The 144,179-nt window shown below is 38.0% G+C and overlaps 1 protein-coding gene across 1 annotated transcript; it reads right to left on the minus strand.

Moving 5' to 3' along the window:
- Positions 1–31,811: 31,811 nt before the first annotated feature.
- On the minus strand, positions 31,812–79,650 carry LOC121424882 (BMP-binding endothelial regulator protein-like). The gene is made up of 15 exons (XM_041620735.1): positions 79,247–79,650; positions 78,826–78,911; positions 73,284–73,383; positions 68,150–68,232; positions 65,511–65,607; positions 62,487–62,569; positions 61,967–62,066; positions 61,293–61,399; positions 59,085–59,222; positions 58,551–58,655; positions 52,672–52,723; positions 49,653–49,979; positions 48,935–49,271; positions 48,228–48,358; positions 31,812–34,367 (listed from the first exon to the last, which is right to left on the minus strand). Exons 1-15 carry the CDS (start codon positions 79,347–79,349, stop codon positions 34,357–34,359), a joined length of 1,860 nt encoding a protein of 619 aa, XP_041476669.1. The 5' UTR covers positions 79,350–79,650; the 3' UTR covers positions 31,812–34,356.
- Between the last annotated feature and the right edge of the window lie 64,529 nt (positions 79,651–144,179).

A 144,179-nucleotide genomic window follows, 5' to 3' on the forward strand; every position in this document is an offset into this window, starting at 1 on the left:
TTGGGGCCCGGGTTCGATTCCCGGCAGAGACATTTTTTCGGCATCACCAATTTTTCCAAAGGGTAGATAGCTCTGGGGAACCTTGATTTAAGCTACGCCTACCATGTTCTCTTCATCCATTTCTTTACAATATTTAAATAAAAAAGAGTTGCCAAAAGCTGTTGTACATGTATAACTTTACACATATATATGTATATATATATATATATATATATATATATATATATATATATATATATATATATATATAAAACGAATTATTCGGTAGAATGTGACAGGGTCTTTTTTTCAGAACCGTATTTTATGTCGAAGTACATGTCATGTATGTGGTCCGCACGTCATGCCCCGATTGTTGTTTGGTAGGTTATGACTCCTGTATCATAATGCACGAGATAAATTGATTGATTGTAGCGTAATCAAGATGATCCGCTTGCCGAATTCCTCCCTCTCTCATTTTCTTGTCGCGTATCTTAATTAGCATACGAGATTAATCACGTGAAAGCATGGAGAATTTACTCACAAAGTGGACCCGTAACCACCACCATGGATTTCACGTCTGAGATTTTGGATGAAATTACCCAAAACAAAACATCCGATGGATAGTATTTCAGTTTGGGATCTGGGACGCTAGACATAAGAGGGAAAAGGTGCAGTGTATCGACCTATATCATATCTATAGTAGCTGAGAAAAAAAATGTTTGTAAACGAATAGACATTAAGTTTTCATTTACACTAAAACCAATAAGGTAAAAATGATCGTTGCTTCACAAGACAGTTCATCTTATTGAATATTTGTTCCTTTTTGCATTCAGGAAACCAATTCTGAGTCGATCATTGTAGCTCAATTACTTTTTCAGGATTTTTTTTATAGACTATACACAAATCGTAGCTGAAAAAATGTTACGTCATAAATGAAGAAAATATTCAGCAATTTTGTTTTCTCCAAAACAATTTAACTCAAAATACAATACTTGATTTTGGTATGATTTCTACCATACCAAACTTATTTGATTCGAATTCCCAAAACAAAAGGAGTAATGGGAGCTAAAGCAGCAGACGTATAAAACATGAAAGGCAGAAATGAAAGAAATGGAAAACAGGGGAAGGGGTAAACATTACATAATCATTTGCGAATTATTTTACATCGAAATATCTCCCACAACCACGTTCCCGATTTATTTGAACTGGATTCTTCAATCCATGTCTGAACAATTTAGGTATTCCCTGGTGTCATTTCCAGGTATCGTTTTGAACTTGCTGCAAGTGAAATCTTAATTTTGACATTTCTCCTAAGGGAAAGAATACATCACATTCATTTCTTCAACATCATGTTGTTTCTTCGTGTAAGCGGAGATATCAATCGAGGATTCTTCTATTACTTATACAGAGCTTGCGGCGCCAATCCGGGCATGCCAAGTTTGAAGGAATCATAACGCGTTTCAAATGACAGGGATTAAGTACTTTCAGAAGTAAATGTTACAAAGTTGTTTCATTTCATCATGTAAAAAATATGTAAAGTTAGAAATATGAATCATGTTTCATATTTGCGGCATTAGTTACAATAGACATTAAGACCAGAGTGTTCAACGGCCTTGAGCCTAAAACATAATTATAAAAACACAAATAATCCAGACAAGTTATGTATCATTTTTGTTCATGTGATATAAGTTGAACATATTTTATAGAGTTTGTTTGATAACAATGAGAAAATGAGCAAGATATTTAGAAAAGATACATGCTGCGCCAGCGGGGTAAAAAAGATGAAGTACAGAGATTAACAGCAATGGGACAATGTTATAAGAAAGGGATGATGAATACCAACGAATATTGCATGGTGATATTGAGAAAAAAGTATGTTGTTGTCGGGGATACCCCCCCTTATCTTATTCATTATAGCCATAAGCAAAGAAACAACAAACTTCTATGATGAAATAATTCTTATTACGGGCCAATGGGAAAGTGACAAGGAGATGATATAAATTAATCAAAAGTGCATTTCTTTATGTACGACATGTAATATATCTTCATTACTACCATAATCATGCTAATTACTCTTTGAAATATCATGAATATAGTGTCTACCCGCCCCTCTCTTCTTCCAACCAAGTTGGTTTGCCACCTCCTAACAATACGAATGAAGAACATGGAATGAATGTTATTTTCGCTGCAACCAATGAGAGCAGAAAGGCCTTGACGTTCCTTACTACCGAAGATCAAGAGCCCCCAGCAGCGAAAACAGTGGGGATTCGTTTCCTTCGAGACAAGTGAAGACCGAAATGAAATTCTCTGGATTGCTTTTCGAAGGACTACTGGTAAGGGATTTGAGACTCCTTGATCGGTGCCATTATGTGTGGCGAAGTAACGTAGGTGTGGGTCGCCCCTTTACCCCACCCCCCCCCCCCCTGCTGGTAGTCAACGATGACTCTTCTGTCATATATTTGTTTGCAGTGGTCACAAGAGAATGTCCACATTTTAACATAGAAATTCTAAATTTCATCAGTATTGACTTTAAATAGACGGTTTTAGCCTTTTTCCCCCTCCATCTTTCTCATTCCCTCTCCATAAATGACAGTCACGCTTTGCGGCCACTTAGGTTTAGTAATGATTTAGATAAGATAGATAGGACAGTCACTCAATATCCACTTTCAAACGGATTAGTTACAGTTTCCAAAAGTGCGAAAGTTACCAAAGGATAAAAATATAACTTTCCATACAGTTGTTTATAATATAAACTCCCGACGAACGTGACTAACAAAAATATAGATCTTGTTTTCTTTATTTTTGTTTTCTTCTTTCCTGAATTTTTTTTTGCCACTCTATTCAGACAGGTTAAGCGTTATTCCATGACTGCACAATGAAATGTTATTGTTGCAAATTTTTGAACAAACATTAACAGCAATTCTTTTTTTTTCATCACAAGATAAAGAACTAATATCCTAAATTGCTAAATTGTTTAATTGCTGTGCTTTACCGGCTATCATTACGAAACATGTCGAGCGAGGCTGGATTGCATGAACTACATATATACTGAATATTCGACGTCTAAATTATCAAAAGGGAAAACAGCCAATAACAGGCACATTTTCATTATACATGCATACTTACCCGTGTTTTACATGTAAGTAGCATCCTACTATTTCAATGTAATCAATGTTCAGTTATGTGTTATGCCGGTACTATACTTATGTTATCAAGAATGAGGGTGTTTTGCAGGAGCCTTGGCATTCATTAGCTTAATGCTATTGACCTTGAACGATGGTCCAGTGATTATGACGTCGGTTTGATTGTGAGTAGCAACATTATATGGTCATTATGTTATGTTATTAGCACCAATGCTAGGGGCCATAAAGCGATTAGTACTGTTAGCATTACAATCATCGTCGTCGTCATTGCTGCTATCGTTATCATCATCGTCGTCATAGGCATTATCATTATATTTTATTATAATTTTCATACTCGACATTATCATCATTTCCTTCGCCGTAGTTATGAAGATCACCACGATAGTTAACGTCATTGTAATCACCATCATCATCATTATAATCTACATCATCATCATCATCATAATCATCTTCATCATAATCATTTTCGTCATCAACATCATCATATCGTCATCACTATCATCGTCACCGTCATCTTAAATAACCACAAAAAATGTCATCATCACTACTATCATCATCAGTTGCACTGTCATGACAATCGTCTTCAACATTTAGTTGCTTTCATTCGTTAAACATTTTCATAAGCTTTATCAGTTTCAATATGCACTTACGGTCACTGTGATGCCCAATTGCCCATCATCAATTTTACGCTTTTTTCAGCACAAATTTTCAAGCTCTCTGACCATGCATTCGATTAAGCATATCAGCAAACATTAATGTTAAATTTTTAAATCGCGCAACCCAGGCCTGCGACTTTTCTTTCCAAACCCTGACCATTGCACAGCTTCTCGTGCTCAACCCTCGATCGCTCAATTCAGGAGTCTCGCGGTTGTTTGGTAGAAAGGGGGCAGGATGTTACTTGCATTATACCTCCCTGGGGAGCCACCAACTATGATTTGAACACGCGTCAAGAGCCTTGAACATCACATGGGGTTATAGATATGGGTCCGGAGGGGAGGGGGGGGGGGGTAATTTGACGAGAAGGAGGACGAACGATGGCATCTTTGCTCATGAATTATAATTTTATGCAACTTTATCAGTCATAATGTCCGCTCGCAGTACAGCCTTATTTTATCACCCAGAGGCAAGAAATGAATGATGCAATGACTTTGTGACCTTTTTCATATTGTATTGTCAGTATCTACATGACACTGACAAAACAATATCAAAAAGCTTTGGATCTTTATTGTATTTTCATCAATATGTGACGTATTAAATAAACAAGATAAATCATCATAGTATTTATCGTCAAAATAAAGATCACATTCACACACACATCCACCCCTATCCTCCCCACACAAATGCACATAATATTCTCTCAAATCCTTCCCCAAAAGTACATACCTTGGTGTTGAAATTTACATTATCAGATTAAGGTTTTTTTTTATTAACTCTACGAGACAATGCGTTCATATCTTACTAAGATGAAACATTTGATTATTAATGCGCCGTAATGGTAATACACAGATTAATTATTTACTTTAAATATTTACGATTTCAGGTTTTCCCTCCATTTCCATCCTGTTCTCTTTCTCTGTTTAACACATTGATTTAGCTCATCTTTCCCATCCCATCTTCCTTCTCTCTCTATTCCTCACTCTGGTTCTCTCTCCTCCATCACTCTCTTATCTTTTTGTCATGACTATCATTATCTACCTATCTATCTATCTATCTATTTATATCTATCTATCTATCTATCTATCTGTCTGTCTGTCTATCTATCTATCTGTCTATCTATCTGTCTATCTATCTATCTATCTGTCTATATATCTGTCTGTCTGTCTATCTATATATCTATCTATCTATCCTTCCATCTATCTAATCGTGTATATTTCTCCACATCGTATCACGTTGCCAATTCCTTGATTTAACATACCACATCTACACAGGAAACCGGTGTCCCTTTTCCTTTCTCATAAGTCTGCTATGTTTCTTTCTGCCTCGTCGCCATCACCTTTTTAGCACACACGGTATTCTTGCAATGTCTTGGTAAAGAAGCAAAACCACGGGGAATCTAAAGTGGGGTTGGCGATGACAGTACCATATGATAACAGGTGCTAATTAAACGAGGATGCACTGATATTTAAACTCTAGAATTACACATCCTTCCTACCGATATTCCCCGAAATATGAAAAACATGCGATGATTGACCGTGTTTGACTGCACCCATGTTAGCCAAGTGTCGAATATCTATGCGCAGATTGGTCAACCGCAGCGTACAGACGTTCGAAAAATGTGAATTTCTTCACGGCTTAACAATCATTGCTCATCGGGTAAACAAATCCGTTTTGGGTTTTGAGTTTTGTCACTTACTGCTCTTAAGACTGTCAAGCTATGGTGACCAACCACAATCTAAACATGTTAAAATGTTTGAATTATTTGGTGATTCGTTTATATCACATTGCCATTTAGAATGCTTATTAATTTAACCGATGCCAGTTGAACTTCATGATTTCCAATGGTAGTATTGTCAATATCATTACCACATAAGCCATAATTCAGTCTCATCGCAATAATGAACCATCTCAAAGCGGCTGCCCCCCCCCGCCCCCCCCCCAAAAAAAAAAACAAATTGAATGGACTCACGTTAAAGGTTCCTTACTGTACTTATTCCAGACATTCTTGATGCAAGACATCTATACTTTGAATGATAAGTACACTCATAACCTATAATGTTCCAAAAAGGCGTTTTATTTTAACTACCTCATCGTATCTAGAGACGCGGAGATAAATCGCAAGGCGGAAGCAATGCAGTATTATGATATTGCATTTTCCTTTGCAGGGGCCGCGAAGCGGGGGAAGGGGGATGAGGCTGGGTGATTCAGCGCCCCCAGATAATTTCAATAAACGTTTACAAACACGTACAAAAAAGTCCATTTAATTATTTTGGGTGTTTTTTGCCTGGTCAGCACCCCCTCTGCGTTTAAAAACAGTTCTGCTGCCCTGCTTAGTTAAAAATCGATGATCTCCTGTCTGATTTCATGTTGACATACAGTATTGGTGGGGTTGTTTAAATAAAATAGTCCCCATCAATTAAGACAAAAGAAGTAATGAATTAAGTCTACAAAGTATTTCCATGAGATAAATAAAAGACATTTGGTAATAAACCCTACTAAAAAAGAAGAAAGGAAATACATTCTTAGAAAATCTTCATTCAGAAGCTCAAGTAATTTTCAAGTTATATTCAATTTTTAGCAAAGATGAACACATCAATATTGACCTCTACAGCTACACTTACAGAATTCGAATGTCCATTGCCGTAACTACGCTGTAATCACGTCATTAAAAAAACTATGACAGTTAGTTACTCGGAGTGCACTGTGTCACTGCTTTGAAACATTTATTATGACCATGAACTTGATCAACCTTTGGATGTTGTTTGAAAGACTGTTCCAATGAAACTCGGCGCCACTTCGCAAATTTTCAGCGAAACCCCTTTGGTCTCAACACTGAAGTTTAGGGAAATTAGAGTACACGTATAGTGATAAGGAAGGAAGATGTCTTTTAGTGACTTGTGTTATGAACCTTGAAAAGCAAGACATGTTATCTATCCCTGAACAAAGTAAATATGATGACTTCAATCTTGTTTATGATTATCTACATTTAACAGATCATTGACATATCAATAAATGCAAAAGCAGGAGTAAGATCCAAATGTAATTTTGTTAAGGAGAATGCAATATCAAAATAGAGGAACGTCATTGGGTTATATAAAATAGATAAGAAATGAAATCTTATGCAGTTGTTATTAACAAGAGAATGCGAAGCAAGTATGAGAGGCGCTGGTGTAAAACATCTTACAAACAAATTGTATGTATGTTTCATTATTATTGCAGCTATAATATCCACTATTTACCATTTGAATTAGCACACATACACACATAAATGTACATTCACATTTTTTAGTTAACAAAGTTTATGTACTTTTTTAAGACAGTTTGAACAAATCCGATTGTCAAGGGGTTCAGATCAAAGACAGATCGCAAATGGTTCCTAGAATATTGCACACGCTCCTAAGTCATATATGTTATGTTTTACTACAAGAGCGATAATACTCGATTATTAAACAGTTAGCAAATAATAAACAAATAACGCGTAAATAAACTTTATTACTTGACTAAAAAAATGTCTGAAATATCGTCAACATTTAAAGGAATATGCTAAATATGCTTGTAATTTGTTTAAGAAAGCGTGATATCTTTTGCAAAACAATGCAAAGTAAGACCACTGATACAAGTAAAACCATAAGGAACAATTTAAGAAAGAAATGAATTAATGTACTACTTAGTTACCCACTAAACTTATTAACTCATTAATTGACTAATTCATTACTGGAATAAATGATTGAAAGGATAAAATAATGAAAAGACAAAGTTAGACCATGATTTTCTCAACTCTCATCATCTTTTGTAAAGAAGTCTTTTAACCATTTCATCGATAATTCTTGCAATTTATCTCTTTGACTTCCATTGATCCATAACTTCCATTATAATCACCCCATAAATGTCATTAATGATGTTGTTTGGAAAGAAAAATGAGCAGAATGATAATTACACAAGATATTAATCAGACAGTGAAATGACTGGAAGATTGATACAAAGGAATAAAGAAGACTCGGGAGAGGGGAAGAGAACAGAGAGAGGGGAGGGGGAGCAAAGAGTGAGATGAAAAAGTGAAGGAAACACAGAGAGGAAAAAGACAGAAGTGGACAAGGAGTGGGAAGAAGTGAAACATAACTACATCAATCGAAGTTTGCTAATTATGATGGATTAAAAAGCAGGAAACCACCATGTTGTTTTTAACAGCAATTCTACAATTTTCAATTTAACTTTTCACCAGTCGCAGATCAAGGTTTTACGTACGTAGAACATATCAAGAAATAAGCTTAGGATTAGATGAACCAGACCTATACATAAACGGAGACACGATATATCGTGGTGTGTGTGTGTGTGTGTGAGTGTGTAATTCTTCTTTGAAAGGGAATGTTATGCTACGGTCACACCAACGAAACCGATTCAAAACCGACCGATGATTTGCCAGAAAAAATATCGTGATAGCTGAAATGGTTTAGTAGTTGGTGTGACGGGCACTGAATTCAGAGGTACAGGTCCCAAGTCGCGTTTTAGATGGTGGCATTAAATGTGGGTTCCGAGATTTAAATGATCATTTCTCAAAGGATCACGTCTGGAAACCTAGAATCATTCACATAAACACAAACAGTCTCTCACCGTCGGTACCCTCATTGTCCTCCACACACATTACACACCCACTCGTAAGCACACACTCCGTCCTCGACACTTGTACTTGCACACAAACAGTCTTTCTTCGTCCTCATACACTTTGCATACCCCCATCCTCTCAGTCTCACACACCTACCATGCCTACATACGCCGTTTCCAAATACCGGGCCCATATACACCCGAAAGATGAAGAAAATCATTGACAAGTGGTATTGTTTTTCTTTAAAGAAACTTCGCTAACGTGTAACATTTATCGAACACAGCGGAAATGGGAAAAAATCTACTGGTGCCCAAGGGCACATTAAATGGCTTAACACAGTGAGAAACTTAATAATTGTAAAGTTCCAACGGTCTAGGTTCCCTAATAACTCATCAACAAAATTCGAACCTTTTACGACGATTCGTAACTGTCCTTGATTACCTTTTCTGCAGTAAAACTCGAGAGGGTTCATTAGTACACGGGAAACGAGACCAAAACAACAATAAATGGCGTTTGCAAAGGGTCGCTTTCCTCGTATTTTCAAATGAGAATGAATGGAAGGATTGTAACGATCATGATGACTCAACGAAGTAAAAGACCAATTTAAGTTCTATCTCGTTGACATTTCAATTCATCATCGTTTGTCTTTACTGCGTGTATTATTTAAGGAATCAACAAATCAAGCAAAGTTTAATGTTTTGGAAACAGATCAACCCGGTCCGATTAACTTGTCTACCCGAAAGCTATGAGTAGATGGGCATTATAAAATGTAAATGTAGGAAAATTGGAGTACAGATGGGTGGGGGGGGGGGTTAAGCACCGTCCCAACCCTAAACAAATAAAATATATAAAGGATCGAGTAAACGATAAAAATGATGAAAAAGAAGGGGGAGGAAGGAAAAGCAAAGGGCTAAGTTCTGATATTTCCTGAATACTTTTCCAAAAGCGATCACAGAAATGGATTTCCATCTTACTTGCTCGCTTGCTTCCCTAATTCCAATTTCAATAGAAATTTAGGTACACTTCTCATGCCCCCCCCCCCCATTTTTTTCTGAGTGCGCCACTGTAGTAATCTGTGTGAAGTTCTGACCTCACGCTCGATCTGGTGGGTACATCTCTTGCTAGTAATTCATGTGTTTGGGTATGATAACGAAGTCAGTCTTTGATTTTAAGTTTATGACACTCACTATACATTTTATTTCCATAAGCAACACGAAATATTTATGAAAGATGAGGAGCATGTTTTTTTTTACATCTTTTATGCATTTCATGTAATCTTGCAGTCGTATGAATATCGTGATTGAAGCTGGATCCCCATGTTCTCAGAGTAGTCCCTCGTATTACGAGTTTAAAAGATCAAACAGATCTTGTTTCTGTGTACAGCGCAATTAACGGGGGTATAAGAATGGGGTTATCAAGTAATTAATCAAGTAAGTAATTAATTGACCAGTGTGTTGGCTCAGTTGGTAGAGCGTCCGTCTCTCAACCGGGAGGTCGGGAGTTCAATTCCCGGCAGCGTCAGACCAAAAGCCGTTAAAAGATGGGAGTTGTGCTACCCTCTTTGGCGTTCAACGATTAAATGGATATAGAGCCTCGTCAAAATGGCGATGCACAGCGGCTGCCGGGCCCACGATCAATTGGGCAAAGCAAATTTTCGGAGTATTTCATTTCCTATTTCGAACAATAAATTATAAATTATGGATTTTCATGATTGTAAATGAACAGCAAAACGGGTATCATCCTTATCTCTTAGTGATTGCTTATGATGTAGAAATAAAAGAAGTGTAGACTGAGAAATTCAGGCAGCAGTCTCGCCCCGTTGCTGGCCTCCAAACGCGCTTTGACCAGCTCTCCCGGTGATAAAATATTACGGACTAATTAGATTTTCATGTTGGGATAACATTTCCCAACATGGTGCAGTAGATTATTCTCCCCCCTGAGGCTTTAATGTCCTCATATAACGCGTGTTAATAGCCTTGATATCAAGCTATAAAGTGCTAAAGAGAACTATTGTGGTAAATCAGCAAACTTAAAGCATGTTAGAAGCTAGACAAAGGTTCCATGTTATAAATTATATCGGACGATTATTCTAGCAGAGTCAATGTTTGCAAAAAGATGCACTTACAGTTTGTATCTTAAATCTACTCTCCTTGAAAAAATATATAGTTCCATCTTTAAACTATATTTCTTGTAAAAATGAAGGATCTTTCAATACTCATCTAATTTGATCAAGTAACGAATCTGCCAAAAATTATCTTGCTTTAACCCAGGCAGTCAATGAGAAAGGAGTTGAAAAAATGTTGTATTTGTTTTATTGCATGTGGAGCGTTGTGGCCCAGTGGATAAGTCTTCGGACTTTGAAACAGAGGGTCGTGGGTTCGAATCCCAGCCATGGCGTAATTTCATTCAGCAAGAAACTGATCCACAATGTGCTGCACTCAACCCAGGTGAGGTAAATGGGTACCGGTAGGAAGTGATTCCTTAATAAGCTGTGTGCGCTATGAACGCTTATAGCTTAGCCGGGTAATATAGGAGCGCCTTGAGCACCTAACAAGGTGGATATGTGCGCAATATGAATATTATTATTATATTATCATTTTTTATTTTTCTCGGGCACACTTTTTAAAAATTGCTGCATGATGCAGCATACTCTATTTATCTCGCAATATTCCAACCTTGAATAAAAAAAGATAGGATTACCAAAACTGAATAAAAGACAGAAAGAAGAAAATTGTAAAAAAAAATTCTGTCAATAATAACCCCTTTCCATATTTAATACAGATCGTTTGGCAGAAATCAAAGTGTTTACTAGTAAGCGTTCATGCATGTGAAAGTGGTCTGTCGTGGTGTAGCGGTCCCGACTCTCGCCTTTTAACAAGAGGGTCGTTGGTTCAATTCCTTCGTCCTTTGGCAAGGCGCCAGCCCATATTCTCTACCCAGTTGTTTAATGGGTACCAAGTAGGATTCGAAAGCCTATGTAATGTTCCTAGCAACTTACTCTTGAAACTCCTGTTAGAATACTTCCAAATGAAAAGACAAAGTCCTTACAATTCGTGCAGTCATGACACGGTCCTATGACCGGGGTGATATACGTATACACACACCCACCCAACCCCTCCACAAATAAATATATAGTAATATATATATATGTATATACACACACACACACGCACACCCTAACACACATACGTTTTGATTGGAATAGCATGTAAATCTTCATGATAATCATGTTTTTTTATGGATTCACAATCTAAAATTGCCATTACCATGTTTTGTACATAATCTGTTATAATTGATTGGGGATATACCGCACACAGATAATACAAGAAAATACTTAACATTTTTCCCAGAACTATAATTCAAACTTACTTAGGAAAACTCGGGTAATCCTAAAATCTCGCATTTAGAAGCCGCAAAGGAGTAGCAATCGCTTGAAGATTATACTGTCTAGTAATATCATGCTTTCTTATTGATGACTTCTCAGGTTTCTATTAGAGTCACGTGAAGGTCCTAAGCGATTTAAAAAATATATATATAGATCAGGTTTGAAAGCAAAGAGAAAATACATGGTAATGCATACACCCGCTTGAAATGCATATTATTTGAGTTAATCAAGCAGGTTCATATCAATCAAACATTGCAATAAATCGAAATTGGATTAAGCCAAAAAAAAAAACAGGGGCCGCAGAACAGTTTTTAAAGGGTTGGAGGGGGCATGCAAAAACACAATCAGACAATAATTTTTACGTTTTTATGGACGCTTTAAAAAAAAGTGGGGGCGCCCCCACCTCTGCCTCCTGTTCCGCGGCCCCTGAAGATAATGAAAATGCATTTTGTTAGCAGAAATCTGGTTAAACAGTATTCCTGTCATGATAAACATTTAGGCCCGTATTCTGAAGTCAGGTTTAAATTAGACCACGGTCTAAAATTATGGGAAGCCAAAAGTTCAAAAATTATGTTTATATTGTATATTTCTTATGTTTACTATTTTGTTTTTTGTTTTTTGCTTTCATAATGAAGAAAATTACTTCAGTTATCATTCCCAGATAATTGTGAACAATTTGGGTGTCATATGAGTTGATAAATTGGATGTGTGCTGTTAGGGATTTGTGCTTCAATTGGCTCTCCATAGTTAAAGCACAACTTTAAACCAGGGTTTAATTTAAACCAGAGTTGAGAAAACGGGCCATTGTGACCAAGATGATCATGATGATTATGGTGTCTTACATGTATCTGCCATGTTACGATGGTAATCGTGCATGTGTCTAAGTTAGGCTTAATCATCTTTTTAAATCTTGTTTTATAGTATTAGGGCAGAAAAGTATGTTTTATGTTGTAATTTTGTATGACATGTATATGTTAACAAAATATCAAAGCGCGAAGCAGGTATATCGGATCAAAATGCATATTCATAATGGCGTCATGTTTTGCCCACGTAATGCAAAATGAAAAAAAAAACTATATTGTTCTTTCATTACAAGTTAATTACACGTTTGGTGTTTTTTGGAATTAACTTTAACATATATATTGCTTTCCTTTTCTAATAATCCTTCGAGAAAAGAAATGTATATGTTTTATTTTTATTATTTTGTACTTTTGTATTTACTTCTTCTGTTCACAAATAATCTTCGCATTGGAACTAATATATGGTTCGGCGCAAACCTTATACCTCTGCTGGCCACTTTGTGTTAAACTTCACATTCGTTTTGAATGTCAAGGTATTTTATTACACTTGCTTCAGACAAGGGGCAGCAATATGCACTTCGACCGCATCAAAATAAGGATTTAAATTTGACAGGCTCCAAATATATACGACGTGATGATACAGCATTCTTTCTGTTTTCTGTTTCTGTTGTGGTAACTCCCGTAGGAACTCGGCAGGACAGCATTTTTTGCTGGTAAACGCCAAGCTGGTATATAACCAATTACCTTGGAAACATTTTACGTCTAGATTAATCAGCCATTGTGGCTGACATAAAGGCGGTTTTCCACTAGGGCGCGGACAAGACCAGGAAGGGTTGCGGAAGCTACTTTTGTCATTTCGGCATGCTGTCCGCAACCAAATTCCGTAAAAGATTATGCAAATGATCTTGTCCTAGGACACAACCAGGACTGTCTGCGTATTGTCGTAGGTCACTCCTGGGACTGTCCTAGGACAAGATTATCTAAATAAATTTGTCGGCGTTCGGTGCGGACAGCATGCAGATCGTATTAGGACAGAACCGGAGACATTTAGGACAACGTCACGAGTGGTAAATTCAAGGACTAGGACAATCGGACAACTTGCGAATACTCCATGAAAATTATCATCCATGTATTTTTTTTTATGAATTTAGGGGTGTTATTTTGGTTTTCTTCGACTACAAAGACTATATAGGATTTTCTTTTATTTCAAATCAAATTGCATACATTGGTGGACATCCCAGGGGGACAGGGGCGACGCGTCCCCTCACTTTTTGGAAGGGGGGCATTTGATATCAAATGCCCCTCCCCAATATTTGGAACGAGAAAAAAATAAAAATGGAAAGAGAGGGAAAAGAACCAGAAGGGAAAAGAGAAGAGAAAACGAAGAGGAAAAACAAGAGGAGAAAGACGAGTGAATTATATAAGATGGGGGGATTTCATGTCACTATGTCAAATTTTCGCTCACGCTTTGTGCCCGCATTGCCTAATCTATGAGATGTATAACTTGCTCAATAGACTTATAGAGCTTAAAAGATCAAGTTTTGAAGTAAATATACAAAACATTTCTCGGAAATTAAGTTTTCAATTTGTTTGATTTACAAATAGATTTTATAGTTTTCTATAAGATGACTATATTTTATGGTCTAAATAGGAACATTTTCCGCTCGCCCTGCGCGCTAGCATTATTTGATTTGTCAAAAAACTATTCTCTTCGTGTATTCCATATTTTTTTTAAATATCCCTTTTTAGGATGGTCTGATTGTGAATAGTATCAGCTAAAGCTGCTCGCTTGCATTTTGATTGGGGAGTTATGTTTACCTGTATCAATTGTAAAAAATTATGTTAAATTCCTCTTTTATGACAGTTTATTAAAATTTTTGGCTCACAGTTTGCGCTCGCATTATTTTTGTTAAAAATATATCAACCCATGTATCCTATTCATGATTACAAAATGTCCAGTTATCTGACCTTAATATCAATTTCGAGCCCTCATTTGATTAATAAGTCATGTAACAATATTTTCATGATTTCCTAATAATCATTGTCCGTTTTTTTTCAGAATGGAATATCGACAAGTGTCATATCTCGCTTAGGAAGATAGTCATCATAGTCATTTGAAGACAAAAAATGACCTTAAAATGTCCCGGTTGCTACTCAAAATATATGTAATGATAAAAATATAAACTTGAGCTTCGCACTCGCATCATTTATTAAGCGAGATCAATATCCAATTCGTAACTGCGCTTAAATACTTTTTTTTTAGATCTGAAAATCAAATATATTTAGCTCCATCTTCTTATTATTGATATTATAATAAAGAATGTAATTGGAAGTTCCAGATTCTAGGTCCGGATCTAAACACACGCACGCATGTTTATTTAGATACGAATCTTGTGCCAGTTTCAGATTAGATTACCAAATATTATTAATGTAGGAATATTATCCATCTATCCAATTATCCATCCTTTTTCTGATTTACAAAACGTGATATGTCGAATTTCGTTTCGGCTCGCGCTTCGCGCTCACATCAAGTGTATAGTCATACTCCTTTCCTGTTCATGTTTTTAAAAGGTGCTTAGAATGCCCAGTATTTAGGTAGGAATGTAAAAAATGTTCTGCTCGCGCTTCGCGCTCGCATTATTTGATAGTTCAAAAATGGAGGATAAAGGAAAGTGTGTTAGCGGTGTAATGTAGTATTCACTTTTTGAAAGCAGATTTTGTGCAATTTTATACATAACAATAAATTATCTCGGATCTTGATTTTTTTCAACTAAGGTAACTTTAAAAAGACTGCATATGTTCATAGCAAAGTCGGGGCTCTCTTTATAACATTACTTTCTTATAATTTTTCTACAATTTAATACATAATCATATATTACAACAGAGGAAGAATACAGGAAGTTAGGATGCAAATTGCATTCGACAGGCACATGCGGATCAAGGGGTGAGGTGGTCTTGCTCCCCCTTTAAAAAAATACAAACAGAAGAAAAATAAGTGAAATGGAAAGGGAAACTTAAAAAAAATGATATGGTGGAAAAGAAAAAGGGGTGCCGTGCTGATGCGGCCCTCCTCTCCCTGCTGCTGGCTTACCCCTCCCAGTATTAAATAGATATACAAACAGAATCCAGTGTCTAATCGCCTTTGCCTCCTCTTGTACCAATTTGAAATAGACTAAGTAAGAAAATGTAAATGGGCAATTCCAGGAGGCCGAATGCGAACGCTACGCCCTATTGACTGCGTAAAAATAGGAAAAATGAAGTAACCAAAGAAGAGGGGGGAAAAAGGAAGAAGAGTGAAGAAATTGACAGACCTGCAGACGGGGAGAATATCTGCATTTCAGCTAGTTCAATTTGTAGAAAATAATGGTCCATTTCACGCTTCATACTTTCAATAGTTTAATCATAAGAAGATTGTGCACGCTGTTCATTTTTTACGAAAAATACTTAGGTCTTTTCTTTTTCGTCCTTGATGTTTGAAAGAAGTGAGTTCGCGCTTCGCGCTCATATTTTATGTTTATGAGAAACATGCTCTGTGCACGACTTTTTTCAGGAAGGCCTATTTTTTTGTAAAGAGTCGTGGTGTAGTGGTTCTGACTCCCGCCTTGTAAACGGAGAGTCGTGTGTTCGATTCTCACCGCGGTCTAAACCGTCCTTTGGCAAGACGTATTGCATACCTTGCCACTCTCCACCCAGGTGCTAAATGGGTACCCGGTTGGAAGCGAAAATTATTGTATGCTTGAATTTGCCAGCGCAATATTTAGACCGGGATAAATGCAAGGAATGCTTCCCAGGGTGTGGAAATTGTGCACTTTTCATGCGGGATTGAAATGAATCCTGGGGTAAATCGTTTTGCCCCTGCTGTAAATCGTTTTGAGCCGTTCTGATAAAAGCGATATTTATAAACTTGCTACCATTTATTATTATTTCTTATTAATGACACCTCATTCATGATCAAACAAAGTGCTTAAAATGTAATAGGAATATAAACTTGAATTTCAGTTTGGAATCTACACCTGTATTATTAATTTTGTTATGATATTTGTCCTATTTGTAAAGTCAAGCGCTGCCTATAAGGTCCTTTTTTTCAGTCGAGTGCATTAAAATAATCTAGTTCATAATCAAACGTTGCATGAAACATCTTTTTATGTTCAGTACAGAATAAAATAATCTGCTCACATCATCATGATCATTGCCAGTTTAACTATTGCAAGAAATATTTTAAAAGTCCACTTTTCAGATCAGTAGAAAATGCTTGAAATATTCCTTCTTCAAAGTGTAACCCCCCCCAAAAAAAAAAATCAACTCGTGCTTTGCGCTCGCGTAATTATGTTTAAAACACTGCTTGAAATACTAGGTTCTCAGGTTTGTTTAGTAAATACTAATTAGGCCCCTTGACCCCGTATTTCTTTACTTTTTGTAATTTTCTTGTCTTGTGTTATCCCGTTGCCCCATCTAGTGCTTTTGCAAATGGTTTTTGCTACTTGTGTACTCGTTCCATACATATTAGCATTGGATCCACACATTCCTGAATCACTCCGCTTGCCTTCCTATTCCAGTCCGAACGTTCCTGAAACAGTCCGCTTGCCTTCTTATTCCTGTCCGCACGTTCCTGAAACTGTTCGCTTGCCTTCCTATTCCAATCCGCATGTTCCTGATAAAATCCGCATGGCTTCTTCTTTCCTTCTTGAAGCTGACCTGATTGCGGATGGTTTCCGGAAGACGCGGAAGGGTTTAGGAAGGGCAGGACATCATCGGGACATCGTCAGGACAGGGTCCCGAAGGTGTCAGGAATTCATTATCCGCGTCCAAATTTTGGTCTCGACCAAAATTTGGATGCGGACAAATTTTGATTTCCCGAACACCAGGAAGGGTTTAGGACAGCGTGCGGACACTCCTAGGAATGTCCGGACAGGTTGCGGAAGGGTCGCGGATTGTAATTATTACATTCCGCGCCTTGTCCTGACGCTGTCCTGGCCCTAGTGGAAAGGGGTTTAATAGACGACAGATATCACTCTTGGGCCTTTTTATCAAAGTGGAGACAATGGCAGAGTTGGAATCGAACTCACAACCTTGCGATTATGAGTCCAATGCTCAAACCACTGGACCACACGACCCGTCGACACGACCCATTCTTAATGTATTAAATTGAGTGATTCAATCTGATAAAAAAAAATCCGTTTGAGTAAGTCATTACCGAGTCGTCATTTTGATTATTTCTGATGTTATCAATCATTTTATGTACAATTTATCATATCAGTCACAACTTACACAAAAATTCACAAATTGCTTCATTGAATTAAAAAAATATATAATGTATAAACCCTTTCGAGTTATCTTTTAATTCAGACTATATGTCTACTGTTAATTTTTTCAGTTTGTGTTTAATTTTATGATAATATATATGGATATTTTAAATATCATGTTTCGTACATGCAAATCCTGAGATAGTCTATATAGTTTGGTCGAGGTTATCATTTGTGCACATCAAGCCCCTATAAGGGCATATACATTTGTCCTCAGAGTAAGTGAACCCCATCACAAAATGCATTCCGTCAAGCTGATTGCTGAATGTAGACAACAAGACTGCGATGTTCAGTGGGTCCAGAGGAACAGGCCCCATTGAACATAATCTCTGTAGATTCTCTTCATCTATGGCCCGTATTCTGAAGTCGGGCTTAACTTACACCATGGTCTAACTCTGTGCTAAAATTATGGGAAGCCAAACGTCATACTTATCCTTCCCAGACAGTTACTAATGTTTTTGGAAAGTTTATTGTTAGATATATATGTAACTACTGGCTTTCCATAGTTAAACCAGAACTGAAAACTTTAAATTAAACCCGACTTCAGAATACGGGCCTAAGAAGCAATCCTCATGATCATGAGTTCTGGCATGTTTGGATCACCTTGGATTAGTTCATCTCTCCTTCCCTCCGACGTGAAAAAGACATGTGAAATAGTCCAAACCATCTGTTTTCTTTTCATATATATTTTTTAGCTGTAACTGAACAAACCAAAACAAAAATTAAAAATCCGATATTGACATCGCCCCGACCACTGAAAAAACGAGTGTTTGGCATTGGAAGTGAAAACCAGCACTAATTTGATATGAGGAGCTACTTTTTTTCTATCGCGGCCTTGAATGTTCAAACGTTTAACTTCGAATGCCACCACACCGACACAAATCTACGAATGACTAAAGAAATAAAGAATAAATCAACATTACGTGATCAATATTTAACTAGACGCTGGTACAGTTAAGACAGACGAGTGTTTGAAATGCCTCGTTCTTCATTTAAAGCAGGTGTATCATCAACATCATTGACGGACATGTGTGTTTTTTTTATGATACTTCCTTAATTTCTAAAAACATATCCTCACCAATAATGCATATACAGTGATTAAGCTACCCCCGTCTCTCCGAGCAAAAAGGAAATTAAAGATCTGTCAAAGAAGAAGAAAAAATCAAAGATGATTCTTGGTTTTCAGACATAAGTGGATATGCGAGAAGAAGAAAAGGGGTGACGGGAACAGTGAGAGGGAGAGAGAGGGAGGAGAGAGAGGGGGGGGGGAACTGCTTTATTTTAACCAGCACGATGGTAATTATGTGTCTAACCAATTTGGGGCAGTATTTTACCGAAAGAGGGAAGCATATTGTCCGGTAAGGTTAGAAAATAAGCAGCAATTATTCTAGAAAGGGCAGAATTTTTACCACACTGGATAAATAAAAATGCCCCAAAGAAATGCCCAATGTTGGTTGGGCACATAATTACCCTCATGGAGCATTTTTGCCAATTTTTTTTTCAGAGTGTAGCGATCAATAAAATTAAAAGTCTGTTGAAATAAATAAATAAATGCAAATTATATATTTGTTTCTATGTGTCATGTCTTCTTAGACAATTCCCTGGGCATCCTGGAAGTTGAATTCAATGTTGAATTCAATATGACCTCGGGGGGGGGGGGGGTGTCACCAAATGAATTTTCATGTTGGGGTGGCGGAGTTAATATTGTGGTACGTATTTGAGTTGTTAAAACTGTTGTACCCGAGTTTCCCCATCCAGAATCATTGAGTCAAGTGAGAATCGAGACACCACATGCCTTGCCTCAGTATTGTCTGTTATCAATATAGCGATAAAAAAAATGTCGATATTGTTCAGGGTAGTACGTTATTGCATATGACCTTGCATTTTTGTAAGCGAGACGTCAGTTCCGTAGTTTTAGATTTCCCTGATCTAATCATCATTGTTGTTTTAAACAATTTTCGAAAAATTCCCATAAAATTTGATCATTTGCACTTTTACCTTCTTTATTTCATTTTCCACGCTTTCATGGTTGCCATCATATCACGCAGCCACGTAGGATGATTAACTTGCGTTGGTTTCTACAAGATGAAAAGGCTAATCAAATTTAAACCGATAAAACTGATTTAAACATGTAACATATACCTATAAAAATGTGTTTAGTAGGAAACACCGATACCTATTAAACCATAGTTTCGTTTCATTCACGGTCAAAAAGAACTCGATTTCCCGAGGCTGGCAAATTTCCCCGAGGCCTTGATAATTACAAAAAAAATATTATAACATAGAAATAGATATATTGTATAACTTGGAAAGTGGTCATTAACAGTAGCCAATGCAATGAACATGGGGGAAACAAGCGGGTCATGGAAAATAATGACGAAGAAGTGGGTGTCAAACTGCATGAATATAAAAATTAAAAATCGCTTTTGAAAACAAAATGTGCTTGAAAATTAATTGCGATGAACAACCATCCAATAAGCTTATTGTTTTAGAACGAGTGTAAATTAAATACTAAATTAAATTTTAAATAATCTATTTTGGAATTAATCATTTTAAAAGATTGAATACGTAACCGAACTATTAATTGTTGTTTAGATGAATTCACATAATGCATGATTATTGGACAAATATTGAAGTTTCTATTATAGAAAACGTTCCCAATTGAAATTATAAGCAGGTTAAGTCATGATACAAAGATACAGGACTATATAACTGGCTTATCCCTCTAAATAAAATGAAAGTATAAAAATGCATTTTTTTTGTTTTTAAATATCGCGAGTAAAATAATCAAATAATCAAACTTATCATAATCAAAATGGCGTGAATTAAGACAGGAAATTCGTAAATCATCAACTTCTAGATTCTCTAGGTAAGACGTCATTTATTTCGTCACCCAGTATTTCATGAATTTCATCATAAATAATAAAGTTCTAATTAATTGTCAGTTGCCATGGTAACCGTGCTTGTAAGTTAGATAAAACCACACACTTCACAGAAGTACATAATACGGTTTTTTAAATAAAAAGCCGTAAGTCTCTTCTTGGACACTGAAACGATTATTTCAAATTCAAATGAACAAAGTGATTTTCAGCAGACAAAAACGTACATTAGATCATTCAACAAAAAATGTAGCGATCTACAGCAATGAGAATGGAATTCGGCAATTAAAGGAATTGAATAGATACGTGAGGAGAATAGAGCGCAAATGAGACTATCACCGCTTGAAATCGTTTTTCCATTGAATTTTATTCAATTATGAAATTAAATTTCGCGCCGTCCAAGTGTTCTAGTAGAGAGCGTTGACAGTCTGTGACCCTTGTGGGTGACGTTTAACAGTTGGGTATAAAAGACTCTTTGTATTTGTCGTATAGGAACATACTTTACAATTTCGTCTTCACCTATATGTTTGGCAAAAGTATGGTGACTTATTTTTAGAACAAAATCTTTTTTTAAAGCATTAGCTATACACAAATCCATACAATCATGTATGTGTGCCTCAATCATTCTATCAACTACCTTTCTAAAAGATTTAAAGATGGAAAAAATAACATCCATATTTTATAAAACAACATCCATATTTTATTGTTCGAAATAGAAATCCTCCGAGAATCCAATGCTTATAATATCTTGTAAAAGGATAATGGTTTTTCATCTCGCTACACCAATGAAAATCACATTACATGTTCATAATTTATTTTACCAATATTCTACATTCTACATCAACCCTTCTCTTACATAATCATAAACTCCTAGTTAAATTTATATCAGAGCTTTGAAAAAATGTTGTAAATAAAGATATTTTACCAGGATTGTGTAGGTCAAGGCATGGCAAGAGATAATTTAATTCGTCAATACACTGAGGCAGAAATTGCAACGAGTCGTTTCTGCTACTTATAATCATGTTTAATTTTCCCCTATATAAACAAACTTGGTCTAAATGATTTAAAAATGGAACGCGAGAATAGCTAGCTTGTGTATATCAGGTCAATTTCAAAAGGCAGACGTTCGAATTGTAATATGGACAATAATTAAACTGTAATACCACCGATCAGTTATTCACCTGCCGCTAAGACGCATGTGTGAAAATATCCTCATTTACAAAATGAAATAGATACTATCACTGACCGCTTTCTATATGGTATTCCTCTCAGAGACAGGTTTTGTCTTTGGTGGATGTTTGCGTGATAGAATTATGGCAGGGGTAAATTGTAACGCGTTTACAAAATATCATTTGGTCTGCTTCCTTCGTATTGTATCGCCAATGACATCTGTTTTATTCGCTTTAAACCTTAAAAATCAATATCAATTAATTCATCAGATTTTATATCGTGAGCCCTCGTTTGAAGTTAAAATGAATTTCGGTTCAATTGAAAAAAAAAAATACAAACAAATACATGAATCGATAGATGAATGAATGACTGACGAGAATTAATACATATTTAAATAAATAAATCAAAGAATAGATAAACAAATAAACAAAATGTAAATTAAGATAAAGGTGAATAAATTGATACATACATTATACGTAATACCGACCCTTAAAGGGCTTTGATATTGATTAAAAAAAGGACTCAAAATAACAATAAACTGACTTCACTTACAGCCATAAACAACTTTTTCGGAGTTCTACATGCTTTGATTATGCTCGTTTTCATTCGTCCTTTTGTATGTACAACACTCTCAATTCTAAATAAAATATTTTGACAGGTCCAAGCGTTTATTTATTCACAAAAATATGCAAAATTACCAACTAGAGCCCCCAAATGCAAATTCTTACAAGCAAAGCTGTCGTCTTTGAAAAATTAATGTCTGATTGCTTTGCATCATTTACATAGATTTTTAGGGGACGTATAAAATGCATTTTTTAATAATAAAAAATGCGAGCGAGCAAAATGTTATATATTTGTTTTACATTAAACGATTCCGTGTCGTATTTCAGAAATTTAAGGTGCAATGCTATTGATACAGGACTACAGTTTGTATGTTTTTCATTGAATTTCCCAGAATCAGCAAAAAATAAATCCGTTTTTGTCAACACGATATTTTTTAATCGTCACCATGACACTCTGAAAATTTGGTGACAGAGAACTCTACTTGGGAACACTGATTCAATATGCGGTCCATCAATCTAGTTCTCCCAATCTCAATTCTGTTCTTTCTATTTTATAAACATAACATATTGTAACATATACGTGACTGGTTTCGTATTAGATGGTTTACCCTTCTCAATACATTCCCATGGGGATCGAATCCGGGGCCTTTTCAAGGGATTATTGTCCTAACTAAAGAAAAGGTAGAATGTATCCAACGTTACATGTCTGATCATACCGGCCCACGCACAGATTTGGCTTCGATTGAACGTTGACCGAATAATATTGTATCGACGATGTTTTTGCCCAAGGCCTATTTCTGCTGAGAGAGAGAAAGAAGGGCACGGTTTTACCACATTTGGGTCATAGATTAAGCTCAAAAGTGATTAGGACGACAAAGAGAGTGTCAAAATAAAGTCATATTCGGCCAGAATAGTGATCAAAAATTCTGTTTATCTTTTAAAATTGATATCTTGAGTTAATCAAGTCCATATTTTTTCATGTCGAAACCACGTCTTTAACAAATCGAACTTATCGCTCTCATGTTCGAAAACAAACAATTCCTAAAGTGACATACGGCATATTTTGATGGCGAATGATTACTTCGCTCGCCGGTTTAGGATGGCGAACAAAGTGCATAAATCATATATTCGGCAGAAAACAGTGATTGAAAATGTTCTTAAAAATCTTGGGCATATATACATGATGATGTGGAAAGCACATGAATTAAACAAGTGAGGGGCCTAAAATATAACACAAGTAATATAATGTATATTAAAATAGAAATAAAAGCAGAAATATATAGGCCCTCATAAAAATTTCTAACGAGGTGAGGGAGTTAAATAAACAAGTGACATAATAACAGCAAAATAAACCCAGAACCTTGGAAGTGTCTTGACCAATAACTGTTCTATTAACCGAAATAGTAAATTCATACAGAATATCTTTTTAATGTTATACCGCTTCGGAAAGAAAACTTTAGAGACATAGCATACATGATATTTGTTGATGTATTTTAATGTGGAACTGACATAATTGAATATTACATATTTCGTCCACTAAAAAGAGTCTGCTTTGTTTCCTCGACGCACTTGTAAATCAAACAATTGGACCAGTATAACTGGTATATAAATATACAGGGACAGACTGACAGTAATTTCCACTCCTATTCATTCCTTCAAATTATCAGGCAGGTATACATGTAGCACATATTTCGCGTTGTGTCCAAATCGGCACCGCGGGTACACTTTCTGCGCGAACCGCGCTCTTCTGTTTCAATTCCGCCCTTTAAATTAAAGAAAGAAACGTATTATTGGGCATTGGAGAACTGTAACCTTAACAATTTAAAAAATGATTTGATCTAGCCTTCCAGCAATCGCTAATTGTAAGTTACAAGAAAATTCGGCCATGTATTGATATTAGAAATATAATCATCTATCGCACGTCAAATATTCAATGATCGGAGTGTTGAAAGTAATTGAGGGGACAAGGATAATAGCAACATTCTTTTTTTTAAAAAAAGAAAAGAAAACACTCTTGTGGAATTAGAGTATGATATGATTTAACGTACATCATCTGAAGTATAAACTGTGCCGGATATAGGTTGATAAATAGTATGACATTCGATAATCATAATTGCTGTTGACGATCGACGTGGAATGAATCGATAATGAAACATTCATATTCATCATAGTTTATTCATTGCCTATACCTAGCCGGTATATAGAGGACAAACGAGTTGAACATGAGCAGGGTTGTGAAAGCGGATAATCAAACGGAATTATTATAATACTTCGGAGGAGTTTATATCGATTGATGAGCAAGAAAAATACTTGGATGAGGCAATCGGTCTATGAAATAGCAGTTGTTAAATAAAGGGAATAATGCCCATTTTCGGTGCTTATCAGTGCTACGTGGGTTAGCCGGTTGGTATTAATTTTCAATATTCAACCTTGCCGTGATTACTCAATTTATGATAGATGAGAAATAACATTTCTACTTTAGAAAATATAGGAGCACTAGTGTTGACAGGGGTTTATACGTTTCCCATGTTTATTTTATAATGTTATTCGTTTGTAGAGAAAATTCAAATAAACAAAATATACAATAATCCCCACCGAATTTTCATTTTGTATTTTGGTTTATTGTTGATTTTGAAGTGACAAGATTGACAAAAATAAACGTTATCTGTTTATCTCTTCGTGGGTTTGTAATAAAACAAAATAGACAGGTTACGACATCGCTTAATAACTTCTTAACCCGATATATTTGATAACTAGAAACTCTGCAAGCCATTAATTTCATCCAATATTTGTTAGTTGTAATAAATGGTAATATCGTTGTTACATCAATGCTAATATTAAAATTCAAACAAATTAATGTAAACGAACCTGGGGTGGTGTCACTGATCTGTCAAATCGTTTGTCTTGATGCCTTGTATTTTGCGTAGCCTTGCCAGTGATGAGCTCTTCTGTTTGCCGATAACGTCTTTGAAAGAGCAAGTTATTTTCATTATATAACTTTCTTCACCTGTTTACTTTTGTTTTCTCTCCTCCTCTTTCAGTTTATAACTTGTTCTCGAACAAGTGATGAGAAATTGGACCCCAAAGTCGAACAGGCGAGTGGGAAGAAGTTCATTGACTCTCGCTGACACTCAAACAGTCACGACACCGCTGGGGTTCGATTCAAGTGTCAATTCAAGAGTCAAGCCTCAAACACACAAAAGCGTGAGATCGACCCGTTAAAGTTTTCTCTTTACATGCTTTAAGACAATGAAAAGCGTAAGAAGAAGTATAGCATCATATCAAGCCTGTGGAAAAACTAGGGAGTTTTATACTCCGCCTCGAAAGATTCGCTGTTGTCCCATGAGTGTGTGGGAGTGAGTTCAATCAGTTGGTGAGTGTGTGTATAAGATACGGACAGCACAGCGTCATCTGGCTTAGATGTTAACTGAGTGGTATTGTGTCACGTAAGGTCAATGTACTCGACAGAGGGCGCAAGTAAAATAAAGTGACAAAGTGGGTTTCAGCGAACAGAGACAGCTGCTTGGTTGTGGTAGGTGCATTGGCGTGCTATTCACAGTACAGACATAATTAGTATGTGGAGAAGAGAGCATTTGTTTGTGTCATTTCTAGAGTGTAGTTAACTCTTTCCTTTGCCGCCAATTTGCACCAAACAATGCACTAAAATCATATTAATCTGACACATTAAGAGATAAATTTTATATGAAATATCATACCAAGAAAAAATAGTTTGGAGTGACATTCATCTAACACTAAAAACATCATACCATTAATCAAACAGTAGCAGTATTTTGGGGGTTGTTATCGCGCACACCACATGAAAATATGAAAGTATGCACTTTATTTTGTGAGACTCGTTTGCATCCCTAATGGTGCAAGTTAGCACATTTGAGGGGGCACACACATGTTTTTATTCAACAGGGTGCAATATTTTGTTTTTCTTAAATAGTACGATTCTCACCCTTTAGAAATGTAACTTATTGGATTTGCGAACAGCTTCTTAGGGTTAAAACCTGCACCCCAAAAGAGATTTTTTAAAATTATTATTATTGTGACATTTGAAGGTTGTACAATTATTAGTGAAACATTCTCGAAGTGTTTACGTGCTAACCATACATTTATGGCATTGCATTCACCATTAGCTTGTATAGTAGCAATACGCCTTGAATTTTTTTTTAAATGTGTCATCCAGTTTCACGTCCTTCCTTTCGTTTCAATGATTGTGATAGCTAGGCATTTGGGCGTTTTATTTGATTTTATGATGTATTTTAAATCTTGTTTTGGATAGACCATCTTGCATTGATTCTGATATCTTTAAATGTTTCTTAAAACATTAGATATTAAGAGGGTGCTGATTGCCGGCGTACATACCTCAAGAAAACAAGAAAGATGTTTTATGATAAGAATCTGCCCCTCCCCCCCCAAAAAAAAAAAATCACGATATTATGCTTGCATTTCGTGATTATAAACAAAAATCACCTATTTACAACACAGTCTTGAATTGACAGACTAACCATATGGGTTAAGAAGGCAACTCTATGTGGGTAGAGGTGACTGTCACATCTAACATGTCTAATGAATATGTATCATCTCATGGACAGGAGCGTGGGAGAAGTATAGAGTGTTTATCCCATTGATAGAGACCCTTTAATGGCCTAGTATGATGGCATCCACTCATGGTACTCCATACATGTTGGTCTATCGGGCGGTCACTCGGGTAGTTAATAGAATTAGGCATATGAAGATTTTAAACGAAATCATGTCTTCCATGTCATATGTCATGACATGACTTTGTGTCCGACTTTATACTCTATCAAGTCGAGCCTAGTCGCTTTCGGGATGTATTTGTGATTTCACACACAATCTTCACACAAACGGCACCTCCACGAGTGGTCTAAGGCGCCTGGCTATACATAGAAAGTTTGGGGTTCGATTCCCGACCGCAGCACCCATGCCCGTGAGCAAGGCATTTAATATACAATTTATCCTGCTTTCAAATAAATGGAAATGCTATATGCATTATTGGTAACCATGTGCACTTGTTTATAAACAAAAATTTACACACAATTTAATATACTTGGTGAATGATAAAAGAGCAATACATGTGGTCTAATAATGTCTCGCCCAAGTGAGGGCAAATGTATCATGCAGAGGATAGAATCCACAACTTTCATGAAACTATTCATGTGTCTTAATAGACCACGGTATACCTCCACTTTGTATCCCGATACCATCCTCTCCTCCGTTTCGCTCCGTCACACCGTCCATCCGCCTCCCCCCCCCGTCCCTTTCTTCCTCCTCTCCTCTCTTTATTTTCTTTTGTGTCTCTGTAATATGCCTGGCCTTCCCACTTCCATGGTTTACATGGTTTAGCTAAGGATAAAACAAAAAGCAGTAATCATAAATTGCCTTGTGGTTTTGTCCAAACGATCGACTAGAGTTGCGCCCTCTACGTTGTATCTGTGGATAATCTTCGGTGATTGAACCTGTTTGTAATCTGAGCGGTCATCTTGAAACGCGAAGAACACTCCAATATCAACTTGGCGTATCGCTTGAAATCAAGAAGTTCCCTTTGACCAATGATGGTGTGGCAAAGTAGTTATGGGTGAAAGAGTTTGATAAAGATTTAAATTTTCAAGAGGCAGAAGCTTCAATGATTCCATGATTTGTGTAAATAGACTTCATTCTTGTGAACATACTCAGTACAATATTCAACAGTGGTCGTGTGAGGAGTGCTGTGCTATCTGTCTTATTCCAGTGTTTTTTTTTGTATTGTGGCCATCTTCTCATTACCCTTTCCGAAGGGCCTAACATTACTTTCATATTATGTTGCCCCATGTTTTAACATGGACAACACTTTCCTATCTTTTTTTTTTATATATATATTTTCATTTTTTTGGTGAGGGGATAGCGCTGTCTGATTTTTTTTTACGAATGTGAACTTTTTCGTTTTGAAATTCCTGGCGCATTATCTTTGAATTCTCTTAATCAGGTTAGTTGCTCTTAGTAACATTATTATGATCCGCCACTTTTTCCATCGCTATTCAACTATATCATTGCAGAATTGTAATTAACGTGTGCCTGATGATGCCACTATTTTATACGAAACGGAATAAAATCAAACAAAATTCAATTTAATCATAATTGTATTGATGATGTTCGTAATCACCATCGTTTTCATTTGTCAATGGCATTAGTATCCCATAATCATTACCATCATCATCACCAATAACATCAATACTAAAAGTAATAGTGTTCACACTCATCGTACGAGGGGTTCCAACTCGCAAGGTTTGCTAGTGCCAATGGTCAAAAATCAGATGGGGAAAAGGTTCCTCTCATGAAGGGTCACTCTTGTGGAAAGGACTTCCATTAGTGCTTAAAAGTGCGCCAACTACGGAAGCATTTATACATTTATATTGGAGGCTATTAAAAACTCACGAGAGGCTGCAATTGCATATTTTTGTTTTTTCACCTGGCCAGTGAGTGTAAATCATGCAAATTGAATTTATTCAATGCCAAATTTATGTATGTTTTTTTAAATTATTATGTTATCTTATAGTATGTGTTTTGTTTAGTTAAGATATAGGTAAAGTAAATGTAAATAATCGTTACGTAACTAGAATATTATAATTAAGTCAAATTAATAGTAATTGATAACATCCACTCTCGATTATAATTCTATATTTTGTTTTCACGTACAAGCAAATAATGATTTATGGATAGAAATGTGCATAGAGGTTCTTTCAATTTAGTTTTTGTTTAATATACCGATTTCTAAATTCCTCTTGCATCTTCACTCAGTTAAATATGCCTGAGTAAGTTACATTCCATTTTTCCCCTTCATTTCCTACTAAAATCCCGGTGAATACTGGTTCTTTTATCAATTTACTCATATTATTTCACTCTATTGTAATTATATTGTAATGTAATAATGTATATTTCACATGTTTTGTATATAATGTATTATGTTTGATCTATGTATATATGTATTTGTGCAGGGCCCTGATTGAGAACAGTGTGTCAATAACTGAACAGGCTACCCTGGGTAAATAAGACGAATAGAACAAAATAAATAAATCGTCACTATCACAAAAACCACACATCCTTTTATTACAAAAGCCACCGGCTAAATAGTCTTCTTATACACCATCACGTTTGTACCCATCTCCACCGACTTCACCGTCATACTCTTAAAAATCATCAAAAATTTGTATTCTTTTTAATATTTCAAAAAGTTTCGACGATTCCTAGTGAGTGTTTGACACTTAAAGGGGTGGTCCAGGCTGAAAATATTTATATCTTAATACACAGAGTAGAATTCACTGAGCAAAACGCCGAAAATTTCATCAAAATCGGATTAAAATAACAAAGTTATTGAAGTTTAAAGTTTAGCAATATTTTGTGAAAACAGTCGTCATGAATATTCATTAGGCGAGCTGATGATGTCACATCTCCACTTTCCGTTTTCTTATGTTATTACATAAAATCATATTTTTTTATTATTTCATACTTGTGTGAATAATATGTCTCCCTTATAATGAAATAAGTTGCAGCAATAAATATCTAATGCACTAAATCAGTTGTCAATCCAAGTTTTCTACTTCTTGGAGGAAAAAAATTGAATAAACCTAATTTCATAGGATAAAATACAAAAGAACAAGTGGAGACATGACATCATCAGCCCACCTAATGAATATTAATGACGACTGTTTTTACAAAATATTACTGAACTTTAAAATTCAATAACTTTGCTATTTGTTGTCCGATTTTGACGAAATTTTCGGCATTTTGCTCAGTGAATTCTACTCTATTTATTATGCTATAAATACTTTCAGCCTGGACCACCCCTTTAAATCATTTTGGCAGCTTTGGCGGGAAGCTTTTTCGTATTTCATCAGTTTATGCAAGTATAATCACAAAAGTACTCATTCGAAGCATGAAAACGAGTGACAAAATAGAGACCACCAATATTGTCCAATTCAGCAGGTTATATTAAAATAATCTTTAATGTATACATCATCAATATATTACAACTGTCAGGATCAGAGAAATGAAACGCTCTCAAGATAATATTACTTTCTCAATTTACATCGAAAAAATTCAGCCCAACACAATATACAATAATATGTGCATTTCTAACAACAGAGGTACATACCCGAATGAAATAAATCGAATCGAACCCTCTTGATTGAATCGAGTATTATGCTACATCACATAAATAGAATACTCAACGCATTTTAAATGCTTCCATACGCATGCTACGGATACAAATATCAACTGAAAGTGAAATGAATAAATAATTAAATAGAGATTTATTTGATGAATACTGATAAGCACTAAGAAACAGAATGGGAATGACAAAGTACAAGTATCGCGTTATTGTCATGATTGTGATGTAAAATGAAAATGTCTCGCATCATATACATTTCGATTTACAGTGTACTTCTTCTGAACCAAACTTGGGAGTCGACGTTTTGAAACAGTCCTGGGGGCCGTTTCATAAAGCTGATCGTAAGTTAAGAGTGACTTTAAGAACGACTGGTGATCCTTTCTTGTGGTTAATTAAATGTTCATTGGTGATTATTTAGCGCGTAAGAAAGGTTCACCACTCGTTCATAAAGTCGCTCTTAACTTACGAACAGCTTTATGAAAAAATGACCTGATATAGAAACTTACGGATCGTAGTGGCAACCTCTCGTCCTCTTCACAAATCAGACGCAATTTTTTTTTGGTTAATGATACCATGAAAAACGAGGAACACAATGTGTTGTAGCGTGGATTTGTTCAGTCCTCCGCGCAACCAACATCCAAGTCCCTTCACAATTCACAAACTTCCTAACTTAAATCTATACTGTCATAAATGAGTATATAATTTATGATGATACATATTTATGATTTTACGGAATCAAAATATATTGAAACTGCAGAACTATTTCTGGAAAAATAATAATCACCCCTGTCCAAATAGAATTAAGCTCGTCATAGTCCTTATACTTTTACCCATCGAGGCAGAAAAAAATACTCGATTTTACCACGTGATTACATTGTTGACATAGTTAAAAATAAATTTGGCATGAAATATTAGATACATCATAGATGGCATTAAACTATTTCAAATTAGCATTCATATCTTTGATCATTATGGTATTTATTGCAAAGAATACTGTCGTGCTATTTCTTCCGGGCTAATTTATAATCTCAGGGGCAATTTCATTAAAATACATTAACGATCTTACTATGATATCACTTTAAAAAAGACATTGCAAATGAAAAAATGCCATGTCCTCTTTTCCACAAAAGATATAGATTGCAAAACCAATGGTGAATCTGTTTTGTATTTTTGTAGGTTTAATTTCATCAACTGATGTTATAAAGACGCCTTACTTTCCCCTTCTACAATAAGGAAGCAAACACGATTGGACAGAGAATGTACAGCTACAGAATCTAATCGTTTCAATAATAAATTATTATTCATATTTAAAAATGAGTTATGTCATGACCTAATTTAGAATGATAATGACAAGATATGTGGGAATGAGAGATTTGCGTAGGTAAATTGGTGTTAACATAATGACGAATTACCAAAAATATGATTTTTTTTCTTAAATCCTTCCAGTTTTTCGACTCCCCAAAACAGAAGAGAAAAAAAATATAAAGAAGACCAATAGTTTCAACAAGTGAAATTGTACAATAAACTAAAAAAACAAATCGAATATTCAACTTCCCATCCATGCTCCACATGAAACAAGTTCACGTAACAAAGTTCAAAGTCGCATTCAACTCTGACCTCAATGACGTCATCAACATGAAAGCCAAACTGTAAAATTCAGATATACATATCTATGTTATACATATATACCAATTACTTGACTTAGGAAAATGGGGATAATAAGATATTTACAAGATTGGTAGAAGAGGTAGGTTTATAAAAATTTTGCTTTGTACATACAGATTAATGACAAAAACTATACCACCATAATGAAACTAATTTCATTTTTACTGTCGACATAGCCGAAATAAATAATTTGTACTCTCTCAATAACTCGAAACACAGACGAAACTAAACTACACTTTACTTGTATATAATACAGTAGGTAATTCTGTCATCTTTAGCACCATCTTAATAATGCAATTTCTGACAAACATCTCTCTTAGAAAGTACAATACTGAATCATAGCTAAAGTAAATAATTTGATTTTTCTTTGTTTTCATGTTGACGCAAACTTTTGAGAAGCGTCATGAAATAGCACAACGTATATCATCTACTTTACATGAGACTCTACATTGAGACTATAAACAAAAGTAATGACGAAATTTTATTTATAATTCATTACCATTTTTTCCAAACGAAACAGGAAACCACCTGACCTATGGCATATCGAATGAAATGGAGTTCGGAGAAAGTTTGTAGGAGAAGGTTCAAAGAGTGTTATTATCAAACGATGAAAACGAACCCCTTGACGAACGAAAATAATAAGGATTACTTCCGTGCACCCTATTCGATACCGAGTTTACTTTCGGAGCAATTTAGTTCCAGCAAATGTACGCCTACATTTTAAGAAAAAAAAAGACTGACCTGTTAGAAGTTGTGTGATTTTAGATATTGGTTAAAAAAAAATCAATATTTGACAAATAAACCTCTTCAAATTTCTGCAATACAATATGACGATATGTAATGTTATCGACTTTATAACCAATGGAAATATATCATATTGCACATATCTGGCACGTTGTTATTATTCGTTATACAAATATGAATTATTTATTGTGTAAGTTCAATAGATCAAATAAGAGTTATCACAAAATAAATCATCCTTTCATGATAGGGAAAAATTACATTGTAATCACTATTTATTATTATGCATTTATGCTCCGATATAATAAAAAATTGAAATATATATGTCAAAGTCTTAATCTTACCCAAAAGGAGAAAGAAGGGTGTGGAAAATGAACTATTTTATTTTGCTATAAATCAAAGAACATGCAATTAACATAACATTCCCTTGATATAATGAGAAAAACAAATAATCTAGTCCTGCAGTCATATTTCCCTGATCACGCTGACATTTGCGGATATTGGAAAATTATTATAATTTTGGTAAATAAATAATACCCGTAGCCGACAACAGTATTACAATCACCAACATGACCATTTGTTGTATGATGATGTCGTAAATTAATGGCGCCCCAATAATATCCACATAAATAATAACTTAAAGTAGGAATTTAATTCCGCCCAGTCATCTTGATTAGGTTAATCATAAAACATGAAATTAGTGCTATGTTTATAATCAAAAGTAAGAAGGAATATTTCTTAACAATACATTTTGTGTTTTCTTGTTTCCCCATTTGTATGGATATGATTCCATCATTTCTATTAGTTGAATGTGTCAATTAATAAATATTATTGTTGAAAATAAAAATGAATTATATTGAACAGCCTAGATTAAGAAAATACTAATGTAATATTGTGAGATAATGAGTTCCTTATGTCATTCAAATGGACTGAATTACAACATTACTGTGAACAGTACATGGACGGAGCTATCTGAACGCAGTTTCTACGGTCATTACTCGTATCACTATCGCAGTATCTTCGTAGCAGCGGGATTGGTCGGAGTGATTTGACGTGGGAAGTTCAATGAAGCTCGTGATGACAAAGCTCCGCTTCACTTCCAGGCGATTTTTCCTCTACGACGCTCAGTAGATGGCGCTATGCAAGCTTTCGTCATAGATCACAATTGACTTCCACAGACTCACACGACCTTGAGGTTCGACACCTTGTTATTTTCAGTGTACGGTCGTGGTTTGAACTCCTTTCAGCAGCTACCAATGCAGATACAGACTGATCAGCATAGTATGTATTCTGTATCATGACATGTCTGTTCAAATGACAAAGATATAAAGGATAAGAGTTTACATAACAATACTAATCAATTGATATGGGAAGACAAATTTAGGACTGGGTGCATAATGGATATTAAAGACATGTTGACATTTTGCAATACATTTTTTTAAAGACGATTGAATATGAAAATACTTACCTGATTTTCTTATTTACGAGATAACTCATACATCTACTTGATTTGCTAGTTCAGCCCTCTGGACTGCCATACCCGAATAGAACTCCCAAGGATTTAAAAAGCGCGAGCGCGCCCTCTCCCGTTCAGGCTTACTACCCATGATCACCGCGCAATTAGCGTCCATCTTCCTCACCTTTCGCAAGCCCATACGTTGAAATATGAAAATACTTACCTGATTTTCTTATTTACGAGATAACTCATACATCTACTTGATTTGCTAGTTCAGCCCTCTGGACTGCCATACCCGAATAGAACTCCCAAGGATTTAAAAAGCGCGAGCGCGCCCTCTCCCGTTCAGGCTTACTACCCATGATCACCGCGCAACTAGCGTCCATCTTCCTCACCTTTCGCAAGCCCATACGTTGAAACATGTTGCTACGCAAGGCGGAGGGTCGGTGGGAGGGTATCAAGTAGATGTATGAGTTATCTCGTAAATAAGAAAATCAGGTAAGTATTTTCATAATTTACTTCAATAACTCCATACATCTACTTGATTTGCTAGACCAGCACGGACTCAAACCGTAGGGAGGCATGTTTTCAATTGTAAGCCTAAGAAAATTTAAAAGAAAAAACAAAAACAACGAAATTTAGGGAGAGGGGGAAAAAGCCGCAGCTGCTTTAAGCGCCGAAGCAGCAAATCTCGCCTCGCTGGACGGAATGTCCTTCAAGTAGAAAGAAGTGAAGGAGTTAGTTGAGCGCCAAAAGGCGGCCCTCAAAAATGTCCTCGAGAGGAATGCCCTGTATACTCAGGAATACTAAGTATCATGGGCCCTCGGCCTAGTGTCAGGAGAACAACATCACCTGCTGACTAGAGCGTAAGAATCGAAATTTGTTGAAAATTTCAACAAGAATCGTGATCGGAAAACTGAAGCTTTTAAGGCTCAGTAAGTGATCAATCGACCAACCTGAGAAGGCGAGATATCTCAGAACCCCTACCGAAATTTAAGCGTGCCGCTTGCTAGTAACTAGCATGCGACTAGCAGGGCACTCGCTTAATAAGCGAGTGCATGCTAGCGAACAGTCCCTGCTCGCTAAAAGATCGCTTAACTATTACTCTGCACGCATATCACACGCTTATTAAGCTAACCGCATGCTAGTTACTAGCATGCCGCAAGCTTGCGCAAGCTAGTCGCACGCTTCCCGCAAGCTTGGAAATTTCTGTAGGGGAAGCCTCCGCGTGGGAGAAAACGCCCAGAATTCGATATCTGTCTCAAATGCGTGAGGGCAGAAATCTGCAGAATTCTGATAGAGAGTTGTGGTAAAAAGTTACTAGCGGTCCGAAGGGGACCAGGAACGACGGAGAGTAGGGATTTAGGAAGAAAACCACTCGTAAGGCAGACAAGGGTCGAGAAAGCGACTGAGTGCCATCCTGTTAATAAGGAATGCCGCGGACATGTTGCCTATGTAGAATAGAGCAGTCTGGTCAAAACAGCTCAACCGGGCGTGTCAGGGATACAGCGCGGTACACATCACGACAAAAGTGTGTTAGACCGAGTGATCGAGAGAGAACTCAGGATCCCCTTTCTCCCATACTGATTGAAGCACCCATCTGAGGGTGCAGTGCCCGCGGTGGAAGAGGTGGCTTGGCTCAAGCCACCATCGCCGAGAGAGCCCGTGAGGCTAGGCTGCGATGGCTGTCCGCTGGGCGGGGGAATCCCTAGCAGCAGCAAGTGTACGCCAGAGGGAGCTGGCGAAAAAAAATCTGTCACGATATTACGTGTAAACGACCATCAAGAGATGCTCTAAACGAACAGACATCGCCAGATATGATACCTCAACCGTTACATTCCCAACGGAATCGAATGAGGTAGCAACGGCCCTGTCCTATCAAGTTAGGGACGGAAACTGGCTAAGAGTGTCGAAGTCCTCGCTTGAAGAAACAAGCGAAGGAGACTTGAGGAAGTAATCACAAAATTTCCATCAGTCTGCGGTGAGAACCAGTTGTTTATGAAAACAGTCACAAGGCCTGTTTCTCAGGTGATCGTAAGAGCGAGCACCGCCGGCGCCGGTTGCGGCAGCGTGGAACAGTCCGATATCGGTAAGATAAGGAGCTCCAAAAAGCTGCGGGTGGGGGGGGGGGCGGCAAAAATGACGCCCTAAGCAGCGGGGGATGAGAATCTAAATTTCTAAAAGAAGAACTCCAGTGAAGTAAATCACTTACATGGAGAGGCTCATCCACAGTCGGCCCGAGAGAAGGCGGGTCGTAGTGATCGTGGTTAGGAAGGCATAAGCATACATCCATCCACTGTTACATCATCCTCGGTCGTGCGGTGACCCTGGCCACATGCCTTGCATGGAAGGAGGATGAAAGCAGCATGCGGGGCGACTCGAGTGTGCCGTGAAAAAATTTCTAAGAAAGAAGCCGATTCGACTAACGGGCACGGTAAAGACATCCACCGTAGACCACTCCGCACAAGGAGGGAGCGGCGGAGACGCCCGCAAGATTGACCCACATAGAGGGCAGTCTATAAGATAGACAGTTAGAGCTCGACCGATGGTCTGGCGGTGTACAGTTTGGTGTGAACTCGCCGACCCGGTACGGTGGGTGTGCCCAGAAAGTAGGCATAGAATGCCGACAGAGAATCCTGGGGCTTTAAACAAGTTTGAACGCACGTACATAGCCAACAATCTCATGAGATGTACGGCGGTTACTTTCCTCCGAGATGATGTTTACCCAACCGGGAAAGACTCGGGGAACAGCTGTGAATGTCAACAGGAGGGATATCTAGCATATGAAAAGCTGATTCCTTCCACGTATTCGGTGCGGGTGCTGCCGGCGGTGTCCGGGGGGACGACCGGTGATGGCAGCTCGGGCAGGGTTCGTACGAGCCGCCCGAATACGAGACAAATAGGTTAACATAACCATAATGCATCGGGTGGTGAAGGCATAGCGATTATTAAGCACAGGAGAACTTTTAATCGCCGTGACATTCAGATCCGATATACATACTCATAAGCTCGGAGAGCTATGAGATAGTGAGACATACCGCTGAGCGGTGATGGTGCTCATATCAGAGTCGCCCTCTCTTCAGCGGCGATCGCTGGAGAACGGGTGTCTGTACTATAGCCCTGACTCTGGCGTTGCAAGGGTAGGAGCTAAGTAAGACAGGGCACCCTTACTTTCGAATAGAAAGTGAGGTTCAGGCCAGAAAAGCGACGGTCCCGTCGCCTGGGCGGACGGTCCGCGGACGTGATAGGTTGTCCTCTCAAAGCAGCCAAACATTCTCACGAGAGAAGTGCGGCATGCGGTATGTAAGAGATTCATACCTCCAATCTACGGGCCCGCTTAGGGGGAAGAATGGAGAGGGTTACCGCTGAAGGAGTCGTCGCCGTATGTGAGCTTGACGTAGAGGGCGAATTCGGGAGTACCTGCATAATAATCGCCCCCCCCCTGCCTCTGCCTTCTCGCTAGCCTCGAGAGGCTTGAAAATTTCGAGACGGCGGCGCCGGAGCCTGGCGCTTCCGGGCAGCAGCAGAGCGGGGGTGGGTTTACACCCACGGAGCTGGCGGCTTCCTCGTCGTAGGAGCCGCCTCGTCTAGAGCGACCCCGTCACTCTCCGAGACCCCCAATTCGGCCGATTGAGCTCGGAGCGCCTGAAGAGGCGGGGCGAGAAAATATGGACTCCCTTGCTTCATCAATACCCCCGCTCGGAGGGTAGATGTGAGGTAGATACTTGTCAAGCAGCGCCTGAGCGCTTACTGAAAAGTCGCCCGCGGGATAGGGGTTGTCCTCGTAAAGGGAGTCTCGCTCTATGGACTGAACCGGGAGGTTGTCCAGTAAGCGCCGGGGTGGCCCCGCGTGTCGGCTGGGACACGTGCTCTGAGATCGACGAAAATGCTGGAAAGCACACGCGATCTTGGGGCACCCGGTTAGTCGGTGCACTGGCTGGCGATTTAACAGAATCGCTCGAGGATTTCCCCCGGTGTCTGGTGGTTATTGCTCACTTGTCTCGCTTGATGCTCAGGGGCATCAGCGGGGTGAGTAGACGTCGAGGGTGGGGTGAACCCGCACTACTCGAAAGCAGAATGTAGCAGCATGAATAGCTGTGACATCTGACCACCGACACAAGGGTCTGAAGGAGGGACGCCCATGGCAACAGGGCTGGCCGACCTCACCTTCGACCTCTTCTTCTTCGCGGCCTCCGCCGGTGTGGCCGGGGCAGAAGAAGGCACAAGAGGCACGGGTGATTTCTTACGATTTGCCGCCCCTGGCAGGGCGGCCGTCAACAACGAAACTTCACCCGAATCTGACGGGGTCAGATTGTGGTCACAGTCTGATGTGTGACGCCTCTCGCGGTAGCAGAATGTAGCAGCATGAATAGCTGTAACATCTGACCACCGACACAAGGGTCTGAAGGAGGAACGCCCATGGCAGCAGGGCTGGCCAACCTCTCCTTCGACCTCTTCTTCTTCTTCTCTTTCTGCGGGCTCCGCCGGCGTGGCCGGGGCAGAAGAAGGCATGAGAGGCACGGGTGATTTCTTACGATTTGCCGCCCCTGGCAGGGCGGCCGCCGACAATGAAACTTCACCCGAATCTGACGGGGTCAGATTGTGGTCACAGCCCGATGTGTGACGCCTCTCGCGGTAGCAGAATATAGCAGCATAACATGTATGACTGTAACATCTGGCCACCGATAAGAGGGTCTGAAGGAGGAATGCCCATGGCAACAGGGCTGGCCGACCTCTCCTTCGACCTCTTCTTCTTCTTCTTATTTTGCGGGCTCCGCCGGCGTGGCCGGAGCAGAAGAAGGCACAAGAGGCACGGGTGATCTCTTACGATTTGCCGCCCCTGGCAGGGCGGCCACCAACAACGAAACTTCACCCGAATCTGACGGGGTCAGATTGTGGTCACGATCAGATTGTGGTTACAGTCTGTGTGACGCCTCTCGCGGTCAGGGGCTGGGCGATCTCTCCCGATGCTGTCAACGGAGGACGACTTATACGGCAGAGATCCTGACCTGTGCCGGGGGGAGAGAACCGCACTCTCCCTCCGGACTTCTGGTGACCCGGTAGCCGGTGGGTCGCATAGCCCTATGGGTGCTGCGGCGGCAGGACCTAGTTTAGGCTTGGAAGCCTTGGCTACCACTTTTTCCTTTGTCCGAGACCGTGGCACCACAGTCTCGGCCTTCCTTCTCTTAGCATCCGACCGCAAATTCGGAATGCTGATCGACGCACCCTCATACTCACCGCCGCTGGGCGCTCACCGCGGCGTCCCTCCTGCTCGCCTGGAGGCGGCCGACTTCTGTAACTTGCAATCGGGACGGTCCCCGTGGAGGGCACCAGGTCCTCTGGGGCTGTGTTAGTCCCATTCAAAGATACCTCTCTCTACCCTGAAAAAGGAAAAACAAGAATTTTTCTTTTTCTTTTTTTTTTTTACAAAGATCTCGCTTAGATTAAAAGTGGAGACCGGAGTGGTCTTTCCCTCCTCCTAAAAGGAGTTTGTTTGAGCAAACAGAACAAAACAAGAGGGGAGGGGTAGGGAGGAAGAAGAACCTAAGAATAGTTTAGGTATCTGCCTGTAAGAAAATAAAAAGGAGGTCGGAGACTTTGAAAAAAGAACTCCTACAAGGTTCCCCTACTATATTCTCTTTTTTTTTTTTGTGCCCGAAGGAAAAATTCGAAACAAAAATTCAAAAATGAATGCAAGTTCAGAAGAGAAAGAAGTTTCCACCTGCGAAGAAACACAAAAACAAGCATTTCAGAGCAGGAAGAAAAGGGATTGAGAGACAAATAATTCCTAGATAAGAGAAATTTTACGATAATTTCCAAGAGGAAAAAAAAAAAGTAACCTCCTGTGGAAAGGTAAAGAAATTCAGAACAGGAGGAAGGAGGAACGTCTCTAGTAACGATTCCAAGAGGAAGAACGACACAGTAAATCCTCAAAGGGAATCGTAGAGCCCGCCTGTCGAAATAAAAAAATATATAAGACTAGGAGGGAAGAGGGAATTGAACGAAGAAAACAATTCCGGGACAGGTCCAAAAAAAAAAAAAATTCTAACAGGAAGGAGACCCCACCTGTAAAGAACAAAAATTTTTTTTTTTTTTTTTTTTTTTTTTTAGGGGGGATTGAATAACCAAACAATCATCAGGTATAATTGCGTAAGCCGAATTAAACAATCCCCGAAGCGTCTGTGAATAAAATATTAATCAAGAATTTTATTCAGAACAGAAAGGAAAAGGAATTGAGCTTTAGGATCTGCTTGTGAATAAAATATCAATCAAGAAATTTATTCAGAACAGAAGGAAAAGGAATTGAGCTTTAAGATCCGCCTGTGAATAAAATATCAATCAAGAAATTTATTCAGAACAGAAGGAAAAAGGAATTGAGCTTTAAGATCCGCCTGTGAATAAAATATCAATTAAGAAATTTATTCAGAACAGAAAGGAAAGAGAATTGAAGAATTAATCAATCAATAATCAATCGAAAATCTTAATAAATCAATTCCAGAAAGCAAGGAAGGAACAGAGTTGAAGATCCCAACCTGCAAAAAGAAATAACAATAACACCCTCGACAACAAAGTGTAGAGGCTGTCTAGAATTTAATTCAAAAACGGCACCAAAAGCCACCACGCTTTGAACGTGAAGAACAATAACCATGACAGGTGGTGAAGGCTTGCTGCCACGTAGGCAGGCCAAGCCCGGTGCCTCGCGAACGCGCTAGCGATGCGGCGCGACGAGAACTCAAACGTTAGAAAACAATTTAAGTGTCACCAAAAACACGTCTAAAAAGTCACGCCAAGTGTAAATTCTGAACACAATCTTACACACAAATGGAAAGATTGAAATTAAAAGGGAGAATGCACCACAGATAAGCGAAAATAATATACCAAAGCTCAAAAAGATTTGAGCTCTTAGGAGACTTATCTGAGCACGTCTTGACAGGTGGCTTGCCGAAAGCAAAAGAGGAAGATGGACGCTAATTGCGCGGTGATCATGGGTAGTAAGCCTGAACGGGAGAGGGCGCGCTCGCGCTTTTTAAATCCTTGGGAGTTCTATTCGGGTATGGCAGTCCAGAGGGCTGAACTAGCAAATCAAGTAGATGTATGGAGTTATTGAAGTAAATCATGTTGCTACGCAAGGCGGAGGGTCGGTGGGAGGGTATCAAGTAGATGTATGAGTTATCTCGTAAATAAGAAAATCAGGTAAGTATTTTCATAATTTACTTCAATAACTCCATACATCTACTTGATTTGCTAGACCAGCACGGACTCAAACCGTAGGGAGGCATGTTTTCAATTGTAAGCCTAAGAAAATTTAAAAGAAAAAACAAAAACAACGAAATTTAGGGAGAGGGGGAAAAAGCCGCAGCTGCTTTAAGCGCCGAAGCAGCAAATCTCGCCTCGCTGGACGGAATGTCCTTCAAGTAGAAAGAAGTGAAGGAGTTAGTTGAGCGCCAAAAGGCGGCCCTCAAAAATGTCCTCGAGAGGAATGCCCTGTATACTAAGTATCATGGGCCCTCGGCCTAGTGTCAGGAGAACAACATCACCTGCTGACTAGAGCGTAAGAATCGAAATTTGTTGAAAATTTCAACAAGAATCGTGATCGGAAAACTGAAGCTTTTAAGGCTCAGTAAGTGATCAATCGACCAATCTGAGAAGGCGAGATATCTCAGAACCCCTACCGAAATTTAAGCGTGCCGCTTGCTAGTAACTAGCATGCGACTAGCAGGGCACTCGCTTAATAAGCGAGTGCATGCTAGCGAACAGTCCCTGCTCGCTAAAAGATCGCTTAACTATTACTCTGCACGCATATCACACGCTTATTAAGCTAACCGCATGCTAGTTACTAGCATGCCGCAAGCTTGCGCAAGCTAGTCGCACGCTTCCCGCAAGCTTGGAAATTTCTGTAGGGGAAGCCTCCGCGTGGGAGAAAGCGCCCAGAATTCGATATCTGTCTCAAATGCGTGAGGGCAGAAATCTGCAGAATTCTGATAGAGAGCTGTGGTAAAAAGTTACTAGCGGTCCGAAGGGGACCAGGAACGACGGAGAGTAGGGATTTAGGAAGAAAACCACTCGTAAGGCAGACAAGGGTCGAGAAAGCGACTGAGTGCCATCCTGTTAAAAAGGAATGCCGCGGACATGTTGCCTATGTAGAATAGAGCAGTCTGGTCAAAACAGCTCAACCGGGCGTGTCAGGGATACAGCGCGGTACACATCACGACAAAAGTGTGTTAGAGCGAGTGATCGAGAGAGAACTCAGGATCCCCTTTCTCCCATACTGATTGAAGCACCCATCTGAGGGTGCAGTGCCCGCGGTGGAAGAGGTGGCTTGGCTCAAGCCACCATCGCCGAGAGAGCCCGTGAGGCTAGGCTGCGATGGCTGTCCGCTGGGCGGGGGAATCCCTAGCAGCAGCAAGTGTACGCCAGAGGGAGCTGGCGAAAAAAAATCTGTCACGATATTACGTGTAAACGACCATCAAGAGATGCTCTAAACGAACAGACATCGCCAGATATGATACCTCAACCGTTACATTCCCAACGGAATCGAATGAGGTAGCAACGGCCCTGTCCTATCAAGTTAGGGACGGAAACTGGCTAAGAGTGTCGAAGTCCTCGCTTGAAGAAACAAGCGAAGGAGACTTGAGGAAGTAATCACAAAATTTCCATCAGTCTGCGGTGAGAACCAGTTGTTTATGAAAACAGTCACAAGGCCTGTTTCTCAGGTGATCGTAAGAGCGAGCACCGCCGGCGCCGGTTGCGGCAGCGTGGAACAGTCCAAAAAGCTGCGGGGGGCGGCAAAAATGACGCCCTAAGCAGCGGGGGATGAGAATCTAAATTTCTAAAAGAAGAACTCCAGTGAAGTAAATCACTTACATGGAGAGGCTCATCCACAGTCGGCCCGAGAGAAGGCGGGTCGTAGTGATCGTGGTTAGGAAGGCATAAGCATACATCCATCCACTGTTACATCATCCTCGGTCGTGCGGTGACCCTGGCCACATGCCTTGCATGGAAGGAGGATGAAAGCAGCATGCGGGGCGACTCGAGTGTGCCGTGAAAAAATTTCTAAGAAAGAAGCCGATTCGACTAACGGGCACGGTAAAGACATCCACCGTAGACCACTCCGCACAAGGAGGGAGCGGCGGAGACGCCCGCAAGATTGACCCACATAGAGGGCAGTCTATAAGATAGACAGAGCTCGACCGATGGTCTGGCGGTGTACAGTTTGGTGTGAACTCGCCGACCCGGTACGGTGGGTGTGCCCAGAAAGTAGGCATAGAATGCCGACAGAGAATCCTGGGGCTTTAAACAAGTTTGAACGCGCGTACATAGCCAACAATCTCATGAGATGTACGGCGGTTACTTTCCTCCGAGATGATGTTTACCCAACCGGGAAAGACTCGGGGAACAGCTGTGAATGTCAACAGGAGGGATATCTAGCATATGAAAAGCTGATTCCTTCCACGTATTCGGTGCGGGTGCTGCCGGCGGTGTCCGGGGGACGACCCGTGATGGCAGCTCGGGCAGGGTTCGTACGAGCCGCCCGAATACGAGACAAATAGGTTAACATAACCATAATGCACCGGGTGGTGAAGGCATAGCGATTATTAAGCACAGGAGAACTTTTAATCGCCGTGACATTCAGATCCGATATACATACTCATAAGCTCGGAGAGCTATGAGATAGTGAGACATACCGCTGAGCGGTGATGGTGCTCATATCAGAGTCGCCCTCTCTTCAGCGGCGATCGCTGGAGAACGGGTGTCTGTACTAGCCCTGACTCTGGCGTTGCAAGGGTAGGAGCTAAGTAAGACAGGGCACCCTTACTTTCGAATAGAAAGTGAGGTTCAGGCCAGAAAAGCGACGGTCCCGTCGCCTGGGCGGACGGTCCGCGGACGTGATAGGTTGTCCTCTCAAAGCAGCCAAACATTCTCACGAGAGAAGTGCGGCATGCGGTATGTAAGAGATTCATACCTCCAATCTACGGGCCCGCTTAGGGGGAAGAATGGAGAGAGTTACCGCTGAAGGAGTCGTCGCCGTATGTGAGCTTGACGTAGAGGGCGAATTCGGGAGAACCTGCATAATAATCGCCCCCCCCCCTGCCTCTGCCTTCTCGCTAGCCTCGAGAGGCTTGAAAATTTCGAGACGGCGGCGCCGTAGCCTGGCGCTTCCGGGTAGCAGCAGAGCGGGGGTGGGTTTACACCCACGGAGCTGGCGGCTTCCTCGTCGTAGGAGCCGCCTCGTCTAGAGCGACCCCGTCACTCTCTGAGACCCCCAATTCGGCCGATTGAGCTCGGAGCGCCTGAAGAGGCGGGGCGAGAAAATATGGACTCCCTTGCTTCATCAATACCCCCACTCGGAGGGTAGATGTGAGGTAGATACTTGTCAAGCAGCGCCTGAGCGCTTACTGAAAAATCGACCGCGGGATAGGGGTTGTCCTCGTAAAGGGAGTCTCGCTCTATGGACTGAACCGGGGGGTTGTCCAGTAAGCGCCGGGGTGGCCCCGCGTGTCGGCTGGGACACGTGCTCTGAGATCGACGAAAATGCTGGAAAGCACACGCGATCTTGGGGCACCCGGTTAGTCGGTGCACTGGCTGGCGATTTAACAGAATCGCTCGAGGATTTCCCGGGTGTCTGGTGGTTATTGCCCACTTGTCTCGCTTGATGCTCAGGGGCATCAGCGGGGTGAGTAGACGTCGAGGGTGGGGTGAACCCGCACTACTCGAAAGCAGAATGTAGCAGCATGAATAGCTGTAACATCTGACCACCGACACAAGGGTCTGAAGGAGGAACGCCCATGGCAGCAGGGCTGGCCAACCTCTCCTTCGACCTCTTCTTCTTCTTCTCTTTCTGCGGGCTCCGCCGGCGTGGCCGGGGCAGAAGAAGGCATGAGAGGCACGGGTGATTTCTTACGATTTGCCGCCCCTGGCAGGGCGGCCGCCGACAAAGAAAATTCACCCGAATCTGACGGGGTCAGATTGTGGTCACAGCCCGATGTGTGACGCCTCTCGCGGTAGCAGAATATAGCAGCATAACATGTATGACTGTAACATCTGGCCACCGATAAGAGGGTCTGAAGGAGGAATGCCCATGGCAACAGGGCTGGCCGACCTCTCCTTCGACCTCTTCTTCTTCTTCTTATTTTGCGGGCTCCGCCGGCGTGGCCGGAGCAGAAGAAGGCACAAGAGGCACGGGTGATCTCTTACGATTTGCCGCCCCTGGCAGGGCGGCCGCCAACAACGAAACTTCACCCGAATCTGACGGGGTCAGATTGTGGTCACGATCAGATTGTGGTTACAGTCTGTGTGACGCCTCTCGCGGTCAGGGGCTGGGCGATCTCTCCCGATGCTGTCAACGGAGGACGACTTATACGGCAGAGATCCTGACCTGTGCCGGGGGGAGAGAACCGCACTCTCCCTCCGGACTTCTGGTGACCCGGTAGCCGGTGGGTCGCATAGCCCTATGGGTGCTGCGGCGGCAGGACCTAGTTTAGGCTTGGAAGCCTTGGCTACCACTTTTTCCTTTGTCCGAGACCGTGGCACCACAGTCTCGGCCTTCCTTCTCTTAGCATCCGACCGCAAATTCGGAATGCTGATCGACGCACCCTCATACTCACCGCCGCTGGGCGCTCACCGCGGCGTCCTTCCTGCTCGCCTGGAGGCGGCCGACTTCTGTAACTTGCAATCGGGACGGTCCCCGTGGGGGGCACCAGGTCCTCTGGGGCTGTGTTAGTCCCATTCAAAGATACCTCTCTCTACCCTGAAAAAGGAAAAACAAGAATTTTTCTTTTTCTTTTTTTTTTTTTTTACAAAGATCTCGCTTAGATTAAAGGTGGAGACCGGAGTGGTCTTTCCCTCCTCCTAAAAGGAGTTTGTTTGAGCAAACAGAACAAAACAAGAGGGGAGGGGTAGGGAGGAAGAAGAAACTAAGAATAGTTTAGGTATCTGCCTGTAAGAAAATAAAAAGGAGGTCGGAGACTTTGAAAAAAGAAACTCCTACAAGGTTCCCCTACTATATTCTCTTTTTTGTGCCCGAAGGAAAAATTCGAAACAAAAATTCAAAATTGAATGCAAGTTCAGAAGAGAACGAACTTTCCACCTGCGAAGAAACACAAAAACAAGCATTTCAGAGCAGGAAGAAAAGGGATTGAGAGACAAATAATTCCAGATAAGAGAAATTTTACGATAATTTCCAAGAGGAAAAAAAAAAGTAACCTCCTGTGGAAAGGTAAAGAAATTCAGAACAGGAGGAAGGAGGAACGTCTCTAGTAACGATTCCAAGAGGAAGAACGACACAGTAAATCCTCAAAGGGAATCGTAGAGCCCGCCTGTCGAAATAAAAAATATATAAGACTAGGAGGGAAGAGGGAATTGAACGAAGAAAACAATTCCGGGACAGGTCAAAAAAATTCTAACAGGAAGGAGACCCCACCTGTAAAGAACAAAATTTTTTTTTTTTTTTTGGGGGGGGGGATTGAATAACCACACAATCATCAGGTATAATTGCGTAAGCCGAATTAAACAATCCCCGAAGCGTCTGTGAATAAAATATTAATCAAGAATTTTATTCAGAACAGAAAGGAAAAGGAATTGAGCTTTAGGATGCGCCTGTGAATAAAATATCAATCAAGAAATTTATTCAGAACAGAAGGAAAAGGAATTGAGCTTTAAGATCCGCCTGTGAATAAAATATCAATCAAGAAATTTATTCAGAACAGAAGGAAAAACGAATTGAGCTTTAAGATCCGCCTGTGAATAAAATATCAATTAAGAAATTTATTCAGAACAGAAAGGAAAGAGAATTGAAGAATTAATCAATCAATAATCAATCGAAAATCTTAATAAATCAATTCCAGAAAGCAAGGAAGGAACAGAGTTGAAGATCCCAACCTGCAAAAAGAAATAACAATAACACCCTCGACAACAAAGTGTAGAGGCTGTCTAGAATTTAATTCAAAAACGGCACCAAAAGCCACCACGCTTTGAACGTGAAGAACAATAACCATGACAGGTGGTGAAGGCTTGCTGCCACGTAGGCAGGCCAAGCCCGGTGCCTCGCGAACGCGCTAGCGATGCGGCGCGACGAGAACTCAAACGTTAGAAAAACAATTTAAGTGTCACCAAAAACACGTCTAAAAAGTCACGCCAAGTGTAAATTCTGAACACAATCTTACACACAAATGGAAAGATTGAAATTAAAAGGGAGAATGCACCACAGATAAGCGAAAATAATATACCAAAGCTCAAAAAGATTTGAGCTCTTAGGAGACTTATCTGAGCACGTCTTGACAGGTGGCTTGCCGAAAGCAAAAGAGGAAGATGGACGCTAATTGCGCGGTGATCATGGGTAGTAAGCCTGAACGGGAGAGGGCGCGCTCGCGCTTTTTAAATCCTTGGGAGTTCTATTCGGGTATGGCAGTCCAGAGGGCTGAACTAGCAAATCAAGTAGATGTATGGAGTTATTGAAGTAAATTATGATATCTTTGGCAGCACGTGTGACTTAAAATGACATACATGAAGCGAATTATATTTCTGTTTAATCTTTCTTATAGAAATGTTAGGCTTTATTGTCTAAAGGATGTGCTTGGTATGATCATCCTGGTTACAGAATCTGAAATGAAAATAATTATTATCATATCGAACGAAATACACATCTATCACTAAATCAGAGAAAAATAAAAAGAGATAGACACCACATACAAATTGCATCATATTACTTACCGGAACACAATGCATTCTGGGTATAGTTGAGTTCAACGCCCTGTCTACGGCATTCCCGGATGTAAGCTGATTCTGCCTCACATGAACATAGTCTGTCTTCCTGACATTCACACATATCTGTTAAACAAGACCTAAAATTACATAAAGAAGAAGAAAAACAAAAGAAATACGTTTTGCATAATTATACAATATTTCTGCATTAGACGGAGATGATATGAATTCTTAAAAAAGGCAAGAGTTCATTACTCCGAGTACAGGCCTTCTTAAAGCACCTCCCATTCTCGTTCTTATAACAGGGATAACATTCTAGTATGTATGGTATAACAGGAATTATCTAACGCTCATGGGTAATGTTAAGGAGTTGCTCTTTAAAAAAAATCACCGTATTTGATCATTCGCCTACCCCTCATGTTAAACTTATATGTAAAGATTACATTTATTTCACTCAAGTCGACTAAATCTTTAAAATATCAGAGACACTGTTAGGGAAGGGACTTTCAGGGCATAAAGGGGATCCAAAAATTGACTGTAACTCTGCATGGGACCATAGGCATTATGATCTCTACAAGTTTAATTTCGAAGTGTGTTTATTCCTTGTATAAATATCTCACTAAAAATCAGACAACTGGGGTAGGAAAAGAGGGAAAGAAAAATAATAAAAAGAAAGAGAGAAAAATAATAGTAAAAATATTGATATCCATTCTTACCTATAATAAACCCATAAATCGACGACATCGTGACAGGGTTGAAATGTCTTCGACTTGATAGTCCGACACGCCCTCTGTGCCCGTCTTCTTGCAACGCTGTCGTCCCAGCAAGAATACTTTAACGCTTTCGTCACTGTCCTATCACAAAATTTATTACCGCCGACTCTCCACGACTCTCCAAACGTTCTTACATCATTCGTAAACTCGCCTTTGAGAGTTCTTAAATCATCATGACGGTCCCCGTTGTAGTTACCGCACAAACCACACATCTTGCTCTTGTACTGGGGCGGCACCGACAATTCCACAAAACTGTCCCCGTCCCACGATAGAATTATACCTAAGGAGGTAAATTCATGGTTGGGAAATGATAAAAGAAGCATTATTTTTACATACATCATTTTCAATGGGGTTATATTTTTTATTCTTAAATCAGTTTCATTGATAGTTGAAATTATTGCTTATACTTTGTTCTCTGTTCGAATCTTCTCACCTGTCAATGTGGTACATATCAAAACAAGGAAAGTATAGTATATTAGTTTAAATGCTTGAGAAATTTGAAAGCTTCAACCCAAGTGGCGAAACCCCGAAAAATTGTTTTGTATCGCATAATGGAAATGCCAGTACTCCCTGCAGTAATCGAAAATCTCCTATTAACATAATAAAAGTTTTTATAGTTATTTCCCTTTAGAGAAAAGAATTCCTTGGTTGAGACACTCACCTATATTTGTTTCTACTATGACGTTATAACTATCTTTGTATATCCTAAACGCTGTGTCGATGCTATAAGGAACTGTGATAGTCTCTCTGTTGACACGGACGACATAGTCTTGAAGCAGAGTGATTGAGTGTTTTCCAAGGGTCAGAAACACCGTCTTTGTCCAAGAGAAGGATTTGGTGTTGCGGCCATCATTGCGAACCCTGACCCGGAAGTCATTGGTACTGCAGTCGGCTGCCAGAAGGTACTTGCAACGGCCCTGGAAATTGAAGAGTCGGCCATCGAAAGAGCGGTAGTGTGGATCGCCGAATACTGTGCATACTCCATTTTCTGACAAAGTTTAGAAAAAAGAAATGCTAGATAAAAATAACTATACAGGCAATAGTGAATGACTCAATGAAATTTCGACAAAGCCCTCAAGTTGTTTTTAGTATAGGTAGACAAAGGTCATTGTTCAGAGATAGAAGGCCGAGGGTTTGTATTTCAAAAACTTTGCATCTTCAGTTTGTGTTCATTATCTGAAAATTACACCAGAATAGGCCCCCCAAAAGCACAACAAAAACAAACAAACAACTCATTCGCTCTTTAAGAATGAAAAAAAAGAGCAGTTCAAATTTGTCGTTTATTCGCTGTAGATTGGGTATAAAGTTCATTTTCGGGACATCCCTGTTTATACAGACTTTAAAAGCATCATAAACTGAAATTCGAATTAGCATCAGAGTCTCTTTGAAACATGAATCATCGTCAGATCCAATCTATGAATTGCAAATTGTCATTGTTAAAGATCTAAATAACTCTTAATGGGTACAGGTAGTGATTTTGTCAAGTCATAATATCCGCGACCTAGTTTCTGATGATAAAAGGGTGCGCTCAATATAAGTCAAATCAAGTTTCCGAACTTATCCACCGTCGGGAATGGTGAATTGCCGGTTGTAAGAAACCCCTTTTGATGGGTAAGAAATAAAACAGTTATCTATCACGATCAAAGGAAGGTGGATTCTGAGGTAATCAGGCAGAACACCAACCACAATATTTTCTTTTCTTCGAGAGAGGGTCGTAAAACTGGCCCCACAATTACTGACAATATGCAACCAGTTCTGTTGGCGCTGTTTTTCCTTTATTCCTATATCTTTATGGTTCCAGGGCCGTGTCCCTGTCTATCTTCTCAGACTTTTTCTTTTAATCATTGATGTCTTTAATATCATTGACCCCTTACTATGGACACCGTTATATTGTTGGCTTCTACGATTATTCCATCGTTATCCCGCCCAACTCTCCACCCCTATACCTTTCTACAGCAGAACCCCATCTTAATTAGCCCATTTCCTCAGCGCGGTATTTCGTACAAGAATATTTTGGTCGTCACGTCGGACTAGAAGTAGTACAGTGTGTATATAACATTATCATCAAGTAAGTGTAATAAATGAGCCTGCAGATACCACACTGTTATTTCTGTGCAAAAGGGGAAAAGGTTGAGGTACACTTGGGAATGGGAAGATAACATGCGCCCGCTGTTGACGAGAAATGGGTTAAGGGTGTCCATCGTTTTTTTTTTTTTTTTTTTCTTTTTAGTTTTCTTTTCACCGGTCCCAGATTCAAAATAAAGGGAACGGCATCAAACACTCAACAAAGAAACCGGCTTCTTTTCATCACAAATTTGATAACCCAATTTAAGAAGAATAAAAGATTTTCAACAAATTGCTGAATTTGTGAACAACGCTGGACTCTATATCGAAAAGCACTTCAATATTTACACAAAACCCCCGAATAACAGTAAAGGATAACTTTGTGATCGCAACCTATTGGTATAAAAAGCAATCAAATTACTATCTATCATGGAAGTGATAAGTCCTGTGTTCCGTCGTACTAGCGATAAATTACTTTATTTATCATCTTCCATTGAGTTCCAGCACATACTGATCATTCTATTCGATAAGGGCCTTCAAAGCCCGATATTATCTCTCATAATTGGCGGCTTTATCCATATTTATCGCGCCGTGAAAACGCGTGAATAGCACCTTTCCTCGCCTGCCAAACAAGCAAAGATGGATGACGGATGCGGAGATCAAAATCGATGTTTTGTGCCAAAAAAAAGTTCCTAAACTTGATAAAATATTTGCACACTATGATGTTATCGGCATTCCATTTTGGTTTCAGCATCGGCCCCTTTTCACTCCCAAATCCACCCTGTGGTTTTCGAGTGGTGTTCCCCAAACTCCCATAGTCTATATACACACAATGGTTACTCTTGGGTTACAATCCGCATACTATCATACCCTTTGTAGTTCTTGACATTGATAGATTCGGTGCCCATGGCAAGATATTTATGAATGAAGTTCATTTTTCCTTCGATGTACGTGCCTTTCGATACACGACCTTGGATAAAAAAGGTTCCCCATAAATACTTAAAGTTACAATGAATCGTTCATTGTTCCAAGATAAACACTCTTATAAAGTTAAACGGGTACTTTATGACTCTGAGGAGAATGTTCGGAAAATGGCCTAAAGGAAAGACAGGATATGGTTGTGTCGGTGATGATGCGCATAAAGGAACCATGAAGCATTATGCTGTACATGAGGCATTTGGTCGTGATAAACTCATCCCATTACATACAATGATTGGAATACATTTAAATCCCACAAAATATGCATTCACGACCGTACAAGTAAAAACTGCAAGAATCATGGGCCGTACATTTATACCGTTGATAGCTTGTTACACGGTGTCTAGATCTCAATCAAGTTTTTACTCAAGATCATATTTTTTTAGCTTACATTAGCTGTATACATTATATAAACTCGTAGGTCATCAGACACGTAGCTGTCAAGTCATAGTACGGCGACCCACAATTTTCATGTCTTGACTGTTTTCTGCCAACAAAATTCAAGATTATCACAAACAAAAATCGTGAGGAATAAACTGAGCCTGTCGTCTTCATTTATTAATGGAATGTGACGCTGGGTTTAATTCGGACTTCCCTGTTATCCTGAAAAAATTACCGCGAAATAATGACAAACTTACTTTCTATGCACTGTGGACAGCAATCTCCTTCGAGCGTCTTCAGTTCAAAATTCTAGAAAAGAAAAAAGAAACAAGATAATAATATATATGAAAACTGTATTTAAATTTCATGATATTTTCCGTGGCGTTTGAGTCCCTTTCAATAATTAACTTTGTCAAATTGCTTTGAACAGAAAACAGACCACAGAAAATGAAAAAAGGAAATATTTTGTTCGTCTATTTTTCTGTTAGGACAGGAGTTACAATCGCTTGAAATCAGTAATGCTTGTAGTTTGAGGGCAAGTTATATAAAAAAATCTGAAATGAAAAATACCGAAATAGAAGAATTTATAGAATACAAATTCCAGGGAAGAAAAATTAATAAATCCAAAAAATAATACAAGTAAAATCATTAATATATCTTTATTGAATTGCATTTATTCCATTCAGCCAATTCTGAACCCTATCGCCAGTGTTCGTTTGCCATAGTTGCTTTACTCACAACAATAACTCCCATTTATCATAAAAGAATTTTCACATTTATAATTGCTTGCAATTATCCTTAGTTCTTTAGATAATCTGTGATCAATTTTTTTCACTCGTTTTGCTCACCAAAGTGGATCAGTTCGGGATCGTTAATCAATTCAACATCGATACATTTTGTCATGCTTGTAAGGAATACCTCTTCATAATACCAGGTAATCCCTGGCACTAATTAGAATACTCAATATCTTACAAGTCATTGTGCTATTGTTTTGAACTGCTCAAAGGATTCTGCATTATGATCTGGTGTACTAAGCCAAAATGCCCCCCATAGCGCTTAAAAGGCGCCAAATAAAATTGATTTATAGGAGGGTTAGGTGTCACAAGAAATTATTGACTTTATCACTAAGAAAATGAAAGTTTTAACTGAGACTCGAAGAATGTGAAATTTTAGGGGGGGATTGAGTTATCACATAGCGCCTTGCAAAAAAGTAAAAACCCATGTATTGATACAAGTCATCTGGACATGTCGGCTCAGTGGTAGAGCGTCCGCCTCATGAACGGGAGGTAGTGGGTTCGGTCCTCGGCCGAGTCATACCAAAGACTTCTTGCTTGGCGCTCAGCATTTAGATTACAGAATGGTAATAAGAACATATAATGTTATGCAGGGCCTGCTGGTAGAGCAGTTTCCTAACTGAAGTGGCTACCATGGGTAAATAAAACGTTATTATTATTATTTATCTGGATGATCAAAACTAAAAGAGCAACACAGCATTTGAACATACTTAACGTAATTTCTGGGATTTAAGAAAATGTACATGGACCAGCCCAAACACTGGGATTAGATATGAACCTGAAAGATATGAACTGAAATCAACTTAGATTTAAACTTTAATGGGCGTTAAGTGGTAGGGAAAAAGGTAAGCAGTATGCCCAGTGTGTTCACGAATCATTATTTTCAAGACAACTACACCTGGGAGTTCATATGCCTGCTTAATTGGGTGAACAAAAAAAAAATCCGAATATTCTGGGCACCAAAATATCTGAAGACTGTTAAAATAAGCCAAAGTCTTATGACCATTATCAACTCCCAGAAACTCAACGCTTCCTAGTACCCAGTATCGCATGGGTGTCAACGTGATTTTGTCGTGCCTTAATCTCAACAACCAAAAGTCCTCTGTTGTCATTGTTTAATCGTCGCCTAAGAGATAAAAGGGACAATATCCTAAAATCGATCTATTTGTAATGGGTGATTGGTGATGCAAGCCCAGTCAGTTATGGTTGGTCTGTGGTGATGAATCTTTTATTGTTTAAGAGGTTCATCAGTCGGTGGTGCCTTGAAACATTAAATGGTGTCATGCGATGTCAAATCATTGGCAATAAAAACTATTTTGTTAAGTCAGTGATGGAACCCCCTGTTACTCCTATTCTTCGACCGAGTACGCAAGAAAGACAATTGAACCAAAAAACAATGCACTCTATTTTTTTTCGTACGTACTGGATAATGGAGCTAAAGGATATATTTTTAAGACATCAACTTGAAAATTTGTTTTGTCGGTTGGGACAAAAAGTACAATTTGCAAATGAGGGTTTAAAACTTAATTCTGCCAACTGTAGAATGGCAATGACCTAGTACTTGCACGATTATTGAACTCAAATGGGTAGGGAAGATTTTAGCATTCATAGGTTGTCAACTTCAGCGAGTTTCGAATCCCAAACCTTCCATCTCTCCTCGTTTTGTAAGATTCTTTGATCTACTTCTTATCTAGAGTTTTCATCCTATACACTGGTCAGCGATTTCCTAGGAGGAAAATGGAGTCCCCTTTACTTTAAAATGGAAGTAATACTCTGTCAAGACTTAGCCAAGGTCTGAAGGTCACTTGCTAATTCACCCGATTCACAAGCATGACCTTTGCGTAAACGGCATCTTTAATCTAAGACACGTATTAAGTAGGACACTTAATCCCTTTGCTATGGTTACACGAACATCTTCCCGACATGCCCATGCATCAATATGGGAGTTATTACTTATCGTAACAAGCAAAAGAGTAACCTGTGCCATAATGTAGTATTATAATATTTCATTTTCTGATGATTGTTGACAAATAATGTATTCACGTTGACTGGTGGTGGTATTTACAATCTCCTTCAGAAGTGGAAGCATGTATTTTGGACCATGAGCTAATATTAATATTGGATGTCCGCCCATTATCACTAGGAAATCGTTCAACCGATAGTTCATGCACCGGTATCGATTATAGACCAATAACTCTACAAATCAATAATTGGGAAAGCTATTACCCTTGACTAGTGTTTAAGAACGGTATCTCAATGGGATTATGAAGTTTTCTTTTCACGCACATTGGTTTAATCGCGCGCAACCCCCTTCATTAAATCTTCTACGAATTCCTTAACCAATAAAAGAGATCAACTGAGAGGTATTTCTTGGCACTTGGTCAATATTGACGACCTATTGACATAATTTATGTAACCCATTTGAAAATCAACAAGTGATTTTACGAAATTTGAAAATAATGAATTATGTAAAATTGCACATTTCAAAACAAAGAGGTAGTGGGTAGACCAAAAGAGTGGCAGGATTAGATGTCACTTAATAACATAAAGCAAGTTTAGCCGATAGATAAAATAAATTGCATTTACGGTCTATATTTCCAATTAAATGTGATCACCCAGGAGGTCATATTCGCAAAAATATAAATGTCATAGCATTTCAAGAACATCGGAGAATGTATATAAGACTGTGTTTGGCAGAAGTAGGATGATGATTTTATGATAGGATGTTCCTCTGACATCTATCTCATTGCTTCTTGATAACCTCTTATTACTTGTTTCCATGAAGGACTTGATGTTTCATTCCTGACCGAGAATCGGCATAAGAGTTGACATCTTCAATCCGCTTATGCACACCTGATCGGAGCAGAAAATTCGGTGGCGCCACGGTGACCATGAGGTATTCCACGTGCTTTCACGCCTAATCGGCACGATGTCCTTAATTAATACCCACTATCTCCTTACAAAACCTAAACAAAACGTTGCATCAGTTTCCAGTAAAGGCTCCAGTCAATAATATCGATTATTTCGTCTGCTTTCTGTATAAATGTGGCTTTTAATTATAATTCTTCTTCTGATCACCGATCAATTTTAATCATTTACATTTTTGTTTAAAACTTTCTATAATTTGGTTTATCTTTTTCACAGATGAATATGTACCTGTCATCAACCTAAGTTCAATATCATAGACGGCCTGGCCAAAGGTGTGTTTCCGAATTGTTCAGTTAACACGATTATTTGTTTTCCGTTCAGAAAATAAACCATAAAGGCCTAATCTAGAAATTGATATATCCATATATACAAACCGCTAATGTTGCATTTTTTCTGTTTCGAATCAACTAATTCTGAACCATCAAAGTGTTTGGGATAATATTTGCAAATATACAGCGAATAGTCTATTTGCCAGTGGTAGTTGGTCGTTTGATTCCATCATCATAAATACAATCGGTTCTAGTCTAGTTATGGTCAATTATTCGGTGTGCATGACCCTTAAACTAATGGTCTCTGGAAATGGCATGCCGAGGGGTGTAAAAACCGTTCCGCTTCACAACGGCATACGGCGATAAGTAACAAAGGGTAATCGATAAATAGTTTGTTTGATCAACTGAAATGGATGATCACATCCGAGGCCCCCAGAAGATTTCAAGACAGAAGAAACATGAATTCTTTCTCCTCATTTGTTTCAATTTGAAATTGATTTGTTGGTGGGGATGCTCTGTGGTGTCTTAGGCTCAGGGTCGGAGAGTTTATCTTAAGAGCTGATAATTATCAGGGGATTCGTAGGATTATCGTGTGTCCCCTAAATTAAGAAAGTGGAAGACGTTCGTTGACCTAATATCAATAATTTCCTATTCCGAAATAGATGTACAGACTGTATTTCGAAGTGAAACTTTCATTTGTTGATCCCAAACTGTCTTCCAGATATCTATTTTGATTCATGCCAGTCGATCATGCATGGCGCTGTTGTTATCTGCCAAAATAAGTGTTAGCTATGGAATCATTACCTAATCAATATGGGGAGAAATTCGAAATATTCATTTGCTCCCCCTCAAGAGTTTATCAACCTTTTAATTTGTTCTTTCTCCTGTCTCTCTCTCCATCTCTAGCTCATTCTCATTCTCTCATCCAGTCTCTCTCTCTCTCTCTGTCCCTCTCCCAATCCATTTATCTCATCATATCTCTCTGTCTCTACCTTCCTCTATCTATCTGTGTCTCTCATTCTCTTAATCCAGGAACCGACTTCCGATTCCAACTTGATCTAAATCCTTAGTCTAAGTGTTCCCGGGGAAGTTACCTTTGCCAAATCTTAATACAATTTCCACACTATACCTCATGACAGCTGACTTTGCTGAAGTGCATAGGACGAGATGTTAGCCAGAGAAGAAAGGATATTTGACAATGCTTTTATTTCTTTCATAAGGAAATGACTAATACGGAAAACCCTATCTTGTTCTAAGAGGTCGGCCATCCCCCCCCCCTCTCCATGGTCCTTCCTATTTCAGATGTAATCGTTTTAACGCTTATCTATCGCATATTGTCATACAGAACCTGACATTAACCCCGACCAATGTCGAATATTAAGCTCGTGGATCTTGCACAAGAACTGGATATGATGATGCAGTTTTTACAGATATTTAAAGCCAATATGCCACAGCAAGTTTATAAAGTATCAGTTTAAGTCCAAACTTATCACATAGTCCCTGACTTCCTACCCAGAATCCAACATTTTTTTTTATTTCCGCTTGCAAGACATGCTCACTAGAACAATGAAAATTGATAAAGTCAATACTCTCGTCCATCCATACCACAATAACTTTTCAAGGAATGAAAGGATTATAGTATATTTTCAAACATTCTTGTTAAAAAATACTAATAGGCTTCCCAACTTCAAATTTATATTGTCGAATGTTTTAAGCAAAGAAAGCACATGAGTTAATGGCAGGCACCCCTCTGTGTGTGGCTGACCTCTTAAAGGGACATTCTCCATTTTGACGACAAGTCACCTAAATCATTTACAAACCACTTACATTACAAGAAATTAACTAAAATATAAGTTCATCCGACATTATACATGTCACATGATCGGAATATGGATGAATATAAGGACATATATGCTCTCTCTTTCTATCTCTCTCTCTGAAGGATGAGAGGGCTAACAATCATGTAAGGGGTAGGGTCATGGTGTAATAATCCGAATGGCGCCATTCTACCACTCTCAAGAACAGAAAATCATTGGCCAATTGAGAAAAATTCTAAAATGCAGTTTTTAGAAAAGGACAAGTAGTGATTGGCTTCCATCATGTCTATACTGTAGTGCTTGGAAATGAAAAGATGTGCACCCTTACCGTTTCACACTCAAGATCCAAACGACACTCTTCAACTCTGCATCGTACAAGTCCGTTGTTACAGCTGCAGGATTCACACACAGATTGATGCCACACGTCACCATCCTACAAATGTTACAAAAATGTTAAGAAAGCTCGGTCAACAGTAAGAGGGATCGGATTAGGACGAATGTCAAGGTGAAATGCAATCGATATTTTCACTGTGTTAACTACTCTCACTAAAGACATAACAAGGGACGTGAGCTATTGCATATGATTAGATTTTTAATCTAATCTAATCTAATGCATTGTCAAATGATGACAAAAGGTAGGGTAAAGATTGGGTTTGCTGAAGAGCATATCATGGGACTAAAGTAGTATAGTAGACTTTACAACCAAAAAAAGAAGAAGACCTTTTGGGGAGGGAGGAGAAAAACAAGGGGTGGGAGAAGACGAAGAAGAAAAAAGAAAGAAAAAGAATAAGAACAAAAAGAAGAAGAGGATGTGAAGTGGGAAGGAGGATGCAACAGAGAATGAAATTATGCTTAGGCCTACCTGATATTTGGTCCCGTTGACGTCACACACTAAAGGTTCGCAGCGAGGACAGCAGTCGTCCTCTCCCTGTACAACATTGCCCGACGGACAGTTTAATGCTGACGGACAGGTTTCTCTATGGCACATAACTGTTGACTCCTATTTAAAAAAAACATAAGCATAAAATTCATCAAAAGTTGTCAACAATAATCAAATATCATAAATTAAGTAAATATACAAAATGCAACAATAAACTGCAAAACCGTAAACTTTATGATAAATCTATACTAGAAACATTGCGTAGTTAAAAGAAAAGAAAATAATCAATACCAAACTTGATAAACGAAAGACTAGCGAAACATATTGTAGAAATATTCGAACCGTCAATTTCCATGATGGTATATCAATACAAGACAAAGAGAAGAAGGGATTTGAAATTCACCTTCTAATATGTCACACTACCCAAGCCCGCTGTCAATCGTTAGATTAGCATATACAATCTTCTTCTTTTTTCCAAAAAGGTATAATGTTCTGCAATATTAATTTCATCTTCGAACCCTTGTGATAGAAGTAGGTTGTCAGTTTCAAAGTATTTTCAAGGGATTAAGCACTCTCTCGTCTATCTCGTTTGATATGTCGGGCCAAAAATAAAAGGGGCCCCTTCGATTCCGAAACCAGCAGAACTTTCTGCTCAGCTTTGCACTTCTTCCTTAGAAAGTGTCTCCCAGAAGACAAAAGGTGACGAAGGATACAATCTTGCTCTAAGCGAAAGAGATAATTCAATACATGATCTGCGTCCTGTCTCATACTATTGTTTCTAAACGACAAAATGTGTTAAGTCGGTCGTCAACTTATTTTTTCTGGAGCGGCCTTTACCCGGATGCACATTGGGCAACACTTGTTTCGATCAGGAACTTCGTTCCAGATACGACATGACCGGTCAGTGACAAATTATTGGTCAGAGCTGCATCCTTGTTTGTGAATTGATATTGTTGTTTAATCAAAGGCCGAACAATAAACATCTTATAATCACTTCTGGCCTAAAATTGCGAAATAATGAGGTCAAAATGATCATGGGTTTAAGTTAAGAATTATTTTTGCGAGTTGAAAATTAAAACATCTTTCAACGATAAGAAAAAAAACGTCAATTCTATTCCGTAGAATAGAATGGTGCTCGTGACTTCCACGGTTAACATAAAAAATAACATAAACTCTCGTAAAAAGAAAAGAAAAATGTCACATTGTACGTTGATATTCGGGTAACCTTTAAGCTGGTAAGAAACACAAAATTCAACACGCCCTCAGCAAAGAGCAACATAAGCCAGTCCCCATGTACTTAATCCCTTATTATCCCTTGACATTTCCTACACTTTCTAGGTCAAGATCGGATTCATAATCCTGATGACTTTTAACAATACATTTGAGGAGAAGAAGATGAGTGTTTTACGAGTGAGCAAACGAACGATAACGGTGATTATCGTCAGTATCATCTCCTTTATTGTCATATACATCACCAGCATGTCGATCATCACCATTGCCATCTATCTTGACGATCATGATGAACATCATAATCATCACCATTATCATTGCAACCACGAATGTCATGACATGAAGATGATCACAATCATCGTCATGATCATCTAATCACAAACTTCACCATTATCATTTCCATTATTCCTGTTAAAGCACTAGTAAGACAAATGGTCTTACAATTTGTTGCCCTTAATAGGCTTGTTCATCCTTATCTATGCACTTCCCTCATAGCCTACTCCCCCACCCACATCTCCCAGGTTTTTCCCTCCTTTCTCTATTCGTTTACACAAAAAAGTAAGCTTTCATCTCCATTTTTCAAATTCCATATTTGAAAATCAATACGACAAATCAAATCGGATAACATTCTGCATACGTACACCTACGCAAATGCATTTATTCAGAATACAAATATACTCTACTTGAAAAATCAAAAGCATTTTATTTCACTAAAACATGAAAATATATATGGTGCTCTATAGCGATGACATTTCCGTGTTTCCCGCCGAATAATCCGAACATCTAACGCGGATGACGAAATATGCCTTCGATAGGCAATTGCAGAGGAAATCCGAACTTCGTCTACGCTTGTTGAAAAAACGTCTTCTTTGGATAATTAGGAACGATAATTAAAAGCGGAAACGAATTATTAGGAAGGCGGAAAAGGGAAGCAGATTGTGGATAATCCATGGAACTTACCAAACAAACGCACTTGGTGCACTTGTCTTTGAAGACGGTCTGTCCTGCGTCAAAGATATTGTTTCGGAAGAGACACCTGTCTCCGAGATCAAACACTTTCCGTTGAGCTGTAATTGTGGGGAAAATGTATTTTAGAAAATGTATCGTAGGTGAAACGAAGAACGTAATTTTAGCTTGGGATTTCAATACGATTTGATGCAAGCTCCTCCAAAATTAAATGGCAAAATTAGTTTTTCTACAATATAATGTCGGTGGCTTATGACAATCCGGGCAAATCGGTTATTCCAGATTTATGAACATATTAGAAGTATACAGATAAGAATGCTTCCTTTCTAACTATACAGCTTTAACGTTTAATGGAACAATAGTTTTAGATCATCTGCCCACCCTACACTCCTAGCTGATCACACGTAAAATGTATTTGTCTTGCTATGGACAGAAAATATAGCATTTATACCAAAGTTCGACGCAGTGTTGCCTACACTGGATGATACAGTGATCTAAAAGCAGTGTCTCTGTAACTGCTTATTCAAACTCAGTTTACAGTTAGTTCTCTATACTTTGCACTCACATTATAGCCTAATACAGGTCAACTGTCAAAATGGCGCACAGAAGATCATGAGTTACGCAACCCCCCAAAATGACGGTTGAATATCGGAGATAAGTGAACTTACCGACACATTTTGGGCAGCATTTTCCCTCTGGTGTTTCGACTTGGTATTCGGGGCAAGAAAGGACGGGGCAAGTTTGTTTAGAACACGTGACTCTTCCATTCTGCAGAAAGAGAAGAATAAAAAGGTGACGAAGCCCTTAGAATTAGATAGATACTATCAATGGAACAGAGGCAGTGCAAATACGAATAAATGATAAAGATACAGCATGTCGGAGATGTAGCGTGTTAGATTTAAAGACTAACGCCATGTACGAAAACAAAGCGTCAACTTTGTTTTACTTCATATCAATTTTCCCAATAATTCAATTTCGTATCACTGATGTGACCTAATGAATGTCGCTTTACCTGCTAATGGCGTCAGATAGCTAGATAATGAACGTGGGTTTCCCCTTCGTTCACGACACGTTTTCTCGTTCGATACATGAATTCTACAGTAGTATAAACTAAAGTCCCTTAGAAATGAATACGGCACGAAATATGAAAAGCGTCAAATTGGCAACGCTTTGATTCACCATGCTTACTTCACAGACGCATTCCGTGCAAGGATCGGAATCTCGGGAAAACTTCTCACCGTCGGCTCGTAGCCTTCCATCTACAAAGCAACCTAGAGTTCAAATAAAGAATACGAGGTGGAAGATTAGCAAAAGGAGGGTATGGGTAAGAGAGGGCAGAAGGAGAGAAGAGCATAAATGTAAATTGAAGGAGAGAAGGGCAACTACAAGACGATAAATAAAAAAAAGAAATATGAATAATAATGATAATAATTGTAAGTTTATATTGTGCAATTTCTATTTGGATATACTCAACTGCGCATTACAATACATAACAGATAAGCAGAAAAATGAAGAATGAAGAAATACTACCAAAACAAATAAAACAAAAGCAATTTATACAATAACCACAGCCGATTTAAAACGATAGTATAATGGACAAAAGGGTAAAGATGATTGTGTTCACACAGTCGTGGTGGTTACCAACTATTTCAGTTATTTCTATAATTATCATTTCTATATTTGTTTTTAATCTATTTCATTGGTGGTTTGTCCAGGGTTCCCCAAGATCAGTGAGGTTCACCAGAGCTGATCGATTTGGAATAATATGAAATGATTGTCAAAACATGGTTTGGATGGTTGCGGCTCGTTCCACGCGTATTATCCAGGGGTTTTCTGACGCAGTCGGGCGCATCCGTACATAAGCACAACTTTCAAAAGAAATTCCCAACGATTGACGGCGACCCGACTACCAATGCGCCGGGTTGGCGCGGGGGCAACGTCGGCCCTCGGTTTTTCCCCCAAACACTGCCTCGATACTCCAATTTTCAAACTGTAATTTGTCGTGTACCTTGGAAACAAACCTCAATTTCTTTTATCCATTCAGTAATTGGGTTTTTCAGTTTGCCTTTTGTAATGAAGATGGGGGACTGATTTCAAACAATGTAACTGCAATATCGAATGGCTTTCACGGGGATTTAGTTTTTAATGCAGCTTTAATCTGCTGATATGCCGGTGTAGCCAAGGCATACTGAGTAGTAATGCGTGCGTGTCATCACTAAATTCATGGATACCTAAAATGCAATTCATCATCCTCTTCAAACGAAAGATGTCATTTCATTTTTAGGACTATTGTTACATCTGATAATCCCTCGTCATTTTTCTTTACTATGTCCCTTTTCTTTCTTCCTTCATTTCTAGAGCACAGCTTGAAAATAGAAAAAAAAGAAAACGGCCCACTATATGCTATCAGGCAGTCACTATGTTCCCTGTAAAAAGGCGTATTGCTAAAGTGTCATTATCATATAATCTATTCAAAAATATCACCACTTAACAGCCTGGCGCCATAGAGCTGGCGTGCTCATTATGATTTATAATACAGCGCTTTTCCCAAATACAAATTTGGATGCATTCGAGATTTAAATAGCGAGTACGCGACACGCGATTTCATTCATGAGGCGGGCCCAATTTGTGTTTTCGTAAATCGTACATTTACCTCGCCAATATCTACAAATTATCCACTGTGATGACTAAAAATTACGACAAATATATTCGTAAAAAAAGAGAGAAGCAAATATTATTCCATATGAAGCAGGTGCCCTAAGCAAGCCCCCAGCGCTGTCTCGCTGAATAATGCATTCTACAGACAATTTACTCCAATGATTACGGTTTAGATTGCCATTTTATATCCATCGTTTTGAAGATAAACATTTTGGTTATGACTTGACAATTTGTTGGAAAAATCTGATTGAATAGAACGTTTAATTTATTCCCAAAAGGCACCCTGAAAACATCGAACAAACACTGATATGAATTCATCTAATGTGGAAAGTCTATCGGGACTCCGGCCTCACATCAAATCTATTATGCCTTATCTAATGTGTTAGTATTGATTTGAGAAAAAAACTCTAGTATAATGGGTAAATAACCTATTCCAACTAAATGTCATCTAATTGTTTGTCTTAAAATTTAGTTTCATAAAAAAATTGCTATTTTCATTTAGCAGTGTTTTTAAACTTCAAAATCAATTAGCTTGATGATCCTTAATCTCTATCTCTAATTCAAACCAACAACGTTTGCCTTCTAGACATGCCAGTGCTTTCTTTAAAGTTTTTGGATGAACTTTTGCGTGAAGTAAAGGGGAATGAAACCTTTGGAATAAGTAGGCTTGTGTCGAAACAGAAAAATCAAAGAATAAGAACAAAGAAAGTTTGAGAAAAATCGGACAAACAATGACAAAGTTATGAGCATTTGAATATTGCAATCACTAATGCTATGGAGATCCTGTCATTGGTAATGCGACAAGGATGTGTGATGTCACATTTGAACAACTTTCTCTTTGATGGACTATAAAATACCCTCAAAATGTCTCTTTCTGTTTTTTCTTGTAGTGATACAAACTCTTTATCCATGATGTATCCTTTAAAAATCTGTATTACATGCCCTCCTATAGAAATAACACATGATCTACTGATAGATGAGATAAAAGAGGCAATTTAAGTGAAATATATACCAAAGTAATGGGGAGAGTTGTTCACAAGTGACATCACACATCTTTGTTGCATTGCAAATTTGAGGATTTCCATAGCATTAGTGATCGCACTGTTCAAATGCTCATAACTTTCTCATTATTTGTCCGATTTTTCTCAAACTTTCATTGATCTGATTCTTTGAGTTTTCTGTTTTTACACATGCTATCTTGTTCCAAAGGTTTCATTCTCCTTTAAGAATTCCAAAAATTAAACTCCATTCCACAAAAAGTTCATCGCCCAATGTCCCACATTAAGTACTGAGCATGCTGAGTATTAGGAAGTAAATATAGAGTCCCTATATCTCTATCAGTACTAGTTTCGACATCTAAGTTTGATATCTATTTTCTGGACCAAAGAACGGCACTTTCTACTAAAGAAAGGTAAGTATGTGCCCAATATCTTGAATAGATGTATCGACTAATGATAAACCATAAGTGAGAGTAAAATCACGATTAGATACATGGTGATCTTGATAACCTGTGATGTGTGGTTGGTAACGACGCCGAATTAAGTAGCTTCTTACCTGTACATGAAGGACAGCATTGTCCAGGCAACACCTGAGAGCCGAAAGGGCAGTCGATTGGCTCGCATTGCGTGACGGATGCTGTTATAACGCCCTCCTACAATATGAACGATAAAGGAAAATGAATTAACGAAGAGCATGTGACAGAAAAGTCTATACTAATGTTGAATCAAAATATAATTGTTGGGTTGGTTATCATTGAATATTTTGATAGTGTGATCGTCATCCTCATCCTCATGGGCTTTTGAAGATCGCCATCTCCACCAATATAAGTTTCATTATCTTCATCACCTTCATCATCGTCGTCAACAACATCATCATCACACAGACACACACCGTCAACATCATCGTCATCACATTCATCATCATCATCAACATCATCATCATCATTACCATGATAATTGTCATCAACATCAGCGGCAACATGCCATCGGTGATAACATCGTCAGCTTGATCATTTTTTTTGCAAGCATCTCATGTATATTATCACCGCCAGCATCATACTTTATTGACGATGACGGTGACGATGAAAATTATTGGCAATGATGATGTTGACGATGATCACCATAATTCAGAAATTTGACAATGATGTGTGTCACTTCTTTAATGCAGTATTATTTGTGGAAAAAATACAACGCGTTTTGGGGGCAAACGTTTAGACGTTCCGGACAAAATGGAATCAATGTAAGGTGATATATGTTGCAAACGCGAATAGCCAACAAACTTTACATCACAAGGAAAGACCCGGATTAAATTGACAGGTTCAATATATCAGTATATTCTTCCTTCGATGAGAGCATATTGCCAAAATACTCTTAAATATTGTTATCTAATAAGAGGTAATAACACCGTCACAAATCTCACTAAAGTCGGAATTGTGTGACTCAAAAGATGATAAGGATGAGGTTACCTAATTGTAACGGTTGGATTCGCCGTACTTTTTTTTCTTCTCCCCATATCTTCATTAACTAAATGAGGCTAGAGACGACCACAGGTGTCCGACCGAAGGAAGTATCAAATTTGTCAACTCTGATCCGACACAGACAGCTTATGTCTTTTCCGTCACGATGAAAATGGGTTTCCGCTTGTCATGATTACGGAACGATTGTCATTTTATGTCAAACAGGTCTCACGACAAATGGAAATGGATTTGATTGAGTTTCAACTACAGGATTTCCATTACTCATGCAATAAAAAAAGTTCAAGAAGGTCAGTGTACCAGTAGCATAGTTAGCTGCAAGGAAGTAGTCTTCGAGAAGTATGACATATACATAATATATGAAGCAGCGCGAAGCAGCAACATTGTTGGTCTCTTGAATTTTGGAAACCCTAATGGTCTGTATTTTTTTCCGGTGACCCGGGTTCGATTCCCATGTGGTGCGCTAGTGCCCTTTGGTAAGGCATTTATCCCCATTGCCAGGTCCCTCGGAGAGGACCTTAAGCCGTCGGTCCCCTGGTTGCTTGCTCACAGGCATTCGTGCTTTCTATCAGTCAGGTAAAAACCTCGGTATGACATGACATGACAAGAAATTTGATCGCCTATCATGATCCAATCTGAATCCAAACAACTATTAAAATTTGCCGATTGTGTTTCACTGTTTTAACTCAAGCAATGATATATTCATCATATCCGTGGATCTGCACCGATAGCAATTATCTTAATCTGTAATCGAACATATCGAAAGTGCGAGTTGTGTACGTCTACCATGTGATTACGTCATTATGCCCTTTACGATCAGTCTTGGGTAGGCCTATATAGAATGAATTCGCATAGTCCAACATGACTCAATCTAAAGAACATTCGATGCCTATATTTTGATTTTAGCTCATGGCATTATGGACTTTCGGCAATATGAATATTACATTCCTGCACTACGGTTATGAAGGTAGTTTGGTATTGATTTATCTTTCCAATACTACAGCAAAGCAGTGCACCTGCCGTTTAGAAGCGTTTTGTGTCATCGGATGACAGTGGCAGGTGGATTCGTGACACATTACTTTGTTAGGGTTAGCTCCTTACCAGAGAAATGACAAAACAGTTTAAAGGTCTGTGTGATATTGATTTTATGTTAAATATTGTTAACTAAATTTAGAGATGAAATACAAAATCATGCATGATTACATTATTTACTTCAATTAAATAATGAGTTAATCTACCTATTCATTAGATAAAGTTTATAAATTGATTTATTGAAGGAAATCATACAATCATTCTTGATATTATTACTTACGAAACAAATATTGAGGTATTGATTGATTGATTGATTGAGATAAAGAGAGGATTTAAAATAACAAGTTTTGTGAAAGCTGCTCAGATTGGGCAGAGAATCTTGTTAGTGAAGTGTAAGTGTGATTCAAAAAAGATTCTGGAAAAAAGGCAAAAAAAAAGAATTAGAGGAATCGAAAGAAAGTGAAGGAATAAAAGAAAGAATAAGAACGAAGAGAAGGGGAGGTAAAAAGGGGTAAGAACTAGAAAAAGGGGAAAAGAATGAGAACAAATGCGAAAAACAAGAGGGGGCAATAATAAGAAGGGAGAATAAACAAGCCAAACGATACCACCAAACGACGAAAAACAAGAAGAATTCTGCAATATTTGACAAAAATGTTGTCTATAGCGACCAATACTACCGACTACTTACCCGGCATTGAAATGTTCTACACGGGTCATCGTGGGCAGTCCATGTATCACCACTATTATAAATATCACCATTATACCGACAACCTGGAAAGGAAAGAAAATATTGATATACTAAAGTCGCGTTTTGAAATTGGCTTTCAGACATCTATCCATAATTTTTGACAAAGTGCCCCAAGTTTAATCATGCGCCAACGACTATGTCCTTGCTCTCAATAGGGTATATTGGACAGAAAGCTGAAGGACCATGGCAACCAGAACAAGTTACTGCTCACTGTGTTCTGACAAAGTTGGAGGAAATGTATCCCCCAAACTAAAAATTCACCCTTTTTCCTCCCCAACTACAATCTACCCCAAAATTGTTGTTTTTTTAAGTAAGATATTTGTTCTTATATTTCACTAAACATTTGCATAACTTATGGATAGATATAACTCCCCTCCCCTGTATTCAATTGTGATTTTACCAATACCATGTGATCGACTTTTAAAAGTTCATACTTTAAGTGTGTAATAACATTTTGGTTAGATTCAGGGATGCCTTATATTGTAGCATTTTTTTTATTTCAAGAATTAATCTGACTCTTTATATCATCTTCGATCAAAACTAGTCAAATGCTTGCAAATGAAACGGCTCGGTAAATGCATTTTCATACTTCGAATTGAGGACAAGCTTTTACTAAATGCATGTTTTAGTTGAGCGGGGTCGAGACTGACAGACAAAGTAGGAATTAAATTAAGTGAATAACAGGCTATAATCTTGACAAGAGTTGAAATGAGATTCAAAATGTCAAAGTTTGATAGTTATGTATTTCATATTCGTCATTCGAGATGGCTGTTTAACCAGTCCACGTTCATGGTTGCAGATATAAAATGCTAATCAAAAGTTACAGACGACACAGCGTCCTCGGATCTCACTCGACATTTAGAAAATGCACCCGTGGGTTATTTGCCAAGCCATGGCTTCTGGCAAACACCAGAAAAGTGGAAGGTGCCTAAGTCGGTTTTAGCCATCGGAACAGACCCTCCTGATCAGGGTTAAATTACGGTGACAGAAGACTTGGGGTATAGACCTGGCGATGGGGCGGTGCTCAAAGTTCGTCCGCTCCGGGATATATATTTTGTTATATTCCCCGGTATAACCTACGGGTACGGGTGAACGCTTCGCTTGTGGACCCTTAGTCCCCATGGACATCCGAAATGAGCAACGGCGCCAATGGCTTTAAGGGAAGTCAAGTACAGAACACTCTGCTCCATATATGCCAGTTATGAATTGGATAGATCTGCATTTAACGGGATAAAGATGTAGTCATAATAATCATAACAAATATACTTTGTCCATTAACCGGTAGTAACAGTCTGTCTTTCAAATCCGGCGGTATGTAGAAATCGTAAGGACTTTTTGATATAAGTAATTGAATACCGTAATATTCATTTTAATTATACATATAGCTTTGGGAAATATCAAAGGTTGGTCACATATAAAGATATAAGCATATTCCATATCGGGTATTATTAAGCGGATATTGATATGCGAAAATCGATTGCCATTATATTTTGATCGTTGTGGTTAAATATCATATCTAGGTTTTATTTAGATAAAGCAAAAGAAACTGGCGTCATCGCTAATTTTGCGATAGACAGCGTTCTGTGAGAGTTTATGAATATTGAGAGAAAAGCATAGAATTTTGGTAACTAGCTTATACTCATAAAATCTTTTGTAATCAAGCGTGGTCACAAAACAATTGACTGCCCTTGGATTTCCCTTGATTTGGCTTGTCTATGGCAGAAAACGACGGTGCTATTAAAGTCGATCTTTTAATTTGAAACCGAAAGAATAACGATGGTCATAAAAAAAATAACAATGACGTTGAACTTGGTTGTAACCTTTCCTTTTTAAGGATAGAGATTGGAATAGCTGTAATATTGGTGATGAAAGTGGATATAGGTAGTGGGGGGGGGGCTTGTCTACCAGGCGACCAATCATCTACGTTTGGAAAGTTAATGTTCGACTTGAATATCAATTTTAGTGGAAGGGGTAGGAACAATTAAGATAATACCCATATAACCTCACTGAGTAAAAAATTATTTATATGATGTAACATTTTGTTCATATCGTGGTGTCGTCCCTGGATACAGCTACCTGGCTACAGATATTCAACTTCCAATGAAGTAAGCTCCCTTCATCAGAAAAAAAACATCGAATCTTTGCTCATCATGAGCAACTCTTTCCTGATAACTACCAGTCCATCCATTTAATCAAACGCTGAAGTTCACATAGTTGATTTTAGAAACCCGATCTGTGTAAAAGATACTATAAATTTAACAATCTCCTAACATACCTAAGGGGTAACCTTGATCAACAGACCCTGTTTAAAGAAATTTTAATGTCAGCAACACCAATACACATAGTTTTCACAAGGGTTAACAATCTCGCATTCTTTCGATTGAATGGCGTTTATGGCTAGTAGGCAACATTACTCCCCAAATCGTCAAGTATCTATTTTAGTCGTGACTAAAAAAAAAAAAATCTTGCATGTAGCAATGTAATAAGGAAGCATATCGCCATGGTCTTTTCAAAGTTCCTTCCAACTTAAAAAAAGGGTTATCAGACTTGACGACTGGGGCTGAAGGTTAGGATTACTTCGATGGCCATACCCTCAAATCAATTAGACCGATATCGATTCCATGTGAAACTCAATAAGCCATCACATTTGGAGATGTGTTCGAATTTAGGAGGCGAAAACGGTATATCGTGGCCCGGATATGGGGTATACATTACGTGCCTCAGGGTCATATACTAGGGACTATCGTATTCAACCATAACACATGATATAACCCCAGATCTATAACCAACAGAAGTGGAAGGAAACTCTCTCTGCATATCTTATATTTTAAGACGCCTTAAAAGTCGATACTTTAACTCAGTTGTATTTAAGACAACTTTTTGCTTCTACTGCCCACATTTATGCCCCCCTTTTTAAGAACAATTAATGTAAATGCTGGTGAGGAAGCGAAGCGAGCGAACAAAAAAAGAAGAAAAACACACAAATGTACAATAGCAATTGATTCGGTATGAAATCTCACATATGGTAAGAAACAAAAAATGTGGAGTCATACCGAAAATAGTTTGCAATAAAAAGAGTTGTGAATATTGGGGGCGGCAAATTCTTAATCCGAATCTTAGCGCCTGTGATGTCCATAAAACAGTAACATACGCAATGGCGAATATCAGAACATATTAAACAGATTGAACGCATAGTGGGTATGTTATCAATCGAACAAACATTGCAACGAACCGGTTAACATACTGTAACTCTGTTTGCTCGTATTGATTTATGTCTGGATGTTTCAAAGGTTTCATATTTCTCGCATCGTTATCATCGTAATCCTTAGTCAAGGTTACAATTAAAAAAGTATCAAGAACTTGTGAATTCTCATTACAAGTTCGCTTCCGCGAGAGCACAATGAAGTGAATGAGATAATCCTCCTTTTGGTTGGTTTGATTCAGATAAAATGCCTGGTAATTGATTTTGCACCCACTGTTGAATACAGACCTAAACTCTTTCAAAGGAAGGTAATAGCTAGAAGAGAAATACTTATTTGACTTCGGATGTTATTCTCTCTTTTGCATGGTTTCAGGATGTATGCTAATTTCATTTTGTTTTCAAAGATATCTTTTTCTAAACATCGTCAAGCGATATTTCAACCCGATTTTATTTTTGTTATCCAATAATTGGATTAGATTTGGTATTTATTATCTTATGATAATCCTTAATGCAAGTGTTTATTTTCTTTCCCACACTTAAACAACTTTTTTAATGGGAGAAATCCTATAATATCAAAAGTAAAGATGGTATCGTTATATTTAACCTTAGCATCTCGTATTCCTGCAGTTTTGTCCATGTGTTTTGTGCAAACGAGCAACAAATTTTGTCCAATTGTAAACCTATTCTTTACTTTTTGTGCTAAGCATTCAGAGCATTTCCACTCCAATCACTTTAGCCGACTTGTCTTTCTTTCAACCAACTAAATCCCATGTGCAAAATCATATTGAACTAAGTCTTTTGCTCATTTATAACAATGATCTATAATTTTATTCACGAGGACGGATTGGTGTACAGAATTATAGTTTAAGAATAGGGGTTTCTTATGCATGTTTATGACACCGGCGCGGCGCCCATGGGGGAGAGATTGCGCTCAACACAGTCGCCGAATTAAGCGCGCATTTCCGTCCTGAATAATTGAAAATCAAAATTGCATTTTTTCTATGGTTTCTAACCCGTTTTTGTTCTATTCATAAAAGCGATAAAAAGAGACAATCACATTTTTTTTCTGATAGATAACACTTCACAATAATGAGCGGGACATGAGTTATTAAAATTACGATGAATCGAATGCAAATTTTGTGTAACCGATTCGCAAGATGAAATGTCTCAACTCTTTTATCGTCGATTGGTGTTATATTGGATCGAGTAATTTCCATTCCAATAAATAATTAGTCAGTACTTTAAAATATGCACTTGGATATTCAATTTATGGTTGTCGTCTTCTTGCGTTCTAAATATTCTTATGGCAGATTAATCATGATAATTCTTCGTGTTTCATTCTAGACAATTATTCTTTTCATACATCTGATCGACGGGCGGGTCTCCATCTCTCAACCCCTCTATCACTCTTTAAATATGCGCCTATGCAGGGGGAGGATCAAGGATTTTCCAAAAGGGGGGCACATTTTTAGTAGGAAAACTTTGACAAGCAAGGAAAAATAAAAACAAAATAAACAAACCAGAAATTAAAGATACTTCGTTCCCGAAAAAGGTGTTCACTTTCAAAAGGATGGGGGCATACTTCTGTTTCAACCGCAATTTTACATTACAAATTTTTATTTTGCTTCTCAAGGGGGGGGGGGCACGGGCGGCTTTGCCGCCCCCCTCCCTCTGGATCCGCCAGTGCGCCTATGAATGTTTGAACACAACGTGGCGCAATATAAATGTTGTGGATCATCATCAGCAGCAGCAACACCTTTAGATCTTTAGAAACCACAGACATAATTCTGTTATTACAGTGTTTGCAAATTGCACAAACCTTATACAAAAGGGAGATGGACGAGGGATATTATGAATTGTCTGTTTTCTTACCTTTGCATTTTTCGCAGCAGTCGACTCCTAGCGTCGTTATTACTAGTGCACAATCTACAAGATCTTCACAAACTTCCCTTCTACATACTACCTCTTTATTCTGTATATGAAGACAAAAAAAGAAGAAATGCAACAATATGAAAAATGATTAAATGGACATTTAATATGGATGGTAAGTAGACGAAACATTGATCGAACATTGCATGGGAATATAAAAGAGCTTATAAACAGAGTAATCATGTTAGTTATACATGTTTTATTCATGTTATTCAAGTATACTGGCGACCCCTGACAATAATCTTCTAATGGAACGGTGAGTCATGCAATGGGGTCGGGAGGGGTATTTAAAAAGGCAAACTTAAACCTAAGAGCCATACTAGGAGTTTGGAGCAACATGGATCCTCATTTCCCACTATATATCCTCATTAACAATTAGTTTGCTTTCGTTGACATTCGAAGTTGGGGTAGCCATTTTGCTCTTCATAACACTTAATAAAACATAATACTACTTCCATAGTCCAATGCTCTCTTATCCATGTTTTTCAGTGGAGCCTCTTGGAGTGGAAAAAGGGGCACGTGCCCTAGGCGTCCATTTTTTTAAGAATAGTAATGAAAAACATGAAAAAGGACAAGAAAAAAATAATTGAAACTTCAATCAGACGAAAAATCTAAGAAACTACCCAAGTCAAAAATCAAAGAGGTTTCGATTTAATCGGCTATTCTCGGTGTCGGGCTTTGGAAGGGGAGAATTCTTTTAAGGGCTTGCCCAGTGCCCCGATTGACCCCAACTCCGTTTCATAATTTTGCTCACGTTCATTCTGCGACTGAAAAAAAACGCATTTTTTAAATTTATTTACTAATTTCTTGTACATATTGATAATCAATAAACTATCAACTGTGCGAATTGACTTTATTAAAGGAAAGGCGATATCTATATCAGTTATTAAATATCTCCTCGCCTTATTTTACTCCCATCGCTTCCAGCACCACCCCATCCCCACCCCCCCCCCCCATCCTCAAATTACCAGAGTCGCCCTACCTCCTCGGTCTTTCTGTCACAATAAAGTACACGATGTATCCAATTTGCAAATCACATCGCGTGTCCCCCTTAGCATGAAAATATTACTTTATTAGCCCAAACCTATAAAGACCACCCCGATTGAAGTTCAAATAATTCAGATAATTCATAAAAGGAAATATGACTATGGAATTCGATCTAATCCGATACATCCACTCTTTACGCACACACACTCTCTCTATCTTTCATTTTTTCTCATTTTCTGTCTTTTTTCTTCTTCTGTTTGTCTCTCTATTTCCCTCTTTCTTCCTCTTCAATCTGCGCATTAAACCCTGTGCTTCACTATATTAACTATCTTCATTACCATATCTCTTTCTACCCCCTTCTCTTGGTTGTCTCTCTATATCTCTTGTATATCATTCAACAGAGCATTACATTTCATAAAGATGTGGCATAAGAGCAATACAATCCAGCAAAGAAACAAGTACCGTACTCCCTACTTTGAAAGAAAGTCAATAAGAAAATGTTAATTTATCCCATACGTGAAACGGTAGCCCATATTACACGTATGCAATTCGATGCCGATACTCTGATTGTACTTTTCAAGAATGCGAGAACTATGTTCCACAACAGGCTCGTTAGTAATTATTGTACTCCTTAGTGTATTTCTTTGAATAAAAACTACAATAAAATGCTATCATACTTTTAATGAAAATAGGGAAGAGGACGATATACATTATAGATGCAAGGAGTCTTCATTGCCATGACTGCGCACTCTTTTCGTATTAAACGTTTTGGTACATCCCCGTCTTTGTTTCATAATTGACATCATAGAATGTGATAAAATGTAATTTCCAAGCTTGATATTTTTATCGTTTCATCTCTTTGCTTAGTCCATTCCATCAAGCCATCAAACGATCCACTCAACAGTGACAAGTACAGATAACTATGACATTTCATATCTACCGCAAAGGCCCCAGCCACTCGTCCCTTGGACACGGTGGAAGATCTGATTGATCGAAGACAACCCCTAACACCAAACCACAAACTCCACCCGTTTGTGATTTACTTCCAGATGCTAAAGACAAGTCTTTTTGTCACGTTTGACCATGACGGACAAAGGGTGGACAAACTCTGGACACTGAAGTCTGTCATGGACTGATGTATGAGCGGTCACTTGATATTTGAATAAAACATCTTTAGTCACTGGCAACGATTGTTTTCAGTCGTGGTTTGTATTGTTTTGGTGAAAAGTCGCCAGTCCCGTCGTTTAGTCCTTTGTGTCGGTAAAGTAAACGATCATCGACTTGTCTGCAGTTTTGCGATTTCCCGAACAGGCTTGAGTGATATCACTTTTATAAAGATGAATTTAATATGGTTCTAGTGGCTTCTTCATGCTTTCTGAGCATGCATTGTTCTTCAGTGCCATACTTAAGGCATAATAAGTTCAACATTGTCCCTGAAAATTTTGAACAAATTAATATTGTATGAACGGTTAATTAGCATTAAGTCATATCTTGATGCATGATGTATGATCAAATAATGATACCTGAACCTTTCTTTCGGGATCAGGTCATTATAACTAATTTGTATTTTTACACATATGTTTAGAATATCATGATTTCAACGAATATGGCGAGTTAACCATCATAGTTCTTTAATTTTCCTGGAAAGGATTGCTTTGTCATTTACAGCCCAACATTATTGTTTTTATGACACCGATTTCCTATATAGGGAAAGTTAATTCCACATTTATTGAGATGGCTTGATGTACTATATAGTATCTCATCTCTGTCTTATTCTTAAAATCCATACTACTTAAAATTCTCATTATTCATCCTATTTTGACATTTAGTAGCAAATAAATCATGACTTCTACGTCACTTCAATAGCATTATGGAATTACATTAGGATGATCTCGCACAGTGGTAATTCTCTGAATGACTATTTTAGCGCCGTTTAGGTCACGTTTTGACCCGTTCCTCCTTGTGGCACGTGATAAAGGATAACAGTGAATAAAATACACCACGTGGAGGCATAACTAATAATCATGAATAGAGATAGAAATAATAAAAAAGTTAACAACCATTACAGGAATGTTGAAAAAAATGCTTTGTTTATCATCATTTGTGTGTGTGTGTTGCATGTGACTATCTCTTTTGAAGATTTCATGCACTTGCACACAAATTCAGTTCTTTATAAACAACCTTTCCCATTATCTTTGACACTATTTCTTCTACAAGTTTTATATCCGAACCTAAACTTAACAACTAATTTCAAAACTACACGTCATTAAACTACAATATGACGTTTATAGGTTTATGAGTTTGGCTATTCAAGGGAGATTTCGATCTGAATTCTAAGTGAATGGGAAAGACCGATTCGATGATAACATTATGATATGATCTTTGTCATGATTGTCCGCTACATCATTAGCTTATCTAGGATCATCTATGTCATCTCACCATCATAAAATGATTTTCAAAAGAGAGAAGGGTGAACAATTGATGAATCTTATCTGTAGATAATCAATGAGTTTATCTTATTCTTTGTAATCTTTGTAATACTATTTGATATGTATCTGACGTTGGCAACGTGTAGCGACAATTAAGAAGCAAATGGAGGGGGGGGGGGTAGTGTATTCTGTTTCTATATTTCTGTTTATGTCCTGTAAGGGTGCTAGAAGTCACACAAGTAAGAATTACGAGGTAACCATGCATGCCCTCAAGTTTTAAAACAACACCCGTATAGTTGTGTTAAATGATTATCGTTAATAATAATAATACTGTAATTACAAAACACCCAAGCGGTGTTGAGCCAACATCATGGTTGTAACACTGATGCAAAATGTTTCGTGTGGGCAGCTGTTTGCATCGGTGTATATTCAACACTCTGATTTTTGCAGTATTCTTAACATGCAAAGTCAATGGATTGCGAGAGGAAGGGCGATGGGTGGGGGGGGGCGGAGATTGAATGTTAAAAAAAACAAGGAAAGACACCTAATAATCGAGATTCCATGATGTCGGGAAAGGATATCATGAAATATCACATATAGCCTGGAGATATGGATTTAGGCAATGTTAGAAACACAGGAAGCATTCTACCCATGGTCTTCATCTCGAAACCAAGTTCATCATAATTTACGATCGTTTCGTCATTGAGCTAAAGAGCAACCTACTTTGGGAGTCCTACTGGGACTTGCTCGATATGAAGTCATAATTTGTGTATCAAGTTTCATACAGGATATCTGTCACAAGCATAGGTTGCATTTATGTATTACTGTGAAGAATCCGAGTTGGTCGATTTAATGACCCCTCACAGACAGCCCCACCCTGCTAAACACCCAAGTGAATTCTTCCATCCCACCCCTTTTTCCTGACTCTGACTCTCCTTACCAAACATGCCAAAAGAATCATTTTGCTTCCCGGTGTTGGGTTTTGTAATAGCTTATTGCACTTTCAGAACAGCCGTTAAAATATCCATTGGTCAGTAACTTTCATCATTTAATTACCTTGAAAAATATGTTTAGACCAAAAGATGTGAAAACCCCAAATCGACCCCATAACCACTAAAGTTTTACACTTACTTTATTTGGGGGCTTGAAATTGCCCTTTGATGACTTTGGGAATCCGAAATATGTCTTTTTCGCTACACTGACATTATAACCCCCCCCCTAAAAAAGGGAGGGGTAACAATTGGAAATGCTTAGATTTTAGTATTGAAAAAGTATGGGTGACCAGTTTCGTGCAGCCCAGCGACGGAGCACATCAAACACTGGGGGCCAAGTTGCCCCAAAACTGGTAGTCAAGTTCGACCGGCGACACTATCGTCATAAATAACAATCACCGCAATGTCGTATCCAATCCCAAATAGGGGAAGGAAAAGTAGGGTAATGCACGAATATGGGTGGTCAGCCAAGTCTTGGTGTAGCTGTCGAGAATATGCGATACAAATCATGAGTTTGGGCGAATACCAGATACATGTATATTACAAAATAAAAATAAAAGTTCTCATGGATCTTGGTGAATGTCAAGATGCAGGGCCACCAACAGATTCGGAATAAAGAGACAACAATAAAGGCACACTCCTCTTCGAGTTCTTGATAAAACTTGATTGTAGGCCATGTTAAACCCTTTTTTTTACTTCTGCAGGAATCATGTATGTTTCACCAATCTTTAGTGGTCACTCAAAGTCTAAAGAATTTGGGGCGTTACATAGGAGATTTGAAAGTGCTCAGATAATATAAGTTCATCGAAAATAGGTAAAATGAGAAGGGACCATGTCTGGTGGGGTGAAATTACGTCAGATGCTGTGTTCTTTTTTGGCCTTAAATATTAACAAAGTTTGTACACCCTTTCTTAGTGCATTGAGTACAGGTGGTTGGGTGGTGTAGACTTGGAGTGAATTAAAAAAATAACAATAACATTCTTTGAATTATGTTAAATTGAACGACTTAGTATTGGATGTATGCTCATTGTAGCTCAGGTGAAGTTTGAAGAAACAAAAATTAACATCATGACTTACCCTACAAAAACAGCTAATACATGGATTTCCTTTTAATATTGACGGTGTGACTTCTTCGCCCTCGCGTTCGCAGACCAGTTTTGAACCTGGATAAAAAATAAAGAAAAGAAACTAATATGAGTAAATGCGATTTTAAAATGCACGTATCACCATACTGGAATAAATACACGAAATATACATTTAAGAAAACACCAACCGATTATAACTAATGCATCGAGTTATCTCGCTGTCAAGGAATAAACTTCATACAGTTCTAGAGATACCTTTAGTCCTATACAACTAATATCATGTCCATCATGGACTGTCTCATCTGCCTACTTTTAAGGATGACAAGGAGTAACACTAGATGTTGAAAAGCATTTTTAAATGAGTGTTGCTGTTGATGTTTTAAGTCACTGCGTTATTAAAGGTATCAACAAACCTGGTGAGTTTATGAAGGAATAGACCTGGGTAATACTAAGAAGTACAAAGATGAGAGGTAAACATGGTAGAAGAATCATTGTGTTATTCCAAAATGCAGTCATATTCCTCCGTTAAAGCAACCTCCCAGTAAAGGATCCGTATCTCATTACGTTTTCAGAGAAAATGAAACGCCATCAAAGTTGCAGATAACAAAATTACAAGATCACAAACATTAATCCTCAACTCATGATCACTGTCCAACTGTTCGATTCTGGTGTAGTCGGTGCGTTGTGGGTTGACGGTGGTTTGGCACAACTCTGCCATTCAAAACACTGAAGAGAGTGGCAAGGGCTACATGCACAGTTGTTCAAACTTCTGATAATGGAAAGAAATTGATGAGTAAGAATATCACTCAACGAGATCCGAGGTTTTTAAAACAACACGTCTGTCACGCTGCGTATAAATCATGCACAAATCGACCAAATGAACAGTCATTATTGTGATTCCGCTGAAAAAGTATAGGCAGGTGAACGCTTTGGCAAAGTATTCTTTGGGGGAAGTGTTTTACGTTTTATTCCACTGAAAGGTTTCATCTCCGTTCCTTTTCCTTTTCCTTTTTTTCATATTCAGTTGTACTACTAAATGGGTGATACTGTTTTATGCTCGGATGTTAATTTGATTTGGCATAGGTTCAGACGAGCGAAATTTGGTTGATTTCTTAATGTTTTAAGTGCATTGAAATAATAAGTGACCAATGAATATTGTTATGTATCTAATTTCAATTCGAATATGAAAGTTAACCTTCAAACCCGTAACATCGTAAGAAACCTAGATCTGTTAGATGAAATAAAACTTTCACTAAATTAAACTTCGTAATCATTGGTATAATATAAGTTTAATCTCCATCCCCTCAGCCCTTCACGACTCTCTCTCTATTTCTCGCTCCCTCCCTCTTTTCTCTTCAGTTGTCCTTCCTATACAGAGAACAACGAAATGCTCTTGTTGAGTATTTAATTGCCCATTTTGTAACCTGATTATAGTGTCAAGTACAACATTTGAAAATCATAAAACTAATTATCTCTCAATCTCCCATGTGATATTTGTTCTTTCTTTCTTTACTTTCTGTCAAATCAGGAGCAGAAATTACAAGTGATAACTCTAATCAATCTCAATCTACCGGGGGAAATGACCGAAATTGGGAGGTGTTTAAAACTACCGGTAATTGGCAAATCTCACTTACTACCAGCAAGTGTACAGAGGGTATAATTAAAGGAGGAGAGAATATTTTGAATGGAGGTTTGAAATCATTACGTCTTGTGATAAATCAAAGTGTCACTTGCTTATTGTAGCCCAGGGGCTGAAAGGCAATTGTTCTATCTGTGAGGATTACACCGTGCCATCCCAGCACGGCGTTAATCAATTTTCGGAAATTGTTTAATGATGCCCACTCGCCCCGTTGGGTATACGTCACAGGACTGACGATTAATTTCCCAGAGTTAATGATTATCATACCGTTACTTCTCTCTTTTCTCATTGAAACTTCATTTTTAAAAAAAATGCATGTTTTTTTTTGTGTGTGTGGAAACGAGAGGCACGAAAACGATGGTGGAAAAATGCAGTAAAAATGAATAGAAATGGAGACTGAAAGCAGAAATGGATAGATGGAGAGAGGGGGGGGGGGGGGTGTACAGGGAACAAGTGTAAACTGATTAATTGATTGATTGATTGATTGATAGATGACTTTCGCCTTTGCCTTTCAGAGTTGTACATTAGTGTGTCATTGGATTAAGAGAGAGGGTAATGTCCTGGGTTCTTTCATCTGTCAATTATACTCCATGCTGTTTGTTTGAAACGTCATAAAAAGATGACACATTGCTTCAAACACGTGCGGACTGATGATTGGCATGGACTACACCGTGAGAGAGAGAGAGATAGAGGGGGGGGGGGGTAGAGAAAGAAGGCATGAATGGGTTGAACGACGAAAGAACAGACTGAAAAGGAAGGAAAGGTAGAAAGAAACTATTGCAGAAGTATGGAGCAATAGCAAGAAAATACAAAAATAGAGAGAAGGAGGGGGGGGGGGGAGGGGACGCGCAGTAAGAAGGGGAGTGGGTGAAAAGGGGATAAAAAGGGAATTAAAGAAGACAAATGTGTGAGGTTCTGAGTGTGGGAAGGGGTGTGTGTGTGTGTGTCTGTGAAGTCATGTCCTCACTGATTTTTATTTTACAATAATTCCTCAAGCATTGTCAATGTATGATATTTATTGAGATGGTCAAGAATCAAATCCCGGAATTTTATGTGTCTGGTCGGGCATGCTAGACAACTCGGCCTGGCCAACTCCACTAAAACCATCAAAAACTGGCAGAGATATCCAAATATCAGTTGATCGATATCATTCCCTCAGCATCGCATGCGTTTTGATGGCCCAATCAACCTCGTTTCCGCTATAGATTGATGAAATAATTTGATATAAATGATTTCCATTGCCCCATCTCGCCCCTGTCATAATTGTTGCGAATTGACCCTTGCCACGGGACGTTGGAAAAAGGAGATTTCATCGATTAAGAAGTACAATGCGTCATTATGAATTTATCGATGAAATCGGAACCCTCACTTTAAATTGGATCAGCTCACAATCTTAACAGGTTTTCAACAATTGCCATCAAATATAAAGTCGTGGGGGATTATGTTCGCTTTGAAAATACCACCATGTTTGTCCGTATTGATTGATGGATTGTCAACGGAACGAGAACCGGTGCTGTTTAAGTCAAATTGTCCCTATATGCAAGGCTTCATTAAATTGGCCAGTGTATATCACAACAGATATTGATCGATGGATTTCAACATCGATAATTATTATTCGATTGAGGAGCTCTGAATGGTCCGCACAAAATAATTAGCGTAGACAGTTAAGATAATTGACTAAATTTGTAATCGAATTCAGTGACTACATAACAGGATGATAAACGCTCGTGTCTATCTCGATCAGTTCAATACATCTAACCATGGGGGACCTTCAACGTCCGAAATGTATTTGTACTAGGTCCTACTTACTAATATTCATAAACAGTTTGCCATGCATAATTGTTGTTTTATCTTCTTACTTTTTAATTGGGTCAATTACAATAGATAACTAAGCCCTAGAGAAACAGGACAAGTGCAAGCGGGCATTATGCAGCCATGAATAATAATGTCTTCTTAAAAGTCTCTCCTGGAGCAAAATGTTTTTACATGAGAAGATGATTAAGTTGAAGTACGCCCGGAGAAGCACTGCAAATTAGGAACTTAAAAGACTATTTGAAATGTTTGAAGGATAGTGCTCGTTCAGGGACGCAGGTTGATGGCCGACGACACCAGGGAGTCGTCTAGGAAGGGGGGGGGGGAAGTATACACACTTGCCTGAGCTGAAATGGCGCGCCATAAGTATAGAGCGCCTGCGGTGATTTACTGTTGCGATATATATATATTCCCTCAGAAGATTCGAATCTACGAAGAGTGGGAGGTAAGAATCATGAAGAAAAGGTGGACAAACAACAAAAGAAAAAAATAGAAGGCTAAAAAGCGACGGAGGTTCGGGAAATAAAACCGCGATGAATATTCAATATTATGCATCTTGGACAACTGTCTCGCGTGTCCGCCAAGTGGTTAGTAGGTTATCCGTCCAAGATCTCAGCGATAGAGAAGAAACATGAGAAAACAGACGGATTCTATGTCGAGTAAACCTCGATGTGGTACGCTTGGTGTTTTTCCGCTGGCGCTAAGCAATCTGTTAAAATAAGACTCTCGCGGTGATTTGCACGAAGGCGGAACGTCTCGATGCATCCTAATTAAAGACATAGGATGCCAACGATATGTCATTTTTACTCCCATTAGGGGACATACCGTCCAATGTGAAGAGGAAAACTTTCCCTGAAGTAAAATGATTGATGTATTCATGTCAAAACGGTAAGAAAATTACCTGATGTTAGTGGACTGAATTAAAGGTTCAACTACGTGATTGCAAGCCCCCTCCCCCCCAAAAATTAAAGCACTCATTCATAAAAATTATTTTAACATATAATAATTATGAAATTAATGCATATCATCATTATTTCATTTTTCTTTCATGAGCATGAGTAAACATACACACAGCCATTTTTTACACCAAAGTCTTGCTTTATATTTAGACAGAACTTATACATCTGGTTCTAAGTTTGTTTCGATTGGCAAACATCAAGCATTTGTATGAACTCGCCTTTTACGTCACCCGAAGCAAACGATCACCATTGCTCAATCTAGATCGATTGTGAATCTTAGCTTTTACAAATGGCGGGAGCGTTGAGCAATTCATCTTGTGGCGGTATTTTCTTTGTACATCTCCGAAACCGACACACGTATAAAAACAACGACAAATTTGGTTAGGTTCAGCAAAGAAAACTATCCCTGTAACGCCGGGATTCGTAGGAGTAATTACGAGAGAACTCTGGAAAGGATCGAGTTTGTTTGTCCTTTTCTATTTCTTATTCCTATTTTACTTCAATTTGCTATTGTAAAAAAGTTTGACCTAATTACTTTATTGAATTCTGGTCCTGGTGGAGTTGTGCCATGATGTCTTGCCATCAATAAGACTTTTGCTGACCCAATTTCGAGCGCTGTCTCGTTACACATTAGGGGAGATATCAATTTAAGAATGAAAGCCTGAAAAATAGAATCACTGGAGAGATCCCTTCAATATCAAACACGTAATATATCTTTTTGATGATTCCATATATATTTAGTTCCATGTATTTACAAGGGCTACCGTTTTGTTTTTCTTTAAAGGATACCGTATTTTACGACATAAAATTGTACCAACCAATTTTTATTTTCCTGGAATATACACTGAAATCGTAACCCCGATTTAAGACAACTGGGTCAAGCAGTCATATGTATGACAAACGCAATTGAAATATAGTTATATCTCCCTTCATAATAGTGCCCCATATTGAATCTTATTTCAAACAACTTTAGACTGATCTTTCTTTCATATTCCTCGGTAATTGTTTTTATTATCATTTGTATTTCATGCCCCCAAAGGCCTAAAGCTAGACGTTTTTCTTTAACTTGTGCTTATCTATTTGTAATTCAGTTTTTTTTTTGCCTATTTTAAAAGTTAAATCCTAATTTTGTTTGTTCAAAACATGAATTGATTATATTTCGGTACACCCCAAAGACATGAGAGGTGGATAAAATAAGCACCTCTTATGGTACACCCTAACTCCGCACCCCCCCCCCTCTCTCTCCCTCTCTCTCTTGATTTTTTTTCTGCTCTTTCTTGGCATTTTCCTCTCTAATTTTCTCCTCCATTCTCTACCTATATCGCATTCCCTCTTCTCTCTACCCCATCTTCTTCAATTGACGATTGAGAATGACTTCTTTTTATGATTTTTTTTCTCCCGCTTAAACCCTTCTGAGACCAAGGCAAAAAAAGGTAGAAATTGAGCATTACTGTTAGACAATCTCTAAAGTAAAGACAAGGGGAAACCTGACAGCCTCCTGGGCACCACGTGATCACTGTAATCTTCTTCGATCTATCAATCAGCTACAGTTGCAGCCCACCCGATATCTTCCGCCATACGTTGATTAAATCGTATGTCTATGTTGACTATCTGACGTGCAAGGAAATGGAAAGCGTGAAGGGCATATGACCTACTTTTGAGGGTTATCGAGCGAAACAAAATGCCATAGCTTGTCTTTCTCATAGCCCCTTTTCTCGCGCCTGGAAAATGAAAATCAGAGGAGAAATTTGCATTTTCTTGTGGTATTGTTACGCGCAAATCAGACCGATGCACGGGTGTGCGGATAGATAGCAGAGGAGTAGGGTGAAGGAGAGGGGATGACACCAAAAATGCATGTCAAAATCTTTGGCTGGCGCCAGGATCCTATTAATTCGTCACGTTTACCAATGGAATCTTAGCTTCGTTATGGATGAATAATGCCAAAATAAATGGTATTCTATTGCGCTATTCGACAGTTTGGCGCTCAGAGTCGGTATGTACACACGAGCAGTCCCTATCTGCGCTCCTATAAGCTGATTTCTTGGGAATTCGGCACGTGGAAACTTGCTAAAAACGCAACAAACTCACAAAGAAAGATCTGCGCAACCACTGCGCCAATGGTATTCGCAGGACTAAAGACATTCACCTACAACTCTTCATTTGTAATACATAAAGAAGAATGTATTTGCATATCAATTCCCTTTCCTCGCTTTCTTTCTCACCCCTCCCCTCCCCTCTTTTTTTTTATTTTTACCTCACTCTCCCTCTTTCTAATAGACTTTATTTTCATGATTATCATGCGATTTTGAGACAAGATGAATAATCTACTGTTAAATGAAAAAATAAGAAGATTAAGAGTTGGATTAGTTTCTCGATATTTAGCGTTCAGCAATGTTACTTATCCCAATACAACTAATGTATCGACTTTCCTTTGAAGCATAAACATTTGTTGGATCTCACACAGGAAAAGAGGATTAACACATTTTATCGAAACATTATTGTGAGCCGTGTTGAATACTGTAAAGTGTTAAACCATCGAATTTAAATCGTATTTTAACCATTGTCCAGGAATTAGACAATGCTGATTGCACACGATGCGCCCAATTCTTAAGACGTATAGCTATGCATCTGTGATTGGCTGGAACGCATTCATCACGTGACACGATTCGCCTTCACGCGTCTGCGACAGCCTTTGACGGCCGAAGATGCATACATATAAAAAAGAACAACGGGTATGACTGGGCTACTTAAGTTTGAACATTGATCATTTCGGTTTGAAATCACTGTTAAATCTATGCATTACAGACAATGTTTTTATACCTTGCTGCGGTAGCACCTGACAATATTATCCCCATTGTGTTTGTTGTTGATCCCTCCTGTTTTCTTTGGTGGGCAATGTCTTCTCTATTCTTTTGTATCAGTTGTGATTTAAAGATACTTGAGGCACATCGATCCATTTTATTCATGATTTTGGCCTTTAACCACCTTCGCATGGGTATTTGGAAAATGTAGCAAATGCTTCGGTATAAGGACAGACTGTTGTCATGGCTACGAGTGTCGAGGGATGATACCGGGTAGAATGGTAGTCATGGCATTTTAAGAATTGATCAAAATATACATCGAATCATGAGGATTTGTATCTTCGAAGAGGTTCGTTTCGCGAAGAGCAGAGTGCTTCCCTGATCTATACCTCGTTCTGCCATGCATACGATGAGGTTGAAGCAAGAGCAGTATTTTGATGTCATGGGGGAAATGCATGCATTGAATGATAATAATAATAACCTAATTATGAAATATGACATAATTTAGCTTTTAACCACAAGGAAGTGTTTTATCATGTTTAGGGGTGTTGATGAACATTTGATCCTTGTTGTGAAGCAAATAAAATCATATGAAATGTAATTTGATCACAGAATTTAATGGTCATGCATTTGGCTGACGCAACCTGACGCATAAACTAGTACCCCGATTTGGGGGTTTCCAGTTCCGCATTATTGTGTTTGTGTCTGATGAGAGAGGGTGGTTCGGATTCTTTGTCCTATCGAAGTCTGGCAATATGAGATCATGAATTCCGCTTTCCAAACCAGATTACCTCAGCACAACGACAATCTACACAAACTGTACTAACACCGTGAAATATCCTGATGTCGATATTTGGCCTTTTACTTGATTTTAACCCCGCAGCGGTTTTAAGTAACCTTTCGAAAAATCCGAACGAAGTTCAGGAGGACAAGGGAGTAAAAGGTATTGGCTGTATCCTGACGGCAACGGAGAAGACATTCAGGCGAGAATAAATGTGTCAATTTATTGAAATAACATGAGAAAGAAACAAGGTATGGACTGAGGAGAGACAATTTGAATAACACCTGAAATCATTCGGCTACGCCTGAGTGGCAGGTTATTTGAGCAGAGTGGACAGAAATGCCCTCCCCCAGATTCGGATTAACCGCTTTTCTTTTACTGCGTAGATGAATTATTAACTTGGTTGGTCATGCAGCTCTGATGAAAAAAAAAGTTCAAGAAACAGAACAAAAAGGAGTCGTGGGTGAATTAAGACAGACAAAGATATAACAGGTATGAAATTTTTTAGCATGCCATACGAATCAGATGCTCCCTGTTTTCATCTTTTACTTTTTAACACGTATTTGCAGGACACGCTCAATAGCAGGTATAGACTACACGATCTAGGTAAGACCGGAAGTTGTTCAGTTACATGAAGCACAACTACAAGTACAATACAGTACAGGAATTATGCCAAAAAGTGAACATTATGTTCTGGAAATAGAAGTCAATTTACTTCATATTGGGTGTCATGCAGTAAATCTTTTAATCAATAACAAGGACGTATGAGTCTATTAGCATTTTGAAGTCGATGAGTGGTATTAGGATATTGAACGAAGTGAGGCGGCAAGGATTGATGAAAAGGATAGTTATGCCAACTCTATACCGAACAAGAGATCCGCAGTTGACTTTCTTTCGTGTTTTATTTATAATGAAAATCGGATTTGGAGAGTTAAGTCCATAATTGCCGGAATGAGCTGTGACTCAATTATCTCACTGAGTATACAACGTCGGTAACACGAATTCCCAAGGGATCGGTAGGCCTTACAGGAGCGATGTGTTCAACCGTTTCCGGCCGACACCAATACTTTCAAAAAGCCGCCAAAATAACTATTAAGGTGTCCGCTATTCATTGCTTAAGTCCGAGGCTTGGCAAGGGAAATGAGAAATTGTTAGTTATGTTTCCCCGGGGAAAACTCACTCAAACAAATGAAAAATTGTCTTTGAAAAATATCCACATTCTTCAACAAGCTATTTTCTAAAAAAGACCGGTAAAACCAAAAGGAACACCATTTATTACAGTATAATTGAAATAGCTGATGTGAGAAAAGTCGTCGGGATCCCCAAATCAGCAATGCCTATATACTCATGAGAATGATTGTTTATTAGTTATTATCCTCTTAGATACCGATTTGTTATGGGATGGGTCCAGCGTTGCATGTTCATCATTGAAATAAAACAAATATGAACAGTCGGGTGTATCTTACTTGTGAATTCCAAGGAAAATACTGTGATGCTCACCAGAAGTATTCTAACGCAATTTTTTTTCCTCAAAAAGTAAAATGTAGAACACTTTTTTTCAGAATATAGCATACCCTTCTCTTTAAAACTTTCGACATGACTTTTTAAAAGTTTTATAAAGTTTGTACATAATAGTTTATAAAACACACCAATACCTAGACGAGACCATGGCGATACACATACTCGATGTCGATATATCAATCCTCTTTCTACTCGGCTGCTGTTTACGGCTCGATTCCAGAATATTATTAGCACTAAACAAAAGTTGAAAGGAAAAGTTACGACATATGGAAATTAAGGAGCGGAGAAAGCATAATTCGTTTGATTAGGATTGTATGCAGCCAACGAAGCTTAACAAATCGCTTTATTTATTGATATTACACGGGGCGGTCCGGATGTTTTGTGTAACCTTTCTCCTGTTTTGTATTGTTTAAGCCGGCTTAGTGAAAGCGATGAATGTTGTTCCCTTGCGGGGGGTTACCAAACTACCCACGTGACAGGGCGCATAATGTAGATGTGTACCCCCAAGGGTGGTGGGGGAGACAAATTTAGATAAATTGCAGACACGTAGGGGTCTTTTTCCCAACCGGGGGGAACTTAAGATTCTTGAAGAATCAATATTATTAAGAAGTTGATGTTAAATGGGATTCCTCTGTAGGGCTCTCGATGTTAGGCTATCAGGGAAAAGGTGCTGGATGCAGTTGCACACTTCTTGTCGAACAATGCAATATGATATTTAAATTTATAATTTCAGTTTGAAGGAATTCCAACTTTTTGAAAATTATTTTGCTTACTGTTTGCAGATAATGTGGTACCGTCGACACAATTATGAATAATTAATAATAATAATTAAATAGTTGCATTGTATTTGGCCTTTTGAACGTATTTTTAAGAGATCTGTGATCCGCATGATCTGGATGTCCTGAAAGAGTTGAAATAAAGCGAAACTCACAAATCAAATAATTTCTTTTCACACAATCCGATACATCCATTGAAATAGTTTGTGAATTGGGATTGAGATCAATGCTGACTTATAACCTAGGCCATTAATTTGATGTAAAACAAATTAATGTAGGGGACACATCAACGCAACTGATAGCTTTGACCAGTGGAGTAATTTGGTGGCGTTTTCACAACTGCGACACGAGTCGGTCAAAGACATTGTACATGAGAAATGTACAGTTCATCTGGGATATTGATTTCCATGTGAAAGAATAAAACAGAGCGCACGACTGTTTCTGTTTTGTAAGCTATCATGACGTTTTGTTAATTTTGAATGACTATATCTGTTAAACATTGAATTTATCCCACACACAGATCAATTTGTTAGCCTCGAGTGTTTAGTCCCGTTTCTTAAACTGTCCTTTGATGATGTGAAGACAACCTCGCTGACTTCCAATAAGATGGAGGTAATGCCCCGATCGATTCCTTTGTCAGTAAATGAATGTGAAACGAACTGGCGGCATTTAATGAAATTGCTTTCGGAAGGAATCCCACACCCAAACCAAAGGTGGGGTTATTCAAGAAGATCTTTACTCTTCGCTATAATAATCCAATCGATGTGTTATTATAATATTAAGGTACAAGGGAACCACCGACTTAAAATGCATTTTGGCGACCAGAGACAGGCGATTCCAGACGGACTACCCCCCCCCCCTGAAATAGGAATGGGAAGTAAATTAGTATGATAGCGTTACTACCGACACAATGAGAACATAGGGTGAAAATAAAGTTTTGAATGAGTGAGAGAAGGGGAGGAGTATATTGATTGAGAGTGTTGTCGATCAGAAAAAGGAATAACACATGTTTATGACAGTTTAAACGGAAGATGTCATACATTATTCTCAATAATTTCATGTAAATGTGAAATAAGGCTTGTGAAAGGTGAGACTTGAATATGAAAGGAGATGTAACTAAAATTCTGCCCCCTTTGTCTTAATCACAACATCGTTTTGATTAGTCATCAATAGTCCATAGGAGATCGATGTCATTGGATGGTATTAAAGAGATACATGCTCGTGAAGGAACTATGTCTGACATGCACCAATTATCCGCACTAATTGATCATGAGTAGAGTCCCGTCAGTGTGCTGAAAATAGGTCACCATTCTCGATGTTCCGCCTCCCAGTAGGTAGTAGGACCGGTACGGCATGCATCTGCATATCCCCCCGTTTGGTTTCCAAGAGGGAGTCGATCCATATTCATGGGGCTGATGGGAGACGTTGAGTCACGGCTAACCTATCCGGCACGTTCACACTCTCATTTAGTGTTTAGACAATAGTGTGATGAGCACAAATACATGTACATGAAATCCGTAGGCAGGTTCAGACAAGCGGGTATTTGAGTCATGAGGAGTCTAGACGGGTAGTTCAGCCAAGCTTGCCAAAAAAATCTTTGGGTTTTTGGCAGACTGTCATACGTTCCTAGTTTTGGCATCATTTATTTAGAATATACAATTTTAAGAAAATAATCATGATGTAAATACTTGTTTGAGGCACATACAGTCATCTAAAACGTGTTAAGCTTGGCCTTAAATAAAACAATCATGATTTTACATGATTCTTTATCAAGGATGGATTTACATGAGTGTATTGCCTAAGACTTCAGACACCAGAAATGAGCTGTGTTGATTTGTTAGGTCATCGATATATATGAGGAGCACACGGTGGAATCCGAGGAGCGCCATTGAGTTCCCCACAGTCTTTGGTCACACCCCACATCGAATCCAATTCCGGAGGTTGAATGATATCATGACGACATAAACCCCCCAGATTCATCTCCCTGAGATAGTCAAGAGCATGTTAACAGTTTTCAATTGTTAACTGTGCGTTTCTTTTGTAATATGGCGTATATTGTTCCGAATCATTATCAAATTGGCATTGATCTCAACTGTGCATCGAAGAGATAGTTGACATTAACATTTCTACTTGGGTTCAATCTAATATCCAATCCCAAGTTAACGTATGAAACAATTGGTCCATAACATTAATATTTCTGGTGTGAAGGTGGTCCTACGCTTGTTCACGAAAAGAAATGCACAGAGCACGTTTCCTGAAAGCCAGTGGATCTTAGCACTCGAGAGACAAGGGAGAATCACGGAAAATGGGTCAAAGTTAACAGGACCACCCTCGGATGAATTCTAAGAACATTCAACATTCCATGATTTTATGGAAAAAGAATTCATGCGTGACAACCAACGATATTTGCCACCAATAAGTCATATCAATTGGTTTGAACATGTTGAATGGAACAGATAACGTGGACAAGAATCCACCTTTCGGCCCTGATAAACGTGATAAACAGAACTTGGAATAAATTTCAACTGCTGTGTTATAACCATCATAAACCCTCGTCCCCTACAAGAAATAGCATAATTTAATTAAACATGAGACTCATGTGGTCATTCAAAAATAAGCCAATAAAGGTGATAAATATATATCATCAAGTTATGACATATACAGACAGCATTCTGAAAACGAGGGCACGAGTCTAACCAAAGTAGGTCCACGGTATAACTGACGTAAGCAGGTAAGTAAAAGTGGAGTCCTGTTTTTAACAGAGGATCAATTCATGTCTGCAAAAAGAAAAATACATAGGCATACAGGGGAGTTCTCATAGAAACAACAATTTCAAAATGAAAAGATTCATCATTTTCATTTAAAACTATTTTCGCACTCGACATAAATGAAAGGTTGACATATTTGAGGGTTGGCCATCATCATATTTCTCCTGCCCTAGACAGCGATGTCAACAGATTGGTAATTGCTCGCTTAGCCTATTTCCCCATGTAACCGAAGCTGCGAACATTATTTAGAATTGAATTAAACTGTCAGCAATTTGGAACGGAACACCAGGAGCTGACAATCACAGCCAATCACTTTTCATATATCTTAGGTCGAAAGGCATGAAAATAGTGACCACTGAACTGTAGAAAAAGTTGGAAGCAAAGTGCAACTTAAAATATCATCGGTAGATGATATAGATTTCGAAAGAAAAAGCTAAGTACAAAACAAAATATGTTTGTTCCATAGCGTTGGAAATCTGAGAAAGGGGTTCGACATTTCTTCGTCAAGGGAACAAAAAAGCCCCGACATGTTGGGATCGAAAATGCTCAAGCAGATTTGAAAGCTTACGCGGTTGTTAATTCCACGCCCAAAATGAAATAGTCGTAATCCTCCTATTTCATTTCAAGTCACTCTGTTTCATAAATGTCTTAGAGTCAGTAAAGCACAGGATTTGAAGAAAATTAATACGATTCAAGATATTTTGTCTCAAGGGTCACTGACCATTTTCAGAATAGTAGGTCTTATACAACGATTTGCATCTGGATGGAATCAGTAGATTACACCGTTTGTTATAAGCGGATTTTGGCGCTTTTCTAAAATGCATTGTTTCATATCGAGTGGGGGAACATTATTTCTACTATATACATAGATTGACATTTTTTTCTTTAGTTGATGGCATGAGGGGTTCACCATAGTTTGATAGTACAAAATGGAATACAAGTTTCTTGGAATCTTTTTTTAATATTTTAATATTTAATGTTAAGTTATCATGAAACGAATAACCTTTCTTCTTTCAAATCCATGAAGTAACATGAGATCCAAACAGAAATCTCGCAATATCGACCGACGATATTGTATTTTACTTCCAATATTATATCGATTATTTTAAAGAAATGGATATAAAATCAACTTAGAATTTACCGAGAAAGGATGGCCACCCAAGCTACTAGTTAATATTCCAGCTGGCCTTGAGTGTCATTTGGTAAGAGAACAGATGTGCGAATACTAGATTGTGAAAAGAAAGGGTGGGTGCACCATTCTCCGGCCTCTATGTGTGTCAGGTATGTGGGTGTTTGTAAGTGAAAAGAAGGGAATTTATAACATGGAAACAAAGGCGTTGAGATGTTTTTTGACCCCCTCCAAGCTAGATGCTGTACCAGAGATTAAAATCATTTACCATTATTCCTCCGCAATAAAAATCATTCGCTACATATGCCATCTATTCACCGCTGTTTACCCATATATCTTTCTGTCTGACTTGAGGTCGATTGGGACGTTTCCACGCCAATTAATCAAGAGGAGAAGATGATTACTACAAGGGGGTGACACTAATTCCACAAATCCCACAAATTGAGAGTGTCATCAAACCAGAATATTTTCAGTGGTCTTCTGAAATCTTGACGCATGGGAACTGTCCTGTGCATGTTGTCTGGGTATATGAAATACAGAATCGAAGTCAACATGGTCTTGGATGAAAAAATGGGAATATAGGAGCAAGATGAAAAGAGGTGTCGAACATGCATTATTACGCAAATCGATGGAATAAGGATAGACAGTAACATTAAACCGTAGACATAATGTTGCCAAAAGCAGACCAGGAACTGGTTTGACTTAAACCAAACATGCGAAGGAAACTGGTAGAGCAAAGAGTAGTATATTAAAATATCACTTGGTAGATACTTAAAATAAAGAAGTCAAGTTAACAATTATATGTTAAATGTACATGATGTAAGAGGCACAGTTCACATCCAGGAAAACACACTTGCCATAGCGCTTTCTCCTGCAGAAGAAGGCAATATTTCTATATCAATCCCAAAACTAGTAGGGTACATTATTCTCTAGGAGAAAAGTATCATCCATTTCTCTTTCCAGAAACCTTTTAAAGACGCCGACAAGTTAACTGATAAACAATGCGAGGTACGCAATACCAAACTCTTACGAAGAGGCATCCATTTTGTGTACAAGGTATATTCGAATTGATTGCATTGTATTTGTATTTTCAAGGTTGCGAAGAGCGAGAATGGCAATATGTCTTTACACTAAAATGAAATCTAAGGTATGATATAAGGAATATAGAGGGGAACAAAACATTGCAGGTAGATCTATAACAATTCATTCTTCAGAACGTGCAACCTCCATCAAAGGCGGTTGAGTTCAGTGATATCGTTTGAAGTCTGCCGAAGCTTACGCCATAAGATATGAACCTGTTGAAAGTAATATGAATTACTTACGAGTACACGAATATATCAATTGCTTTTGAATCTAGTGCAACCTACTCGCCTGCTGTTTCTAGAAATCGAGAAATATTTGACCGACATCTTACTAAACCTGAATATGAATTGCATACATGAATTTACCGCTCATAACAAATTGAATATATGAGGCTGATGTGCCGAAAATGCGAAAATGGCTGTTTTCGTAAACAGCGGCCATCCCTTGCCCTACATCTACGGCATTCATTTGACCTCATTTTGCTTTTATGATTTAGTATTTGGGCCGACCTAAATGAGGAAAATAGAGAAAAGTTAAGTCTTTGATGTAAAGCATACAAACAAAAGTTTTCGCCCGTTACATACCAGTATACCTAAAAAAAACATCGAAACAACAACAAAACCTAAAAATGTGTCAAGCGAACTATTAATTAATTTTATTCATATAGCAACCGATTACAACCGATACATGACACTGAATGTAGTGTATTATTACACACACTGATCACAAATGGTGTTGATGTTTGCATGTCTCTCTAATTCATTGAATCTTGAATCCCAAATATTTAGCAGTTCCCGGCAATCATTTTAAGAGATTCAACTACTAAAAAAGAATCGATATATTACTATTCATTTTAAAGTCGGGGGTTTAACATGGAAAATTTAAACAAAAATACGGTTCCAGTCTAAAAAGGGTTACCGTGATCAATAGACCGGAAATGTCGGTGATTGAATTGCTTGGTGATTCCTAGTGGCTTTTCGCCCGCAAAACCACCATCTTTTGGTTATTTAGCCCTGTTTTCTATATATATTTTTTATGACAAAGTGCTGATCTATCACTGCACTCCTTAACCAACAAACAGAAATACTTCTAACGAAAAGACTAAAGCGGGTCCCAGAATCCCTCTTTGCTTCTTCGACAAATTTAATGATCCAGTTCATAATTTCCCTGGATAAATTACCAAAAAACACATTAAGAGAAAACGAACAAGAAAGGGATGTCTTAAATCTAGATATGCAGAATGGCCTTTCTTTCCCGAAGGCCAGGAAAATAAAAACATGTCTCGTTTCCCATTTTGATGTTGCGAAGATTCTGTTTGTCTTTCCTTCATGGTATACAAACTATCATAAAAAGAAGAGACAGATCTTGGATGAGTATGTTTGCATAATGCATTTTCGTCCCAGTCTCGCCGATAGAAATATCTATTATGACTCGTCAGTTTGTTTAGCTGTCAGAATAAGATGTATATGCGTGGATATTAGAAGGAAAAGGGCCACAATTTTCCTTAATGTAAAATCAAAATGCTTTTCTGAGAGGGGTCTGACACGTAGATACAATTAATTACTGTTGAATGTGTTGTATTACAAAACAGAATATATTCCTCGAAAGTAACAAAAAGAAATTCAAACAAATATAGACAAAATAACCAAAAGTTCTATTTAAAAAAATCATCGAAATACAAGTGGGGTATGATATCATCACCTCATTCATGTCATAGTTTATTGTTTGATATGATTTTATTGTTATCATTATCAGACTGTATTCCATATATTAGTGTATTGATACTGTTTTCATATTCTACTTATCTCTTACATATACATTCCAACGCACATTGCCCTTTAAATATCTTATCCACATTCTGTAATTAGCTATCGTACCCACTAACACACCCTCATGCCAAGCAAAGCATGCATAAACACTTTCAAAGACCGAGGCTGTATCTAACTCCATTTAGCATGTTTGGGTTGGAGGGGTAATCTCATTTCGTGCTAGTCCTTCGAGATTTGAGAGAACACCTTTATCTAACCAGTAACTTATTCTTAACATTCCAAACATAGGTGGGCCAATATTTTGACAGCCTTTTACTTAAGGCACAAATACAGCACTGCCCCCTCTCTATCTTTTATGTTATTGATTTTTTTCTTTTCATTATTCAACGTCATGACGTATGCTTCTTTGATTTAAAAAAAATCGTTCCCAATTTTGGCACATGCACTAGAATATGAAAATTTGTAATAAGTGAAAATTTCTTCAAAACTTCTGTGTTGTGTCCTGGTACGGAAAATAAAAAGGTTACCGCGCATTTCCTATTGCCGTAATTATTTTCCGTAAAAAAAAGAAAACATTTTTCGCGTAATTTCGTATGCACTATGACACAAAAATGATGCCAAAAATATATTGTTTCCGTATGAACTCAAAGTGGGTGCGTCCACTCATATGCCCCTCTCAACCCAGTTCCAGTATGTCCATGGTTTTTATTTTTCCCACCATTCATGGTTCTTGAACGAGCCTGATAAGGGTCATTAAATGAGACATGGTGACTGGTGTCAATTTGCATGATCAATCCCAGTTACAATCCTGAATATTGTTTTTTAGATCTCTCTCCCCTCTCTCTTCCCCCTCTCTCTCCATTCGTCTCAAGAGATTTCTCTATCATCATGATCATGGCTACTCAATGTCGTTTTTCGTTTTTGTCAACACGAATATGACATTTGGTTAGAATGAAAAATATCTTATCAATCGGTCAAATTGATATACTGTATACCTTGGTTATACATTCGGGATAGATTTTTAATCAAATTGCTGCAATCAAAAGCTGCTACAAATTGTGTTGCGAACAAACGGGATCAGTTAACCATTGAAAGCATAACGCGAGTGAAAAGAGGAATATAATAACAGGAGCTAATGTGAGCTACGTGACATGTTCTAATCTGGTGATGTTTAAAAATAGAAGTAAATGGATAAAATAAAAATGTAACAAATGAGGAGGAAGTGGCATCAATTGGAAGGTCGGTAACAATAATATTAGATAAATATCTCTGTTACAAAATGTCATCTCTCCTTTATTTCATGTAAGCATTGAAGGACCAACTGGGAGTTTTCTTAATTTCTGAAAAAACCACCTGTTTTATATTTATCCCCGCAAGTTCATTAACCACACGACCTCTAACCCCTAGCACAGTCACTGGCACGATTCACGTATTAAAATCTGTTGGATTTGCGAGATGAAAAACTCAATTTGGGGAAGCATTAATATTTTGATTTTGACAAATTTCGGAAGCAATCAATCATCTTATAATGAAGTGCTACTGAAATCATGACTTCGTGGGGATTTTTTTTTTCTCTCATTCCGTTTCTCTTCTCTGTTCTTCCAAGCGATTCAATCAAACGCCTCACCCATTTATATTTGCACTGTATATTTTCTCTAGTGCATCAATCAAGATACGCATTCTCTTTATTATTTGCCATGAACAAGATACAACCCATAGATTATCATACTACCAAACCACAACCCTGTCAACCATCTTTCATATAAGGTGGCATCCTAAACAATCTTCATAATTGGCTTCTTAACGGTATGAATGAACCGTCTCAATTGTGTTTGTATAGTGTGTCTTTTCAAATAGAAGAAAAATAGTTCGATGTCGAACTGACAATGCTAGCCTTTCAGTTTGAGCCTGAATACGTTTACATTTGGGTGCGAATAATGCATTTTATTTTGGTGATGATCTTGGCAATCGGATCGGAAGTCGGCCCTTTTTTCACTGATCTTATTCACACCGTCTCTCAAAAGTTCCACGTTATTGATAGTCAGTTTTATTATCAGTATGCCCTTTCAAAGATTGTAATGTTTTATCTTCATGTAACCTCTCTTCATGGCGTAAAGTTTATGACAAAATTAAATTTTACTACCCTCATTTGTTGATTGATCCTGCTAATAAGTTCTTAACTTGATTTTTCAATTCGACATTCTGGAATACTCATGTCGTTTGATCATTTTTATCACTGATTGCTTACTTCATAACTTCAGCCCTAGACTACACCGGCCCGGGCACCTTCTGTTGGAGACGTGAAAAATGTCTATTATAATGAAACCCATCGTATTCAATGAGTCAACCATTGAAAATGTTGGAAATACGGTATCCATGGCAATCTCAGAAGTTCCATTAGAAAAAAATACAAGGGAATTCTTAAACCAGAAGGAATAAGGAGTTCCTTCAGCAACATTCCGACATCCAACATACAACATGCACAAAGAGCCACTCTATATTTCAGATGCACCCTAACATCATCGGACAGCCGATCAGAATGCAACCCGAACCACCCTAGTCCCACATATGCATTAATTCTGATGAGTTTCGATCAAATTTCTTCCCCGCCTCCAAATACGCCCATCGGCAATGCACATGTAATAACTGTCATCCAGACCGCCGTGCCCTAGTTGTGACACGGTGTGGCGCAATACCTTTTGCCAAACAAAACAGAAGTAGATGGGGGAAGAAGAAAAGATGCACTCCGGGTGAGCATCCCTCTCTCCTCCTCACCCTCATCCTCTTGCAAAATCAAGTACTAGAGATACCCCGCGGGGGGTGAAGAAAAGCGAAGCAAGTGGAGGTAGAGGGATAAAGCCTTACCGTGTTGTTCAGGAAGCCGTTCCTTACTTGATATAGGTACACCAATACCGCCCCTGTTGTTATTGGGTCTCAAGCCCGCCAGCTGCACCAAGAATCACTTACGGTGGAAAATGACAAAATAACACCCGCACACGCACTCAAATACTAAGGGATGAGCACATTTTCTTTTTTATAAGAGCGGATCTAATTAGCAATACTAAAAAAGAAAACACAACATTAAAATTAAGAGGTGGCTACTATGATCTTTGCAGTTTGGACATTCTTTCTGTTTTCAAATTATCTTTCTTTCATATTTTGTTTCATACGCGTTTACAAACAAGAGTTTTGTAAGTAAACGCATCTTTTTTTCTTCCAAACAACTTCTCACAATTCATCTTGGGCCATTATTGTGGCAATCTTTAGCAATTACCACTTTGTAAAAAAGCTCTTTTAAGTCATCAGCTCAAAGATCCCAGCGTACATTTTCTTTATCAATACTTCATCCGTATTCAAATAAATACTTGACTTAACGATGTCATCAGTGGTCGATAATGATAACCTTCCATAATAAATGAGCAATTTCGAGAAAGGCACATTCAATAGTTTGAGAGTGACCATGATAAATTGTTTTAAATATATTGATAAAAATAACAACAAAGCTAGATCTACCACCGCATATTATGTCATGTGTACAAGCAAAAATTTAGCCACATTCTCTTTCTATCCATAATGTATTCAACTTCCGATACATTTAAATACCTCTCTCAAAGATAGCCAGGAGGCAAAAAATATGTATTTTTTTATCAAATCAAACTCTTGGAAAGCACACGCCAGGGAGCTGGCTTTAGAAAGTGGGTTATCTTCCTACGGGCTTGCGTAGTAATGTGTTGTGCAGGTGGCCCGAAATACGAGAACGTTATTGACTTAAAATCGAACATGTTTTGCTCGAGAATAGAAGCCTATACTCACCATTTGCATGACATGCATGAGGTTAGATGTAAGTTGATAGAAGGGGAAAGAGCGAGGTGGACATGGAAGGAATAGATTTGTGAAAATATAACAGTAAGGCTATTTTTGTGGTGAAAGCTTTGACTTCAATTAGATTTTCTTTATTTATCTGATATTTTTTAAATGAGCTAAAGAACCAAAGATAAATCAGGAAAACAATAGTTCAATAGAATGCATTTGTGTACTCGGTAAAAGTTGCTTTCATTTACCATGTTAACCTGATCACTGATTACACCTTTTAACAATCGAATTTGAATTTGTTACCCAACATGACTGAACATAGTCATCCCATTAACATCCTTACATGGCGCCGTTATGCCTACAATACAACGCAAACACACAGAACATAACGCACACTCAAACAGAACATAACGTACACTCAAACAAAATACACGCAGACGCACACGCACACACACCGGCGACGAGCATGTAGTGTATGAGAATGCACAACGCACTCTCCCTACATTAATTCGTTGCGCGTCGGACAAGGGAGTTTCCAACTTGCCACATTTTGACAGACTCCCTTTGTCCCGTTATGCTTCTCAAAGGGAGCACCTCCTAATGGGGAATGGGGGTCTTATTGAATAAAATCGATACAACCTTTTTCAGATGTTTGGCATTCCTTATTGATTCTCGTTCTGCATGGTTTCAAACGAGATGGAGCCCTGTCCCGACTTCGGCGGGTGGTCCCACATTGCTTGTATTATTCTTCAAGAATAAAAGTTTTCTTTGACAGATCAAAAATACCAAGAATATTAATCATTCGGTATTATAAGATAAATTATATGGCATTCGATTAAATTTCAGAAAGTTAATTTATCAATTTGAATGTGTTAAGAGAAAATATTTTGCTCACAGAAAGTTTAATTTGCATATCAATCATTGGTTTGTCTGTTATGTCTAAATTTGAAAAGAAAAAGAAATTCAGTTCGTGATATTCTATATCCCTTGCAGTGCACGTTGATCAGCTCTGGTTAGGTACCAAAGTGGATTTCGATTTAAAACTTGAATGGATAAATTTAAAGTTCAAGGATAGGAATTCAACTCATTGTAGATAACAAATCTAAATCTTTAGGATTCAAATCAAATCCAGATTTTGACTCATCACTGACCAAGCCTGATCTTTATTTATTTCCACACGACTACAGGTTAGTTAAAGTATATGCAGGCTTGTCTTTCTTTTATTAACAGTAAGAAAGCTCCACCCGTTAGAAACGAATATGTACCATATATTACCAGGGGGAATCACTTTCTTATATTTCTACATTTCCTTTAGCATTTAACGTGATATTGCAAGGCGATATAACAAAATCAGCGATGCAGTTTGTCGACTTAATAAATTAGGTCTCCTTGTTGATGTAACAGAAGAGATTTGTAGCGTAGTACAAACGGAACTGAATAATAGTGACCTATGTTAAGGAGATTATCGCGATTAACTTGGTAGAAATGTATGGTATTTTGCTGTTATCTATTTCTAAGTCACAAATCCATAAAAAGAAGGAAAACAACCCAAATTTGCTTAAGAGAACTCAGAGCGTGAGATTAAGTGTTTAAAGGAAGGATGTGGTCGAATGAAAAAAGAAGACAAATGCAACAGAGAAAAATCTCATGAATATGGTATCGATCATGTAGCCGAAATGTAAGTTTATCCTATTTAAGCTACAACCACCCACACCTTAAAGATAATTTGTGTAGTTATCAAAGGACACATGGCCACCACAAACGTCAGATAATGACAGGTAACATCCGCCCATCACACAGTTTAAGACTCCTGATAGATGCCTTACCCCAAAACGTTTCATCAACAATGATATATTCCAGCCCATTATGTCACATTAAATTTAAATAAAAGGAGAATATGTGTCATTCACTGTTTGTTATGTTTTCGCCAATACAATTGTAGCAGCGCATTTGGGTCTCATGAAAGGGGTTGGGGTAATTATACGCCATAATTGCATTGTTATCAAACACAGGGAATGCGAGTATCATACCACATTGTCTTCCTATTCAATAAAATGACTCATGCCTATAATAGTGGTTGTGCAAGTGAGTTTGAATATGTTTTCTCTCTCTCTACAGAATTCTAGTCTACCCGATACGTTCTCGTGAATTCATCAAAATTATTGGCGACGAGAAAGACACCTCGCGAAAGAGTCACTGACGCCGCGCTTCGTTACGAGCATTTATCTTCGCAGATCCCTACTTCTAATCTGATGTTTGGTAATCCATCTCTGTGCTTTTTTCCCTGCATTGTTCCCTTTGTAGGATCAAAGAAGTGTTTTTCGCAAGATCCAAATGGTATTCATGTTTTGTGTCAGCTATCTTATGTCAGGCATCCATTGTCTCTGATGGGTGACAGGCGAGGGAAAAGGAGGGTGTGTGGAGGAGTCAAAAGGCAGTCAAAGGAGCATCACAGTTTGGAACTTGAAGTCAAGAAGAGCTTATAGGATCAGCGACTATCGCGACAAATAACCTATTGAAGGACTGGACAATGGGCATAATGACTGAATACATCAGGCCAATTGGAAAACCCCCTTTGCATACCCCTAATCAGAAAGCGAAGGCAACCACTGCTGGAAGGTATGACCCCTCTCTGGAAGCCATCCTTAAGAGGTTTGACAATAACCTAAGGAGAAGAAAGTGATCTGATCTCTCGCCTACCAATTATCACCTGTTTGATTATAGAGGTGGTGAGCCCCTTGTCTTGACGCCAAAGCTTATCGCTGGCCACCCACTACCACTTCACCTCTCAAAACAGTGGGTACCATTCAATGGAGAGGCGCCACCCGGTAGTCATCCACTACTACTATCCATGAGCTAAACGGTAGGGGGTTAGATGTGGTAAGATTCGTGGATATATCTCTGGATATACCATGTCCTAGAATAGCACCCCATGTTTTGTTTTGGAAATAGTTCATAATAATTACGTATCTTTGCACCAGGGGGTAATTTACTCACGCCACGTCATGTTCTGGATTTTCTGCTTTCATCGCACATTTTGGACAGCAGGTTGACCTCGTCCATTTTTTTTTCGAGTTACATAACTAGTTTGAAAGGAATCGTTAACGAATTTGACAGATGAAATACAAGCATACCATGGAATTTGGCAATATACTGTTTGAGATATCCATTTCTAAACCACAATGGTTCGAGGACGGAAACCAATCATATTTATAAAATAACCACTGACAAATTATCCAAATTATTCACGGCATAGAATCTGAATATTATTGTTGCTGTTTATTCTTTTTGAAGAACCATGTATGGACATTTCAGATATTTTTACTTTCTTCATCTAGGATATGTTTTCCAATACATTCAAATATTTGTGATCGACCTATACCGATTTTATTTATCCACGTCACACAATTGACAAAAATGAATTCGAAATATAGGCCTATAAAATAATTATCAAAACATGAAGTGTCTGGATGTGGTTGTAGAATGTGTGATGCTACTTTACCTCAAGACTAATAACAAAACAAACACATAAAACAGAAAAAATAAGGTTTTAAACTTTATGAAATTCGTTGAATTTTCATCACATTCTGCATTGATGTGAACTACCTAAAATGGCCAGAAAAAGACAATCTGAGGATACTGTGTGGACATGATTGATTCATCAATACTATGATAAGGACCGGATGCGATGATTTTCAAGCTCTCAGCCACTACCCTGTAACGACTTTATATGCGAGTAAACGTTTTCATTTAGTCAATACGATTCCAAATTCAGTCCTTCGGGACCCACCAAGTACGTCAATATACATTCATGAAGATTTGTCTTCCCCAACGAGTGCCTAGCCAAGCACTTCAGCAACCATGCTTTCTACGATAGGGGTTGCATGGAAGGGCATTCGGTTGGACAGGGTCAAAAGCTTATTATATGCCAGTAGACTACAAAATCACAAAGTAATGTTTGGGGAGACATCATGCATTTACATTTTCGAAGAAAGGGTGTCCTCTTAGTGTGTGCTCGAAATATCACGTTGTTAAATGGTGAAGGTCATTATAAGGACGGTTCATCAGTGTCGACGTCCGATGTACAAGATTCGAGGAGCTGTTGAAGACTTTGAAAAGTAATGTCAACATGCCCCCCCCCAGACAGGGTGTCGTAAATAAAGATAAATGAATAATCATAATGTTGGATATTGTTCATACAGAATACCGCATGTGTATTTTGCTCTTAAAATGGCTTATGGAACACAGGAAAGAACACACGTCAGCTCCAACGTTAAAGAGCGTACTTGATTTATCAATATGAGATGAATTTGTTAAAATTTAAGAACATCGTTTAAACGGTCCCACAAAGTTTGATTTTTTTCAATTTCATGCAATCAATGAAAACATATTGTCAACCCGACATCGATTTTAACTTTAATGGAAGATTTATATTGTATCCCATTAGCCTCTTCATTCTCACACAATGTGTCTTGATAATCAGTTCCTTCAAGCCAAAAAGATGTATAAATAAAAACTTTGTTAAAGTTAATTTAATGATGAGGATATTTGAAATTGAGTTGAAATATAAAATTTCAAAAAACAAACCACTAAGTCAACATCTTCAGTAGATAGCATGTAAGCTGTATAAGTACTATGCCCGAATCCTCCTTGAGTGTGTAACAAATTTCAAAGCACAAAGAAAAGTATCTTTAAACTTGCAAAATCATTAGCGGGATTGGCAGGCAGACGACATAACAGGATTAAAACAGCATCACGCATGTGCATGACATTTTGTACACGTCGTTTGGCGCCCATTCCGGAGTACGTTGAAACTTTCGAGCATTCCCTGTCTACTTCTTCCAAAGACGCATAAACACACTTACTACGAGCACCAGGTTCGATGCTGCATACGAATGAAGGAAGAAGAGTAGAAAAGGGAACCTTACTTATGCTGAGAGTAAAAAAGGACTTCCTCCAGATCACTCACTACCCACTAAAACTTGCACACGGTTAAACAACGTGCTACCATCTTGAATATTATGTGCATCTTCCCGTTGTGCACGACCTCACCTCTGTAACCCCGTCAAAGCGCGGTGGCTATTCCGTGTCGTCGCTGAAGGGTAGTTCTACAGACTCAAGTTGCAATTAGTTATGCGTTTGCCAGCTGCATTCTTTGAGAGCGTGCGGCACAGAAAACGAAGGAAAAGGACTGAAATAAACGCAGCAGTTCGCGAAGTATATGGTGTCCTTGGGATATCCAAAGTGAAGGGCAGGACTGTCGGCTCTATTCGAACGCTGTGTCTGGAAGTAGGCCAATGCCTATAGTTACCTGATATTAAATACTATATTTGAGGTATCACAACTATTCCGTTTATATTCAAAGAGATTGCAATGTAATCATGATTAAATTATTTATCATGAAGTGATACATTGCACCCCCCCCCCTCATTTCACCCTTTGTCCCTCAGTTACCGTTGAATAATCTGGGTTTACCATTTATACATTGGTTACCATTATTTAAAAAATTGTACAACCACGAAGGGGACAGATACAAGAAATGCAAACAAACGTATAAGGATAAAGGTTTTTTTAAGACATGCAGCCGAACCGTAAGGAGGAAATGGTTATTTACTAGCAGAAGTAATTAATTAAGCTTTCCCATTAGACAAGTCAACGCAGAAACATCAGCATGGTGAAGATAATAGATGAACAACAACGTACAATTACACGGATTGAAGTAAGAGGGGAGGAAGAGAGGTCATAGAAGGGATAGTTTTGTTAGGGAAAAAGAAATACGGAGATAAATGGGTAAAGAGAGACCAAAGTACATGCACTTCTAAGTTCTTATCTGCGTTCATGTTCAATTACCGCCGCCGATCTGTCTCTAACCACCGAACCTGTTCTTCCCAGTCTGCGGCCTGCACCATTCGGCACAAGGGTGCAGCCAAGATCAACCCGATCGCGTTACTTGCGCATTATTTTCTGGAATGCATCTATCAGCAAATCGCGTGGTAATACCGTGGATCGCTTGACCCTCCCATATTAAAGGGACCTTTCCTTGTCAAAGAGAGCATCACATGGCTACCAAATATTTTAGAATGAAAAACAAAAGCAAGGAAAAACATTTTAAATACAATATATATTTTTGTCTCTGCTATCGAGACGGACGCCATATATTGTCAATGATGGAAATGTTGTCTACTCCAACTACGTAAGCACACTCAACCCCGTATATACGGTCGAGTGTGTACGTAGTTGGAGTAGACAACATTTCCAACATACATGAACGGGTTTCAAGTTAACTTTCGTTGCGTCAACATGGCGCATGACCTAAGTCTTTAGACTAAATAATATCTGCACAGATATTTCAAAGCGCAAGTGTCACGCAACCACAAGAACGTCTAATGTGAAAAGGATGCACAACACATCAGCACCTTCGTCGGAATCCAAAATACCATTTTGCACAATGTATAAATATTATCAATATCATGATGACTAAAACGCTGAAAAAAAAATCGACGATATTTATAAAGCTATTTTGGACACCGACTACGTAAAGCATTTTATTTTGTGCGTTTTCAGGCTAATACTTGAGTCAGAAAAGCACATGAAAGAGAAAACCGTTTGATTTCCTGCGTCAACGTCGCAATCTCGATTACGGTCAATCGGAATGACTTGTTAGACTTGTCACAAACGGTTGCTCTCTTCTTCCTTCAATAAAAGAACATACTATTTGGGGTAACGGCTGGGCAGGAGGATGGGAACTGACGGCTCCAATTGGTGTAACGGGCTAAGGTCAAGCCTGGCGAGGAGAAACGGGAGAGCTGAGTTTATTGTCTTTATTCTAGACGTTCTTCATGATTTAACTGGTTATTTCTCAAGAGACTGTTATAAGAAACGGGTGAGATGTACTCTAGTCATTAAGTATCAAGTATGGGGAAGGGACGGGATGGTGGGTTGGAAGGAGCGAGGAGAGAGGGTATGGCTCTAATGTCTAATCATTTCGAGCTTTTTCTACTAGTATGATGTGACACAACATGTAAACATCATGTCTTCATCGAGGTATTAGCAGCAACGAATGGCTCGTTAATCAAAGACTAACTATGGCAAATTGATTCAGATGAGTCTTACATGATGTTAGGGTAATGATGTGGGGGAATTCATAGATTATTGAGTGGGAGGAGATAAAGGTAATAAAGAGGGTATTGGAAGCGAAGAGAACAATCATTACCTGAAGGAAAGAGAGTCCAGAAAAGAAATCCAGGGGGTAAGAAGATGTCGTTATAATGAAAAGGAGGGGTACTCATCACTGGTCATTATGGGTACAAACAACATTCGAGAGAAAATTGAAAGGAAAGCATGAGGTACAACCGATGCAAAACCTAAGTTAAAAACGAAAGAGGACGAGAGCTGAGAGTAATGATAAAGACCTCTCTTAGCAAGCCATTGCCAGAGGTATTTTGCACAGTAAACGATCACCAATAACAAGGCTATTCTCCAAGTATATTCTCCAAACCGATCAATTTTCAGAAAGGCAATATCAAGCCCTGCCATTAAAGACGAAATATTCGACTACTAATGAATAACTAGGCCCATCCCCTGGTTACTCACTTTCCACATACCCATACTGGTCGAAGGTATATGGCTTTGGTTCTAGAAATATTAATGCCTCCAACAATTATTGGAGGACACAGGATTGGTCATCCGATAGTTTTAACAGGAAATGACAGCATCTCATTTCGACCAAGAGTGGAGACTTATACCATTATGAGATAGCTTGATTTCAGTGTTTTAATTATTTCACTACAGTTGTGCTGGTGGGCGATGGATGCTTTTAGAGACAGATGAAAGGAAAAGATGACAGTACATATCTAGTACTCATTGACTTCAAGTTAAAAGAACTTGCTTCGCAATCATTCAAATGGAAATGTGACTCATGCCCCATAGTGGTGCTTTTTCGGGGGGGGGGGGCAGGGAACTTTTTAAAATCATTATTGTAAAAATATATGCTTCGTAAATCTTTTCAACAATGCAAGTTCATGAACCTTCCTGAAATCTGTATATGTTCTCGAATCAACATAAACATCAATAAAACTTAGGTAAATAGTCAATTGCATGTTAGTAAAATCAACTGATTGCAACGGCTTTAACTCATAATGTTGATAGATTACTCATCAACCTTTGAGATTAATGTCTAATCGACGAAAAAAGATTGGATATAATTATGTGCATAATCAACAGCAGATATTTGCAAAACAAGTATAAACCAAAACTTTTATTCTTAATTATAAAGATAAATCGTGTGGTAGTGTGATGTGGTCTATTATTTCAAAAGACCAGCGCAAGAGGGTGTCAATGTCACTAATCATTAAATCATTTGCTGGTTTTCTTGATTGATGAGTGGGCTGAATTTATCGACCGCGTGATAAAATCAATCATATATTTTTTACAGGAATCAAAGTGTGATATGACATCTTTAGCGTATATTAACCGCATTCAAAGTTTCACACATATACGTTCATGTAAGTTTGTAGTATCATGGAGGTAGAACCTCCATGATAGTATACATTATTTAATGCGATATGGAGCTGTCGAGCAACATATGAGAAATTGTCCCTTTTAACAAAGCATACATTATATAGTCATTTATTTATTTATTTATTTAATCATTAATTTATTATTTATTTATTTATTCATCCATTCATTCATTTAACTGTCTATATATTCATTCATTCTTTCGTTCATTCATTCATTTATTTAATTTATTTCATTCATTTTTCTCGTTTATTTTTCAGTCATCAAAAATAAACTGTTAAACAGAAAGAGAGGGAAAGGTGTAGAATGTAGAAGAGGTGGTATGTGGGAGAGGGAAGTGTCATTGGGAAGGGGGCTGGAAGCTCGATATGGGGTAGGATGGGGAAAGGGCGAAATGGGGCGGCTAGAATTTTCCTTTGCCGTGTAGGTCATGACCATCAAAAACGAGAGCCTGCTTGATATTCTCAACTTCATATCATGGGAGAGAGCGAAAAAAACAGTTACCTAAGCAAACGTTTTGCTACCGCAACAAGAGGGTAAATTAAGCTTCCTTTTTGGTCAGGGAGGAAAAATCGTGGCAGGGCGGTGAACAACAGGGAATAAAACTTTGAAGGCCGGATCTGGGTTTGACCCCTTTTCAAATCAGTAAATGACTCCAAAATGCCCCGGGAGAAATGGGACAAAAGCTATGCTGTACTTTCAACTCAGAACCATTTTCCTCTACTTTTTAAGATGAATTCTGTGCATTATAGGGTAACTTTTAGTATATCTCCCTTGTGTGCAGCGACTGCATAATATCCTCAATATCAACTTATTTAAACGCATGCATAATAAAATCGTTTGTCACATCACCCCAATTGCCTTAACAACAATGTTTCCACTATACCATTTATATTCCATATTCCTTTACCGTGTTCTTTTTGTTAAATAAATGAGGTTCTGCCAATCTTAGTACATGTATTACTTGTATGATTAAGAAAAATATTAATTGATAACCAAGGAAATAGTTATCTTACATTAAAAAGGTCATATATTTCACTTTTTTATGGTCTCTGTTTGTTCTATGAATTCGTGTATCAGATCATGGACCTACATAGAAGACCCTTCATGTTATTCAAATGTTTGCATTGGTATTATTCTGTATATGTACACTGATCAATCGACTAATAAATGGCTGAACTATTTCAAAGTGAATTATTTCTAATTAATTGCATGGAAAATAATAAAATATTTCCACGAATCGCTCATACCATCAATTCAATACAGAAAGCCTATTACAATTTTCGTTCGATAGTCTGAAATACAATTTGAAGATACATTAACTTTTTCTCCTTTCAAGATCACAAATTTCCAACGTCTTGAGTAAGGGCTATATCTTGTGAAGTCCATGGGTATTGATCATGTAATGGAAGCTGTATAGTCGAGAGGTGACTAACCCGGGAGTCTGCCTATTTATTCATGCAAAAGGACGTGATGCGTCAAGCGCATAGGGAAATGGTGACCAATTACTCACTGTCGCTTAATTTCATGTATAGGCCTACGTGCCTAGCAAACCTACATGTGGGGTACATGGTCATCATTATTGATGCAAGTCATAATAATGATATGCTGCAACCGGGATGCCTTGCGCTAGGACGGGATTACGGGGGACAGCTAATCGAAGTTTCAACCCTCTTTTATCGTTCGACGTTGCTCTGTCCAACTTGCCAGATGATAAAAATCAAATATGAAGATGTAATAGTAGGAATACATTGATGATGATGATGATGTTGATGAAATGATGATGTTGATGATGTTATGATGATGATGATGATGCAGTGATGATGATGATGATGATGACGATTATGATGATGATGATGAGGAGGAGGAGGATGGTGGCGATACTGATGATAATGATGATGATGATTAGGGGGAGGATGACGATGATAATGATGAGGAGGAGGAGAAGGAGGAAGAGGATGCTGAGGATCAAGAGGATGATGATGGTGATTATGATAATGGTGTAGGTGGTGGTGTTCATTGCTTTTTCAATCACTGTGGATATTTTGCTATTACAGTTCTGCGTCTTCATAGGATCTAAGACGGATAAAAGATCTACATCCGATCGCTTTTTTTAAAAATACAATCAACTAATTGATGAGCTACATAGCTATAATACTTCGCTCTCATTTGAAGTCCTTTGTAAAGCCAAGTTTGATTATTTGGCAACTATTTTATTCATATTGCCTTATTGCCGGGAGTCAGGATTATATGCATGCATTTGCAATGAGGAATTTGAATACTTAAACAGCCACTTTATTTTGCCACCTTTCTATAAATCGATACCTGAAGAAAGATGGTAATAGCAATTAGGTGTATACTCGAAATTAATCGAGATGATAAAAGCAAAGAAAACCCATTCTGTCGGAGGTAACCAAACGAAGGGATCGAAGAAACGAACCCCACAAATATAGATATTGCGGTTGCGGTAAACATAGCGCCGCGGGTAGAGGGCAATTACCGCTGTTGGGAAGGCAATAGACCAGTTCTCAGGGTTCCCGTGAAAAAAATAACTGACGTTGATATCATTTTTATAAGGTCCCAAAGTTTGATCGGGAGGGGGAGGCAAAATTGGGAAGGTTTGAACCGTTGTAGAGAAGGAGGGAGAAGGGGAGAGAAGGTAGTAGAGGGATTGGGAAGTTAGTAAAAGAGGGTTTTGGGAGATGGGTATGAAAGACGAATGGGATTTTTTTTAATAGCCTTGTGTTTCATGAGTAGCATAAGCATGATAAGAGGGAAGGGGTTAGTACAGGACCGAAAAATAAAATGCTAGTGAAACAGGAAAAACTTCGATTCTTATTGAATTGGACAGAGGACAGATATTACGAAAAACACAAAATGTCATTTAATGAGCAAATAGCAGAAATGCTGAATAATGATTAAACAATGATTGAAATAAGGACATCACGAACATGACGTACATAGCAAAATAAGATTTCGATTCTACAGGACAAAATATTAAAAAATGGTTCAGTGTCATCTATTATTTTGTTTTCCCAGAGTAACATAGGAAAGTGTTTTATTAACGTTTGTTCTTGGGTCAAAATCCGGCCCAGACAGCCCCAGATGGCAGCTGGCTACTATTCACATAGTCTGATTGTGGCTAATTATTAGAAAAGTTTGGGCAATTAGAAACGGAAGTATCAGTTGTTTTTAGAAGGCAATATTTCCCAAGGCTATATTACGGAAAATGAATTGGTTATTTTCCCATCATAACTTTATATTCACATGATTACAAAAGGAGGCTCATTTGCTTTGTCGAAAATGGGGTAAGCTTGTGGGAGGGGCGTAACAAAAAACTGTACTGAACATCATTTGAAATTATTTCCTATAATACTGAATCGTCTCTTTTTAAAAATCTCATTTGGTTTTGTTGAATGAGATTTCATTAGATTAAGTATTCAACTGAATTTGTGATTTAGTGAATCATTCGTCAAATATTGAATTAAATACTGAATACAACTCCTTTTCTGGCTCTCTATTACTTACTAATTCTTTCTTTCAAATAACGAAATCATGACTAAAATGGCAATGTGGCCTGAATCTTCAAGAAGATCAATGTTAATCACATTTAAGCTGACAAATTTTCTGATATATTTGGACTAATATATGACAACATTGCAAAGCAGATCCCACTTATTGGTGAAGAAATTCGACCGGAAAATTAATTTTCACATAGCCTATATGATGAGGTACCAAGAGTGCGTTGCTTACATAGACTCATCGATCAATGAGAGTTTATTAAAATGTAACTTCTCATAATAAGACATTGGCGTCTCATGCGAATTAAGTGACATCAGAATAAATGTTCATTTGTTTTCACGGGTGTCGTGCGACTCGCAATAATCCATCTTCTCTAACTCTGTCGAGTATTGAGAAGAAGTTTATTAGTGAACAGAGTAAAATGTGGTGGGAAAATCGATTATCATCAATAAAGACCAATATTCATCATGATTTTTGGATCTCGGTTAAAAATAAAATCAGTAATTTGGAAGAAGTCTGATCTAGTTTCAAAAGATGCCAGCTATCAACATTTCTAACAGAGAAAAACATCGGTACAGTATTCCGCAGCATAAACTAAGAATAACAATAAAAATATATCAACAGAAAATAAACCATATCCATAACCACTAAATCGTTAAAAAAGATCAAGAAGCTACATAAATTTACAACATTCGTTGAAAAAAAAAACTTTACACTGTAAAAAGTGTTGGGTATAATTTTTACCACCACGAGGGTGATTATGTGTCCAACCAATTTGGGGCAGTATTTTACCAAATGCGGAAAGTATTATTCTCTAGTATAAGGTTAAAAAAATAAGCAGCAATTACTTTAGAATGGCCAAGATTTTCATCACACTGGATAAAAAAAAAATGCCCAAAAGAAATGCCCAATGCTATAGTTGAACACACAATTACCCTCATATAGCATTTTTACCCAATATTTGTTAGAGTGTACGGGCTACCCCGTTTCTTTCATCCTAATCTATATAGATTTATGTATCGTTGTATCCTAATCAGAAATGGATGTGGTTTTGTCAAGTATTGTTCCCAAATCTTATGTAGTCATTCAATCATTATATGATTTGTTTTCTGAGGGAAAGCAACCTAACTGAAAATCAGGGAAATGCTTGAGCTGCATCTTCCATGAGTGATGCAGCTCTATGCTCTCTCAAACAGGAGAATCAATGCAAGTACAGGTATCAGCGCATAAGATTAGAATACCCCCTTGGAATTTCATTCAAGAAAATGGTTATCCCAGGAGAGGGGCTTCTTAAAACAATGTCTGGAGCTGTTCGCATTGCAGGTGAGAAACTGAGCCCCCGATGACCTCAAAAGGGGTATCGGTGTTCCCCCTGCAATAACAATGAGATTCCCAAACACCGAGTGCGTTCGTTAGAGCTATGGCTAATTCATCTGCAGTATAAACGGCTCTTCTGTCCTCGCGTAATATCATTAATATAGGCATTATAGAGGTTTTGTTTTCCCGTTTATGGAGGAGTAGGCCCCAAATTTCTGTGTATTTTGCCTAAAAAATGAGAAATTAAATCTTGGATGTATGAATGCATTTATAATTTCTTCGTGTTATGTTGTTGGAAAGAGCAATTCGAACTGGTTCGACTAAAGGCCCTATACAGGCCTATAAACTCGTTCCAGGTTCAGTTCGTACAACAACTTGCGCAGTTAGCTGCAAAAATATTGTACATTGAAAACACTGGATAGGTAATCAGTTTTCTATAATTTATGTTGCAATCAGGGTGACTATTTTTTGTTGATTTTAAGAGATACAAATGAACAATTATTGGGAAGCTTTAGGGTAGTTACTCTGGACTTCATACTCGCACTTGTGGTGTGAGGAATCATGTTCAAGGGATCAATCCGTATAGGTCTAGAATGCATAGGCCTAAATATTAACCCAATGTGCGCCAATCTGAAGCTGGCGAACGAGTTTCTGTACACGCCAGTCCTGTGTTGATTTAGAACACGGGAGAAGGCCGTTGCGTGTTATCAGAACAAATATCCAAACGTATCGTTACACTATCAGGCTATGAAAGAGAAGACGTTTTCTTCATAAATAAAAAACAAAGACGGAATAGAAAACTGATTGTTTAGGAGGAGGTCTGCGTGAGTACAGTGCCTCCAGACTGAACTTTCTCGTGTGATTTTAGCACGATGTAACCAATTTTGGAATTAGATCCGAAACGGAAAAAGGTATCCACGAAGATCCACCACTCTCTCTCTCTCTCTCTCTGTTCTATCAAATTCCACCATTATTCTTGGGGCAACATGCCCCCGCCTCAAGACATACGGTGGTGTAGGTTTTATGTTTTTATGACTTCTGAAACGTCAACACTCCTTGACATTTTTATTCAAATAGTTGTCAGGATCCCCTATATTTTTTCAAAGGGTGAATACTTTTCAGTGTCGGAACGCAACGCGATGAATGCCAAATGCTATTTTCTTCAAGTGCGTTATATTCTATGAATGCTAAAAAAGAGACGAAGGTTAAGTTATTTCTGATCATTGTGTGTCACCAAGCAAATTATTTCAACTAATTTAAAATCCTGATCTTAATTAACTTTCATTATTGTTGAGATATCGATAGGCATGGACGTAATAGGTCCATGATTAGGGTACGCTTAATACGCATACTTTCCTGTAAAATTAGCAATACATGTATATGGTTCATCATCCAGAGGTTTACATAAAGAGCAATGGTATCTTGGAAATACAAATCTGAAATGATTTGAAGGAATCGTGGTAATTTAAATTCTGAACATTACACTCTAATCACTTAATCCAGGCAAATGGATTAATTGGAGCAGGAGATTGCTGTTATCTTATTCCCATATGAAAGAAAAAATATTGAGATAGTACTAATTTTTTACAGTAACCAATGTGAATGACTATGACTACTGTGATACTTGAATATTCATGGCCTTTCGAGTCAAGGGTAAATCAGAACTGGCGTATTCTAACGTCGGCAAGTACTGTTACCATGGTTTTCCCATTTCAAGAGGATTCCCCAGATTAAGTTTAGGGAATTCTTGAGCATATAAGAAAACATTTCTAAAATCTACGTTCTTTCGTTTCACCGTATTCTAAATGTATCCATGATGAAGGTGAACCTATGGATTTACAAAATGTCATCAGAATTCAAGATGATGATGAAACATTAAAAAATATCAGAATCTCATCTCAGATACGTATCATGCTAATGGAAAGATCTCGTCTTCATACCTCATCCATCTGCATCATGAACTGGTTAACTTAATGTACAATTTCATGAATCAAATGCGACCATGTTTATACATTTTTTATTATGCAGTTGTAGGCCTTATTAGAAAAGGTGACATTTGAAATAAGAAAACACGTTGTCGCCCATGAAATATGTCATATTTAATCCATTTTCCATGTTATTCAAACTTTTTGCCTTGAAATAGCCGTTAGCACAAAGGGGAATAAAGAAAATGGCTCCTTCTTCTAGGTGTACAAGTGGGTTCAGCCACACGACTGTGCGAAGAAAATGGATGACCAAATGTTAATATTCTACACCCTCCGGTCCCATACGCGCTAGCCAGCCACGTTCAAATGGGAATAATAATTAACTGGCTGTCATTGTGAATTGCATATCAAACACTAAACTATCCTCGTTCATGAACGTCCATTATAAATCAAGCCAAGTAGTACTCCATGTCATCTGACATGTCACGATGGAGCAGGATTCATTTTTGTCCTTTCATGAAACTATTTTTCAACCCTTGGGATGAGAATTTATTTCATTAATAACGAAGGCCTTTTATTGTCTTATTCAATTAGAACGAAAAATTAATTTCGTCTTGAAAGTGATATCAATTGGAGATTGGCACGTGAGTAAAGAGCTTCATAAAAATTAGGAAAGCTATAAAAAAATTTGCTCTTATATTTACCCGATTTTCTCTACCAAGTATGCTCTTGGCATATCACTCATATTTAAATTGTACTCTAAATTTAACTACAGTAATTGAATTGCCTTTAATTGTAGAGTCTTTTCATTTATTCCATGTCTTAGACTTTTCCTTTATCAAATATCATACATTTTGACACAGTATCCTAATCAACTGACTATTTGATTTTTAATACATTGCGAAAAGTTCAAATACCCGTTTAGATGGTTTATATATGTCTATTTACTTCATACTACGCAGGCACCAGCCAATGTGGAGAACCTCTCGACAGAACTTTATTACTCATGCTTTTAAATAAATACATTCATTCATACAGATATAAATAAACATATATATATAAATTAGCAGATAAATAAGTAAATACATTAATAAACAGATAAATAAATAAATCAATAAATATATAAATAAATATAATGAATTAATTAAAGATATGCCATCATTTTACTTTTATCCCATATTTTTCGAAGAATTTTGATCAGTGATTCAAACTTGGACGTCCAATCTGGTGACAAAATTAACTCGCTGCATCTATTTCGTTTGCTTTTTTTGTTGTTAATTATCCCTAGTGCAGCTTTCAAAATTGCCAAAAATATTCAGTGGCAAATTAATTTCAGCTGGCAAGTAATTTCACTCGGGAATAAGCAAGATAAAAGATGGTAGCTGACAAAGCAAATACGTACAGTTCCACAAAAGATCGGAAATGCAATATTTTTGCGACCTTGAAATTTATGAATACTGTAACTTCTGTTCGTGTCTCAATTGGAAAACGCCCTATTCAGTTTTCATGCATTCTCATATGTTTGTTTATTTTATTTCCCTTGCGATTGAAATACGTATCGTGCTCAAACTTGGGAGGAAAAATAGTAACGAACAACGTTTCTTTAAGCAACGAGTCGTACATGTACATTACTCGCTATCAGTACTATCATCATGACTATTAATATGCGCCAGAAATTAACAAAGATAATAATTATTCCCGTTCCCGTTGACTTTCACTAGTTTGCAGAGGTTTCACACAAAACAATGAAGAATGTATTACCATAGCTTTATTTATACATTATTGAAACGAATTCCCTATATTGGTGTCTTTTAAGGAGCGTTTCATACGCTGTTCTAACCGTTTACGACATAATATGATATATCGCTGTTATAATGATTCTCTTAACGGTGGGACAATCTATCAGGGATGTATTTCAATATGGGTAAATTACGACACTCCTGCTGGTGATTTAAAGGGAAAGTTGAATCTCAGATCAAGGAGCTGTTGTGATAAATTGATTTATGAATCTCCATAAAAAAAGGAATAGCGAACTACCGAATTTCATCTCAAACGAGGGGTACTTCCTCCAAATGTGAAATGTGTAGTCCCACATGATAGAGCAATTTGTCTACACAGTGCTGCTGGTGAGGTGGAGTTTAATAGGATATCAACGAGCGATATGAATTATATACTTGACTGCCAACAAAAAATATTCACCATCAAGTAGTAGTAATTTTTCCATTCCATTAATCATTCTGTTATTTTTTAAAAATCAGATAATGTGATGTACAGAAATAAAAACAGGTGGAAAATATCATTTATGCAACGCTTTATTACGACCCATGGAATGTTGTGTGAATGCCCTGGCAACGCATCGTTGTATGAACTGATGAATGCTATAGGATGGTGCAATATTGAGGGGACCCTTATCAATAAATCGATGCGACTCTTGGTCGGGAAATGGCTCCAATATGGTGGTGATGATAGAGCATTTTGGAAAGACGCCGACGAAGCTCATGACATCGACGATTGTATTTTGATTTGGACAGTCGTCAGCCCACAAAGAAGAGTGCGGTATTTGAATGTATATATATATATATATATATATATATATATATATACATATTGAAAGGAGGTAGGAAAAAATGAATACATGGAATACGGATCACTGTGTCAAGAGTGACGAGTGGGTAATATCACATAATCCGATTAATTGATTAATCAATGTATTTGTGACGAAATGAAATATGAATAGTTACATAAACAAGTATGATAAAATATACAAACGAAAAGTATTGGGTCAAAGAAATAATAACTTTCAGAGACAAAATAAATGATATAAGAATGAACAGTTCTGAACAAAAAATAGCTATCTCAGCACCCCCCCCCCCCCCTCACTCTCTCTCTCTCTCTCCCTCCAACTTTTCCCCTCTCTTTCTCTCACCCCTATCTTCCCATCAATGTCAGCTAGGTCAGGTTTAATTTCTCCCCTTGCCCACTCACATAAGACAGTCATGTGTCCTTAACCTTGAGATATGCCTGGAGGTGACGTTTGCGGTAAGTCGCTTCTCACTCCAAAACACTTGGAAATAGAAGACTCAATAGAACCAGTCTGTTGTTTTAAATGCATGTCCACTCGTTAGTGTCTACTTGCTCATCTGCGTCTACTTCTATCAAGCAAATAAATAGGGAGCGAGCTATCGTGACATCGCTCTTCTAAACACCAGTTTGGTACTTTTGGGGGTACAATTCCAAATTAATTATAAAAAAAGAAGAGAGAGATCCACCAAAGTTAATGAATATAACTATTTGATATAATTTTATTTTAAAAATCTAAAATAGTTGTACGTAAAAGCAACGTATGAAGCAGACAAATGTCTCCGTTGCCATTGGAAATATCTTAATACAGAAGAGAACGCATTATGAAATTGCAGAAATCATATTATCTTTTGCCCACTATGTTGGTCAAAAATCATGGGCTGCGGATAAATAGGTATTTTGTTTGTAGGGGTGGTTAGCTTTGAAAATGACAATGTAATTCAATTAACAGGATGATATTTGGCAAGCAGGCATTTTGGAATGATAACTGGACAAGATGATAACCAAAACTAAGGGGCATGAGATATCTGATTTTCGAAATCTTCGAAATCTTAATAGATGTGAAATGATATTGGCGTATATAATGGTTGCCATGGTCACTGAGATTCATTATATCGTCATGATATGCGATTCTTCGTATGGGAGCAACACAACAAATGGCACTATGACTCTAGGCTTTTCCTGAACATAACGCTACGTCATCTTCACAGTGATACATTATGTGCTCTAACACGTTTAGTGTAAAAACACGATGCATGTTTCATCGTTGAGGTGATATACGAACCGTCACCATTATTCAGTAAAATGAAACAAGTGTGTGTTGGTGTATGTACATCATGTGGATAATAAATTAGCTGTTCCAGTCATATTTTGATAATTTCTTTACTTTTTTCTCTCCGTCTCTGTCCTTATCTATACACCTCCCTCCAACCCCTTCTATACCTCTCTTTATCTCTCACGCTCTCAATATTTCTTTCTTCTTCTCTATGACTCCCTATTTCTTCCCTTCATTTTGTATTTTACTATTTGTTCTATTATCCCGTATTTTCATATTTTCTTACTGTCTACTTTTTCTAGAGTATCTTCTCAAATCTAACCTTTCTTTTTCACCGCAAGAGGGCAGAAAAAATGCGTCATCAATATTTCCTGTTCTTACCCGCTGTCTGCATGCATTTCAATATTGCGTGCTGAGTGATGTTGTCCTTTAATTTAACTTGCCTCTTTTCGTCGCTGCAGTTTTATCCCATATTCATCAAAAACGTATCCCACCCTCGTCTACTCCTTTAAAAGCCCTTAGATTAGTTTTCTCCGCCAATATATGAGATTTGAATTGTCATCGGAAATTGTGTTCAGATTCATACGTACAATGATTCTCACTTTTTTTAATCTGTATTGTAAAGTATATCATGTATATAGGCTTACCTTTGCATACCTGCACTGACTATGTTTAAGCACACCTGCCGTTGCCCGTCTTAACCCCTGTAAGTGCCCCCTCCCCATCTCCCTTTTACTTTTACACGATCACTCTCTTCTCTCTCACTCTCAACTCTTTCTCTCTTCCTTTCTATGACTGTATGTCTGACCTTGAGGTATGTTACACCTGGTCACCTTGCCCAAATGTCAGCATGAGACTCCGTATGAAGTTGAAAGACATTTCGACAACCTCGGGGCTGTTTAAAGGTTTCCCAAACCCGACCCGTGTCGCCTCGCCAAGAAGCACATAATGAATCCCGTGAATGCATAATGCAATGTCGAATGGATTCAAATTGCACCATCACATCAGATATCCACGGTCTACTTTATGCATTCATTCAGGTACGTACAGCGAAAAAACAGGAATGATTTCCTTTCACGTGACCATGTGACAGTTATAAACTATTTCTATAACTTATTCGTCATTTGCATTATTTTGACGAAAATTCTTCCGCGCATAGACCTCTAATGTATTTCCTATTCATTTATTTTAATGGAAATTTAGTTTTGGTAAATTAGGGTGGGTTTAAAGATTAGCACACCGTATGTGAGACCATTTCACCAATATTGCAAAGCAAATTCAGCACTTTGTGTACAAATTCTAAATTCAAAGTTTTGTTACATAATGGTGGGGATTACATGTTGCCCGACTTTGGTTAAAATGAAAGCATATCCACGATGTACAAAATTAAATAACTGTCTAATAGTGTACATACTTTTTTTTTCTTTTTGCTTTCAAAGTTTAAGTAAACTAGCTCTTAGCATTGCAATATGTGATACATTTCCCCGAATGTTAATTAGATATCCACGACTTTATATGGATCATATACAGCATCAAGTTGATCATAATATCAATGTTTTGATAGTTTGACAAAGTGCAAGATATAACGCATGAGTCGTTTGACATTGGCTCAAAAGGTTCACTATATTCATTAACCCCCTTTCTCTAGCTGCCTCACCTGTTGGCCTGAGTTCGATGTACCTTTAAACAACGCTAGACTGGCGGAAGTCGTCATCCTCAACAACCCCTATGTTACATCTGGACTTCGTTAGTGATTATTTGTTAGAGTTGATATTTTTTGAGCGGTTCTGACACAAAAGTAAAGAAAAACATAGTCTGCTCGAGATTTCAGGCTAGTCCAGCAATCCACCTGGGCTTTCATGTGGGTTAGAACTGCCCAGATATGTGTATCAGGTAAAATAGACAATAAGTTGATATGATGATATCTGATGAAGGGAGTAAAAGGCAAAAAGGATAGAAATTGAATAAATGGTAAGAAGTAAATGAATTATTAAATTTAGAATAAAGCAAAATTTTAAAGTATAGCATAAAGAAAGAGCATACATAAGGTCAAATTATGAGAGATTAAGGAACTGATAAGTGATTAACAAACATATACAGTATACGCGTACGAGACAATGAATCAATCATTGAGCTTTTGAGAAAACTAAGAATTTAATGAATGGTGCCTGCACCTTAATATTTAGTAGAAGAAGCTGTCAGATTTGATTTATAATTCCATTTTACGACCACCCCCTACTAATGATTTTGGAATCATTTCTTTCTGTCTTTGAATCATATCGTCGGTCTACTTTTAAGCAAAATTGCCTAATTTACATCTGAGCAGTGTTCTTCATGTTCTTGTTGCTAACTTAAGCATGCATGCCGATTGCTTACATTCCGTATACCAGTCCAAATGATTATAAATATTTCGTTTGTTTTTAGTACCTCGAAATTATCTGCTATCCGCATAGTTTCATTTCATATTTAAACACCCGACCTATTACAAGGTAGAAACTGGAACAAAACAACTTTTGTTGCTGTTGAAGCAGACCGAACAGTTAATTGGCTTTTAATGCACCATCTGTCATCGGTGCATGAAAGCTCGATGAGACAAAAGAAATAAAAAAAAAATGTTGCTATTGTCAATTATGGTTGTTCAAATGGAAAATGATGATATCTGTCACATTTCTTATAAATTATGATTATGACAATGCCATGCCTCCAAAATTCACACTGTCAATGACATGTATGATGTCAATCACGCTGAATGACATGTTATTTTCCTTCCGATGAAGTTAATTGTTTGATGTTATTCATTGTATTGGCGAAAAATGCAAATAAAACAACTGTTCGGTGGATACAAAATAAATCCACTACCACAGATGGAAAATCATAAATTTTGAATTTAGTCTGATACGATAGAACGATAAAAACTATTGAAATTTCATTCATATTTCATCGATAACAGGAACATTGGACTACAGTATAAAGAGATACATTTACATTTTTAAGATAAAAAACATGAATAAATTAATTGAATAACATTTGTACAATCGTAATTCATATCTTGCATTATGGGGACACCGTATTAACGACATCAATGCATTTTTTTTTGGGGGGACTACTTGTCATACAAAAAAATGTATTCTTTTCATCTTTTTTTTCTCGTTGAATCATTCGGGAATTAACTTATTCCTGTTTTCTGCTTCCGAGAAGCAAGTCCATAAATGTCGTCCTGCTACAGTGCAGACGTAAAAAAAAATCTTAAGAAGATTAAAAAGAAAGCAAATCTCGTCTCAAGAGAGATGAAGAATGAATGCTTTTAGACCATGTAGACACTCACCGATGTTTACTGTGATAGCAATGTTTAGTGTTCTTATCTAGTTTTTAGAGGATTTGAAGATGTCTAACGCGTGTTATTAAGACGTTTATATCTAAGCATTTTAAGTGCGAGATATGGCATATTTATAACTCTCAGTTTCATCCATGCTGTATACAATTGTTAATTTGTTTAGAATAACATTGCTTATCGTGTTGTCATTCAAGGTTTCTATCGTGACATAAAAAGTTTTAATGTCACTTGGATCAGAATGCATCATCGTCGCGCGAAGGATATTTCCCAGGCAGATGAAGATGGTGCAGGTATAACAAGAGACTGAAGAAGGAGACATATGTATCAAGATAATCCCGTGGTTTATCCACTTCTAGTATAAAACAAAGATCAAATTATGCAACAATGTTATTATTTAGAGCATTAAAAACATTTTTTATGCGTTTATTGCCATACCTTTTAGGAACATTCGACATTATGACGATATTATAGACTAGAAAGTAGAAATCAACGAAGAGGCTACAATATCAAAAATATAATATTCAATATTACATTGGTTTCATTATTGGCTAACATTCATGTGTTGCTTACTCCATGGACCTACCACAACTCTAAACCTTTGACCTGTTACAACAGGTCCATGATTTACGTTAGCGGGGAACTCGATTTCGCTAATTAGGGATACGCTGTGAATGCCGTTCCACTAAGTTCATGGAGGAAATTATATTTCAATGTAAAATGAAAACAGTACGTGTAATTTGATGAATCCACTCACTATATGACTTATGTGTAAAATTGAAAGACCTATAAAGAGATTGACTCTGGGCTTATAGATACTTCAGCTTATTCAGGATAATGGTTTTACACTCTGGAAAACACAGAACATGCAGAATGGACAGAAAAACCAACAGAAGCTACTGGTTTTGTTTGCTGACATTCCTGGGATTTACTACATGGTTGGGGACAATGGGATCCAATTCAAAGTAAATAGATTCTCCTCGAAATATTATTAGTAAATATTTATATTCTGCCATTTGTTCCCTATTCCTGTCATTCATGCCCCCCCCCCCTTACACACACACGCACTATCTCTCTCTCCCTATCTTATTTTTTCTCTTTCCTCGCTTTCACCGTGTTCATCGAATTATTATCATATAGATGACACTTCGATGTAAATGAGGAAAGGTCAAAGTTTAAGTCCTGACAAATCATGGCTTAATGCCATCATTTCAGGAAGTGGTTTACATTGAATTATGTACATGACTTATCATGTTACCTAAAAAATATTGACTATAAGGAAGATTAATTTGCTACAAGTTTTCTCGCGTGACAATGGTACATAACAAATTCAAACTTTGAGTAGGCATGCTAGTTTATAAAGTCTAGGCACAGTCTTGCAAAGAGTTGTGATACACAGATTCAAATCATCCTCGATTTCTCTGAACGATACAAATTTAAGTCAATCACAACTTGAGATTGAATGAAGGACATAAGATGAGCCAACATACAGGCATGTTTGATGGTGGTGATATTTTTTTTTATACCTGATTGCCAAGAAAGCACGAATCCTTATAAGCAAGCAACAAGAGGACAGACAGCTTAAGGTCCTCTCCAAGAATGTTTAACAATCTCTTATGTTTAAAAGTGAATATTTTGAAGCTCATCGTTTCCTCCTGTTTACTTGTCATCTCTTTCTTCTCCATCTTCTTTCGAAGTCTTCTTTCCCTCTCCTCCTCCTCGTCTACCTCACCCCCCCCCCCCCATATCTATTTATTCGTCGTCGTTCATTAAACTATCATTATGCTCGTGACCATGCATTAACTCCAAGTTCAAAGTGATGTTAATATGCCAAAGAAATAAAAGCCGTTATCTGAAAACTTAAAGTTACTTATAAAACATTGACTCCTTTGACTCTCCACTTAACATGTTAAAGGAGACTTAATGTCGCCACATTAGCTAACTTCCCCAGCCTGAAGTGTATGTATTCTGATAAGAAACCATTATACCAACACTAATAATTTAGTTACAGAAACTATTAAGCATCCCGTCCGTCTGCCGACCATGTTATCGATCACTTATTATCAATTTATTATGATCTTGGTTAAAGCGATAATGTTATACCTCGCCTGAAGTAAATATCGTGATTCGACATCACGTTCGAGTATTGCCTGCTGTCTGAAAAGCTGTGATTTTAAATGGTTGAAAACGGAATGTCAAATGATGCTAATCATCGCTTTATTTGTGAGTGTTTGCAAAACAAAGATCTTCTTAGAGAAATAAACATAAGAGAGCAACGTTTCATGTTCGCTTTCCAAATTCACATATTTAATCAACCTAAAGGTATCATGTCGGCCCTATTGAAAATTTGGTAAAAAATCTGTGCCAGCTTCAACTAATGGTTTGCGGTTTAACTAAATAAAGTCTTTACTGTTGAGGAGTCTATCGGATTCCCTTTCAATGGTTTTGGAGGGGTATTTTCCGGTTTGCGTTACGAATTATTTCCCCAAATGACCGTATTCATATCAAGTATAAACAAATGGGTTTTTATAATGACTTCATTAGGGCTATTACAAATGAACCCCTACTGTTATCAAACTAAACATTTACATTCTAGCGGTCGACGAAACGGTAGTTGTGTGTGTGCACGATGTGTATCTTGTAATCAAGAGTCCGGGTGTGCAAGCCGGCCGTGCAAAAATGCGACTAGATGATGTAAAAAAAAAGTACATGGAGTGGCGTGAAAATACGTATCCCGTGCAACAAGTCGAACGCATTCCTCGGCGAGTTGCCGTACAAACTGCCAAGTCCGATTGCTGAAAATATACTGAAATGACGGTAATTGTGGCTGTATTGAGAGAGATTTAAGTAATTCAGTTCGCACAGCCACGACAAAAAGTCGTCGAGTCAGGCCCTTCGTCGAATAGCCCTTGCATTTTATTCACCATGTTTGACATTCACTGTAGGAAAGTTATAATACCCTGTTACATGATAAATGCATTTTATACCATAAAATACACTGACATGTCCATATGTGTGCTGTTGCTTATATTATATACACATACGTATCAACATACTGACAATAATACTAGCAAGGAACTGACTAACCACATATTTTTAATTCAGGGTCAGGCGGCAAATAAATATTAGCAAGTAAATAATTTTTACGATGATCACCAGATAATGACCATAAAATTGTTGAAACAAGATCGCGTCACATGACGTGGACTTTCACACTATTTACCATGTAGGCCTCAATATTGACAACTGCGACGCCCTGGAAAAAATCAGATATATGATAATGTCATAAAATTCTGAAACAATACACAGGTATCAAAGATGAATAGTATGAAAACTTACCGATTAGCTGTCCCGATGCTTGGCGAAAAAGAACACACTGAAGTAGAAATGAAATAAATATAAACTGTACAAAAGTTGATGTCCACGATGACAGTCTCAACGCCGTTGTCGCCGACCCTGGTGACGAACGCGACGATGATAGTGTTGCTATTGGCAATAATAATGGATGCCCTTTCAATCTTCGCCGATAACGGAAATTGGCATTTCTAGATTTATGTACAGTATTTTGAACGTTAGTCACATCGGACGATCGGTGTCTGTGCATCTTCGTGTCTCTTACGCCTCCCTGCGACAAATCGAATGTTTTCACCTCGTGCATTATAATACGCTATCCTTGATAGCAAAGATATGGTTCATGTTGTCCTGGCACTTTCTCCGCGTTTTTCTTTTCTTCCTCGGAAGGTTCACATTTCTTCTAATCCCTTCATGTCACGGGGATAATCTCATATTGAATGCAATAACTTCGATAATCTGCCTAAGATATTTTCATTCAACCCGGATCCGATTGATGAGAAGGGAATTACTAATTCAATAGACCGCCCAGATTTGTTTTCTAGCGTACACAGCCTCTTTCTGCCCGCTCCTCTTTCAAAACCCTCAAGTCAAACGGAATATGTTGACGATCAATTGGTTTCTTTCTTTCTTCTCCTCAAATTATCCCACTCCGAATTCCTAATATTCACAATCAACAACGTAAATATAAAGATTTAGACTTTCCTCGCCTCAAATGTCAGCCGGTTTGGGCAATTTAGAATGACGCATCAGACGGCGGATGCTCTCCAAAATTCGAGGTATTGTCGGGTTTTAACCACCAAGCTTTTCTGTTTCTTTTTTTTTGTTGAGCAAGTATCCTCGTCACAATTTGCAAAAAACGGCTAAAATGCAGACAATGAGTAGGCAAAAGTTGAACCTGTGTGTAGCATGTCCTTGTATTGGAAACCTTCAGAGGATGGATTCGGGAATTAAAGCGGGAATATGTATTCTAAAGAGAATGAAATTGAATCTCCCCTCTTCTTTTTAGAATTTACGGCTAAAATATGTCTTGAAGTTAGCGCTCATTAAAACTCTTTCGGGCCAAAAAATACCAGACGAGATAGGATGTCTGAGGTCTGGGTAGACGGAAACACCTAAAATAAAATGATATGATCGAAGACTGTTTTCAAAATTCAGTTTTACTCTTCCGAAAAGGATGAATTCTTGACGAACAGAATATATTCCCCTCAAAAAGAGTTCGATGTTTGGTAGATGTTCTGCTTGACTGAGGGTGATCCAACTACATTGCAAGGTAATAAATCCAGGTGATGAGGTAAAGGTAGATAAAGTATTTCTTTTTTTGATTTGCGTAAGATCCTCTCAGGATCAGAGCTCCGTGCGTGTCGGCGGTCCTGTACTGTTTTCCACGGCGACGGTATTCCCTGCTCTCCTGGCGGACAGGTTGCATCTCATGAATAAATGATGAGGTAAGGCCGCAAGGTGTTCCACGTGCGTTCTCTTTGCTCCCTCTTCCCTCGTATGCTACTGTACCTTCCACCCTTGAGGGTTGCAGTGCTACGGCATCCCGCTCCGGTCGGCTTGAATTGTGCGTCAACCCACCCTGACCGAGCCAACCTCGACTTCAGAAGGCTTAAAGATCCAATGCGTACGATGTGAAGGATTTCAACTGCAGTTTCTAATCCGGACGTACGCGGGTTCTTGCGAAAGTATTACTGCAACACTGCTCGTGTACACCCACAAAACGCAATTACACGAGAGAAAGAAGATTCGGAAAGTAGGGTTATCTTCAGATGAAAGTAAAACGTTGCGGCCAGCAAGAAATGGGTTACCCGTTCTCTCCTCTCACTCCACCGCCGCACACCCCGGGGGTGAAGAAGGGCTTGCGTTAGGGCAAACCTCTCCTTATTCGCACGTCTCTCCTCAAATAATCCGTATAGATTTTCACTTCAAGTGGGTGTATCGTTCCTTCGTCTTGGGGTTAGATTCTTAGTTTGTCCTTATGTAAAAAAGAGTGGATGTTCTTTTTCCTCGTATCGCTCACTCTCAAACAGTACACCCTGCTCTATCTCGGAGCGCCAACTTGATCCGACCCCTACCCGCTGGGTCCCGCAGACTGATATGATGATCTATCCCAACAGATAGTTGAATGGGTGCATGCAAGCGAACCGCACGGCTCTCTTTCTTTTCTCTCTCCCTCTCTTTCTTTCTATCTTTCTTTCTTTCTCTCTCATGCACACTCCCTTTCTCTCTTGGTTTGTGTACATGTATGCTCAAGTGCGCAATAACAGAAGGATCGGGAAAGATGATGAGCTTTGTGTAATGATCTACCCCCACCCTTCCCCCATGCTATAATCACACACGACAAGAAAAACCAGCATTCCATTATCTTTTCATTACACAGAAAATACTCCCTTGCAACAATTACTATAAAGCTAAAATTAAAATATATTTCGGGAAAAGATTTACGAAAATGAAACGATTCATGGCCAATACAAAGATATAATTATTACCACAGTTTCCCTGGAAAATTTAAAGTATGCCGTCACACCTTGATAAGAGGATAGATAATACTCGGGCTAATGTCACGGAAATAAAAGAAAGTATATTAAGCAATGTTAAGGGATAGGGTACCTGCTTTATACCTATCGGGAAGCAAAACAGAACAGTGAGATGATTATTTATTTATGCTGTTTGTCATGTTTACCAAAATTATAAGTCGATGAAATTATAAAAAAAAATCTGTATGTGATCTTTTCTTTTAATATTTTGTTTTCGGATGTTCTATTGCAAGGGTAGAGGATTTTGACCTTTCACTTCGTTATGCACAAAATGGGCGGTGTGAAAACCTTCGAGTCAATGACGTCACAACTTACATTTGTGCTTAACACTTACCGCCATTCCGTGAAAAAGTACATTTTAGAAATAAAATAATATGCGTTTGTGATTTTTTTTTTCATCCACCGCGAGAAATTAAAACGATGGTTTATAAAAGTTTGGGGCAACACCAAAACATCAACAACGAGTTTTTTTTTCTTCATATTTTGAAATTCGATATTATAGTGTATTGTATGCATTACAGTCATTTCCCTACTTTTGTCTCTAACCAATGTGAATCCCGGTCTGTTTATGTTTATTTTGTCTTTGTTCAATGAAGATGAATGCATATCTGTGACGACTCTCTCTATACCTACACACGCATTTGGTTTTACTACACAGCTATATTCTTCGACAAAAAGGACCAACAAAGGTTCATAACCACAAAAAATGGGTTAAATGAACAAAAGGACAAAATGATTGCCAAGACCTTTGTCCTAAAGATCAAACATTCATTGTAAGGCATGGCCGAACCCCACCCTCTAGAAAAGCATGTGGATGCTTGCGTTTCGATATCTTTCAGGGGCATGTTGCAGAGAGCGTTGTAATTGATCGCAACTCGACGGATCGAATGTAACTTGATTTTCAACTAATCAAAACAGCACATTAGGACTTGCGTTTAAATTTTCCGTATCGTTTTAAGTGCATTTCTTCCCTGCAAATCACCCCTGATTAAGGAAGAAATTAAACATCATGTCGACGCCACGAATAATGTGTGAAACTCTTTTATTTGCGTATTGTGTATTATATGATTATTTAATATATTGGTTCGTTATAAGGAAACACATATATTTAAAGATACTTGGCATTGATAATTATTATGATCTGATGATCGACGGTACGTGCAGCTGTTGCATGCCTTATGAAAATGATGACGATGATAATGATCCAAAGCATTTGTAGAGCGCAATATTTCTGTTAAAAAAATCATAGTCGCAAATAAATCAAATAGTTGCCTTCCCTAGCATCGTTTTATTTGACCAAATTATGTATGTAAAGACTTTATTCTAATTAGAATCCACTGTGATAATAAAAAGCAATTTAATTTGAATATGTTATTTGGAAATGAATGTTTTATTCCCGGTTTTATTCTGATTGAAATGTGATATAATCATATTTCTTTTGTATGCCTATTATGTCATCATGGCCATGCCGATACTTGACGGGAGGAAAATTTGTTCCTTGTAATTTTATGATATGAAGAACAATAAACTTTTTTTTATTTCTTTACTCCATTTCATTACAGCTTGAGAGATACTTTCCATTTATTGCTTGGCGTTCATAAATAATATTATTCATGGAGGAAATGCAATCATTAGCTTGTCGACAATTTTTTTTTACAAACGTCTATAACTTGTGTCATGAAGATACACCAATGATTGGCACTCAACATGAAAAAATAAGAATCTCCAGAGGTAAAAAAAATAGTAATAACGTCGCAATAATAGTAATTCTTGTTAAGTTGGTGAGACATATTTCGATCATACTGATTTATCTAGTGCATCTCGCAAAATACAGGGTATTTACCAACGTCCCAGTACATGTAGTAGTTATTAGTGCTACATTGCTTAACCTTGCCCTCAAGATCGGAACGGGAGCAAGGAGGGCCAACAGCTTACTAACCCCAATCGACCTCCAAATCCCCCAACATCCACCCCTACTTCAACTTGGCCCCTATTCAAACCTCCAAATCAGACGATTGTTTTCTTCGTTTGTCAACGATCATGACAAACATTTACCCGGCGAGTTTAAACAAAACCACCTCTCTCATCACCCTAATCGTGAGGTATTTTCTTCCTGAGGTCATCAGCGATCGATGGGGATTTTTTTTTAACTTTCAATAACTGTTCTTTTCTCATTTTTTAAGGAGTGGGGGGAAGGCAGACCGGAAAATATGCAAAATAGGAGACGGAAAAATTGAGATATACATCAGCCCACATATCTTCAAAATATCACAATGGCTCATCTACTTGATGATTGTTGATGACACAGTGCAGGGGCTGTTCATTGACCTTTACCTAGAGGAGAGAGAGAGAAGAAGGAGGGGAGAAAGAAAAGAAAAGAAAGAAGGGACAAAAACAGATCGGAAGGTCGAAAAAAAGATGAAGGTAATGAATGACGGGAAGAAAGAAAGGAAATGAAAAGGCGAAAGAAAGATGATATTTTTAAAGAATAGTGGACATGAAAGAGGAGAAGACTTATGTAGAGACAGAGATAGTGGGGATGGGAGAGAAGGGGATGTCAGACTTTGACAAACTTTGATATAACTTCCAATTTACAACTTATCGTGTAGTTCAATCTATATTTACAGCGATAACATAATGTTCTCATTCATACCAACAACAATGACAACAAAATAAAATTGTATTCCCGAGACATTATATTGAAAAGAAATAAAAACGAATAGTGTGCTATTTTCCTTACAGAAGGGGATCACATCGCATTTCATACCAAGACGGGAAATCATTTTCTCTGTCCCTAATCTCAAACTTTTTCGAAATTAACATTGAGTGAAGGTTATGAGATCTTGGTCTTTTAACAAAGTAAAATTGCGAATCTTTAAAATCCGTCAACATGAAGGAACGATTGCACACTACAAATTATTTTCCGTGTAACAACTTTCCATGCATTTCGACAATTGTCATCTACCACCACAGGTCCCATAGTTTGACCCACAACGGGTCGATCCAAGGCCTTACCTATTCCCAAATGGGCACTTCATAATCAGACCCAAAGTGATCAATTTGTTCTTGAACCCTTAACATCGTGGTATTGCCGAATACGTGATTTTAAACTTTGTCTCATGTTCATGTGACTAAGAATGTGAAAACTTTTTAACGACATCGGCTTGTAATTGGACACTGATCATGATGATGATGCTCTTGATTGATGTTGCTGAATGCAAGATTCGATTGCATTTTCTTCTAGAAAGGTCTAAAGCGGTTACCTGATTCGATATCCATGGACGTACACTGGAAGGTTTTTTCTTCATAGGGACTGACAGTATGATTTTCGGAAGAATATGCGTAAGCGAGGGAACGAAACGATCAGTCCGATCACAATAGCATTCGACATGTTTAAATTGAGATTTACATCGACAGACCTGATCAACGCTGCATGAAAAAAAACGTGATGTGGTTACTTTGTCATGTTTGCTGTACCTCACCCAACAGTAACTTCCACTGAATCATTGATGTTGATAGGCTGTTGAATTTTTGTATTGTGGAAATACTCTCATTTATTTCTTTCAATAATATATAGATGTAAAACATACAAATATCATACATTATTTTGAACATAAATATACAGATATAATCCTAAAATTTTTTACACCCTGGAGGTTATAAATGCATGGCAACTTATCATAATACATAACTTTATAACATAATTTGTAATTCATACAACGTGGTCCTGCAATTTGGGTCGGGTTTTGTCATGTTTGTGTAAATTTGCATTTAAAGAGGAACATGTATGTTTGAAAACTTCGAGGGGGAGGGGCAACTGTCCCCTTTCCCATATATGAACAGGTGCAAAAAAACCCTCTTATGTATGTTTGCTGGGGTAGACAGGTACAGGTGCGCACACACTCCAAGAAATCTAACCATGAGGTAAGGAGGTTCAAAGGCATCGCCTTTCTACACGCCCCTTTCTTTGCTTGATGTATCCATATATCATATCTTATGACACATTATGGCATCGAAGGAAATGGATAAATGGGGCTTCGTATTTCAGGGATTAACAGCTTTGCCGTGCGCTAAATATCATTCGTGAAGAAGTCACCAAAATGTTAGTCACCCGTCTTTTATTATAACCCCAAGAAACGTCCCTCAAATAGATTCTGTCTACTCAACAGAAGCCCAACAAGGAGATTCCTGGCTATCGTGTCTTTTCATTCTTCCGAACTTTCTCCCTCCAGTATTCATCCGTTTTTACGACTGTCTGCTTATCCTAATATATCGATTGGTTTTTACTTTGATACGGTACATATAGGGGTCAGTACGGGTTAGAAGCCTCCTGAAAACACGCCAAGTCGATGGACTTCTTATACATTGGCGAAATCCTTAAGTCTTTTATCCTCCTAACTTTCTTTTGTTGCGGTATTGGAGAGCCCGGTAGTGTGAGTAAATAATTCTCTTTAGCAAAGCGAGAGGGGAGCTATTACCCCGGCTATTCATACCCTATTCAGGAAAGTTTAAGAAGACTTAATTCTCCTTAGACTGTATTGCGAAGTCAACTCTGGTGAGAGCTGCACAATCAAACAAAGAAAGAGGAATTTAAGGTTGGAAGGCTTTCAATTGGCTGTTAAAACCTTGTACAATAAGGCGTATTGATTTGGTAGTGATCATGGTGGTAATGATTTTGCTGATCCTGCCTGTTGCCTCCATCACGTATGTGATTGTGTCGTCGTTAATTATAGGTTTTCTTCGGATGCGATGGTCATTTTGGTAAACGAAAAATACTGAACGAAACGGACGGAAATAATATATGCACTAAATACACGATGTACATTACATCTTATATACCTGCGATTGATCCATAACGTATTGATTTCATGAATTGGACCAAAACGGATTCCTTTCATTAAAAATATTAGAAAGTCGTAGTTTATTTTTCGAACTGTTAATTGTCTAAATGAATACATAACTTACACTGAAATGTCAAATGTTTGAAAGTACATAAAATCGAGTTCATGTGATAATTATTTCCCCCTTCAGTTTGATCCACCTTTCATGACTATCTTTCAAAATTTAGAGGATGAAGACAAAATTATTTTCATTTCATTTAATGTTTAATGAAGAAAGTGATAATCACACGCAGATAATATTCAAGGTGCATATTGCAAGGAATGTGTCAACATAGGATAATGACAGACATATCAGTTTTGCCCAGATTCCCATATACATTTAGAAATGCTAAACTTTATATGAAGTGTATGAAATAACACAAATGTATATCTGAAGCATGTTAAGGGGACATGGCATTTTAGGCATGACGTGCATTGTAGCAAAGGGGGGAATAGGCCTTATTCTAAATTAAATTGACGTCACCTTTGCGGTCAATATGAACCCATAGGTCGGTGATTTTGAACAACCATTTCATTACAGGTCGGTTTTTATATTTCCCCCTTACCTTTAAAGCATATTTCCATTAGGGCCGTATAGTCCCTTTGAAAGGGGTTATCAACAATAACACATTTAACACTACCAAAGAAAGGCAAAAAACGTAAATCATTGGAATCATTCTATGTTAGGGGTCAATAATTATTCATGGGTAAATGCCTTTCTTGGTAACTTAACCATAGTTACAAATTAGTTGGTTCTTTGAAAAGGGGTTGGCATATTTTTGGCAGTTTCCTACCGTTGGTTATTCCTACAGCCATTTATAGTTTAACATAAGTTATCATTCTGTTTCACATATGTTCAGTCCCAAAGGCATATCAGACATTGTAAGTTGGTATTCGGTTGAGTCCCAAGCAGCATGTATGACAGGCGCCTTCAATTTATTGCCCACGACGTCAATAGACCTTCCCATGTTCTTAGTTGGGATAATCTTTTCCTGTGACTTTCACCAACAAAGAGTGAAAATCCAAGTACATGTTCAAAGACAACTGTAGATAATGGTCACTGTTAGTATAACCTTTTTGTAATTGAATGATTGTTCTCCCTGATTAATGAAGGAACTTTGTTTAAACTGAAACCTGCGTCGTCAACGCAGTCGGATTGCAAGAGAACAATTAGCGATTTACAGAATAGGCTTGATACTCAATTCAAAGGTGCATGAAAGGTTTTATTAATAAGGGATTAGCTGGAGTGTTGGTAGTTAACACCTCTGTCTCCAGTAAATAAAGGGTATCTAGTGCTTCGGTGGACGTTAATTAGGTGATTGGAACATCGATCGTTGTGATAAGTCCTGTGAGCGCATTGTTACAGGAAACCATAGGCTACAGATTCGGCCTTATCCCATGGTCATCTGCTAGGATTAAAGAAGAAACCAGTTGAATTTCAAATCTGTTAAGTATATCCTGGAACTAATTAGAGCAAGATATTGCCAAGCTATCGTGTTATGGATGATTTGAAAAAAAAATTGTATTTTAGTGAACATAATAGATTCTGATCGGGCACCCTGCATCAAAACGAAATAGGTGCATTCTAAAGTGCAAAAAATATAAATTAAGTGTTCTTGATTTTGTTTGATTTTATGAGGCCTTCATGATATTGATTCTATCATTATTGAAATGATGTTCATCTAACAAAATAAGCGTAAAAAATAGGTAACCTTTGAAATAGGTAAACATGGTAAAGAGTGAGCTTTATTGCCAGATCTTGGATAGTAAATAGCGCCATCATTGTCCATCTCTTATATGTTTAATCTCATTCTCCAAATTCTACTTCATATACTCTTCCATCCTTAAGATTTGTTTTCCATTTCTGTCCCCTTTCCTTGCTTGCTTCCCTTCTTTCCCTCTTTTTTCTACCTGTCTTTCTCCTTTCCGTCTTTCTTTCTTTTTTTCTTTCTTTCTTTCGTTCGTTTTTACTTTCATTCTTTCTTTATGTCTTTCTTATTTTCTGACCCCTTTTCCCTACTTTTTTTTCTAATTTTCCGTTTTTATTTCTTGTTTCTTATTCCTTTTTTCCCTTTACCTTTCTGGTTTTTTTTTCATTTTATCCAATGTTGAAGTAAATTTTGAAAACGAATGATGTTTATATTCATTAAACCTATATACAAGCTTCAATCCACCTGCAATAAGGGGACTTCTAACTCTCCCCTGACCATGCTGACTCTACCCGATGGAATTCATTAAGGTATAGATAGATCAGAAGAAACCGATTCTCGGTTAGGATGACACTCAATATCATCTTCTGTGTCATCACGGATTAGAACTTGTTTGTCACATCACCTGTCGGGATTACTAATCCCAGGTCCGGGTCAAGACATGTAAGATAGCCCTTCCAGACTTGTCATTGGTCTCAGTTCATGGGAGGGGGGGGGGGGTAATCTGCTGGGCAAACCCTTCACTCGAAATAAGGGTCTGAATGTGCAGCCTACTCATGCCTTGTGTACTGAAGGCTCTCTCGCTCATGTATTGGAACAGCAAGTTTTGTATGTGCTAGTCTTTGCGTGGAGGCACACTTGTTGATCAAAGTTCCAATGAGGGTCTGTGCCTGCAGACTAGGGGGGGGGGGGCGGGGACATGCTCTTCATGAAAGATAAGGATTTTGTATAAATATTGCAGTAATGATTAATGTGATGATTTTAATTTCTTGATTATCTTGGTGATGGGTTTATAGGCCGTCAGTACCAGACGGGAGGGAGGATGATGGGTGGAGGGTGGATTCTTCATGAAAGATAAAACTACCGGTTTCTGAGGAGATATGGTATGGTCTTTTGTCAGCCCCCCCCCCCCCCCCAAAAAAAAAAAATCCAAATCATGAATAGGGTTTTTAAAAATGAAGTCAACGAACTTTTGGTGTAAATGTTTCCGGTAAAAACTATTTTAAAAAAGGATTTCATTTTCCTGATGTGATACTACCTTTTAAAAAAATTATGACGGTTGCCACATTGATCCAACAGGTAGACTGACCTCAAATTCCCTGTTTATGTGTATTTCATTGTATGTAAAGAGATTCCTGAACCATAAAATACAGACGATTCTCATGCTTTTCTGTAGATAAAGTACTGCCTAAGCCTTACTTTAGAAGCTAACTATTGTCACTTTAAAAAAAAATCGAAGGGGAATGCAAGAAAAAAATCCAGAGCATGTATGGGGTCAATGATAATTTTGCACCAAAGTGTTCCCCTGCCATTCAATCGGTGTGTCAAGGATGGTCACACTGGGGTTCAACTATTAAAGGGATCAACTTGGATCTTCATTAAGTTTGGTCTACCTTTTAAAGAGAGGGGCTCTTGAATGCCCCCTTTCGGTGATCACACAAAGATAGCTGAATGGTAGTTTTGTATATTGGCGTAACAAGACATTATTATTTTGAGAGGCACAACATGGCGCATGTGTAAAAAAAATCCATAAGTCTCTTTAGAATCCACGAATCTACAGTCAAGTTTTGAGTTATATATTTCATATTATAATTATGTCATACTTCACACCCTTTCCTTTACTATTCTTTGTTTGCTCTTTCTTTTTCATTGACCAAGGAACTTTTTTTTTTTTTGGGGGGGGCTCTCCAGTGCCTCAAGCCCCCTTGTAATGAGTCGTATTATGTATTAACAGTCAACTCCACGCCCCCCTTACGGAATAATTTTACAATATAGGTGCATTTCTTCATATGGTCAAATTACGCTCTCCCCCGGCTCCTCTCCGTCTCCCCCCTCTCCCCTCTTTCTCTCTCTCTCTTTCGCTACCTCACTCTCACATCGTGACACTCCCTCGCTCTTCCTCCTTTCTTGCCACTGCCCCGTCTATTTTCAACCCACACTCATTCGCCTTCATGAATGTTTATAATATGAAAACAAATAATTTTTGTTTTAATCTTCCGAACTAAATCACAATTTGTTATCTAAAAAAAGGATATAGACCTAACTATAAAGATATACATGGATTGACTAAAACGCAATAATCAATTGTATTCTGAATAAGAAACAGAGAGTAATAAAAATGAAGGCAGCATTGCATCAGGTCTCCAGTCTGGTAAGAAATCCATACTGGTGGTCCACCAAGGCTGTCCTCATTATAACGTCACTCGATGCTCGTTATCGGATTAGCTGATGGTAAGTCAAATGAAACAAATTTCAAATCTTTCCCTTTTTCATGTTTTTGGACGTGGGGGTAATGGTTTCTTTATACCCCTCCTCAATCCAGGCCCATTATAGGTCATTACATGCCACTTATTTCGGGAGAGTGCGATGTTTATCTCGCTCGTTACCGTATTAGTGGCGAAGTGGGGGTTCTTTGCAAGTTCAGAAAGAATAGCCCCCCTCGCGGACGGTGAGAGAAAATAAATTGTTGTTACACCTTGCTTTTGATAAAGTGTCGGGAACCCTTACTCATTCGCACCTCTTTACAATGTCATTTTGAAAATAGCTTTGGGTTCGGGAGCCAGTTTATTCTATCTTTGGATTGAACAACTTTTCGGTTTTTTTTTTTTTTTATGGGGGGGGGGGTGAGTGGACTGTGGTAATTTTCCTGGCAAGCGGCTCTTGTGCAAATAATTTTCATGAAACTACAAGCATCGCAGCCTCTAACATCATTATGGCTGATATTCTTTAGTAAAGCTAATGCGTTGTTCAATTCTGGGGCTTCTCAGGGATGTTCTGATGGGGGGGGGGGCGGTGTGCCGATTCGACTTCAACCCCCTTAAAAAAATAGAATAATGGATAGGCAAGTAAAGAGGAATAGTAAACATACAAGTTCAATGGGTCACGGGTCGTGTGGTCCAATGGTTAGAGCATTGGACTCATAATCGCAAGGTTGTGAGTTCGAGCCAAACTCTGATAAAAAAGACCCGAGAGTAATAACTCGTCTAAACGTCAGCCACTATGACCGATTAATCTAGACGTAAATTTATCTTGTTCATATAGGTAATTGGTTATACCAGCAAAAAGCTGTCCTATAGTTCCTGTACGGGAGTTACCAGAAACAGAAACAAATTGATAACACTGTCTTATACAGATAGTAATAAGTGATTGTGTTTATCTTTTCCTTTATACTTGAACTTAAAATGAGTGAAGTTGGCAACCTAAGTTTACTTTACGATATTACACTCTTAGATGAACGTAAAGTAAAGCAGCGTCAATTATGGTATATATTGATATTAAAAGTCACGACTTAAGTTTGCCAATCAAAGATGTAAATACGGGGTAGGGCTTATTCAAAATGGGAGCACAAAGCAACCGCCGGTAACATTGAGAAATCTAACGATCTCATTACAAGGTTTAAACACCCTCGTTTTATAAAATGTAAGTATTACAATAACGAGCCCATTGAAAATGTAATTACGTTTGACTAATATCTCATAACGGATTAGTGTGGAGTGCAATAGACATCTTCCGACAGTATCAACATTTGAGGATATTTTGCAAATCGCTTGAGATTTGAATGGTATGTGGGCTATTTAAACAAGCTGAGAAGATATACATCTCGATTGTAAACGATACTTGAACATTTCTCAAGAGGCCGTAATAGAAATGCATGCTGGGAGATGGAATGGTCTATGGGGATTGAGAGTGTAGGGAGCATTGAAGGGCAATGTTTTGAAGATGAAACGGAGTGACTTGTACAATGGAAATGTGATTTGAGATTTTTGCGGAAATGAAAAGGAGGTGAAAGATATTTTTTTTCTTATTTAAATAAAACTATGGAGATTACTCAGGGTCGTATTTTTTATTATTATTTTTTTTTTTGGGGGGCGGGCTTTTTCTGCAGGGGTTGGGGCATAATAAAAGACGTTAGCGTGAGAATGATCGAGTTAAGTATTGATGATGGACGAAACTAGAATAGGATAGCGTGATTTTAGCAGGATTAGAAGGGAAGAAAACAAAGAAAACAATTAAACTTAAAAGGTTGAAGAAGGGGAGAGAGATTCATGTCAGAACGAACAGAGAAATAGGCATGAAAAAGTGAAATAAAAAAAAAGAAAAGAAAAGGAAGAACATTGTCAAGAACTTAAAAAAGAAATCGAAATTCTCATCATATTATATCAACAGTTTAAGTTTCCATAAAATTGAGTTTCCTGTGAATTTCCTGAATGAATTCAAATTTAAACAAACCCCTATTGGTTAAAATATCTTAATAGCTCTATATACATTTCAGCGTCCTTGCATAACCTGACAATATCAAGAAGAGTTATCTTCTAAAAGGACGAAAAACATTGCTTTGAAGCTATTAAATACATAACTAAGTTATCGAGACGAATTTCCTGAATTGTAGGAATGGTATTAATCAAATCGGGCTCCGAATATTTTCCCGTCCTTAAGCAAGTTTAAGGCGGGGTAACGGAAATGCGAATGATGAATGTTTATTAATCCGATTCCAAACTGTACGCAAACAAAGGTAAGTAATGATGCGAAAATAAGCATTAAGCCTTTTACGACTTTTCATGAAATATCATTCCGTTATTTTGATCTGAAAGGGGAGCATAAAAAATATTGCTATTTATCTTTATTTTCCCATAGGATGGATGAGAGGAATGAACTTTTAGATATATGAGTCATCAAAATATAAACTTTCTGCCTTGAAGGGGTAGCAGTTTCGTGATAATGAAGACGATTTCACCAAAATTTCCATTTCATTAAGACAATGTCTTAAACTTTACAGAGTTTATACACAGAATATTACGATTTCGAAGAGTGCAATACACTTCACAATTTTATTAAGTTCTAAATAATATTGATATTTCGCATCCAAGATGTTTAAACGTGTATCAAATGTTATTATCAATTTCAGCTCACTTTATGTCCCATTTGCAATATTTAGTTTTTTAACGCCTTCGAAAATAATATATGTCCAAATTAAATTGAACTGTGTACATCTTGATTTTGTTGCTGTTTTAAGTATTCTCAAGCAAAATTACCTTTTGAAAATGCAATCTTTCATTTCATTTACATAAAAGCCTAATTCCGGCAAGGCAATATTGTTCACCACTGGCGAACAAATGGAGGGGGTGGGGGTTAGGGCGCTTTGTCCCCTTAAATTTTCATGACCAAGAAAAAAAGAAGAAAAGGAAATACAGAAGGTGAAATATGATATCATTTTCTGAATATTATCTCAAAATTTATCACAAAATTTGGATTTTTTATATAAAAATTGTCGAAAATTTTCTCACTTGTTTCACTTGCAACTTTTCATAAATTTTACCCGATACTCCATATGGGCTCATAACGCCACTGCTGTTCACAAGTGAAAGATCTCGAGGATCCTCAACTGTAAGCATTTTTTTTACTTTTCACTTGTCATTTGAAACGTGTTGATTTTTCATCTGCATTTGATATTGAATGAAACTTGATTTAATACGAACGACTTCGTATGAGGAATAAAAAGTTCATTGTTGTCGGAGTTGACTTTATTAAATATCATTTGAAGTTGAAGGCACGCCGAACAAGTTTTCACGAAAAGAAGCTAAACTCCAGCTGGCGCTGTTGTCGGCTGTATTCCGTGACATTGTTAAGTATTCCTAAAACAAATTATTGATATAAAGCCATTAAATTTCACAATGGGATAGCATTCCTTAGTAAATATGGTAAAAATAAAATCTTCCATGCCCTGATAAATTACAACCACAATCATAATAAAATAATAGTAATGTTAAATTTATTATGCGCATAATGATTAATACTTAAATCTCTATGCGCTTCAAAATAAAATATAGTAAACTTGACTTATACCATCTACAGGAGCTACAACAATAAACTCTAAATAACAAAATAGCATACATATAATATTATGATTTAAAATGGGTGGGTCTTTAAAGTACTCTTAAACTGACAAAAGGGGAGATATACTTCTTATTGCTAAGGGCAGAGAATTCCAAAGTGCTGGTTCTGAAGATGCAAATGCTCGATTACCATATGTGTATACATTAACAGGATGTACTGTATAAGAAGACGTGAAGAGGATTGAAGTGTACGTACTGGATTGTGCCTATGAGTCAAGTTTGAGATGTAGGATGGAGCAATATCATAGAATTTTAAATTCAACACTTGTAACAGGAAGCCAGTGAAGTTTCTTCAGAATAGGACGGTGTGATCGGATCTCTTGAACGAGCACTAACTATCAACCTCGCAGCCGTATTCTGAATTCTCTGTACCCTATCCTTTTTTTTTGAAGGCCATGCTGCATCCTGTCCCGCGCAAGTATCTCATTCATATCTATAAAAACATCACAAGTTCTGGTTTATAAGCTTATCACTTTCGGATACATAAATTATTATCAATATGGGGGATAACAAAATGACATGTCCGCTGGTAAACGTAGAGGACGTCAGTGTGTTTTATAAACACTGGCATGTCAGGAATTACAGTTTTATATGACAGGCCGGTCAGGCCATAAGCCGTCTTCATTCACTCGCTCGAGCATGCCGACTGAGTGAATGATTTGTGCATATCCTACCACCACTCACGTCACTTGGGAGAGTGAGTGAACAGTTTTATCCAATTAGAAGCTAGAATCGTTATAGAGACCCCTCACTGAAGTGGTTGTATATCCACTCGAGTGAACGTACAACCACTCGAGTGAATGTAAAACCACTTCTAGCTCTCTAATTGGATAAAACTGTTAAAATACGTACAAATCATTCACTCACTCGACCTTGTCGAGTAAGGGGAGTAAGGGAATGAATGACGGCTAATGGCACAAACGGCCCGTCATAATTTCACCGGGTACGCGTAGTCCAGGGGCGGATCCAGCCTTCACCAATAGGGGGGCTGGGGTGGAATTTTGTTTTTCAGCCATGTTTTCCCCGATCGGCCGCTCGAAGATGACTTTATGTTTCTTTGAAGGGGTATTCCTAATCGTCACTTCTTGGCTTTATTCTTATAGATCAACATAAATATATAATATCATAATCCTTATTTATATAATGTGGACATTTTTATATTTAGACCTGCTGAACGAGAAACTCTATTCATGTTTAGTAAATCATGAAAATGAAACGTAATTGGGGATCTTCCTTACATTAATAATGCGAGCGCAAAGCGGGAGCAAAACATTTTTATATATACACAACAAAAAAAGTAAGTCCCCCTGTTACACCCACAAATGTAATAATCGTCCACAAATGTAATAACGCCCACAAATGTAATAACACTTTACCCACAAATGTAATAACGCCCACAAATGTAATAACACTTTACCCACAAATGTAATAATTTTTGATCGCCCACAAATGTAATAACACTTTACCCACAAATGTAATAACGCCCACAAATGTAATAACACTTTACCCACAAATGTAATAATGCACTTTACCAACAAATGTAATAATGACTTTACCCACAAATGTAATAAATTTTGAAGTGATTTTTGGCGAATTCGTTCTAAACTAATATCCTATAGTAATGCGTTCATATAGCACAAAAGTTCAAAGTCTTTTTTCCAGACCCGGTTAATGAAAAATTACAGTACAAGTCCAAGTCTTTTTCCAGACCAGGTTTTTCAAAATTATAATATACGTCCAAAGTCTTTTTTCCAGACCCGGTTAATTCAAAAATTATAATGCAAGTCCAAAGTCTTTTTTTCAGACCCGGTCGTTTCAAAAGTTATAATATACGTCGGTGATGGGTAAAGACAACACTCTAAGCCCAAGCATTTTAAGTGGGTTTAATTTTGAAGATTGGTCTCAGCTGTCATTTTTTTTTCAATATTTCTTTATGTTTTAAATAACTGGGTCCAGACGAAAGACTAAGCATAATACTCGTGTTATTCCACAAGAATAAGAATATGAGTCTTTTGTTTTTAGGATTGTTTAAATCATTTTAAATCACCGGGTCTGGAATAAAGACAACGCTCTAAACATGTGCTTTTCTACATGCATGGTCTTAATTTGGAGGATTGTTGGTTCTTAGATTCGTTGTTGGGGGTTGAGTTTTATTGATTTTTTTATTCCTGAAATAATTGTGTCTGGAGGAAAGTCGATATTCGACAATCGGTCTTCATGTTGTTCCACAGTAATTAGATTATTAGGTATTCGTTTTAGAATATTTGTAAAAACTATTTTATTTTTCAAATAGTAACCAAGTCTGGAGAAAGGATGTCTGCTTTACCCACGCGTTATTACAATGTTTGTAGGGGTAGTAGTATTATTTTAAAAAAGACATATTTTTACTGGGTGAAACTTTGGAAATTTGGTCTTAGATTTGAGGTTTTTCAGTTACTTTTTTTAATAGCCGGGTCTGGAGGAAAGAGTACGTTTCAAAATTCGTGTTATTCCACGAGAATAAGAATAAAAGGTCTTATGTTAGAAGATTTTTTTTTCGTAACTGTTTTAGGTCTGGAATAAATACAACACTCTAAACCTTTTTTAAAACAGGTTCTTAGGTTGAAGGTTTGTTTGGTCTTAGACTTTGATTTTTTTTTAATTCTTACTATTAGCGTTTTTTTAAGAAAAAATGGTCGGGCTGAAAGACTACGCTATATCCAGCATTAATAAGATTATGGGGTCTTTATACTGTTTTTAAACTGTTATTCATAATGTTTAAATAACACGTAAACGGGTCTGGAGAAAAGACTACGCTTGATTCTCAATTTACTCTTAGTGCACATATTCACAATAACACCGTATAAGTTGAAACAACAACAAAGACATTAATTCCACCAGTTTTAATTAACTGGGTCTGGAGAAAAGGCTAAGCTCGATTCCCATTTTTTTCCACAGGAATATCATTATCGTATCTTAGTTTGGACGTATATTATAAATTTGAAATAACTGGGTCTGGAAAAAGATTTTGGACTTATTAAAATTCTTGAAACAACCGGGTCTGGAAAAAAGACTTTGGACTTATATCACAATTTTTGAAACATCCGGGTCTGGAAAAAAAAGACTTTGGTCTTTTATTATATTTTTTTAAACGACCGGGTCTGGAAAAAAGACTTTGGATTTATATTATAATTTTTGAAACAACCGGGTCTGGAAAAAAGACTTTGGACTTGTACTTTGATGTTTTATTAACCCGGTCTGAAAAAAAGACTTTGCACTTTTGTGCTCTCTGAACGCATTACTGTAGGATTTTAGTTTAGAACGGATTCGCCAAAAATCCCTTCAAATTTATTACATTTGTGGGCGATCAAAAATTATTACATTTGTGGGTAAAGTGTTATTACATTTGTGGGCGTTATTACATTTGTGGGTAAAGTGTTATTACATTTGTGGGC

The sequence above is a fragment of the Lytechinus variegatus genome, chromosome 1, assembly GCF_018143015.1.
Source record: "Lytechinus variegatus isolate NC3 chromosome 1, Lvar_3.0, whole genome shotgun sequence".
NCBI classification, from domain to species: Eukaryota; Metazoa; Echinodermata; class Echinoidea; order Temnopleuroida; family Toxopneustidae; genus Lytechinus; species Lytechinus variegatus.

What these genes read in the sequence shown, in the direction of transcription:
- LOC121424882 (XM_041620735.1), bottom strand. Translation starts at nt 79,349, where the DNA reads ATGACTGCATTTTGGAATAACACAATGATTCTTCTACCATGTTTACCT. An exon ending in CTGTCCACAGTGCATAGAAA is followed by an intron (nt 49,980 to 52,671) that starts GTAAGTTTGTCA and finishes AAACTTTGTCAG; the next exon opens with AAAATGGAGTATGCACAGTA. An exon ending in GATTTATGGGTTTATTATAG is followed by an intron (nt 48,359 to 48,934) that starts GTAAGAATGGAT and finishes ATGTAATTTTAG; the next exon opens with GTCTTGTTTAACAGATATGT.